Here is a 144,179-nt window from a genome sequence, read left to right on the forward strand (position 1 = left end):
TGACGAACTTGCAGCCTCCGAAGACGCAAATCCAGGGAAGGAATAATCCTTCGGATGTCGTACGCTCACCGTTTCTTTTGTACGCCGTCCACAACACGATGAAAGGCTCCTTAGCCCTCGGTGAGTTAGCAGAATCACTATGCAAACCATCAGGAAAACATTGAGGCCTGGAGGTAGTGTGCATGAGGTTCCACCAGCTCGGCTAATAGATATACTCCATCCTGCAAGAAGCTGGCCATCCCGTTGGCAGGATACCATAAGCAGAGAGGTTTAAACAGTGACATAAATCGATTTTCAGCTCAAAAGATGGAAGTAAGAAACATCAATCTTTCTACGTGATTCTTAAAATAATTTATTTTCCAGACCTTCAAAACAACGATTTACGAATTTTTAAATAGAAAATTGCCTTGGTCGTAGACTTTTAGAGACAAAAATGGCTCTGACTACTATGGGACTTAACATCTATGGGCATCAGTCCCCTAGAACTTAGAACTACTTAAACCTAACTAACCTAAGGACAACACACAACATCCAGCCATCACGATGCAGAGAAAATCCCTGATCCCGCCGGGAATCGAACCCGGGAACCCGGGCGCGGGAAGCGAGAACGCTGCAGCACGACCACGAGATGCGGGCTTTTAGAGACAAATTCACGCTCAGACGGCAGATTGGAAATGAGTCTATATTATATATATGTTCTATTCATCATACAGATGGTCTTAACATCAAACTGATCACTACAATATAACAAGTAGCAGCAAATTTTCGTCCGCAAAATGAAGCTATTGTTACGTTTCCTGGAAAATGTGTAGCACTAGCTTCGCTTTTAATTTTTCTCTTTATATCGTTAAATTGTGCATTAATTTTCTGCAATCGTTTACACTGCTTTGTGATGCCTTATTTGTGCTCCTCGCCTTACGAAGCCCAACAATCAAGCGGAAGATTTAGAAGTGGCCTAGCTTCACGTTATTGATGTAGTTTTACAATCAAGTTTCGGTCTATAAACGTCTTTATTGTTTATTTGAAAATGGTTTGAACATTCTTCTTGTAATGGTGATATATCCGTGTATCTGGATTTCTTATTTTGACCCAAAATACGCTGTAAGGGAAAGAAAAGAAAGAAAACGACGACTTACCACAAAGGAGTTTTGCAAATTGGTCACAAATTGATATTCATACAGGTATGGAGTAAAAACGCAAGGGTGTAAACTTTGGGAGGCGATGGATGAATGAGTGACTCTGCATCTCAATTTCTCAGTGGAGCTGGCAAGGCTAGGATTCAGAGTACATGTCGATACAACGACGTAAAGTCTTCGCGACTTTCATTCTGCGTATTCGTCTGGCAGCATCTATACCTCGCAGACAGGCGCGTGAGCAATACACCCAAATATCAGCATTTGAAAAGAGGCCGGTTGGAGTAATCGGCGAATCGCACAACATTTGAATAAGACCGATTCCACTGATTGACTATGTTGGCTAAAACTGGTGAGCTATGGCAGGACAAGAAGCAAGCGGTCGACCTAGGGAGACGACAAATCGTGACGACCGAGCAATCGTCAGTGAGGCACTCAGGCCGGGATTCATCACTACCAGCGATCCGACGGGCAACTGCTGCTTCATTCACCACAAGACCATTAATAGGGGGCTAAAGGATAGGGGCTAAACTCATGGCTCCTCTTGCGCGGACTGCTTTTGACCTCTGTACATCAAAAATCCCGCTTGTAGCAGTGTCAGGCACATTCGCTCTGGAAGCTCACTGACTCGAGTAAAACTCTCTTCAGTCGTGGGCTCCGATTACCACCGAAGGTGTGTCTCGAGACGCCATGGATGGCAGCGGGATACCAACATGACAGTGCCCCGCCATCCTGCATGACAACCAGGAGTGATGGTCCGGGTTGCTATTTCTTTTCATCACACGACGCATGTGGTGGCACCCTGCAGCACAGCGATGCGTTGTTCTTCGTGTCAAGCCATCCTTAACTAACTTTTCAGCAAGATAATGCCCGCCCGTACATGGCAACAGTCTCTAGTGCTTTTCTTCGTGCTTCCCACCTCCTACCTTCATCAGGAATGACACCGGAACGCTCTGTACCTGAGAACGTCTGGAGCGTTATAAGCAGGGTCACCCGAACCGTCTCGGGTTTTTGACGATCCAACGCACCAGTTGTGCAGAATTTGGCATGATATCCCTCAGTAAGAAATCGAACAATTCTATCAATCAATACAAACCCGAAAAACAACAGCTTGCATTAGGGTCATAACTGAACCAGCACGTTATTGACTTGAGCAATTTGTGATGCTCTCTCTCTTTTCGTTTTTTTTCCAGCCAGTAAATATTATTTGCATCACACTCGAGCAATAGTCTAAGTGGACAATGCAGGAATTGTGATGCACCAGTTCTCCAGATGTGTCGTTTATTTAATTAAAGCAGTCTCGGAGAGAAATCAACCGTACAAGTAAACAAGTGTAATCAAGAGCGAAACCGCTTGAAGAAGTATTGATTTGTGTTTTTCTTTACCAAATTCGTTAATGATATTACGTGTTTCCGAAATATCTTATGTTCTTTATCTAGTCACATATTTGTATATTGTAAGCGGTGAACCAAAATCTTCGAACTATAGCTTCACCACAAACTTTGTAAAATGGAATACACAAGTGATTTGTAAGCCGTCTCGTTTGTAGACGTGCCTCCTTTAGAGACTGCTTGCATTTTCCCACTATCTTGCCAATGAAATAGAGTCTGCCATCTGCTTTACCTAAGAGCATTACTACTACTACCACTACTACTAATCCTATATTGTTACACTACTGGCCATTAAAATTGCTACACCAAGAAGAAATGCAGATGATAAAAGGGCATTCATTGGACAAATATATTATACTAGAACTGACATGTGATTACATTTTCACGCAATTTGGGTGTGTAGATCCGGAGAAATCAGTCCCCAGAACAACCACCTCTGGCCGTAATAACGGCCTTGATACGCCAGGGCATTGAGTCAAACAGAGGTTGGATGGCGTGTACAGGTACATCTGCCCATTCAGCTTCAACACGATATCACATTTCATGAAGACTAATTACAGGCGTATTGTGACGAGCCAGTTGCTCGGCCACCATTGAGCAGACGTTTTCAGTTGCTGAAAGATCTGGAGAATGTGCTGGCCAGGGCAGCAGTCGAACATTTTCTGTATCCAGAAAGGCCCGTACAGGACCGACAACATGCGGTCGTGCGTTATCCTGCTGAAATGTAGGATTTCGCAGGAATCGAATGAAGGGTCGAGCCACGGGTCGTAACACATCTCAAATGTAACGTCCACTGTTCAAAGTGCCATCACTGCGAACAAGAAGTGACCGAGACGTGTAACCAATGGCACACCATGCCATCATGCATGATACGCCAGTATGGCGATGACGAATACACGCTTCCAATGTGCGTTCACCGCGAGATCGCCAGACACGGATGCGACCACCATGATGCTATAGACAGAACCTGGATTCATCCGAAGAATTGACGTTTTGCCATTCGTGCACACAGGTTCGTCGTTGAGTACACCATCGCAGGCGCTTTTGACTGTGATGCAGACTCAAGGGTAACCGCAGCCATGGTGTCCGAGCTGATAGTCCATGCTGCTGCTAACGTCGTCTAACTGTTCCTTCAGATGGTTGTTGTCTTGCAAATGTCCCCATCTGTTGACTCAAGGATCGAGACGTGGCTGCACGATCCGTTACAGCCATGCGGATAAGATACCTGTCATCTGGACTGCTAGTGATACGAGACAGTTCGGATCTAGCACGGCGTTCCGGATTACCCTCCTGAACCCACCGAATCCATATTCTGCTAACAGTCATTAAATATCGACCAACGCGAGCAGCAATGTCGCGATACGATAAGCAGCAATCGCGATAGGCTACAATCCTATCTTTATCAAAGTCGGAAACGTGATGGTACGCATTTCTCCTCCTTACACGAGGCATGACAACAACCTTACACTAGGCAACGCTGGTCAACTGCTGTTTGTGGATGAGAAATCGTTTGGAAACTTTCCTCATGTCAGCTCGTTGTAGGTGTTGCCACCGGCGCCAATCCTGTGTGAATGCTCTGAAAAGCTAATTATTTGTATATCCCAGAATCATCTTCCTGTCGGTTAAATTTCGCGTCTCTAGCACGTCATCTTCGTGGTGTAGCAATTTTAATGGCTAGTAGAGTATAACACTCCATAGCATCGACAATTTCGAAACTAAACATTTATACGAACTGACTGTAACTATGAATCGTAGATACTGTAGTCAAAGTATACTACGTGTTTTCATTAAATATACAGTAGATACCACAACATTGTATAGATAGTAGATACTATCCCACTCCCCACACACAGATACACACAAAAACGTTATGAACTTCAACATCCCTCTGACAGCATGTGCAGCCCAATGTCCCGTTTCGTTTCCCATTTGACAGAGGTGAGCGAGAGCGGAAATGGTAGCACGTAACATGCGATAATAACGGCTTGTTGTTGACGCGAGGGAAGACAAAGGGCACGTAGTAAGGGGGAGGGAACCGCAGGAACGGTTGTTTTATTCTATTAGCGGAGCAGAGCAAGGCGCCTACAGGCTGATTACGTCACGGGGGGAGGAGCCACCTTATGGGGGAGCAGACGAGATATCTGGAAATTGCTCCGCAATATTGTCCGCGCCGCTACCGCTCTCATTGATCGTCTAGGGAGGCGCAACGCCCCGGGCTGCTAAATGTTTCCAGGGTGGGTGGGTCCGTGATGCACTGCGGGCAGCGTGAAGTAGCGGCAGGTGGATGCTCCGCCACGAAAACCACACGCAGCCATGGCGGGGCACCAGTCATAATTCCGGGCGCGTTGATACTGAGTCAGGGCACTGGAAAGCGTTCATATCTGGTTAATGTTCGAGCGATACATCAGGAACACCGTCGGGTCGGACTCAAACGTCATGTAATGACGAGAGTAACCGACATTATGTTAACATTAGTAATTTTTATCGAGCAATACATTGAAATGGAAGTATACTCTTTTGTTAATTTATGAAATGCATTCGTCGATTTTCAACGTGCATGTGACAGCATTCACAGGAATAGCCTATGCAATGCAATGCGGGACTTCAGAATCCCCGAGAAGCTAGTGAGAATGGTGCAAGAATGGGTCAAAGGGAGCAGTACGTTTCCGAGGAGCCACATCAGAAACATTAAAAATTGGGACATGGGGGTGCTCACTCATATGTTCTGTTCAATGTCATCTTAGAGAAAGTAATAAGAGAGTGTAGACAACAGGAGTGGGCTGGAGTAGAGATGGACGGTAACTTCAATTGTCTCGCGTATGAAGATGACATAGTACTATTAAGTGAATCAAAGCACGAATTGAAAGAAATGTGCCAGAAAATGGACAATACTACACAGAAGGTAGGGCTCAAAGTGAATCGAAACAAAACAGAGTTCATCAAATTAGGAAGAAGACAAGAGCAGGTAGAATATCTTCAGATAGATGGCAAGAGGTTCAAGAGAGTAGACCAGTTCAAATACTTGGGATCTTGGTTTACCACGGACAACAACATAAAAATGGACATCAAGGAAAGAATAACATGGGGAACGAAATGCATGCATTCCCTCAGAGAGACGCTTGATTCTAAATCATCTCAGTGAACACTAAGATGAAAATCTACAACGCAGTGATATGCCCAGCAGTAATGTACGGTTCAGAAACATGGAGCATGACTAAGCGAGAAAGGGACAAACTATTAATATTTGAAAGAAGAGAAATGCGGAAGATATGGGGACCAGTTTTAGATAATGCAGAATGGAGGAGGAGGAAGAACGAGGAAATCTACCTTTTGATGCGACAACCAACTATCCTACAGAAGACAAAGAGCAAAAGAACACAATGGGTGGGCCATGTAGGCCGTATGCTAGATGGAAGACAGGCGAAGATGGCACTAGCGGGGAAACCAAACACCAAACGCCCCATTGGACGAGCGAGACAGCGCTGGAAGGACGACCTGGCGAAGGACCTAGCAGTCCTGGGAATTGAAGGCACCTACAGGAACCGGGCACAAAATAGAAAGGAATGGAGGCAGTTTGTGGAAGCAGAGCGTGGCCTGCGGGGCCTGTGATCGCTGAATATCTATCTATTTTATCTATCATTCGCAAATTGCGAATAATATTTTACAATGGCCGCACCATTTACCAGTAACATATGGCAATTTGTGCAGGACTAAGACACGAACTCGGTTTTGCCGCTTTACACAAGCGATCGTCCTGGCAGCCTCTGCCATCCCATTTCGCTTCCAGGGCCGATCCAAACTTCCGTACGTCTTAGTGTCTATATTCCCATAGTGTTCGCATACAAGTCGTACGGTTCTCGCACAGGGAGAAACATTGTTTTGCTCTTCATATTGCCTGCCTTTGGTATGAAATACGATAGGTTAGTGACGGTATTTTACATTGTCTGTATAATTCGATGCAATCTTCCTTTTGACATGCATACATATCCCTATGAGCATACACTGATGACTATTGACAGTAGCATTAAATTATGAAATGCATTCGCAAATTGCGAATACGATTCTACAACGGCTGTACGATTTACTGTTTTCGGTCCGTCCTACAGGCGTGCTCGTATGGCCGAGGCGCTTTCAGCGATCGCTCGCCGTAAGGGGGATATCCGGACATTAGTCCCGGTCCGGCACAAATTTTTATATGTTACTACTAAATCACATAGCCGTTGTACAATCGCATTAACGTTTTGCAAAAGCACTTCATAATTTTATATGCAGTGTCTGTTTATTCAGACACACTTGCGTGTCTGAAGGAACATTGGATCGAACTATACAGGTACTGTAAAATACAGACTCTACCCTACTGACTTTCTTAATTCTTCAGCAACCGGAAACGTTTAAATGTAAAAGCCGCGACTGAAATATTAGACTGGGCACGAAGCAGTAGTCCACAAACTTACAATATTTTCAAGCATTCTCAGTTGTGCAAAATGGGCAAGAATGATCAATTCACGAAGTGGAGGAGACGACTGTTCGATGCAAATATTAACAAGTGTTTTGTGATACTACTTATCAGCTCTCGAATGCTAATGAAGACTCGTCCTACGATTGCTTAGGCAAAAGGGACTCAGCCATAGCTAAGTGATAGATGTAAATTGAAACTTATGTACCGTGAAACATCAGTACAATATTGATCAAACTTCCTGGAACAGACCAGATTCGTCGAGTACTTCTTCTTTTGTCATCACTATTGTGACTGGTTTGAAGCAGGCCACCACGAACTCCTCTCCTGTGTGAATCTTCTGATTTCAGAGGAGCGCCTGCGACTTATATCCTCCATTATTTGTTGAGCGTATTATAATCTCTGTCTTCCTCTACAGTTTTCATGGTCTACAGTTCTCTCTACTACCATATGTCCCATCTCATTATCCCTTCTTGTCAGTATTTTTCATACATTCCTTTCCTCTCCGATTTTGCGCAGAACCTGTTCGTTCCATACCTTACCATTTCAAAACATTTCCAACATTCTTCTGTAATACCACTTCTCAAATGATTCGATTCCTTCTGTTCCGGTTTTCCCATGCTGTATGTTTCACTACCATACAATCCTGTACTCCAAACATACATCCTATGAAATTTCAAAGTGAGGCGTATGTTCGACAAGAGTAGAATCATCTTGGCTAAGAATGCACTTTTTACCAGATCTAGTCTTTTTTTTATGTCCTCATTCATCCGTCCGTCATTGTTATTTTAATGTCTAGGTAGCAGAATTCCTTAGGTTCGTCTACTTCATGATCCGTCTCACCACACTTAAAATGATTCGATTCTCTCTGTCCGTTTTCCCACAGTCCATGTTTCACTACAACACAATGCTTTGCTCAAAACGTATTTTCTCAGAGATTTCTTCCCCAAAGTAAGGCATCTCTTGGGTGCGGTTCCCCATGTCGGAGGTTCGAGTCCTCCCTCGGGCATATGTGTATGTGTGTATTGTACATAGCATAAGTTAGTTCGATTAAATAGTGTGTAAGCTTAGGGACCGATGACGTCAGCAGTTTGGTCCCATAGGAATTCAGACACACACTCTTATCTTTGACAGGAACGCACTTTTTCCCAGTGCTAGTCTGCTTTTTATATGCTCTATGCTCCGTTATCACAATTCGTTACTTGGTATACTTCGTAATTCCCAACTCTGAGGTCACGTTTCTCGCTTTTCACATTTCTGCTATTTCTCATTACTTCCGTCTTCCTTCGATTTCCCCTCAATCCATATAATGTAACCATTAGAATGTTCTTTCTATTCAACACAGCCTCTAATTCTTCTCCACTTTCACTGAGGATGGCAATGTCATTAGGGAATGCTATCATCGATATACTTTCACAGTGAATTTTAATCTTACTCTGGAATCTTTCTTTTATTTCTGTCTTTGCTTCTTCAGTGCAGAGATTGAGCCGTAGGGGCGGTAGGCAACATTCATATCTTACACCCTTTTTAATCTGAGCGCTTCGTTCTTGGTATTACACTATTAGTGTTCCCTGTCGGCTGCCGTACCATTGTATTTTACCCGTGTTTCATTATTTACCTCACAATTTCAATCATGTTGCAACATTTTACACTGTCGAGCAATTTCCACGTCGAGAAATTCTAAAAACGTCTTAGTTTTCTTCAGCTTTGCTTCCATTATCAGCCGTAGCGTTATCAGATAGCGGGAATTAAATAGATAAACTCTCAGTTTATTTGAAACTGACATCCATCATCTGCCTCAGTATGAGGCGTGACTATCCGCAGGCACAAGGACATTGTTTTATTCGTTTTAACAAATGTTATCTCGGGAAAATTAAGGCTGAAACCAAGCCTCTTAGTTTACGAAGACTGCTGGCTCTAGACTGGTTTTAAAGTATTCCCAGATACATTTGGTCGACAAATTAGAGGACTGGGTGGGCCAGCCCGGGGAACTGAACATTTATCAAGAAGTTTGTGATGTGAACCGAAGTGTAGGTTCTTACACTATCCTGTTATAATATGCCACTTGCTATCCTGGCCATGAAGGGTGTGACAACAGAGTTTACCGTTCTTGCCACATATAGACGAGCATTGAACTCCCCTTTAAGAATTATCAAATCAGCCCTATTATCATATTCAATAGCTCCTCAAATCATGATTCCAAGAGGTCCTGAGAATAGCGGCTTATTGTGACCTTTCAGCACGTCGTTTACGACGCATGGCATCGATCTGACACCCACAGACAGAAACGAAATTCACAGCCGAACACTCAGTGTCGTAGTCGACTCTGTATACGACATAAGTCTGTGTTGTCTATGGTATGGTGTCAGCTGAGTGCTACACGTGGCAAATAGAGATCTCAACCCAGCATCCAGCCGTCTATTACTAAAAGTTCGTGGTGACGCAACGTCTGTAATCTGGCACAAACAAAAACAATCCTACGATCTTCCTGCAGCTTAGTACTTCAGTAAAGACCCGTGCCTGTTTTTCTTGCCGTACTTAAGTGCCTTATGTATCTCACCACCACTTGTTCTGCGTCATTGCATTAGCGCCAGTTATGTGTGCGATTTGTCGGTATGATGTCGCCATGTCTTCATGCCAATGATTCAACGTTTCTCAGACTTGGGGAGACGGCGATAGGCTGAGCTCGCTCGTCCTTTCAGCACGCTGAGTTGTGATCTCCACTTGAAAAGCTCCTGCAATATTAGACGCTCTTAGTATCTATCAAATACTCTCATCATTCTACATCTCTAGGAAGACCTCTCTTCTGTAATCAAAATACGCTCGCATGAGAATGATATTTTAATCATCATATGCCACAGACGCGGGAATACGTTCGGCGAAAGTGTTCATTAAATAGCGTATTCCAGTTTATGTCATTGTAATGAATGGAATGAACAGTCTAATGACTACATAATAAAGATTGAGAGTCAGTCGGAGAAACACGAGGACATAAAAAGCAGACCAGCACAGCCAAACGTGAATCTTTGAAAAGGATCCCTCTACATCGCTGCTATATTACTGAACATCGTATATGAATTGCTCTTCCTTTTTGCAATGGAATGCTTTCGAATTACCAATATATTTCTCCAGTCTGACTCCCGCACGAACAACAAGTAAGAGGTCTAGATCTATATTTCCGTGTAGTCTACTATTCCCGGCTCCTGAGAAACAGGTGCTACTAAGCAGCCAAAGGTTGATCCTCCTTAAAAGCTACAAATGAAGTGCAATATTTCTTGAATATGGCGAATTTTAAATTCTATACTTTTTAAGAAGCCAAGAGGAGTTATTACAACCACCTTGGAGTAAAATGGCATAAAACATCAAGATCTGCTACCCATATTTACAAAGGGAAAGCTTTTGCACTTATCTCAAAATTTCTCGTTGTTCGCAGTTGCACGTTAAAGTTAATGGCAGAGGTGGTGTACTGCTGATTCTTGAGAGCGCAATATATTGGCTGCCCTATTCCACGTTTATCCAATTTAAAGCCACCACTCCTCGTATTTCTATGGATTTTTTAATCAATGAGTCCCAATTTAAATGGGGATTGCCCGATTTCGAAAAAGCTCAAGGAACGTGAATGTTACGCTGTTTGGATGACTGCATCGTCTGTCTTAAAGGAACAGGAGAAGGTGGTCGGCCGATATATCAGCAGAAGAGGTTAAAGTGATGCCGCTGCATTCCCTTAATTTTATTGGTTAGTAGAATTTCATGAGTAAAATGACGTTGTTTCAAGGTGAAGAACCGGAAAAAAAACTCAAGGCATGCTAAGAAAATGTTTTGTGGTATGGAACATCGTTGCCAGACTCCTCCACTCTGATGAAGTCTAAAGGAAACTGTAACAAGGACATGCTTATACTTTAGTGCTCTAACGTAGGTGGAACTACCTTATCATTGCCCCTGCAGATTTTGGTGAAATTAGACATAGACTTTCTGAACATGTATGATCCGTAATTGATACTCATCTGTGTGTCCTTTAGTTTCGTTAAGGACCGACTCGTACGTGGTCTATGGAGTATCACAGGTATATAAGGTCAGCTTATTCATTTGCTTTGTTGAAATCCAATGTATTTTGTATGTAGTGTCATAATGTTAGTGAATATCTCATGCACTACAGAGAGGAAATAATGTGTTCTGTAGCGTTTTGTGTTATATCTACCTGTTTCCCTGTGAGAAGATCAATAACAAAAGTGTCCCGTTTTAATTTTCGTCTCATATTAGTTTTTTTCCCGCTTCAAACACCGGGATCGAGATACCACAGTCTGCTGACGACTTTCTATGTGTTCGCGTCGTTTCCAGTGAGTATATACATTTGTCATGTTACATTCACTGCAATGTGAAATTTAAAGGGTTTAGAAACATTTAGGCTTATGAAGATTCCTTTGATTTCAAACTTGTCTTAATATATACTACATTAGAAAAGGCCAGACATATTTAAAAATATTGTGTACATAAGCTGTGTTACCGTGGCACTTAAAAATGCGACTATCTATTTGTAACGTCAACAACATTTTCAGCGCTTTTCTCCAGTATATCTACTTCGTCATTCGTTGAATAAAATAATTCTTATCTCTAACTGCCTGATAACTGCCAGCGCATATGTAATCTAAAGCTCCCAAGGCCGATGTAGACGAGACCACCGTATCTCATGATGACACACACCACGCATCAATAGTAGATGTTCACGTCACCGGATGACGAACTCGTAGAAATCAGCGCTTGTGAAGAGCTTGTGCTTAGATTTACATACGTGGTCACACCCAAATAATCACATAAGTTGTCGATAATTATTTTCGGCTTCTTTGATGACTCTACGTATCGTGAGATTAAATTTACAAGCCTAACATCAACTAACAATATACATTCCGTCATTTTTCGGCAAATACTAAAGATCTAACACCCATTTATATAATTAACACATTAGCGACTCTGAATCACATAATGCGTGATTGGATCTAAAATCACATCAGTTACAGGTTTGCTTGTTGAGTATGATCTTAAAAAAATATTCTGTTCATTATTGTTAACGCTAATCATTTATAAATATATTGTAAATTGATTCTTTCCACATCATTTCGATAAAACAGTCATCCAAGCGGTCTATGGAACATATAACTAACTACATACGCTGCTATTTTTCAACACACAGTATTTTCTCAATTCCCAGATATTGAAACGTCCCCTTAGAAAAATTTTACACGACTGTGCTTAAACTGACACACAATATCTTTAGCGCAACGCAATATGACTTCCAAAAATCCCTACGAAAGAATGGCCCTGACTAGCATTAACCTATACGTTTCACAAATCACTTACCTCATAAAAATCTTCGTTACTCAAGCTACTGCAATACAGCGAGCGCCACTACTGCCAGCTAAATAAAAGATTCAAACTACTGAAGGCACTAACTACTGATAGGCATAGTTAGCAAATGAAAGATTTTAATACAGAACAAACAATGTATTTACCTTAATAGTCATAATATATATATATCAGTTCGTGACACCAATTCTTACAAATTTCAAAACTCCGCCATCTCTCTACCCACGTCCACCGCTGCTGGCGGCTCACCTCTAACTGCGCAACGCTATGCGCTGTTAGCATCCAGCTGCCGCTGCCCGACACTACAATGGCGAGTATTACAACAATGCCAACCAGCCACAGACTGCACATGGCACAGCCAGTGATTTTCATACAGAGCGCTACGTGGCGGCGGCGTTACCAAAAAAAAAAAAAAAAAAAAAAAAAAACTAAACAGCCTACTTACATAGCCCCCATGCTCCCCACAAAAAAATTTACAAGTTGTTTTGGGCAGTGGCCAATACAGATTTGAAATTTTTTTTCATAATTACAATAACAAAGAAACGAAATGCACACACTTATCGATACAATGTTGGTCAAAAGCTAAAATTTTCTCACAGTCCATAAAGACAATCATGATCATTCATCAAAGTAAAATTGCAGTGTTTTTCTCAAAGTCTGAGTAGTAAAAGAAAATACACATGGAAGTAGTGGATTTCCATTCAGTTTTGAAGAAGTAGCGTTGTCCTTCCAACGGAAAGACAGTGCTGACTCTTGACATGCAGACAGGTAATGGGCCACAACAGAGCAAACCCACAGCAGAGTCAGTCGAAGTTTTGAATAATATTGGTAGGTAGGTCATCACAGAGTAGACCCCTTGTAGTCCTGGTAGAGATTACAGTATTGGTGGGCCACCAGAGATGCAGACCCACTGTAGTCCTTGTAGAAATAATGGTATTTGTGGGTCATTAAAGGTGTAGACCCACTGTAGTCCTTGTAGAGATGGCCAGCAGCCATCTGTTTCACTGTGCAGGCGCACAATCACCATTGAAGAGTCTTGCGAATAATATAGCAAGTCCATAAACCACCATTTGTCCACTTACAAAGAATTTGTTTGAAATGTCCTTAGAACCAGCAATGCTGTTGTCCAGCCCCTTGCTGAATTATTAACACACATGCAAACATTATCAGTCCCTACTTCTCACATATTGTTCATATATTATGACCAACAGAAACGTGTGCAGTGAAATGTAATATACAAGTTACTTAATTTGATGAACTGGTGTCAATTACAATTTTATAACATGAGAATACAATAACAAAGGTACAAAATACGTCATTAAAGAACATAACAATACAGATAACATTTGCAGTAATACAGGCTTTACAAAAGAATCGAAATAACAAATACATCAGTGTTACAAAAATTATGACATAAGTACATACAAAAAAGATAAAAATAACTTTTGAAACATCAACTTCACACATGAGCATTAAAATAAAACAGAATAAATAATGTCTAAGCATCTTTACAAAGTAAATAACATATTATCAGAAAAATTCTATAATGTAACTCTCATCAGATAAACACATAAAGACAGGAAGAATACAAATATACAAGGGTACACAAACACATAGCGCAATAACAGAAAGGGAAAGGACAGGGTTTGTTTTCAGTGTAACATTTGGTACTGCAGTCCAACCCAAAACGTCATTCTGTAGATATTTCGTCTTATCTCAACATTTGTTTCCACCAAAAATATCCTATCCAAGCATGCTTTCTGTATTTTGTTCACATCCTCTTTCAAAAATAGTTTTCCTCCACTGTACACTACTTTTTTGGCCAAATCATTTTCTTATAGCTTCTTAATGCATTTCTTCCAATTCCTCATAGTTAGTTTCTTATATAGTCTACCCTCTCTTAAGCCAACTTAAAATCTACTGAGCTCAGATGCTAAACTAAGGGACGACGCAATGCAGCAGCACAAAACAATTAACACAAACAGCAATGACTAAAAAATGCAAGTAAGCATAGCAAGCAGCAATAAATGTAATAACTTATACCTAAACATAACAAGGCTGACGCAGAAAAAATATTACAGTAAAAAAATGTTTAATACCTATGTCACATCTTAACACTAGAGTGATGCATCACAACATACGCTAGCATATAAGTTACCAAATCGTAAAAAAATTATTTTCGCAATTCCTGTGAAGGGAAATTTCTATTTGTGCTCTCTTTTCTAAGAAAGTGCATCATAAAATGATTCTTTACTGGGTCTGTAGACAGAAAGTAGTTATATTAGTACATGTATTAAATTTTAATTTAAACAATGCTGCGTTGCAACAAGAAACTAGATATTAAACAAAATAGGCAAAGCAAGGCGTGAAACGTCATTCGCTAGCCATAAGGCACTTCATAATGCAGTAAACAATCTTCCAGGTAGCAAGACAATAGACATGAAACGTTTCTCATCATTTCATTTCAGTAAATATCATAAATTAAGAACTCTACAGAGTAATCATGTTTTCAAGTTTGAGGGTGTCGTATTTACGATGCTTTCTACAAAGGAATGTCAATAGCGAGGATAATGGCCTCTTTTTTTCTTTTTTTTTTTTTACCTGTGCCTCTGAAAGGCACACACTAATGGCTCTCTTTTGTCAGGTGGTTGTCGCGCAGCTGGGTGCCCACGACGCATTACGTGCAGGTGGTCACTTAATTGTCTTACCGAAGTATTTACGACACCAGTTTCCACTACAATGGCAGTCTCATATAAAAATATTTTCACAGGTTGAGAGTTTGCGTTACAAATGTGTAGAATATAAAATCCTATAAATATAACAGCGTCCAAAAAATTTTCGTCGGCATTGTAATACATTCACGCATTTACATACATTTCATAGCTCTTAAAGTACGATTCTCGGTTTCCAACATCCTTTTTCACAAATCAGAGTCCCTAACCACTACTCATTATTCCTTGCTTTATTACACATACACATATTCGTAGACACTTCTTCAATATCTCATCATAATAAATACGTAGCATAATCAAATTCCTCACATAGCATCGGCTTATTGATCATAAACATACCGCAACAGCGTAATACACATCGTAATCATAACATCATAAACCTCAGCCAAATCTCAAAATCGTCGTAGCTTCCTCCAATAATTTCAAAAAGTAAAAAAAAAATTCTGTGCTCATGTCAAAAGTGTCATCTACCTCAAACGTACTTTAAAAATCATGACCCCATACCAAATACATCATTCAAAGCTCTCATAGTATCACAATGGTTCCGAAAAAATATGAACTGTTCACAAAGTACAGACAAAATACAATTTCATAAGTGTGAAGTTATCTAATGGTGCAATTACGTAAACATCTGTCACTGATGTAGTAAAATAAATGTTTGTCTCTCTCAGTTAAATAACCAGATAGCTGTGTAATTTATGTGTTAGAGAAATATGGTACCGATGTGTAAAGTTGTATAAGCAAATACCATATTAGCTAGGGCTCCTTGTGCTTGCCAAACACATGGTACACAAAGTAGGCGTGTACCCCCCTGAGGATTAATGTAATTATATCCTCAGGTGTTACAGATTACAGCAATGGAATGAAATGTATCACGGAAAACTTTCTTTGTAATTCAAATATGTTGAAAAATAAATAGTTTAATGCGTGTCCTATAGTGCTAAATGTGCGTCTTGCAGTAAGACAATCTCTGTGGAAGTGTCGTAGTTATTGTCCTCCGAAAGGTAACTTCTGCAGAAGTCAATGTACTTACCTCATGATAAACGAAATTGAAATGCTTTGCGTATAGATATCTTAGTTATTACGCTTATTGCCGTGATGAAGTAAGTACTGTACTATATGTATTGTTGTGCTACAGAAAAGGCTGTCTCATTGTAGCTATACCACAAACGTTACTACTAAAACATGTTTTACTTTCCAGAAAAATTCAGAAAAACTGTGCAGATATAAAACAGATAAACTGCAAAAGCAACATTGTAAATTGTCACTCATTAGTAGCGTCGTGATAAAATCGTGTAGCTGTCACATAAACTAACCACTGTGTGATCTGGTATCTCACAGAAAGTACTTTAAATCCAGAATCTATTTTCAAGTAAACCAAAATGTGGCATTAAAATCTCATTAGCAATACTGGTAAATGTTCTAAGTATGTGAGCCTTATAGTCGTTACGTAATTGTGCAACTAACAAGCAAGAATGTACACACACAATAACACTGTGACGTCTGTTCACTATAACAATGCACTCGTAAATACTGTCTAAATATATTCCCTAGGTTCTAGACTGGATAGTAAACTTCAAACATTGTTGCATGTTAACAGTTTCTCAGTGTGACAAAGCATACTAGAAATGTGAAGTGAAATGTTTTATGGCAAAGACAAAGTTAAAAAGCAGATTATATTTCAATAAACGGTTTTACATGTGAAATATGGTGCAATCTTTTACTCGTCCTAGTACGCAGAGTTTCAGTTTCAACGCAATTATCATGTGGCTACGTTGGAAAGGAACACTGGAATTTTTCTCAAGGTTAGCGTCTATGTTATTTTTCTCAAGCCTAGCCGGCGCACGTGGCTGCCTGCGGTGCGAGTCATTGTCTGTTTCTTTGTTGGCGCGCGTCGTTATTGGGATTTGGAGACCTAACTTCTACAAATTCACCTTGTCGAGAGGGCCGTGCTCTGTTTGATTCCAGCCAGCTCTGCTGCAATTCGGGTCTGTCGTTACGATCATATCGTCTGTCGTCATGTCGGTAGATTCCATAGTTTCTTTCTTGTCGGTCACGTGGTGGAGAATTTCTCTCTGAATCGTAACTGCGCGCTGGACCGTTGCGTCTAAAGTTATTCTGTCTCCCTTGATAGTAATTATTTTGGTTCCCATATTGTCTGTTTCTCTGATTGTCTCTGTGATAGTCATTACCGTCGAGAGGTGACCTTTCCCTGTAATTATTACTACTCTGCCAACGGTTGTCATACGGGTGGTGTCTGTTTTGGTCACGATTTGTATTGTGAGAATAGCCTTGTCGTGTCCAGTTATTATTTCTTTCATCGCGGAATTGCGACGGATGTGACCTGTAATTGTTGTGTTCCTGGTTTCGCGTTCCGCGATTGTCAGTGTCAATTTCTAATTCTTCTAAGAGTCCCTGAAAAGCTTCAATGTCGTCTTTGCAACAGCCTGCCAAAATAATATGCCGTAAATGTTCAGGCAATTTGATTAAGCAAATGCGGATGAGTTCTGACGGGCTGTATGGGTTTGACAGGTACTGATTCTTGTGCAACATGTCTTCAAAATATTTCACAAGACTGGAAAATTCAGATTGTTCGAAATGTTTCATCATCATGATGCCATGTTTTACTCGGTCTTGTGTGACTTGGGACCAATATGCTGAGAGGAAGGCATGGTAAAATTCTCCTTCACTGTGGCAATCGTGAATGACCGATCGCATTCTTACAGCTGGTTCATTCTCTAAGTAGCCACACATAAATTCTAATCTGTGCTCTAGTGACCAGTTGGGAGGAAAACAATGAGAGAATTAATGGAGCCACGCTTGTGGATGAATGTCGTTGCCAGAATTCTTAAATGTTTTGAATTTACGTGTAGTAATGAACAGCTTATAGTCAAAATCATCGTGTCGGCGGGTCGCATATCGGTCATTGTTACGTCGTTTCGGCGGTTCCATCTCAAAATTCGGTGTACTTTGCCAATTTCTTTCATAATCTCCTAAGAGCCCTGTGTTGTTATTTTGTGGCAGTTCCGTATTTTTATGCGCCTCTTCCCGTATTGGAGTGCGAGTGTCCTCTGAAATACGTAATTCTTGTATTACCTGTGTCAACTGATCTTGTACTCCCCAGATTTCTCTTTGGTGTTGCGTATTAATTTGATTTTGATTTTGTTTGAATTTCCTAATTTGTTCGAACTCTTCTGTGTCATTAAAGACTAACGGTTTTGTGTCATTCAGATTATCATCTACCTTCGTAGATAAATTAGTGAACTGATCCGAAAGTTCGGCTACTTTCTCTGATAGTGAACACATTTCCTCAGTGTGTTTTTCTGAACCAAGTTTCAGAGTGTCCATTTGTGTTGAAATCGAATCTACTGTGTCCTTTAAGTTTACCTGAGTGCTTGCAAGTTGCGTAACCGAATCGGTGGATGCAACTGAGTCCATTTTAGCTTGCAAGGTGTCGTGATTTTCACGAACAACAGTTTGCAATTCTTTTATGGCTGCTTCGTGATTCTGTAATGAGTTTTCATGCCGCGAAAAAATAGGTTGGAAATGCTCACAAATTTGTGTTTTTACGTCATTACAGACTTTTTGACATTTCGATTCGATGTTATGTAACTCAGTAGTTAAATCTTCACGTGTTTTTTCAAGTGTGGTGTCTAACTTCCGAAGATTATGTTTCATTGTGTCCAACTGTTGCTGTGTTTGTCTCTGATTTTGTTCCATTGTGTCTAACTTTTGAAGATTATGTTCCATTGTGTCCAACTGTTGCTGTGTTTGTCTCTGATTTTGTTCCATTGTGTCTAACGTTTGAAGATTCTGTCCCATTTGTTTCTGATTTTGTTCAAGCGTTGCGTCTAACTTTTGAAGATTTTGTTCCATTGTGTCTAACTTTTGAAGCTTTTGTCCCACTTGTTGCATTAATTGTAATAACAATGCACTGGTGTCTGAAACATTTTCCTTAGTCCTATTCGGCAATGCATTTGCACCGGCAATATTCGCAGTTTGAAAAACAGAAAATGTGTCTTGACTTATTTGAGAAAACGGTGAGGACGCAAAATCTGAATGTATAATATTTGCAAAATTGTGTCCTGTCATTTCGGAATCCTGAGGCGAACTGTTGCCGACCGATCGATCGATAACGCTTTCCTGTTCACTAATTGTTTCACTGCCTACACCATTATTTGCAACCCGCTCCATTTCCCTATGCACAATTACCAAATTACTACTTTGAACATTAGTTAATTCATTACATGGTGGCGCTAACACACTGCTTTCGTCTTCACTGTCATTTCTCAGTTTACTTTGGAGCCTAGTATTAAGTTTTTCACACGCCATTATTGTCACAATATTTCACACGAGAACAAAAAAATAACAATTTGAAAAGCAAAAATAAGAGAACACATTAACATATCACTGAAAATAATATCTAGTTAATTGCAAGCGCAGCTGCGAAATACTTTGTGCAAAACTACATGCATGCCACAACTGTTTTACTGTACAACAATGAAAGACTGCAACTACAAAGGAAATTCTCTCTATGATTACGCGCTAGCAATAAACAAAGGCTACACTAATTACACAAACTGCAAGGAAAAAATCATAAGATTCCAGTGAGGTATCCTCGGCTAAGGGTCGACATATGAAACGTCCCCTTAGAAAAATTTTACACGACTGTGCTTAAACTGACACACAATATATTTAGCGCAACGCAATCTGACTTCCAAAAATCCCTACGAAAGAATGGCCCTGACTAGCATTAACCTATACGTTTCTCAAATCATTTACCTCACAAAAATCTTCGTTACTCAAGCTACTGCAATACAGCGAGCGCCACTACTGCCAGCTAAATAAAAGATTCAAACTACTGAAGGCACTAACTACTGATAGGCATAGTTAGCAAATGAAAGATTTTAATACAGAACAAACAATGTATTTACCTTAATAGTCATAATATATATATATATCAGTTCGTGACACCAATTCTTACAAATTTCAAAACTCCGCCATCTCTCTACCCACGTCCACCATTGCTGGCGGCTCACCTCCAACTGCGCAACGCTACGCGCTGTTAGCACCAGCTGTCGCTGCCCGACACTACAATGGCGAGTATTACAACAATGCCAACCAGCCACAGACTGCACACGGCACAGCCAGTGATTTTTATACAGAGCGCTACGTGGCGGCGGCGTTACCAAAAAAAAAAAAACTAAACAGCCTACTTACAATATCAGTCATATGAAATCCTCAACCAAATAGGTGTACACTATTGCAGAACAAGGATAATATCCAAGATGTAGAAAGGCGAAGTCGGTGACATGGACTAATGGCTAGAGCACTAGATTCCATCCTTGATGGTTCTGGGGTCAAACCCTGCAACGTTGGGGGAGACTCTGCCGACCGTTTTTGATCCTTTCAATTTTATCCAGCCTTAGGACTCTCTATGCACAAAGTACATTGGCTTGATTAAGCGTTTCTTAATATTTTAATGTATATTTATCTTCCCATTGACCAACTACTACCACGTAACATCTTCAGATCGTGTTCTTTAATCATTTTTGTTTCCAACTTTTACAGTACTCCCCACCCCCTATGTTGTCTTTTCCTTTCTTCTGTCCGTGTTGTTCCCGATTTCTTATTTCTTCTGCCTTGAATGCCTCCGAAATTTAGTACTTCTTTCTTAGAATGGTTTATATTTTTATTCCTGTAATTTCACTCTTTTCCCATCTACAACATTACTTAAGTAAATGACTAAACTTTGTCTTATTTTATGAATTTTAGTTCTATGCTATTTTTATTTGTAAGAAAGCCAGAGATTTTAACATATTTTTAAATTTTCCGAGCCGTTATGTATTCTTATGTAGTCTTTTAACCTTTTGTGAAGATGTATGTATATTTTTCTTGTTTTTGGAAGAAGTGGCCAATGGATTCTTTTCTCGAATTTCGAATGTAGCATTTACTCTTTTCTCCCACTACTTAGTTCCTAGAAAGCCTATTTTCACATTTTCTAACTCACTGATGTGTTTAGCTTCCTATGCCAACCTTACACAGCATCGTGCTCCTGTGCTAATGGTTAACACATCTCACATTTCATTTGGTACGCTAGGATACTCCATCCATTAACTGACCACATAATCTGCGAATTTCATTATCTTTTCTACGCTGGAAATTTCATCCGTTATTACCAGCCACCCTTCACCAAAATCGTTTGTGGCAACGATGTGCCGTTTCAGTACACGTGTGGCAAAACGTGAGAACTTCTCCTTTCTCTATCGCAGGATCCCTTCATTAATTTCATTTCTTGTACTTTCTTCCACGGACATGGGTTGAAGCGAAAATGGTAAAGCCATGCGCTGCTGTTTTCTGTGGCCACCCAGGCATCTTATTTTTGATATGGAAATGTAATGAAGTACTAGAATTTGTCCAAAGTATGGACCCATGAAACCATCTCCTCCCCGAGGAGGTACTTGATGAGCATTTTCAACTTATCGCGGCGACAATAATAGTCCATTAATTTTCTGCCACGCAGCCACGCAAATAAAATTATCAGAGTAAGAATTCGTTTTACTCGTCGGAAGTTGTATATTGTTTCTGAACACCTGTATCATCTGCATTTGAAGGTAGCAGCTGTTTTATCTCCTGACTCATGGGACTGAATTGATGGTACGACATGGGCTTAGTCTGAATGGGTTCGCGAAGTGGCTACAAAAAGACAGATTGCCAAGTACAGCCGATTGGACCAGCCTTCTCACGTGGACTCTGTTATTCGACATCCTGTCACAAAATTGACGGGTAAGGATCTGGACGAAGCTACGTTATATGTCTTAAGTAAAGGGCTAAATTTTGCCCCTACTTCAAAGACTTCATCGATATCATCTTTCATCAGTGCCATTGAAGAAGCTCTTCGACCACTATCAGAGGATTCTGCTGAAGAAATCAGAGGAGAAACATGTCGAGCAATTACGAAACCTCGCCTAAAAAGAAGTAATGTTTCCAAGGAAGAAAGGTGTGCGATACGAAAGCTGCGAGAGTATACTGACACAGTCGTCCTGCGTGCTGATAAAGGTCATGCTACCGTCCTTTTGCCTCAGGACGTCTACAAGGAAAAGATATGTGGTCTACTTAGTACTGGTGCATACCGCGGAATTAACAAAGATTCTACTAACAAGGTGACAATAAGGACTGCTGCCTTGCTGAACGCTTCATCACTGCCAAAGGAAATCATAAGAAGTTTAAAAGTGCGAGGTGCAATACTACCGAGATTTTATGATCTTCCCAAAGCTCACAAGATGGATAAGGATGAGCGTCTAGAGGACTTGTCTATGAGACCTAGAACGAGCACTATTGGTTCACCAACGTATTTTTCTGCCAAATATTTAGCTTCCTTATTAAAACCATTGGTATGAAAATGTAATCACCACATTCGTAATTCTATGGATTTTATTCAGAGACTTAGCAATGTCAGGCTAAATAGTAAAGACGTGCTTCTTAGTTTTAACGTGGTATCATTGTACACCAAGGTACCTTTAAAGGACTCTTTATCTCTTATCGGCCAACATTTTGATAAGAAAATTACGGCCAAGTTTGATGGTGAATTTTATGAGCAGATTGATGGCGTTGCTATGGGGAAGCCCTCTCTCCCCTCTGGTAGCAAATTTAGTCATGGAAGACTTCGAGGACAAGGCACTGGAAATAAGTTTTAAACCAGCGGTCCTCTGGAGGTACGTGGAGGACACACTTGTGGTATGAGCGCACGGGATGGATGAATTACATCGATTGCTTGAGCATTTGAATTCTATCCATGATAGTATCAAATTTACTATGAAAATAGAAAAAGACGGATGTTTTCGTTCGCCGTGAAGTTGATGGCACATTAGTACATGCCGTATATCGGAAACACACAAATCTTTATCCACATGCCAGTGGCTGCCATCACCCTTCACAGACCATAGGTGTCCTTAAGACCTTAGTGCATAGTGCGCACTGTATATCCGATAGAGATAATTTAATGGATTTTCTCTGCAACAAATTCGTAGAGCATTCAATGCAAAACCTAGAATACAGGTATGTGATGGGGAAGAAGGTAGAATTTCCTTCAGATCTAGTGCGTTTTTGCCCTATGTGGGTGCTCTTTCCTCGAAGATGGGCTATATTCTTGAGAATCACTGTGTTAAAGTGGTCTTCCGCCCCCCCCCCCCCCCCCCCCCCATCCTCCAACCCCACAAAGATTGCAGCTTTACTCGGCTCTGTGAAGGACGATTTACAATTTCGTAAAGCGGGCGTGTATCAGATTCCTTGCGGAAATTTTGAAAAGTCGTACATAGTTCAAACAATACGGACCGTTCATGAAAGATGTGTGGAGCGTCGAAGATACACACGCTTATTACAGCCACACAAGTGAGCTGTGGCCGAACGTTGTATTGATACAGGGCATTCCATGAATTAAAGTTATGTGAAGATTTTGACATCCACCTCTTCCTTTTGGGAATCTGTCTTCAAGGAAGCAAAAAAAATTTGATTATCTAATAATTTGATAAAGAGAGTTAATGGTTTTAATTTGGACAAAGCATCGAATCCGGCTCTTTGGGTAATTAAACTGCAGAGAAGTCCTCATAGTATCACCGCTGACGATCGATAAATGAATCGAATGTCTGTACGCCTTCGCCACAGGCGGCGCATGTGTAAGCGTATTTCTTTGGCGCCGACCAGCATCTGTGACCCGCATGAGCCATACCGCCGCGGTGGAGCATATAAAGCCGCACTTGGCATCTTGTCTTAGGTCTTGTGACCCACTCTGAGAATGACCGGGCGATACGCGGCCGAAATATCAGTGGAGAAAGTTTTATTTGCGGGGCTGCGTGCCCAAAATTTAATGGAGTATTCATTACAGCGAGGTATTTTGAAAATGCACAACTGAACATCTATTTGGTTATAGGAACACATAGAAATTAACATGTAACCATCTAGAGAGTTACTAGAGGAGATATAATCAGCTAGTAAGTGCACACAAGGTGCCTGGTGAAGGTCTAACAGTGAGGCGTGGTCTGAGACACGGTGTCTGTCGAAAGAAGCAGTCGTCAGATTGGTGGAAGTCCACGCTGGTCGGAAGTAACGCCGAATAAGGGACTGCTTTGGTGCAATTGTCTGATGTAACTGCTGACAGTGAGTGGCTTCTCATGACCATGCGTAGGCCTAAGTACTGCTGAGGCGGAGGTATACAGCGCGAGCTATTTTAAGATCCATAATTGGCAAATGTAAATAGAACCTCGCTGATTTTACCTTCTGTTATCGACTGCACACAGCGAGAGTAGAACCTACAGTGGTGGTGTCCTAAATTTCTGGGCATAGCAAGCCACGTTGTTGTTGTGCTGGCTTGCTACTCAGAACTATTATCCTCGAACTGACATGTAGACAATTGAGCAGGAAGTGGATGACGTCTGAAGCGCATGCCACCCAAGGGATGTGTGTGTGCATGCAGTTGTACTTGGACTGGAGTGTGTGTGGGAAGCGCATACTTTCTCCAGTGAGGAGAGGATTGAGGACACATCACGTTTCGGGAAACAGATTGTGAAGCCTGTAGAGCCTGTACCCACAGTGTTCCATGGAGTGAAAGAGACGTGGCAACCACCAGATGTTAGAAGAAGCAACGTCGACAGATTTCGATTGGAGCAGTGCCCCCCCTCCCTGGATAACGCAGATTTCTGGATTCATCTGAGGAGCCATTGGCGGATGCAGATCAGACCCTTAACTGGCGCCAGGGATTGAGCGGCCTTTCCAGTCAGTCATCAAGGATGGCCCTGGCGCGATGGCAAACAACAGAGTAGGCTAGAAGGGGCACAACTGAAGAACAAAACACATTACGGCCAGGAGGTCACGGAAGAACTGATGGTGTAGAGGAGCCAGGAAATAATGCGGGAAGGAAAGGGGCAGAGCACCAGAGGAATCTGTTGATTGTGAAGACAATAAAAGATCCGACATGGAGAAAGCACCAGAAGAATCGTCCATTGTATGCTCACCATTGTGCATGTCCGAAAGCATAGAATGGAAGAGAGCGGAGCAGTTAATGAAGCAGTCTGTTGAATGCTTGTCGTTGGAACTTGGGTAGGGGCAAGGAAAGGAAAAGATTGGAGCACCAGAGAAAGAGGTCAATTGCCCATTCGCCGCCAGAGAGTGCACAGAAGCAGGGAAGGGAAACGTAGGCCTTAGGTAAAGAATGGGGAACAGACATAGCCAGTAGGAGCTGAGAAGGTCGGTAGATGGGTAGACAAGCAAAAAGAGAGGGTTGTAGCAGAGACGTCCGCATGCAGGCTGGCCATAGAGGGGCTGGTGCAGGAGAACTGAGATGAGGTACCACCTCCACGGCAGTACTATCCTCAGTAAGAGACCAAGCCGTGGTTGCAGCGAACAGATGCAAAAGGAAATGGCATTAGACAGTGAGAAGAGGACAACAGCTAAATAATGGATAGGACTCAACAGTGCATGGATGCACACGAGTTGTGCCTCGCAGATGTTGTAAGATATTAAGAACAGTGACGTGAAGTACCTTTGGGAAAGCTGGAATATAAAAGATTTCCTATTAAGTCCAGGGCACAAAAAATTTGAGATGGACCAAGAGGAAAAATACTTGGTGCTAATGACAGGAACAGAAACGAAAAATGTGGCACTATCGCCAAACTGCCAGAAGTCGGCAGATCTAATCGACATGTAGAGTCTTCACTGAACACGAACATGGGGGAAATGTAGCATGTTATCACGAAACCTTGTATCAAACGATACTGGGAGAAGTGGCATTGGAACAAGTGAAAAATATGTAATCCCGTCGACAGTCCTTTGCCCAGAGCAGTAACACCCTCAAGAAGAAGGCCTACCATGGCTGTAAAAGCCGGATGCAATAGGAAGCAGCAGATGACTGTACCACATGGCAACCGAATGGCAGAAAGGAACTGAATGCTGTGAATGACACCTGCTCGGGTATTTGGTCGGGAACGATAGAAAGGAACCTTCAGCATAAAATTTTTTGTGGTTGGCAGGAGAGCCAACACCGTATTACTAGTCGAGGCCGAAAGGCACGCGTTTTAGCTCACGCAGGCTGGCATGAGGTCTGGAACAGGACAAGGAAATTAGAATTTAGTAAAACGGACGTAGATGGTGGAATACTTAATTTTAATACATTAATGACGAACGTCGCTCTTGACGGTAAATAGTTCACAATATCAATAGTAACTGATAATGGCACTTGCTAGGTCGTAGCAAATGACGTAGCTGAAGGCTATGCTAAACTATCTTCTCGGCAAACGAGAACGAAAGTAGGCAGTGAACCATCGCTAGCAAAGTCGGCTGTACAACTGGGGCGAGTGCTAGGAAGTCTCTCTAGACCTGCCGTGTGGCGGCGCTCGGTCTTCAATCACTGATAGTAGCGACACGCGGGTCCGACGTATACTACCGGACCGCGGCCGATTTAAAGTCTACCACCTAGAAAGTGTGGTGTCTGGCGGTGACACCACAAAAACGAACAGAGGAACGTTGGAAAGAAATGTGACAAAGAAGAGATTTATCGTCGCCAATCCATTATACTGGACGAGACTTTGAGAGGTTGTCCATACTTTATCCTTGTTGCCAATCTCTCTGGTGAAGCCTTGCCATTGCTACAACTTGCAGCGCAACAGGAAGCAGAAAAAAAGATCATGTGGTACTGTTAGCCGGCAGTCCCCTTTCGGGGAAGTTCAGCCCCCGCCTTGCAAGTCTTATTTCAGGAGACACCACATCGGTGGACTTGCACGTCGGTGATAATGAGATGATGATGAGGAAAACACAGCACTCAGTCGACGAGCGGAGAAAACATCCCACCAGGCTGCGAATCGAACCCAGTCCCGCTGCATGGTAGGCAAATACGTTACCACTGAGCTAAGCAGGCAGACACAGGAAGCAGAATCAGGTATAGACGGAGGGACAGCGGTTAGATATGGGACGAGAGGACATTGCTGGGGATCATAATATCCCTGTCGCCGATCTGTTATAGTAGACGAGAGAAATATAATGAGGTCGAAACCATGGTCTCCACTTTGTTATATGCCGGGGTTCGGTACACACACACATATAAACAGCAGTCAGGTAGACTGGAAGTAACAAAGCGTTTATTAAGGATACAGTCACAGCAAGAAATAATAATAATATCAAGCTGCTGTACAGACTATGTGGGTACAGGAAGATATAGCAGCATAGTCCAAGGCCTAGGTCTGCTGGGCAACGTCCGCGTAGAGACGGATTCATCGAAACAGCACAGGTTGGTGCCATTCTGGACTTACACCGAATAAGAAATCATGAGCGGTTGGCCCAATTACCCGGTTTAACTCTCAACGATGACTGGTTTCTCGAAGGTCGTGTGCTCACCTGGGTACTGCTGGGATGGAGGTATACAGAGCGGCCTACTTTCAGTCACTGACTTGCGGAGGTAAATAGTCTCGCACTGACTGCACCTCCTGTAGTTAGTTTGACTGTGCAGATACCGGTGCAGGAAACAGACAGCGCCTGAAGTGGGACCCATGTGTGCGTGCGGTTGTAGTCTGGTTGAATTGTAAGGGCGGACACAACATCTTCCTCTGTGATGGGTAAGTGGCAGAGACATCTTGCCAGTAGTCGAAGATCCCGCTGCAACAACACAGAAATAGGATATTGGTATAGTTTGGTCCAACAAGTGGCAATTTTGTTCATTTTCAAATAGTGCAAGGTGTCAAGTGTACCGACAATACCATCAGAACAATTCATTCGTGTTTCTGTGAACATAAGCCCATACTTTTATTTCAGCGTTCTGTATGACCAAGTGTTGCTGTTTCTTTCAAATTTTCTTTATGAGTATGTTGCAGGCAGTCACGTATGCCAAGATGACAGCAGTTGAATTCACGATTTCTATCCACACATTTCCGTTTTGACTATCACGCAGGCACCCTACCACACCTCAACTAATCGGATAAGGCTCTCCAACTTTATTTGACAGAAAATATTCACGGGTATTTATAACAGCCAGTAGAAAGTTGCGTACGAGATCCCCACACTTAGGTGGGTGTATGGGAATTAACATAGCCGTGCTCAAGGAAAAGAAATAGAAAATGAAGTTAAGCCTTTGACTAGTATTCAAAACAACCACGGTCCCACGTTCGAATCCAATCACTTCTTAAATTTTGAATAAAAATGATCAACAACCAAAGACTTCCAAAATAAAAACTTATCCTCATTCTGCGTACCGCCTCATCAAGGAGCATGAAGGAACAAACACTGGTTCTGGGCGCTCTCTTACCCTAGGGGAGGAGAATTATTCCTAAAAGGCAGAAGAATCAGTAATGATCAACGAAAACAGCACGGAGACGGCAATACATACCACTACATTAAAGACAAATAATGTGTGTCCACCGTAGATGTGGAACATGTGGCCTGCAATTTTAGAAGTGCCATAATGAAGTTCCTATTGACAAAAGATTCCAAACTATTTCCCCATTCGGATTTTCCGGTATGGTCTGCCATGGGGAAGGGTCACATGAGGCAAATATTGAATAACCAGATGAAGGATAACGTTCTTTGATAATGTCAGAAATTTGTTGTGTCGGTTTCCATGGGAGTCAGCATGGACACAAACAAAGAAGGAGAAATGTTTGCGATGGCCGGTGGCAGGAATCTAAAATGACCTGAACGGAACCGTTATAGATTGACAGAACACTTTATTTCTAAAATGGAAAGAAAAATAACTTCTCATTCTGAAGTGACTTCCTGTGGTATTATATTTACACTCTATTACTACCAGTAGAAAACAAGCTAAATATCGTCTTGAGGTTACTCAGTACTGATGCTCTCGTAGTCTGCGACCGAGTGCCCCAACCAGCGATGGGCAACTGGATAACTCAGCGTTGACGGGGAGCGTTGAAGTCTGTCTTCCTGCAGGAGTGGCGCTGCCCGCTCTTTCCATTGGCGTACGGGTCAGCGCCTTCTTGATGCCGTTTCACTGCGCTGCGCTGGTCGGTGTGCGGTCTATGCTTCAGCGCTGCACAGCAGGGGAGCTAGAAAATCTGAAAATGGAAATGTTGTTGCTCAATCTAGATATAGGGTGGGCCAGTGAAGTGAAGTGGGAAGTACACAAGGATTTCTGATCAGACGAATATAGGGTAATATCAGCAGCAGAAGGAAATGATGTAATGGTCGTAGGATTCGTTATTAACAAGAGGATGGGGCAGAGAGTGAGTTACTTTCAACAGTTCAGTGATAGGATTGTTCTCATTAGAATCGACAGCAAACCGACACCGACACCAGTAGTTCAGGTATAGATATTGATGTCGCAAGCAGAAGAGATAGAGAATGTGTATTTGGATATTGTACAAGCAGTTGTAGGGGAAGAAGAAGAAGGAAGAATTTTTTTTCTTTTGAATCACCAGTCTTTTGACTGATTTCATGCGGCCTGCCACGAAATCCTCTCCTGTGCCAACGTTTTCATCTCAGAGTGGCACTTGCAACGTATGTCCTCAATTATTTGCTGGATGTATCCCAGTCCCTATTTTCCTCTACGGTTTTTACCTACTAAGGCTCCATGTGGTACCATGGAAGTTCTTCACTCATAAGATCTTATAACATCCTGTCACTTCTTCTTGTCAGTGGTTTCCTTATATTCCTTTCCTCGCCGACTCTGTAGAGAACGTTATTTCTTACATTACCAGTCTATCTCATTTTCGACGTTCTTCTATAGCACCACATTCCAAATGCTTCTGTTGCCTTCTGTTACTGGTTTCCCACAGTCCATGTCTCACTCCCGTACAATTCTGCCTTCAGAAAGTACTTTCTCAGAAACTTCTTCCTCAAATGAGACATATGTCTAATGCTAGTAGACTTCTCTAGGTCAGGAATACCCTTTTTGACAGTGTGTGTCTGTTTCTTATGTCTCCCTTGCTCCGTCCTTTTTGGTTTATTTGTCGCCTAGGGAGAAGACTCATCAACTTCATCTATTTAGTGATTAGCATTCTCTTTTCTGCTCCTTCTCATTACTGTCATCTTCTTTCGGTTTACTCTCAGACCCTATTCTGTACTCATTAGACAGTCCATTCCATTCAAAAGAGTCTGTAATTATTCTTCGCTTTCACTGAGGATGGGATTGCCATCAGTGAACCTCATCATTGACTTCCCTTCACTTATAATTTTAAATCCACTCTTGAATCTTTCTTTCTTTCCGTCATTGCTTCTTCGATGTGTGAATTGAACAGTAGCGGCCAAAGGCTATATTCTTATCTTACACCGTTTTTAATACGAGCACTATGTTCTTTGTCTTCTTCCCTTGTTGTTGCCTCTTGGTCCTTTTGCATGTTGTATATTACCCGACTTTCTCTATAGCTAACCGCCAATTTCTTTAGGATTTCGAACATATTGTGTCATTTTAACCGTCGAACCCTATCTCCAGGTCGACAAATCCTATGAACCTGCCTTGTTATTTCTTCAGTCTAGCTTCCATTATCAGCCGTACTCTGTTTAACACCTCATGCATCAAGGTTCCTGACAAGGATAATATACAGAAGAATGATATAGGAAATGGAGGATCTGTTAGATGATCAGTTTGGCTTCAGGACAAGTAAAGGCACTCATACGTAACGAAATATACGCTGAGGTGACAAAAGACATGTGATTGCAATATGCACATATACAGACGGCGGTAGTATCACTTACACATTCTTGAAGGAAAAAAAAACCTTCTTTCACAAAGTGTCTAGTATAGAACGTACTTCGGTATGTCGATTGTTCGATGTTTTTGAAACGCATCCCTGTTGGTTTTTGAACAGATTCTAAGTTGATATGAACGAATCGTAACTTGCTTTTTGAATGCATGCATAGTGTACGTCATGTCTCTGCCAGGGGAATCCCCGTCACATCTAGAAATAAAAACGCTCCCGCCGACTAAACGGGATGGAGCTGTACAAGCTGAGCCGAATAAATCCGAACGGATGAACGTCAATCACTATGCAGTTGATTGGGTGAGCGAATGATTAGCGCCGTTATAATTATTAGCTAAATCCATAGATACGGATTACCAGAGTGGAAATAAACGACTAACGGGAATAACAGTTCGGAAAGATTACATGTTATATTCTCGGTGTATCCAAGTAACTGAAATTCTGACAGAAGATTTTTGTCAGATCGCCACACTGCTAAGGTCCAGTTTTACAGTCTCCGCTGAGCAGCCCCTTAGTTCTGTTCTCGGAATAGCGTGGAAAACGCGTTGTACGGACACGTAATAACGCCTAACCGGAGAAAAAAAGATGAATAACTGGACCGGTGATTCTGGAAGGGGTAGTGAAGTTAACTGGAGAATAAATTCTGACGCAGAAATAGTTACAGAATTAGTGGTGATAAGATGGTTTGTTAGAACGAAGAAGGAGAGGAAAGAGCGACACCACAAAAATTTAGTACATAGTAGTAGTTTTCCGATCTCATGCTTGAGAAACTGAATCATATGCATGAAATGTGAAACTATTTCCTAACAGAAAACCATTTGCTTGTAGAAGGCCTAATAGGAATTTGATATTGGTACTTCGTGAATTTTATTCTGTTGTGTTATTTATGTAAATTAGGTAGATAATAATGACCATTTGTGCCAAAACATTGTGGCTTATTAGTCGTGTATTACTTTGTACCTAATCATTGTCGCATATTTGTTGTGTATTACAGCTGCTGCCAAATTAGAAAGGCCTACTTCGTTTTGTCTAACAGACAGTGACAAAACAGGTGTAATCAAATCGAGAAAACACACTAGTCTTGGCTGTATTCGTATTAACAGCCTTTTCAGTATTAGACAATGACATTTTCATTCCACATGCAGCAAAACGTTTGACGAACTCTGACGAGGTAATAGATTCTTTGACAGAAAGGAAAGAACACTATGTCAAGCTGTAGTAAGGGTAGAGAGAAAAAAATGCTGAGACCCAAGAATTGAAGAAATGTGTACTGTCTTGCTTGTCTCTGGGCTTTACTGCTTTTATGTTTCCTTCATTTAATTTTATGTCACATAAAAAAGTGAAGATTTTCTGAAGAGTTCCTATTCTCCCAGTCACAAATAATCTCTCCTACTATTAATTGTGAGTTTTCTCCAAGGGGGTGGAGGGGGCGATGGGAGCAGCATGCCAAACCGGTCCACTGGGAGCAGAAGAAGCACCACAGGACATCCCAACCCCCACCGCCACGAATACAGCCTCGATGGCCCCCATTACAAGATATCAGAATAGATATATGAATTCCACAGAGCGAAATACAACGATGTGCGATAGAAGAACGCTGTTTGAAGAGGGGTGGCACTGCACCATTGGCACACTTGAAACTATCAATAACATGTCTTACATTTCCTCAACATGTATCTTTTATGTATGAAACACTTCAGAAACACGCGCGCTACAAGGTGAACCTATTTTTGAAAAAATCGTTTTTGTTTTTAATTTTTGACGTCCTACTCTCAAACGCTCGGGAGTGAAGGTGGGTGAGGGGTAGTGTCATTATCAAGTTTCTTGTATAAAAGGGCAGTGCGTTGGTGGAATCGTCATTTGTGCGCAGGTGACTCATGTGAAAAGGTTTCCGACGGGATGATGGCCGCACGACAGGGGTTAACAGATCTTTGAACACGGAATGGTAGTTGGAGCTAGACGCATGGGACATTCCATTTGGAAAATCGTTAGGGAATCCAATATTCCGATCCCCAGTGTCTAAAATGTGCCAGGAACACCATATTTCCGGCATTGCCTCTCACCACGAACGACGCGGTGGCCGACGGCTTCACTTAACGACCGAGAGGAGCGGCCTTTGCCTGGTGTTATCAGTGCTAACAGGCTATCAAGTACTGCTTCAGATAACCGCAGAAATCAGTGTGGGTCGTATCCGTTAGATTAGTGCGTTGAAATTTTCCGTTTATGCGGTATTCACAGACCGACGCGAGTGCCTTTACTAACAGCGCAGCAGTGACTTCAGCTCATCTCCTAGGCTCGTAACTGTAACAATTGTGCTCTAAACGGCTATAAAACCGTAACCTGATCAGATGTTGCTGATTTCTTTTGATATGAGCTGATGGTACGGTTCGAGTTGTAGTGTAACGACGTAAGTTTTGTATAAATGATTTTCTTTTGACATATGACCATGTGCAGACTTCGTCACCAACGTCAGTTACAAAACACTTCAGAATTATTTAAACTCTTTTTATAAGTGGTCGCTGAATGGTTCTTGAAAGAAACTGTAATTAAAACATCATCATTTGAGTCGTATGCGCAGAATTACGTCACTCAGTCCAATTGGTTTGCGCAAACTTTTTATCAATTTAGATGTCATTTGTTTTTTCTCAGACATTATATTATCGCAAGAATCTGCTTTGATAAATATTAAAACCACATTGAATAAACTTTTAAGACTCAAACTCACGATGAACCTTGTCAAAATTAATAATCTTGTCAAATAAATCAATAATTCTTCATAAATAAATTCTCGGAACACGTATTTAAACTTTTGTAGTATACACTAGTTTATTATCTTCCTATATACTACATATAGACGTGAACCTGAGCCTTGACAAGATAGGACTGAACATTTACAACATGATTAAACTTTCTATGACGTCATTGTTGTAGAAACATTACAAATTCTTATTTTTTTCAGTTTTTAGAAGCACGACGCAACAACTCGGTTTCAGGATCTTCTGTTGCTCTTTGGCTGTCGACCCGCGACGTATAGTGGCCAACAATTTTCTCTCTGGTCCCGGCAGTGAAGATGCTGTCTCCGTTCGTTGCGCCGCCCTCTCCGTACATGAAACATAAAAATAAATACAAAACTTTAGATAATTCACAACCATTACAAATATTATAAAATACATAAACAAAACACTAAATTAAACTTATATTCACCTGCAAACTGGGCTGACACTGGTGGATGGGTGACGCTTCAATTTCACGTCCCACAACAGAGTGTGGCGCAAACCTCATGCAGTCAGGGATCCCAAACTGTCAACAGCACACTGCCCAAGCTGATGGGGTTTCCATAATGGTTTCGTCTGTGTTCATATGGGTCCCTAGGTCCAACTGAACCTATCGTTGCCTGGAAATGGTTATGTTCGGCCAACGGCTGTTGGAAACCATTTATGAACTTCATGTTCCCAAACAACTAAATGCCATGTCACCAGGCCAAAATTGTTTGTGATTGGTTCTGAAGAATATTCTGAACATTAGAGCGAATGATTTGGCCACCGAGATCTCCCGACATGAATGCCACAGAACATTTATGGGACATAACGGAGAGGTCAGCTCCCTCGCAAAACTCTGCACCAGTAGCACTTTTGCAATTATGGATGGCTGTAGAGGCAGCAGAGAGCACTTATTGAGCCATGACACGTCGAGTTGTTACACTACGCCGTGCAAAAGGAGATGCGACACGATGTTAGGAGGTGTCCCATAGCTTCTGTCACCTCTTTCTAATTTCTGTTTCCATTCTTGACTTATTCGTCATAGAAGTGCCAATTAGGAGTTTCAGAAGATTTAAAATGGAACAGAACCTTGTGCAAAGAGAGGAACAATGTAGTCTCTGTGGCTTTAGATACTGGGGGTACTGCTGTTTGGGGACATCGAAAATGAAGTAATAAGTCCACAAGTTGCCCTATTAAGCATAGATGCTGTCCAAGTCAGGTTTGTCTTGGTTGCTTTATTCTATATTTCTACTAAGATGACACATAAGGGGAAAAAACGCATCAACATAGATAGATATGGCTTTGTAAGTAGTGACGGTTCAAATGGCTCTGAGCACTATGGGACATAACATCTGAGGTCATCAGTCCCCTAGAACTTAGAACTACTTAAACCTAACTAAACTAAGGACATCACACACATCCATGCCACAGGCATGATTCGAACCTGCGACCGTAGCGGCCGCGCGGTGTAAGTAGTGAATATGCTGACATACACGCTGATGAGCCAGAACGTTATGCCCACTGCCCACAGCGAAACTGAATGCCGGCTAGTGGAACTGCTGACACGTGACACGTAAGGAAGATGATGATGATGTTGGTGAGTCCCATACCCCGAGGAGCGTAGAGGACGATGCGGGAGACCCGTGCCGCTGACTAGGCAAGGTCCTAGCGGAGGTGGTTTGCCATTGCCTTCCTCCGACCGTAATGGGCATGAATCATGAAGACGACGCAACACCCAGTCATGTCGAGGAAGGGAAAATCTCTGACCCCGCCGTAAATCGAACCCGGGACCCCGTACGCCGGAAGCGAGAACGTTACCGCAAGACCACTAGCTGCGGACTGTAAGGATGTCACACCGCGCAGAATAATTACAGGGTCACTTCTCCAAAACCCCGTCTTTTTTCCCCACTGCCTCCCAGAAGTTTTAAATTTGGCTCGAAGGTGCCTACAATCTTTGTCTGTAACCTTACAACAGCATGGCACACTGTGATGTCACTCTCGAGCCCTTCGGCGCTTCAGACAGCAAGGTGTCAACGGATGGGGAAAATAAAGCCAGAGATCAGAGGTTAACGTGAGTGTAACGTGGGAAAATGACGACACATTGGCACAAATTTCACCACAATTCTGCACAACGCCACTATGGAGGTGTCACACGACGAGAAGACCGTCATTCCCCCTCTAACGCATATTACAACTCTTTTCTTGATGACTCCGCAATGGAGGTCTGAACGGCGACGCCCAGCGCTGAAACAGTCGTTTTTAGTTATCAGTGGCCGAGAAAAGCATTTCAGACTCACCCCTGCTTGAAATCGACACTAGAAAACCTCACGAGTTGCTTTAAAGAGCATCAATGAAACCAGTTTTTCACTTGGAGCGTTCGTTTTCACACATTTCGCGGTCGAAAACTACAATTTGCAGTGCGAAGCCCAGCAAAGAGACTTTCTTTCCAACTTTTGACCCTGCTGACACCCCCGGACGATTCAAACATTCTGTAAACACATCGTGATGCCACAAACTCTCTGAACGCAATCTGACCCTGATGGTAGCACGACCGCTTTTTTTTCCATAAATTTGGACATCATAGTCTATAGAGTGCAGCGATCTGGTGCTTATTTACCGGTTTAGACTTATGCTAAAACCATCCTCAGAATTTTTGGCCCCCGATGGCTGGTGTTGGGGGGTTTCCTCGGTTTTCTCGTGATACGACGACTTATGATGGCTTTAACATAAGCCGAAACCGGTAAATAAACAAATATTGTTGCGATCTTGAATGCTGATTTTAACCTGAATTTTCTGCTTTGGTGTACAGGTTGGAACCAGTTGGGATTGATCAAAACCATTGACGAAATTTGAGCGTGATCCGAAGCTGTAACTAACATATCAACATTTGGCTGGAGGTCCATTAGAAGTGGAGAAAGATATTTTGCTGAGCCTTCCATTCAGATTATATTCCGAAATATATTTGCACCTGTCTCGGAACATTAATTTACGCTATATTTGTCTATATGTATATTGTAAATCTAAGTAATTTCAGTTACACTGAAGCGCCAAAGAAACTGGTATACGCATGCCTATTCAAATACAAAGATATATAAACAGACAGAATGTAGTTCAGCGGTCGGCAACGCCTATATAAGACAACGAGAATCTCGTGCATTTGTTAGATCGGTTAATGCTGCTACAGTGGCTGGTTTTCGAGATTTAAGTGAGTTTGAAAGTGCTGTTATGGTCGGCGCACGAGCGTTGGGGCACAGCATCTCTGAAGTAACGATGAACTGGGAATTTTCCTTTACGACCATTCCATTAATGTACCGTGAACATCAGGCATCCGGCAAAACATCAAATCTCTGACTTCGGTGTGGTCGGAATAAGATCCTGCAAGAACGGAAATAGCGACGACCGGAGAGAGTCGTTCAACTTGACAGAAATGTAACCCTTCCACAAATTGCTGCAGCTTTCAATGCTGGACTATCAACAAGTGTCAGCGTGCGATCCATTTAACGAGCCATCATCGATATGGGCTTTCGGAGCCCATGACTGAAAGATATAAAGTTTTACGCCTGGCCTGGGCCTGTCAACACTGACACTGGATTGTTGATGACTGGAAACATGTTTCCTAGTCGGACGGGTCTCGTTTCAAATGGAATCGAGCGAATGGACGTGCGAGGTTATGCAGATAACCTCATGAATCCATGGACTCTGCATGTCAGCAGTGGATTGCTCAAGCTGACGGAGGCCCTGTAATGGTGTGGGGTGCGTGCAGTTGGAGTGATATGCGTCTCCTGATGAGTCTAGATACGACCCAGACAGGTGACACGTACGTAAGCATGCTACTCGTGTCTCATCACATGCATGCCCATGCTCATTGTGCATTCCGTCGGACGTGGGCGATTCCAGAAAGACAATGCGGCACCCCGCACGTCCAGAACGGCTCCAGGAACGCTCTTAAACACTTCCGCTGGCCACCAAACTCGCCTGACGTGAACATTATTAAGCATAGCGGGAATGCCTTGGAATGTGCTGTCTGGAAGAGATCTCCATCTCTTAGTACTCTTACGGATTTATGGACAGACCTGCAGGATTCATGGTGTCAGTTCTCTCCAACACTGCTTCAGACATTAGTCGAGTCCATGTCACGTCTTTTAGTGGTACTTCTGCGTGCTCTGGGGGTCCTACACAATATTAAGTAGGTGTACTAGTTTATTTGACTCATCCGTGTATATCTGTACTTAGATGTTATGAGAACATATCCTTATCTGGAATGTGGAGCACGAGAATACATATATCATTACATCACACTTTTTCATTCAGTATTTTTCACGCTAAAGATCTTTAATTGCTAAGATAATACATGGTTTAACTTTTAAGATAATTCATACTGCACTAATACAGACCTTTTTTGTACATCCATACTTCCATTATGGTTCATAGTTTCCAGTGTGATCTTTGGGCATTTATAAACTTATTCTGTAGTACTCAGCTTTTCTTTTTAACTATTAAAGAATTTTACATTACTGCTTTTAACTCGTTGTGGTGTGTTGTACCAGTGATGAAACTTTCTAGCACTTCATGTATGTCCGTTTCACTTATGTTTCAAGCAGAATCAATTTATTACTATGCCTTAATATGAATGACTATTATTGATTCGTAATCATGTAGTTACATATTAATTGTATCCTTTTCGAGATTCTCCCTCACTCTAGCTTCAGAGAAGGTTTTACATGTGCTGCAAAACATTTCTTATATGGCTGATCGTATGTGTTCATCTTACTGTGCATGTATGTTGTGTCTGAATGTTTCTTGCAGTTCGTTTTGTGTTGTGTACGTCATCCTGATGTTGTATGGTCTCAGTAACTAGTTTTTTGTTGGACAGTTTACTGATGTGTTGTATGCAGGCAGTGAGTTGCTGTACGATGTTTTGTACAACACTATGGTTCTAGTTGTTTTTCTTTTCTTTGCAAGACTGTCAACAAGTGTGTCAGCCTAGTTATTTTTTGCAGCTGTTTGTTTAATCACGCTTCGCATGTTCACAAAGTAATTTGGCATATCACAAAATGACAACAAGAGTCACAAAGCTCTTGTTATTAGACATGTATACCAAGGGTTTACTTTTAACAATGGTAATCAGTGGTACGCCTTACCAGTGGTCAAGCTCTTAAAATAATAAGTGTCGTGTGACTGGGGCCTCCCGTCGGGTAGACCGTACGCCGGATGCAAGTCTTTCGATTTGACGCCACTTCGGCGACTTGCGCGTCAATAGGGATGATAAGGACAGCACAACACTCCGAGGAGAAAATCTCCAACCCAGCCGGGGAACTAACCCGAGCCCTTAGGATTGACATTCTGTCGCGCCGACCACTCAGCTACCGGGGGCGGACGGTTCTTAAAATTACCAAATATGCAGCAACCAGTCGCAAAAGTGAGTAAATAAAACACAATTTGGCGACTGGTTGCTGCATATTTGGTAATTTTATGGTTTACGGTCGCTGCATGACTTCGGAATAACATGGACCCCACCATTCATAAGTTCTTAAACTGATATACTGCACGTTTATAACACATTCCTCGGCTACGAAAGGAGCGGCCAGAGCCGAATCAATCAGAGACAGTGCTTAGCGCGGCTGCGGACTGCCGGAAGCGGCTATTACTCTCTCGCCAGCTATTTGTCTTCGTCAAAGCAGCGGAGGGAAGTCAGCGAGAAGGCAGCCCGCACGGCGATCGCGGACGGCCACGGAGCTCCTAATCCCCGCGAGCGGCCGCCGGCCCATTGTGCCGTCACTTCTGCCGGAGCCACCAGCAGGCCCGAAGGACTGCCTTTCATCGGAGCTCTTTCGGTCGTAAAGAAAAGGAAAGCAACGTTTCTGATACAGACATTCGCCATCTGAGTCGACACAGCTGCACCTTGTTCAGAAGAACAGTGGTTAGTTTGGGCTTAGCAAAGAGGAAGATTAGCAGGAATTTAATGCTCATCAATAAGGATTTCTAACACATCAGAACTTTTGTCTTTGCACTAATTGTAGCGATCCGGAATAGGGTGATGACAAGATTTCTGCAGTCAGCATAAATACACTACTAGCCATTAAAATTGCTACACTACGAAGATGACGCGCTACAGACACGAAAATTAACCGACAGGAAGAAGATGCTGTGATATGCAAATGATTAGCTTTTCAGAGCATTCATGACGGTGGCGACACCTACAACGTGCTGACATGAGGAAAGTTTCCAACCCATTTCCTGGTGAAACGCTGTTGTGATGCCTCGTGTAAGGAGGAGAAATGCGTACCATTACGTTTCCGACTTTGATAAAGGTCGGATTGTAGCCTATATCGATTGCGGTTCATCGTATCGCGACATTGCTGCTCGCGTTGGTCGAGATCCAATGACTGCTAGCAGTCGAGATGACAGGCATCTTATCCGCATGGCTGTAATGGATCGGTGTAGCCACGTCTCGATCCCTGAGTCAACAGATGGGGACGTTTTCAAGACAACAACCATCTGCACGAACAGTTAGACGACGTTTGCAGCAGCATGAACTATCAACTCGGAGACCATGGCTGCGGTTACCCTTGACGCTGCATCACAGACAGGAGCGCCTGCGATGGTGTACTCAACGACGAACCTGGGGGCACGAATGGCATAACGTCATTTTTTCGGATGTATCTACGTTCTGTTTACAGCATCATGATGGTCGCATCCGTGTTTGGCGACATAGTTGTGAATTCACATTGGAAGCGTGTATTCGTCATCGCCATACTGGCGTATCACCCGGCGTAATGGTACGGGGTGCCATTGGTGACACGTCTCTGGCACCGCTTGTTCGCATTGACGCCACTTTGAACAGTGGACGTTGAATATCAGATGTGTTACGACCCGTGGCTCTACCCTTCATTCGATCCCTGTGAAACCATACATTTCAGCAGGATAGTGCAGGTCCTGTACGAGCCTTTCTGGATACAGAAAATGTTCGACTGCTGCCCTGGCCAGCACATTCTGCAGATCTCTCACCAATTGAAAACGTCTGGTCAATGGTGGCCGACTAACTGGCTCGTCATAATACACCAGTCACTGCTCTTGATGAACTGTGGTATCGTGTTGAAGCTGCATGGGCAGCTGTACCTGTACACGCAATTCAAGCTCTGTTTGACTCAATGCCCAGGCGTATCAAGGCCGTTATTACGGCCAGAGGTGGTTGTTCTGGGTACTCATTTCTCAGGATCTATGTACCCAAACTGCGTGAAAATGTAATCACATGTCAGTTCTGGTATAATATATTTGTCCAATGAATACCCGTTAATCATCTGCATTTCTTCTTGGTGTAGAAATTTTAGTGGCCAGTAGTGTAATTACAGGGCCGTTGTTTTTAAACCGTAGTAACATGGTTGCTGCAGTGGTATAAATTTACATGTTTCACGTTGTTTTTCTTCAGAGCTGAAAGTATAGTTCCTGCTATTCAACATTTGGAGAGCAGCGTTTAACCGAAGTAAAATATGAACTTTTGAATGTCATTCGTTGCTGAAGAAAATTGTTTATTAACTTTGCATGTGATAAGCCGTGAACTATCTTTAGAAATCAGTAAATATTTTTATGTTTGGTAATTGCACTTATTTGATATTTTTATTTCCAAAAATTGTTTTATTAGTTTAATTTTCAAAATTTAGCACTGCATGTCTTAACATCAGACTTATATCACAGGATTAGTTTTACGTTCAGTATTATACACAGGGATATTTACAACTCCTAGCTTGTTTGGTTATGAAAGACACGGCAACATTAGATTCCGTTCTGCAAAAACAGATTCAGGCCTAATTTTCTGAAGAATTCCAGAATCTACGATTTGATAAAATTTCTCAAGCTGTAAAGCAAGGTAGCACACTGTGAGCTGAAGCATAATAGGTTAACGAAATGTCAATTAATGGTTCCTACACAAAAAACAAAGTGCTCTTCATAGGTTCATATTTTACTTATATGGTCATATTGTAAATTTTCGATGGAAGCGTTATTATAATGCGAACATAACTTATGATTTATAGGTGCCTAATGAAGACTACTTGCAGGCACCATTGGGAGAGAAGTTTTATTATGCTCTAGATGAGACAATGCATAATGATCTCCCACTCGGCAGAATTTATTCTGGGGCTTGCTCACTATTTCTTCTACTAAGTATTGTCAGCAAAATTTTTGTAAAACTAAATTATGGAAGCAGCTTGCTGAGATCCATAAATAGTGCTTTTGTTAGGCCTTTTTTTGAGTACTCAACAGTCGACCTACGATGTTTACAATTTTACTACAAATTACAATGTAATTACCATCAAATGTTAGCAGTATATCGGATCTCATCGACACAGGTCTTCACTGAATCTTGCCTTTGACTCTGTAGTCTACCGGTTAGTGCTTTCGCGCCCCGCTAGAGTACACAAGTTGCCCACCTACCTGCTTTCAGAGCGCTGTCCGCACTTTCCTACTCTCTGACACTCTTTGAATGTTTTTAGAGTCTTTGTGCTGCAGATGGCCACGGTAGGTGCTGAACGCTGAGCCGCTGCAGTGTCCAAAATGATTCACACTAGCCCGCTGGAGGAGACGCAATCGGAAGCGGACGACTGTAAACGATTAATTTGGTGAGAAAACGCTTAAGTCGCTTTCAGCTGCCCGAACTTCCGTAGCCGGTGAATGGTTTGTTTGTCTGAGACGAACCTTAGCTAAATTTGTTTAAATGGCCAAGCGTCATTGGCTTCTTTAGTGTCATAGCACAGCTGTCTAGGTCAAGTTGCGTTCATCTCTAAAATTCTGAAGTTCCAAATCACTGCGTTTTGGTCTGATACACGTGTATTCATCCTCATTATTATTTGGTAGTGGTATTAATTATTAACGTTTTGAATAATAAATAGTTCTTTTGTTTAACGTTATTACATTTTTATAGATATTTATTCAGATTTGTGAAAATTTTGTTCTTTACAAGCCGTACATGTAATCTGAAGTAGTCTATTTTCATATTTGGTTAATTGTGTGTCTTTCGTTCATTGCTATGTTTAACGAGAATTACCTTTAAATGTTGTAGACATCATGTTCGGCCAGTTAACTGCATAAACTGATAAATTTACCAGCAAGAGGGCGTGCGAAGTTTGGTGACAAGAGACCAGCTCCAAATTCCAAACTGCCTACACTTACACACATTCTTATTAATTCTTTTTAAGTGTCTGTTTGGCACGTGATTAATTACTTGTATTTTTATTTAGCCTCACGGCTATAAACGTGTTCAATTGTTTCAAAAAATTTGCTCTTTAGCATAAATATTAATTGGTCTGGCAACTTTCACTCGCAGCTCCTCACTCTCAACATTTGCAAATGAAATTTGGATATTTGAAAATGTCTATTTAGTATTCTTTCCCACTAATTAGCGCTTCTTAGATTATTTGACGGCAGTCTGACCAATATAAATCGTCATATAAATGTCAAATCTCTTATAGAAACGTAATAAGTTTTTCCCTTCTGATACTGAAATCCCCCAGCCTTCTCAGCATCAGGCCTCGAAGACGAGTTATGACTATAGCCACAGGTCGCTCGAGATTTAATGTGGATAGTGCAAATTATTCGAAACATTTTCACATGAAATATATTTCTTTTGCTACAAGGCAACGTAAGGCTATTTTACTAATTGCCTATGTGTAATAAGGACTGTAATTATTGATACATCCAGAATTTCTTTTATTTACTTGGTATTTTAGTGTGATTGAAATGTAATGTTTCATAACAGTGTGTTGTCTTACTTCATTTAAAATTAATTGTACACACTTTATGTGTAACTAGCGTAAGGTCTGGTCCGATAACAAAAGTTTATGTGTGCCATATTTTTGTTCAAGAGAAAGGAGTAAGGCTGTACTGCGACTGTGCTGTTAATTAGTCGAAAAAGTGGTGATTTCGCAGTGGAAAAAGCTGATTTCCTTGTGGTGAAAGCCAAAAGTGCTTAAGAGGAAAAGAAATTTACTGTGCTGAGATAGTAGATACAGCTCAGGTGTATGGTGACAGCCGGAACACAGAAGTTTCCAGAAAACTACTGCTTCATCATCGTTCAAGTAAAACACTAAATTTCAACAAATGAGGAGAGTCACAAGTAGGAAAGTCTAGAAAAAAGAGAGAACAAGGTCCAAAATTATCAAGAGAGGAGCTTTGACATAAAACTAACGCTCAAGGCAATGGGTGGTAAGTTAAACACGACGCCAAGAAGCAGAGAGCCGGAAGCAGTTTTATCAATAAAATACGAGCATATTGTGGATTCACTGGGGCAGCGTACTGTACAGTTACCAGCTTGGTTTGGATAGAGGAGAGACGGTAATTTACGCTGGTTATATGGACAGCACTACGGAGAGTAGCTGATATATATTATTTCATGCGCGAAAAGGCTAAATTGTGAACAGATATGCCTTAATTAATCTATTACGTGATGGGACCAAAGCGTGAATTAATTTTGAAAGAGAATACTAATAAAGCGACGACTCGCCAGTCAAATATAAGGTTACATTGTCGTCCACTAGATAATGCCCATAAAAGTGTGTTTGCATGTTAACCTGGCACGATACAGTTCGGTATTCTTTTCAAAATTAACCATCTTATTTTTGTGTGTATTAGCCTCGATATGTTTTTTTAAAATATAACATTCTCCGTTGTAGGTTTTAAAATTTATCGTCCGTTTGCTGTGCAATTGGCTGTCGACTGTTAAGTCATTTTCAAGCACCTATGGAACATACCATCTACGGAATAATAAGACACGCAGATTGTATAACAATTTAAAAAACTATAAAGGCATTATAAAAGACATAGTCGTTGATTCGATTAATTTAGTGTCTAGTGCTTACATATATTTACTTATATTGTCACCATGCAGGATGTCGCATGAGAGATGACATCTCAATCAATTCATCAGTCAAAATGTGGAGCCACATATCATTATTGGCATGTGTATCACACGTAAATAGAGATGATGTAAAATATATGGAAGAGGCATTAATAGTACTACTTGATGATAAACTTAACAGCGATGCCCTGAAGAATCACATTATATCATGTGGGAAGTCTCACATTATACAAATGTTATACCGTCGTGTAGACTGAAGTTTAATCAGTTATCTCCATGCACATCAAAGATACACTCAGATACTGTGTATCCATTCATGATACATGGATCACTGGCATACAGAATAAGAATAATTAAACATTATATATCTAAAATAGACAGACACAGTATTATATACTGAAAGCAATACAAACCTCACGGCAGAAATGATTAAATCAATTTACTCTGAGAAGGTCTTAATGTATGTGCAAATCTCTTTCACAACGTAGATAACTGGACAATTTCAAGAAAGAAATATGTAGTCAGAGCATGTAGATGTTATAAACTACTAACTCGTATTAAACTAGAAAAGAAAAAACTGACAATACAAAGGGGTTGTATATTAGCATAGTTATATACCTCAGCTGCGTTTTAAAATATCGAGCACTTAGAACTGAATGTTTATTCTACGTATATCGGTGTTATATACCTAGAATATCGTGAATTCAGCTGGAGATGATTCATTCAGAAAACTAGAAATGAGTAATCTAGTCGTACTTACATTCTGGAAATACAGTCAGTGTAAGAGTAGTTATGAAGAAGTAGGTAAGTCAGCCAAGAACATAAATGTAAATAAGTTGTGACATAGTCACCAAAAAGTTTTCACCGATCCAGAAAAATATTTGTTTTATTACTTACATTCTCTAAATATAATCAGTGTAAGATTAATTATGAAGTAGTAGGTAAATCAGCCCACAACATAAATGTTAATAAGTTGTGACACAGTCAAGAAAAAGTTTTCCCCGATCCAGGAGGACGTCTAAGGTACTAATGTGCTCGAGTGACTTGTCGTCATTTTTGCTGCACCTCCAACATATGCACTGGATAAGCAAGTTACCAGTCCACTTACTTCGCATGTGGCCACTCCGCGCATAACATAAGGAATATGGCTGATTTTGTGAGCCAGTTGCGGAGGATGATATTTAGTCAACTTTGATGTGGTAACTTTCTGGAATGCGGCCGTATAAACTCTAGTTCACCTTTTTTCTAATATTATGGCCGTATACCTTTCGGCCATCTTCAGAGCGAGCCGACAAACGAAAGCTACAGTAAACGACACAAGCACCAATGTCAGTGATTTGGGACAAAAAGACAACAAAAACTTTAACAGTGGCTACATCGTCGATCTATGCTTGGCTGTCGATGAATAACTACTAGCCGCACTGTAGCGAATTCTTCGTGAGATTATTGAAGACAGCACTGGATTCCATAATTTATCCAGGGTGAAGCCACTACATCTGTTAATTACGTTTTCTCCAAAATTCAGTTGCGTCTTTCACCACTAGGTGACAAAAAGATGAGGTCGACGTTGTGATTTCGACATTTTCATATTGCATAAACTGACTTGTATTGATGCAAATTCTGACACAAATGGTTTATTGCGGTGTAAGAGCTGGGTGTAACTACGATGCTCCATGAATCTTAAATTGAATATACGAGTTGAGCGCCCGATGTGCAGAAGGCCACACTCGCAAGGTATCTGGCAAACCCGAATCTTGAGGAACATCAGTCATCTATTGTGAAACCCAAAAGTGCTGCTGGCTTCCATGGAGCGTGAAAAATCACTTTAAGCAGCCGTGTGTGTGTGGTGAGAAGCCCAATAATTTTTAATGAGTTTCACACAAATGAGAGGAATGCCATGAATTTAAATATATATCTTCTTTCTAGTCCTTAGGTGCGCCTTATTAGATTCTACTCTTAGCACCTTACGTATCTGTTATGAAGAATGCACATTTGCTTCGAAATATCTATGTAAGTGTAGAGGCTCATCCTACAATTACATGCTCTGTTTTCTGCTGGCTAAGTCTAAAGTTGGCTGCAATGTATACGGTCGAAATATTAGACAAAGAAGAGAGTTCATTTGGATGCATTCTCAAAATTTAATGGATCAATTATTATGCAACGAAAACGTGAAAATGCACGACTCTGACGAAGTTTCATTATTCACGAATGTTCTCATCAAAGACTTAAAGAAAATAGTTGCCCAATTTTTTGGCTGCTGTCAAGCGGCGAAGGAAATTTTTTTTCCAGTAATAAGCCATGCCACTACAGCAAAAACTAATCGCTTCCTTCCAACACAGATTTATTAACTTCAAGCAACAACAATTTAGTTTACAACGGTATCTATGTTGTTGTTGTTGTTGTGGTCTTCAGTACTGAGACTGGTTGGATGCACCTCTCCATCCTACTCTATCCTGTGCAAGCTTCTTCATCTCCCAGTACTTACTGCAACCTACATCTTTCTGAATCTGCTTAGTCTATACATCTCTTGGTCTCCCTCTACGAATATTACCCTCCACGCTGCCCTCCAATACTAAATTTGTGATCCCTTGATGCCTCAGATCATAACCTAACAACCGGTCCCTTCTTCTTGTCAAGTTATGCCACAAACTCCTCTTCTCCCCTGTTCTTTTCAATACCTCCTCATTAGTTACGTGATCTATCCACCTAATCTTCAACATTCTTCTGTAGAACCACATTTCGAAAGCTTCTATTCTCTTCTTGTCCAAACTATTTATTGTCCATGTTTCACTTCCATACATGGCAACACTCCATACAAATACTTTCAGAAACGACTTCCTGGCACTTAAATCTATACTCGATGTTAACAAATTTCTCTTCTTCAGAAATGCTTTGCCATTGCCAGTCTACATTTTATATCCTCTCTACTTCGACCATCATCAGTTATTTTGCTCCCCAAATAACAAAACTCCTTTACTACTTTAAGTGTCTCATTTCCTAATCTAATTCCCTTAGCATCACCCGACATAATTCGACTACATTCCATTATCCTTGTTTTGCTTTTGTTGATGGTCATCTTATACCCTCCTTTCAAGACACTGTCCATTCCGTTCAACTGCTCTTCAAAGTCCTTTGCTGTCTCTGACAGAATGACAATGTCATCGGCGAACCTCAAAGTGTTTATTTCTTCTCCATGGATTTTAATACCTACTCCGAATTTTTCTTTTGTTTCGTTTACTGCTTGCTCAATATACAGATGAATAACATCGGGGGGAAAGGCTACAACCCTGTCTCACTCCCTTCCCAACCACTGCCTCCCTTTCATGCCCCTCAACTCTTATAACTGCCGCCTGGTTTCTGTACAAATTGTAAATAGCCTTCCGCTCCCTGTATTTTACCCCTGCCACCTTTAGAATTTGAAAGAGTATTCCAGTCAACATTGTCAAAAGCTTTCTCTAAGTCTACAAATGCTAGAAACGTAGGTTTGCCTTTCCTTAATTTTTCTTCTAAGGTAAGGCGTAAGGTCAGTATAGCCTCACGTGTTCCAACATTTCTACGGAATCCAAACTGATCTTACCCAAGGTCAACTTCTACCAGTTTTTCCATTCGTCTGTAAAGAATTCGCGTTAGTATTTTTCAGATGTGACTTATTAAACTGATAGTTCGGTAATTTTCACATCTGTCAACACCTGCTTTCTTTGTGATTGGAATTATTATATTCTTCTTGAAGTCTCAGGGTATTTCGCCTGTCTCATACATCTTGCTCACCAGATGGTAGAGTTTTGTCCGGAATGGTTCTCCCAAGGCCGTCAGTAGTTCTAATGGAATGTTGTCTACTTCCGGGGCCTTGTTTCTACTTAGGTCTTTCAGTGCTCTGTCAAACTCTTCACGCAGTATAATACCTCCCATTTCATCTTCATCTACATCCTATTCCATTTCCATAATACTGTCCTCAAGTACATCACCCTTGTTTAGCCCCTCTTTATACTCCTTTCACCTTTCTGCTTTCCCTTCTTTGCTTAGAACTGGGTTTCCCACTGATCTCTTTATATTCATACAAGTGGTTCTCTTTTCTCCAAAGGTCTCTTTAATTTTCCTGTAGGCGGTATCTATCTTACCCCTAGTGAGATAAGCTTCTAAATCCTTACATTTGTCCTTTGCACTTCCTGTCGATCTCATTTTTGAGACGTTTGTATTCCTTTTTGCCTGCTTCATTTACTGCACTTTTATATTTTCTCCTTTCATCAATTAAATTCAATATTTCTTCTGTTACCCAAGGATTTCTACTAGCTCTCGCCCTTTTACCGACTTGATCGTCTGCTGCCTTCCTACTTCGTCCCTCAGAGCAACACATTCTTCTTCTACTTTATTTCTTTCCCCCATTCCTGTCAATGGTTCCCTAATGCTCTCCCTGAAACTCTCTACAACCTCTGGTTTAGTCAGTTTATCAAAGTCCCATCTCCTTAAATTCCCACCTTTTTGCAGTTTCTTCAGTTTTAATCTACAGTTCATAACCAATAGATTGTGGTCAGAGTCCACATCTGTTCCTGGAAATGTCGTACAATTTAAAACCTGGTTCCTAAATCACTGCTTACCATTATGTAATCTATCTGATACCTTTTAGTATCACCAGGGTTGTTCCATGTATACAACCTTCTTTCATGATGCTTGAACCAAGTGTTAGCTATGATTAATTTATGCTCTGCGCAAAATTCTACCAATCCGCTTCCTCTTTCATTTCTTACCCCCAACCCGTATTCACCTACTATGTTTCCTTCTCTCCCTTTTCCTACTGACGAATTCCAGTCACCCATTACTATTAAATTTTCTTCTCCCTTCACTACCTGAATAATTTCTTTTATCTCGTCATACATTTCATCAGTTTCTTCATCATCTGCAGAGCTAGTTGGCATATAAACTTGTACTACTGTAGTAGGCATGGGCTTTGTGTCTATCTTGGCCACAATAATGCGTTCACTATGCTTTTTGTAGTAGCTTACCCACACTCCTATTTTCCTATTCATTATTAAACCTACCCCTGCATTACCCCTATTTGATTTTGTATTATAACCCTGTACTCACCTGACCAGAAATCTTGTTCCTCCTGCCACCGAACTTCACTAATCCCCACTATATCTAACTTAAACCTATCCATTTCCGTTTTTAAATTTTCTAACCTACCTGCTCGAATAAGGGATCTGACATTCCACGCTCCGATCCGTAGAACGCCAGTTTTCTTTCTCCTGATAACGACTATATAAAATCAATAAAAGGTTCAAAATACGTTATTTCTTAAGCAACAGCTAGTACTTGTTACTGTTTCATATATTCCTACTAAGCTGTAAGTAATAACCTTGTAGTAGATGTGGTTTATAAATATGTGTCTATGACATGCGTTATCTGCAACTCTACTTAATGGCAGTACACAAAATAAACATAAAACTTTTCTTGTCGTTAAAAGTAATGTTTTACGTCTAACTGCTGGCCCCACGCTACGCCAATAATTTAAGTTCTGTTTCATAGTTTATTTATAGGAATTAACCTAATATCAATAGCTTGACCTTTCGGGTGCGCTCTAACTTCACGGAAAAGCCAACTTTATGTATAAAAATTGTATAATTTATGGGCTTTGGATTCTTGAAAGAGTAGTGTACCAACTTTTAGGCTTACGTTTTCGCGTAAGCATTGTGACTCTGGTTATACCTATGCAAATTGGTTTAACTTAGTTCCCGTGTAAGATGCCTGTTACAACCTGGTGACAAAGAAGTCAAAATTGTTTTAATCTGTCAACAAAAAATTGATGTTATACAAATCTACTTACTTAGCTCTGTTTACCAAATTAAACTGGTCACTCAGTCTTTTGTTCTCTGAAACTTTCATCACAAAACCATTTGTCTACTTATTGTGAAGTCAGAGTTTCACCATTGTAGTTTTTTTAAAAGTATGTGTTATGACAAACAAATAGAGTTTCTAACTTTCTTTTCTGCCGTTAGAAGTGGAACAATTTTATTATAATAATTTTTCTTCAAATAGGGATGGTCCCTTCCTGCCCTAACGATAATTTTCTGTCTTTATTACTTCTTATCCACAGCAAGATCACGTTATTTGCCTTGTAATTTCAAAAATTATCTTTGAGAACGTGCAGTTATTCTTCACTTTCACTGACGATAGCAATGCCATCAGCGAATCTGATCATTGACATCTTTTCACCTTGAATTTTAATTCCATTCTTCTACCCTTCTTTTACTTCTCGATTCTTCGATGCGTAGATTGAAGAGTAGAAGTGAAAAACTACATCCGTGTTTTACATCCTTTTTAATCCGAACACCTCGTTCTTGGTCTTCCAGTGTCATTATTTCCTCCTCGTGCTTGTACATATTGTATATTACTCGTCTTTTCCCACAGCCTACCTATCTGCTCCCTCCTTAGAATTTCTAACATCTTGCATCATTTGACATTGCCGAAAGCTTTTTTTCAGATGCACAGTTTCTGTGAACATGTCTTCACTTTTATTTAATCTTACTTCTATTACCAACCGCCATGTGGGAATTGCCTCTCTGGTACCTTTCCTTTCCTAAAACAAACTGATCGTCATCTAACAGATTCTCAATTTTCTTTTCCATTCTTCTGTGTATTATTAGCCCAAAATACTTGACTTCGTAGTACGAATGCATCCCTTTTCTCTGACAATGAAAAATTTCAGATTGATACACTCATCAAATTAAATTCTCTTCAATATGTTCAGAGACGTCCATGATGATATTTGAATGGAGTTTCATCCGAAGGGTACGACTGTCAACACATATCATACAGTGGAAACAAATTTCCAAGTTCATTTCTTTATCAACGTGTGAGTCATTACGACCTTCCGAATGTTGGTCGGTTGTGCTATACAGAGGAAAAACATTACATCGACAGCAGAGGACTTTGCATTGGTCATACAGAAAACTATGAATATGCAGAACCTTGGAGCTCGTCTACATTATACAACATTCAGTAGTAAGCCCATTGATGATGGTAATACTATTATTTGTCCACCAAGCTCCTTATACCCAATCACTAACGTTCTCTTTATGTTGTTCTCTCACTGTAAATAAATCTACAGGTTCAAATAAGTTACGAAATCACCGATACTTCGACAGGAAGTAATAGAACCCAGTAAGCTGTCCTCGATGGTGAGTGTTCATCGGAGGTGAGGGTATCATCTGGAGTGCCTCAGGGAAGTGTGGTAGGTCCGCTGTTATTTTCTATCTACATAAATGATCTTTAGGATAGGGTGGATAGCAATGTGCGCCTGTTTGCTGATGATGCTGTGGTGTACGGGAAGGCGTCGTCGTTGAGTGATTGTAGAAGGATACAAGATGACTTGGACAGGATTTGTGATTGGTGTAATGAATGGCAGCTAACACTAAATACAGATAAATGTAAATTAATGCAGATGAATAGGAAAAAGAATCCCGTAATTTTTGAATACTCCATTAGTAGTGTAGCGCTTGACACAGTCACGCCGATTAAATATTTGGGGGTAACACTGCAGAGCGATAGGAAGTGGGACAAGCATGTAATGGCAGTTGTGTGGAAGGCGGATAGTCGTCTTCTGTTCATTGGTAGAATTATGGGAAGATGTGGTTCATCTGCAAATGAGACCGCTTATAAAACACTAACACGACCTATTCTTGAGTACTGCTAAAGCGATTGGGATGCCTATCAGGTCGGATTGAGGGAGGACATAGAAGCAATTCAGAGGCGGGTTGCTAGATTCGTTACCGGTAGGTTTGATCATCACGCGAGTGTTACAAAAATTCTTCAGGAACTCGGGTGGGAGTCTCTGGAGTATAGGAGACGTTCTTTCGTGAACCGCTACTGAGAAAACTTAGAGAACCAGCATTTGAGGCTGACTGCAGTACAATTTAACTGCCACCAACTTATATTTCGCGGAAAGACCACAAAGATAAGATAAGAGAGATTAGGGCTCGTACAGAGGCATATAGGCAGTGATTTTTTCCTCGTTCTGTTTGGGAGTGGAACAGGGAGAGAAGATGCTAGTTGTGGTACCCTCCGCCACGCACCGTATGGTGGATTGCGGAGTATGTATGTAGATGTAGATGCAGGAACGCACCATGCCATTTCTATTTTTATTTGGATTGGCTGGACTCTGGTCCATGGTAGCAGTCTGATTGACAATATCATTTTGTGAATGCCCAGCATTTGGAGAAGTCTGAACGTTTCCGTGGCTCGGAGCTGCTGGCGACACAGATTTTTCCGTGTTAGAGAAAGGTTTAGATTTAGCACCGACTCCCAAGCGCCTGCAGTGGTTGGTTTTATTAGTCACGTTGAACACGCTGTTTTTAAATTACCTCCTGGTGTCGCAGAAGAGGCAAGAAGTGAGACTGTTGCACGATCACCCAGGAGTAATGTCATAGCGGATGAGTGGGCTGCTTTACGTTCACTCGAGGTTAATCCACATATTGTTATTTTATCTGAGGACAAGGGCAATGCTACAATTGTTTATGACAAGTAGGATTACGTTCAAAAACTGCACTGTTTACTGGCTGATTCAGCGCATCGCAGAATCTATGCTGACCCCACAAAAGTATAGAGAGAAAGACTAACAACCTCCTGAAGAAAAGTTCATTACCACCGGAGTTCCTCAAGAGCCTCATTTCTTATTGTGCTGTTCGCCCTAGGTTATATGGCCTCCACAAGGTCCACAAGGACGGGGTTACTCTTCCTGCGATTGTAACATTGGTGCTCCAACATATCGTGTATCAAAACACCTCGCTATACTGTTAAACCCCATAGCAGGTCGGTGTGAGTACCAACTTAAGAACTCAGCGGATTTCTTACGTCGGTTGGAGAGAATGCGCTTAAATGGTCGAGATTCTAGTAAGTTTTGATGTGGGCTCTCCCTTTGCTGTGTGATTCGTTAAGATTGATTGAGGTTATGTTCGGTGCTGAATTAACGAACCTTTTTCGACAAGTGGTTAAATCCCACATACTTTTTATTGAATTACCAATACTACGAGCAGAGGGGTGGACTTGCGTTAGAAAGCCCGTTGTCACCTACTATTGGCAATTTGTTTATGGTAGATTTCGATGAACGTACCTTGGAGTAGGCGGCTTTCAAACCTGTGTGTTTTTTCTGATATGTATACGATGCTTCTGTTGTTTGGACTCATGATAGTGGGAATTTGAACAACCTTTTTCAACACCTCAGTTCGGACCACGTGATTAGTCGTTTCACGATCAACGTGAAAAAGAATTTCTGTCTTCCCTTCCTCGATGTGTTGGCCAGGAGGAAGGTGGATGGTAGTTTTGGACATGCTGTTTACCGGATGACTACTTACACTGACTTGTATTTGCAGACTGACAGTTTTCACCATACGGCTTTACGTACTTTGTACCTTGATTCACAGGACCCACGTCATCTCGTTCCCTTACAGTTTGTCAGCTTAGTTAGACCATCTCGAACTCGCCTTTCGTCAGAACTGTTACAGTGAAAGACAGATTAGATGTACGTTGCGCTATCGACCAGCTAAACATCCGATTAGTGATGACAATACTGAGGTGGCACCATGATATAATGTCTCTTTGCTTTGCGCAGGGAGCATTGCGAACAGAATTAATCGTATTTTGAGGAAATATAAGGTGAAACGTGTTTTCGGCCACCACATAAGGTCAGGTTAGGGTCCTTTTAGATCCCGTAATAGTTGATGATGGCTTGCGTAAGGTGGGTGTCTACCTTACTCCTTGATGTTGTGGCATGTCATATATTGGTCAAACTAACAGAACTGCGGAGGACCGCTGTACTGGGCACAATCGGCATATAGGTTTAACAACAGCCGAGCATTGCAGAACGTTGTCTTGAGAGCGGTCATCACATGGAATACAACACAGAGATTCTGGCATGCACTTCCAATTATTAGGATAGTTTTATTAAGGAATTATTGAAATTAAATTACCTAGTAACCTTATAACAAAATATGATGGCTTTTACTTATATACTGAATGGAATCCTGCTCTTGAACTTGTCAAAAAACAGAGGGACAGAGTTTATGCTACCTCACCCGTTGTTTACTAATTTCACTGTCTATAACTTCTGATGTCGATCATCTTTGCTTTGTGATGGACTAATGTTTACAGCATGTGTGTGTGTGTCTGTGTCTGTGTCTGTGTGTGTGTGTGTGTGTGTGTGTGTGTGTGTGTGTGTGTTGTCTCGGCTACATTCACTTAAGTTACCTGAACACCTTGTACGACGAGAGAAACTAAAGTCTCACAAATCTACAGGTGCTCTAAGTGACGGTATTCTCCAAAGAGTAAAAATTGATTTGAGTTTTTGATGATTTGAGTTTTTGCAGATTTCTTATTGCCTGCCTAAAATGTGTTAAGAATTATTTGCCAAATTCATCTTAATAACGGACACAATATACACTCCTGGAAATTGAAATAAGAACACCGTGAATTCATTGTCCCAGGAAGGGGAAACTTTATTGACACATTCCTGGGGTCAGATACATCACATGATCACACTGACAGAACCACAGGCACATAGACACAGGCAACAGAGCATGCACAATGTCGGCACTAGTACAGTGTATATCCACCTTTCGCAGCAATGCAGGCTGCTTTTCGCCCATGGAGACGATCGTAGAGATGCTGGATGTAGTCCTGTGGAACGGCTTGCCATGCCATTTCCACCTGGCGCCTCAGTTGGACCAGCGTTCGTGCTGGACGTGCAGACCGCGTGAGACGACGCTTCATCCAGTCCCAAACATGCTCAATGGGGGACAGATCCGGAGATCTTGCTGGCCAGGGTAGTTGACTTACACCTTCTAGAGCACGTTGGGTGGCACGGGATACATGCGGACGTGCATTGTCCTGTTGGAACAGCAAGTTCCCTTGCCGGTCTAGGAATGGTAGAACGATGGGTTCGATGACGGTTTGGATGTACCGTGCACTATTCAGTGTCCCCTCGACGATCACCAGAGGTGGTCGGCCAGTGTAGGAGATCGCTCCCCACACCATGATGCCGGATGTTGGCCCTGTGTGCCTCGGTCGTATGCAGTCCTGATTGTGGCGCTCACCTGCACGGCGCCAAACACGCATACGACCATCATTGGCACCACGGCAGAAGCGACTCTCATCGCTGAAGACGACACGTCTCCATTCGTCCCTCAATTCACGCCTGTCGCGACACCACTGGAGGCGGGCTGCACGATGTTGGGGCGTGAGCGGAAGACGGCCTAACGGTGTGCGGGACCGCAACCCAGCTTCATGGAGACGGTTGCGAACGGTCCTCGCCGATGCCCCAGGAGCAACAGTGTCCCTAATTTGCTGGGAAGTGGCGGTGCGGTCCCCTACGGCACTGCGTAGGATCCTATGGTCTTGGCGTGTATCCGTGCGTTGCTGCGGTCCGGTCCCAGGTCGACGGGCACGTGCACCTTCCGCCGACCACTGGCGACAACATCGATGTACTGTGGAGACCTCACGCCCCACGTGTTGAGCAATTCGGCGGTACGTCCACCCGGCCTCCCGCATGCCCACTATACGCCCTCGCTCAAAGTCCGTCAACTGCACATACGGTTCACTTCCACGCTGTCGCGGCATGCTACCAGTGTTAAAGACTGCGATGGAGCTCCGTATGCCACGGCAAACTGGCTGACACTGACGGCGGCGGTGCACAAATGCTGCGCAGCTAGCGCCATTCGACGGCCAACACCGCGGTTCCTGGTGTGTCCGCTGTGCCGTGCGTGTTATCATTGCTTGTACAGCCCTCTCGCAGTGTCCGGAGCAAGTATGGTGGGTCTGACACACCGGTGTCAATGTGTTCTTTTTTCCATTTCCAGGAGTGTATTTCCAAACGTTTATCTCGGAGATCATTCAATCTACAAAATATGTGTATGTTTAAAATTATTTTGCAATATATGCCTTCCTTTCCTCGTTACTGTCCAATAACCACGATTCGATCACACGGAACATCTTCACAGGATTGGAGTGAAGAATATTTGGCTAACAGAACCAAAATACTTTGTATTGGAGAACGACTTTTCATTAAGAAGGAAAGTAACACATGTGTTCACCAAAGAAGCGTAATTAGACTGCATGTATTTTTGATGTATGTAAAGTATTTATCAGATAGCGTCAGCAACCCTGTAAGATTGCTCGCTTAAGACGCTATACGACGGCTATGAAGTGCAAAGAGACTGAAACATAGTTTCAATAGGTGTAATGAAAGGCAACTTTCTTTAAATCTCTATAAATGCTAGACAACGCTTCTAACAGATAGACAGAACGAACAGCGTCCGATTGTAGCTATTAGTGGTAAACTTTTGTACTCCGTCACCAAGTAAAAACGTACGGGAGTATCATCAATAAGCGATACAAAACAGGCTGCAAACCTAAAATCAGTGGGGGAGATGAAAGAAAAGGTTTGATTTGTTGGAATGGCGAAGGAAATCGTGACGCAAAGTTGGTAGTAAGGAAGAAGAAAAGAAAACTCTGTTGACAGGGTGAAAGACACGGCAGACAAGACGGTTGTGAGACAAATTCTAGTTACGTCAGATCGTTTGGCTGCGCAACAGTTCAGCATATCAGCAGTCATCGAACGATTTCTGAGTCCCACCGTCAGGGTATTAGGTATAACTCATACTATAAAGCATTTAGGATACTCAGAAAACGTAGATGGAAATTTTCTGAAGAAGGACGACGTCGTTCGAGAGACTTCTATCTAAAATTCGACAAGCGCTATTCGAGGAAAACTGCTGTCTCCATTTTCAAATAACTTCCGGGAATTCAGCCAGGTAACACTTTCAGCGACCCCCGATACTTCGGCGGGAGAGCACCCCGACATTTTCAAGGCAAACTGCAATGGATAGGCGACCTACAAGGAAATTTAAAACCTCGGTTTTCTGACTGAAGCACGAAAGATAACATATACACTGAACACTAGTGCCACCAAAGATGACCACAGTAAGAGCTATCGATAGTGAGACTTCGAATTCGCAGATGAGGTAGCATTGACTCTGTATTTTGACTAGCGAGAGAGCCGGATTGCAAATAGAGTTTAAATTAAAAAATTAAAAAATATCTCCATCCCTGTTAACGAGGTTGCTCGCTAATTTAATCTCAACTGCCTCCACAATAACATTGTCCCAATAGCTTGACGTGCATGCCAATATCTCTGTGTTATTATATAACATTGGGTGAACAGTAGCCAAGCAATGTTCGGCGATATCAGATCTATTTGGCTGATGTAATCGTGCCGTTTATGCTCAGTACATCGGTCTTCCACGGTCCTGATAGTTTGACCAATATATGCCATGCCGCAGCTACAAAGAATGCGATATACACCCGCTTTACGCAGACCGAGATCATCCTTAACAGAACTCAAAAGCGCTCTAATTTTAGAAGAGATCGGAAAACACATTTCACATCGCATTTTCGTAAAATACGACAGATCTAGTTAGAGGCAGTAGATTTAGGTATCGATCAGAATTATGATCAATCAACCGGTGTACAGTTGGTCGATAAGGCAGCGCACGTTCAATCTATCTATCACGATATCCATTTTGACGAAATGTAACTTCAAGATGGGACAGCTTAGATGGCAAAGTCTCAGCGTCAGAAACGTCATGTGCCCTGTGTACTAAGGTACGAAGTAAATCTTCACGCTGAGCCGGATGGTGACACCTGTTAGCCTGTAAGTACAAATCGGTGTGAGTACGTTTCTTGTAGGCTGCATGTCCCAATGATCCATAGTCCTTCCTCCTAACCAACACGTCCTCTTCCACCTCCATCGTAAAACAAATGTTCTGGTGGATCGAATTCAGATGTTGTAGAAAGGCATTTAAATTCTCCCTACAATGAGGACAAACAACAAAGGTATCGTCAACATCTCTAAAGAAACAGGCGGGTTTCAAAGGCGCTGACTCCAATGCACGTTCCTCGAAGTCATCCATAAACAAATTTGCGATCACAGGAGACAACGGACTACCCATCGCGACTCCATCTGTCTGCTCGTAATACTGGTCACTGAATAAAAAGTAAGTGGATGTCAACACATGCCGAAAGAGATTAGTTAATTCAGCATCAAACCTAGTCTCAATTAACTGCAACGAATGAGACAGAGGAACACGAGTGAAGATAGAGGCCACATCGAAACTCACTAAAATATCAGAGTCATTCAACCGCATTCCCCCCAAAACGACGCAAAAAATCAGCAGAGTTCCTGATGTAATGTTCACACCGACCTACTTGTGGACTCAGCAGAGAAGCAAGAACTGAGGTCTCTTTCACACCTCCGTATTACCACATCAACCATTTACTGACGATTTGCTGATCTTCTAGCTCTCATCTGCAAATCAGAAAGAAACAATTAAAGATCAAAACAGAAGAACAGCAAAAAGTGAAATACTGCATACGAAAAATAAAAAACCTTTAGAAACTCAAAAATGGTACGTACTAGAACATTTTCGAAGGTATATTCGGATTCTACACACAAAAATACATACCAGTTGATATATCACATCGCAGATGCAAAATGGCTGTTGACTAGTGTATAAGCGTAGGGTCCTTCGTAATAACATAAAAGAAATTAAAACTTCTCCCCTCCTTCTTTACAACGAATGAAATAGAACAAAAAATTCCTAACACTGATATCAGAGAGGAAAGGACGATTAGGGTTTAGCGTCCTATCTACGACGAGGTTATTGGATTATAAGATTGGGTTGGGGAAATGACGGGAAGTGTAGTCGACTTCGACATTTCGGAGAAACCCTCCTGGCATTTGCCTTAAGTGATTTAGGGATACCAGGGGAACCTAAATGTCAATGGCCACCTTCTCAAGTACGAGTCCAGTATGTTAACCACATCGCAACCTCACTCGGTACGCTGATCCAAAGTATCAAATGGTTCAAATGGCTATGGGCACTATCGGACTTAACTTCTGAGGCCATCAGTCACCTAGAACTTAGAACTACTTAAACCTAACCAAACCAAGGACAACACACACATCCATGCCCGAGGCACGATTCGATCCTGCGACTTTAGTGCTCGCGCGGTTCCAGACTGTAGCGCCTAGGTAGATACAGGTAGTGGGTGACTATTTGATCGCAGAAAAGGTAAAGGCTGCAGAGAACAATTTCAACAAACACAACAATGGGGTGGAGAATAACGAAAAACCATATCGCCTTCATAACAATTTGGGCCTATAGAAATATCCGTCCACTGTAGGGTAAAGTAAGTTATTCCAAGTCTTCAAGTGAATGCTTATAAAATGTAACAGCTAATGTGCTACTACAGGCTGTACGGATATAGTTGCAGTAGCGTTATAGTTTCCCTTGTTTAGTTTCTAGTGTGAATGTACTAAGAAAGTGAAAAGACATCTCAAAATAGAAATTAAAGAGCAATGTAGATACAAAATAGAGTAGGCAAAGAAATCATTACTGTCTCAGTAAGAGCATTATATTGTATTTAACTGTAATTCTGGTTGTGGAAGGAGAGGAGTAACAAGAACTGCACGCCTTTGAAATTTTGTACTATAGTAGGATGTCAAATTTGAATGGACATATGAAATACGGAATAAAGATAATTCTCGTGGAAACCAGATAAAGATCCAGGCTAGAGGGTTCCAGCTACAGTATCTTAATCAGCTTTGCGGTGGAACTATTATTGCTGGGCAACCAACGCTGAAAACGTACAAAACAGCTTATTGAAATTGTTAAGTGTGATATGCAAGTAGAAAAGTGTATAGTATCACAAATTAGGAACAGGTGAAGAAACGACTTGCACGAAAGACTAATGACTGACAAAAGTATGTGACATAGTGTAGACTAGAATGCAGAGACACACCAAAACGTTTTTTATGGACTGTACTTTTATCTGCATTATCTAGACTGCAACCGTTTCACGGTAAATATAGAGAGATCATGTTTACTTCAGACAAACAGTAATTACCAGGCTGTAAACCTATCCCCGAACACTAATTACAGTAATATTGTATTTTATGTTCGCCTGAAGGTAATCAGGGAAAGATGAAACTGGCAGGCTGAAACTGTCATAAAATTTCGGCAATTTGCAATGAAAATATTTCTTTTTAAAATGAAATAGTGTGTAAAATTAAGCAAACGAACAACGATATGGGTTTTCGCTGTCCCGTTGAACAGTGGAATGAATTTAGAATTTTATATTTTCCCTCGAGAGGTGTTTTAAAATGCATAAAGGAGCCTGGTAATCCGGAAGCTCTCTGGCCACGCACGTCCGAGGAAATATTAGCTGGCGCGAGTTTTATGTCGGAACTCCACAGACATAAAAAAGCGGTTACCTTTTCGCTGCGTTGTTATCAATAAAGCCATGTTTAAAGCTCCGCCTTTAAGGTTGTATTCCAGTTCATAGCTGCTGTTACAAGTAGCTCACCACAATATAAGACACGGATTTCAGGTTTTACAGCTCCTCACATAAAGTCCTGATATTGCTCCAAAGCAGGAAATAGCACTGTGACGACATCGTTTTACGAGCAACAAATTTTCTGTTCCCCAAAATATTTATTGATTACTTTATCTTGCACGTACTTCTGTATTAAAAACTACAAAAAATTTATAATCCATATGATTAAAAAATTAGTACGCTTGAAAATATTCTAGACATATCATAAGTTTAAATGAAGTATATCTGCCAATTCCAGTGTAGTAGTGAGTCGGCCGATACCATTAATATAGGAGCATCTGTATTCGATCTCATTTACAGCCGCATAGATATCAGACCAAATGAGAATAAATAACCGATTTTTCACAAAAATTGTTAGAAGTTTGTTTCAGAACTCGTAACTGACAGTGATTTATCTCGGATTGTGGTGACTAAATTATTAGCGACAGCAGAATTTTAAAATAACCTTGCGAATGAAGCAGAAGCATATAGCAACGATATTGATTGAAGACCTAAATATGACACCCAATGTGACACCCAGGTTAGTTTCTACCAGTATTCTCATTTTTCTGTAAAGAAGTAAACTCAATATTTTGCATCCATGACCATTAAACTGATAGTTCGTTAACATTCACATCTCTCACAACCTACAATCTTTGGAATTGGAATTACTACATTCTTTTGAAGTCTGAAGGTATTTCCCTTGTCTATTACATCTTGCCACTAGGTGGAATAGATTTGTTATGACTGTCCCCCATTCCAGGATATCAGTAGTTGTGAGGAAATATTATTCACTCTCGGGGGCCTTGATTCGACTTAGGTCTTTCAGAGTTCTGTCAAAATCTTCTCGCAGTATTATATTTCTCATCTCACCTTCACTCACGATCTCCTCTCTTTGTACAGTATTGCCTTGAAGTTCATTTCCCGTTTATAGGCTCTCTATATACTCCATCTATGTATCTGCTTTCTTTTCTATGTTTAACACTGCTTTTCATCTCATATCCTGATATTCCTAAAGGTGCTTTTCTGGTCCCTAAGGGTCTCCTTAATTATCCTATAGCCATCCTGTATCTGTCCCCTAGTTATCCATGCTTCTGTACCCTTGCATTTATCCTCTAGCCATTCCTGTTAGCCATTTTGCTTTTTCTGTCAGTCTCACAATTACACCAACCGTGATAAATTGTTGGAAAGACTAAGTACCTCAAAATAGCTAGGAGTAACCATTCGGAGCGCAATGAGCAAATAAAACAAATATCAGCGAAAGCAAATGTCAAACTGAATTCGTAACAAGATCTTTTTAAGAAAATGTAATTCATCCCAGAGAGAAGTGGCTTACAAAACACTTGTTCTACCGATTTATCGGTTTGGGACCCTTACCAGGGTGGGATAATACACACATCAAAAAAGGTTTTGAATCACCTCGGTTCAGAGAGTTCCGGAACCTTTACAGAAAACTGGGATAGAGAAGAACATAATGTTCATTCCCGCCTTTTTCATTCCTCATGAAAACCACACGTTGCATGTTGTACCACCATACAGAGAGACCTTCAGAGGTGGTGGTCCAGATTGCTGTACACACCAGTACCTCTAATATTCAGCAGCACGTCATCTTGCATTTATTCATGCCTGTATTTGTCGTGGCATACATCCACAAGTTCATCAAGGCACTGTTGGTCCAGATTGTCACACTTCTCAACGGCAATTCGTCGTAGATCCCTTAGAGTGGTTAGATTGTCACGTCGTCCATAAACATCCCTTTTCAATCTATCCCAGGCACGTTCGATAGCGTCCATGTATGGAGAACATGCTAGCCACTGTAGTAGAGTGATGTCGTTACCCTGAAGGAAGTCATTCACAAGATGTGCACGATGGGAGCGCGAGTTGTCGTCCATGAAGACGAATGCCTCGCCAATAAGCTGCCCACTGTCGGTCGTAGGATGGCATTCACGTATCGTACAGCCGTTACGGCGCCTTCCATGACCACCAGCGGTGTACGTCGGCCCTACATAATGCCACCCCAAAACATTGGGGAACCTCCACCTTGCTGCACTCACTGGACAGTATGTCTAAGGCGTTCATCCTGCCGGGTTGCCTCCAAACACGTCTCCTGAGCGGTCCACTCGCATGTTGGTGGGCCCATCTGTACCGCGCTGCATGGTGTCGTAGTTGCAAAGATGGACCTCGCCATGGACGTCGGGAATGAAGTTGCGCTTCATGCAGCCTACTGCTCACACTTTGAGTCGTAACACGACGTCCTGTGGCTGCACGAAAAGCATTATTCAACATGATGGCGTTGCTCTCAGAGTTCCTCCAAGCCATAATCCGGAGGTAGCGGTCATCCACTGCAGTAGTAGCCCTTGGGCGGCCTGAGCGAGGCATGTCATCGAATCACCCGCCTTCCCAGTACTCTCCGCGATGTCAATATTGATATCGGATTGGAGTCTCTCGCCGCCGCATATCTTTGGCGGGTTGGCTTCCCGTGTGCCTCGAGGCGACAGAACAAGAAATAATGGGGTTTGCTGGAGTTAGCTATGGACTGTGCGTGAGGAGAGACGTCGGAGTCGGAGGGCAAGGCCGCTTGGTCGGTGGGCCCGCCGGAAAAGCTGTCGGTTGGAACGGAACGTGGTGGACTCGAAGATCCTATTGTAGAGGGCCGGTGTTGTCCCGACGGCGGTCATCGTGTGGTCATTCAATTGCTGAGAATTGATTTCTTGGACTGGCCGAGTGGCCGAGCGGTTCTAGGCGCTACAGTCTGGAACCGCGCAACCGCTACGGTCGCAGGTTTGAATCCTGCCTTGGGCATGAATGCGTGTGATGTCCTTAGGTTAGTTAGGTTTAAGTAGTTCAAAGTTCTAGGGGACTGATGACCACAGCAGTAAAGTCCCATAGTGCTCAGAGCCATGTGTTTGGTATCTTGGTTCTGCCTTTGGATTCCGACGAAGAACTCAAAATGTTCAAATGTGTGTGAAATCGTATGGGACTTAACTGCTAAGGTCATCAGTCCCTAAGCTTACACACTACTTAACCTAAATTATCCAAGGACAAACACACACACCCATGCCCGAGGTAGGACTCGAACCTCCTTCGGGACCAGCCGCGCAGTCCATGACTGCAGCGCCTGAGACCGCTCGCGGCGACGAAGAAGTAGGGCAAGTTTGGTGTATGAGGTGAACATAAGAATTCTAAAGTGGTGCACGTTGGTGGCGCGAATATCAGACTTGTGAGCGGTGTAAGCTTTGCTTCGGTACTGCAGTCTCCAGTTAGAGCACTGCTTGGGAGGAGAGCGTTGATATCGGCATTGTCATCTATTTAACTGTTTTAAATAAATGACTGTTTCGGATCTAAGGTGGATCCAAGTGAAGAACCGAATCATTGCCAGTCTCATTCAGAAAACTAGTCGGCCCCCAGCGTCTTACACTCTGTTATCTACATTTATAACGAGTAATTTGATGCCCTGGTAGCGTCCACGAGTGAACTTTGGAGGTACTGTTAAGTGTTTGTAGCAATGGAAAACTTGACTCTGGAGCTTCTCAGCGGCAAGCTTATGAATCGTGTTAATTGCAATTAACTTCTTATGGTATTTTACGGTTCTACTTTCCGTGGTGAAATCGCCGACAGTATTTTCGTAATTTAACTTGGGACGTCATTCTGTGGTTTGGTGTGGCCGTCCCAAGAGTTTAATACCCCAAATATTTTCTTGCTGATTGCCTTGGAACAGTTGTTAATTTGTCTCTTGTCTACTCCACCATACTGCTGTTTGGTGCCGTGAGGTATAGTCGAAGTGTTGAGTAATACCGCATCTACTCCCTCGTGCGCTTTGAAGGTTGACGGCACTGGTGGCCGAGCGGTTCTAGACTCTTCAGTCCGGAGCCGCAAGACTGCTACGGTCGCAGGTTCGAATCCTGCCTCGGGCATGGATGTGTGTAATGTCCTTAGGTTAGATAGGCTTAAGTAGTTCTAAGTTCTAGGGGACTGATGACCATAAATGTGAAGTCCCACAGTGCTCAGAGCCACTTGAACCATTTTTTTGTTTTGTTTTGAAGATTTGCGAGCCGCATCCATATCGACATATAATACCAGTATACAGTTTGTGTAAGTTGGTTGCGCCCTGTTAACGCTTTGTACATCGTGGAAAACCTTATCCGTGACGCATGTGATTCTGAAGGACAACACGGTACACAACAGCGCATGACCACGACGAAATCAAAAGATATGTATTGTACGTTATTTTAACAGTTGTAACCACTGAGCTTAACAGTTGATTTGTGTGTTTTTTGATTTATTTTGAACGGAAAAGACTTGCATACTTGTTAACTATAACAACTATAACATCTATGATTAATTATTAGTCATAATTCATTGGTTGTCATTCGCATCACATGTAGGGAGAGTTATGGTGTAAAGGGTTTAAAAGGAAGGAAAATGTTTTGTGATACGATGGGCATCGTAGAGGTTACGGGGTTTGAGTGTACATTGACAGTGATCACATTTTATTGCATTTAAGCTATTGTTTTAATGAAAATTATGGGATCAATATTTTATTGCATTTAGAGATCACAGGTGATATCTAGTACAATTTTAGTATTGCCATGTGGCATTATATCATTTTATTTAACCATGCATTATGCAATTTGGAATTTTTTGCCTTTGCTTAAAAAGGGATTTTAAGTTGTAAACGTTGTAAATGGATTCTGAGAGCTGTCTCTGATCTGTTATTATTCAAGAGACTTCTGGTTTCTTTCACGTCTTCCGATTGGCCCTGATACGGACTTTTCAGGTTTCTGCAGCATCTTGCTGTCACATCGATGCTCAGGATTCTGAATAGCTTCAGTGTTTTCCGCTGAGCTATACCAAAATAGCACAGGCCATGGAAGCTGATTCAGATTTGAACATATTGCTAACACACACTACTGGCCATTAAAATTGCTACACCAAGAAGAAATGCAGATGATAAACGGGTATTCATTGGACAACTATATTATACTAGAACTGACATGTGATTACATTTTTATGCAATTTGGGTGCATAGATCCTGAGAAATCAGTACCCAGAACAACCACCTCTAGCCGTAATAACTACCTTGAAACGCCTGCGCATTGAGTCAAACAGAGCTTGGATGGCGTGTACAGTTAGTTGCCCATGCAGCTTCAGCACTATACCACAGTTCAAGAGTAATGACTGGCGTATTGTGACGAGCCATTTGCTTGCCCACCATTCACCAGACGTTTTCAGTTGGTGAGAGATCTGGAGAATGTGCTGGCCAGGGCAGCAGTCGAACATTTTCTGTATCCCGAAAGGCCCGTACAGGACCTGCAACATGCGGTCGTGCATTATCCTGGTCAAATGTAGGATTTCGCAGGGATCGAATGAAGGGTAGAGACACGGGTCGTAACACATCTGAAATGTAACGTCCACTGTTCAAAGTGCTGTCAATGCAAACAAGAGGTGATGGATACGTGTAACTAATGGCACCCCATACAATCACGCCGGGTGTTACGACAGTATGGCGATGACGAATACAAGCTTCCAATGTGCATTCACCGCGATGTCGCCAAACGGGAATGTAACCATCATGATGCAGTAAACAGAACCTGGATTCATCCGAAACAATGACGTTTTGCTCCCAGGTTCGTCGATGAGTACACCATCGCAGGCGCTACTGTCCTCGATGCAGCGTCAAGGGTAACTGCAGAAACGGTCTCCGAGCTGATAGTCCATGCTGCTGCAAACGTCATCGAACTGTTCGTGCAGATGGTTGTTGTCTTGCAAATGTCCCCATCTGTTGACTCAGGGATCGAGACGTGGGTGCACGATCCGTTACAACCATGCAGATAAGATTTCTGTCATCTCGACTGTTACTGATACAAGGCCGTTGGGATGCAGTACGTCATTCCGTATTACCCTCCTGAACCCACCGATTCCATATTCTGCTAACAGTCATTGTATCTCAACCAATTCGTGCAGCAATGTCGCGATACGATAAACCGCAATCGCGATACGCTACAATCCGACCTTTATCAAAGTCGGCAACGTGATGGTAGGCATTTCTCGTCCTTACGCGAGGCATCACAACAACGTTTCTCCAAGCAACGCCGGTCAACTGCTGTTTGTGTACGAGAAATCGGTTGCAAACTTTTCCTCATGTCAGCACGTTGTAGGTGTCGCCACCGGCGCAAACCTTGTGTGAATGTTCTGAAAAGTTAATCATTTGCATATCACAGCAGCTTTTCCTGTCGGTTAAATTTCGCGTCTGTAGCACTAATCTTGGTGGTGTAACAATTTTAATGGCCAGTAGTGTACATTCGCACATATTGGCCTCGTTTCTTGCATAGCATAAAGAACTCTGTAGTCCGCCGATACTTTTCCAGTCGGCACAGCCTCGCTGTACAGGAAGGTGTAATTCTTGTTCAAAATGACCGTGGACAGTCACATAGGTTGATCCGTAAAGCTCTGAAACAAGAAGTGTTGCAGTTACTCCACCAAGGACACTGGGTGAATGTTAGTGCGAAACAGTTACATCGTCGACACTGTACTTGGGAAAGTATGGACACCTAAATAGAACGGATGTCACAGTGTCACGCATGTGCGGAAAATCAGTCTGCTCCACCACAAAAATTCTCTGCTTGGCCAAAGTTGCAATCATCATGGCAACGTGTGCACATACACTTTGCAGGACATTTTTGGAACACATGTTGATTGATTGCTGTAAAACGTCCCCTCAGAAAAATTATACAAGGCTGTGCTTAAACTGACACACAATATTTTTTAGCGCAACGCAGTCTGACTTTCAATGATCCCTACAAACGCATGGCCCTGACTAACATTAACCTATACGTTTCACAAATCACTTACTTCACAAAAATCTTCGTTACTCAAGCTACTGCAATACAGCGAGCGCCAGTACTGACAGCTAAATAAAAGATTCAAACACTGAAGGCACTAACTACTGATAGGCATAGTTAGCAAATGAAAGATTTCAATACAGAACAAACTATGTATTTACCTTAATAGTCATAATATATATAGCAGTTCATGACATCAATTCTTACAAATTTCAAAACTCCGCCATCTCTCTCCCCACATCCACCACTGCTGGCGGCTCACCTCCAACTGCGCAACGCTACGCGCCGCTAACAGCCAACTGCGCTGCCCAACACTACAATGGCAGACAACAATGCAAACCAGCCACAGACTGCACACAGCACAGCCAGTGATTTTCAGAGCACTACGTGGCATTACCAGTAAAAAAACCTAAACAGCCTACTTACATAGCCCCCATGCTCCCCACAAAAAAAATTATAAATTGTTTTGGGCAGTGGCCAATAAAGATTTGAAAATTTTTTTCATAATTACAATAACAAAGAAATGAAATGGACACACTTATCGATACAATGTTGGTCAAAAGCTAAAATTTTCTCACAGTCCATAAAGACAGTCCTGATCATTCATCAAAGTAAAATTGCAGTGTTTTTCTCAAAGTCTGAGTAGTAAAAGAAAATGCACACAGAAGTAGTGGATTTCTATGCAGTCTTGAAGAAGTAGTGTTGTCCTCCCAACAGAAAGACAGTGCTGACTCTTGACATGCTGACAGGTAATAGGCCACAACAGAGCAAACCCACAGCAGAGTCAGTCGAAGATTTGAAGAATATTGGTAGGTAGGTCAACACAGAGTAGACCCATTGTAGTCCTGGTAGAGATTACGGTATTGGTGGGCCACCTGATGTGCAGACCCACTGCAATCCTTGTAGAAATAATGGTATTGGTGGGCCATCAGAGATGTAGACCCACTGTAGTCCATGTAGAGACGGCCAGCAGCCATGTGTTGCAACTGTGCAGGTGCATAATCACCATCGAAGGGTCTTGTGCAGAATATAGCAAGTCCATAAACCACCACTTGTGCACTCACAAAGTTTTTGGAATTGTCCTTAGAACCAGCAATGCTGTTATCCAGTCCGTTGCTGAAGTATAACACACGTGCAAACACTATCAGTCCCTACTTCTCACATATTGTCCATGTACTATGACCAACAGAAACGTGTGCAGTGAAATGCAATTTACAAGTTACTTAATTCGATGAACTGATGTCAATTACAATTTTATAACATGAGAATACAATAACAAAGGTACAAAATGTATTATTAAAGAACATAATAGTACAGATAACATTTGCAGTAATAGAGGCTTTACAAAAGAATCGAAATAACAATCAGTGTTACAAAAATTACGACATAAGTACATACATAAAAGATCAGAATAACTTTTGAAACATCAACTTCACACATGAGCATTAGAACAAAACAGAATAAATGATGTGTAAACATGTTTACGAAGTAAATAACATGTTATTAATGAAAGTTATATTTGAGGATAACAGTATTCCTCATCATAGTGAATGTAGCTTTGTATTAGAAGAGAAAAAATTCTATGAAACAGTACACAGAGACAGGAAGAAAATAAATACAAAAGGGTACAGAAACACATACTGGGATAACACAAAAGGAAAGGACATGGTTTTTGTTTTCAGGGTAACATTTGGTACTGCAGTTCAACCCAAAACTTCATTCCATAGATCGTCCCTCTTATTTCACCATTTGCTCCAGCCAAAAAAAAAATCCTATCCAAGCATGCTTTCTGTATTCTGTTCACATCCTCTTTCAAAAATAGTTTTTCTCCACTGTACACTACTTTCTTGGCCAAACCATTTTCTTATAGCTTCTCAATGCTTTTCTTCCAATTCAACATAGTTAGTTTCTTATATAGACTACCCCCTCTTAAGCTAACTTAAACCTACTGAGCTCAGATGCTAAACTCAGGGACGAGGCAATGCAGCAGCACAAAACAAGTAACACAAACAGCAATGATTAAAAAATGGCAATTGGCAAAGCAACCTACAGTAAATCTAAATTACCAAGCAATGCAACATTACAACTGATATGAACCAATGTGCAGCAACAAGAAAAATAAATCAGCACTAAAATTGGCTTAACCTAGTAATACAAAGTGACATTCAGTAGCACTATGCTTGGCAAACAGCAGCAGCAAATGCTATAACTTATACCTAATCATGACAAAGCTCAAGCAGAAAAAATATTACAGTAAAAATGTTTAATACCTATGTCACATCTTAACACTAGAGTGATGCATCACGAGAACATACGCTAGAAGATAAGTTATCAAATCGTAAAAAAAACTATTTTTGCAATTCCTGTGAAGGGAAGTGTCTATTTGTGCTCTCTTTTCTAAGAAAGTACATCATAAAATGATTCTTTACTGGGTCTGTAGAGAGAAAATAGTGATATTAGTACATCTATTAAATTTTGTTTTAGCCAATGCTGTAGTGCAGATAGAAACTGGATATTAAACAAAATGAGCAATCTCTCAGCTAGAAAGAAAATAGATATGAAATGTTTCTCATCATTTAATATCAGTAAATATCATAAATTAAGAGCTTCACAGTGTAATCATATGTTTTCAAGTTTGGTCGTGTCATATTTGGGATTCTTTCTACAAAGGAATGTCAAAAGCGATGTTAATGGCCTCCTTTTTTCTCCACCTGTGCCTCTCAAAGGCACACATGAATGACTTTTTGTCAAGGCACACCTGGCCGCTCGCAACTCATTACGTCACGGTCACCTACCTTTCTTACCGAAATATTTACGACAGCAGTTTACGCTACAGTGACAGTCTCATGCAAAAATATTTTCACAGGTTGAGAATTTGCGTCACAAACGTGTAGAAAATAAAATCCTATAAATATAAGAGTGTCCAAAAAATTTTCGACAGCATTGTAATACATTCACGCATGTACACACATTTCATAACTCTTAAAGCACGATTCTTGGTTTCCAACAACCTTTTTCACAAACCAGAGTCCCTAACCACTACTCATTATTCCTTACCTTATTCATCCACACTTCTTCAATATTTCATCATGACAGATACGTAGCATAATCAAATAACTCACATAGCATCAGCTTAAACGTACCTCAGCAGCATAATTCACATCGCCGTCGTAATAATAACATCATAACACCTCAGTCAAACCTCAAAAACGTCATAGCTTTCTGCAATAATTTCAAAACCTAAAAAAAAATCTCTGCTAATGTCAAAAGTGTCATTTGCCTCAAACGTACTCTAAAAATCATGATCCCATACCAAATACATCATTCAAACCTCTCATAGTTTCACAATGGTTCTAAAAAAATATGAACAGTTCACAAAGTACAGACAAAATACAATTTCGTAAGTGTGAAATCATCCAACTGTGTAATTACGTAAACATCTGTCACTGATGTAGTAAAATAAATGTTTGTCTCTGCCAGTTAAATGATCAGATAGCTGTGTAATTAATGTGTAAGGGAAATATGGTACCGATGTGTAAAATTGTATGAGCTAATACCACATTAGCTAGGGCTCCTTGTGCTTGCCATACACATGGTACACAAAGTAAGCGTGTACCACCCTGAGGATTAATGTAATTATATCCTCAGGTGTTATAGATTACGGCAATGGAATGAAATGTATCACGGAAAACCTTTGTATCATTGTACTTCAAATATCTTTAAAAATAATTGTTTTAAGTACAAAATTAATCACTCAAATACGTGTACTGTAGCGCTAAACACTGCGTCTTGTTGTAAGATAATCTCTGTGGAAGTGTCGTAGTTATCGTCCTCCGAAAGCTAAGTTCTACAGAAGTCAATGTACTTACCTCATGATAAACAAAAGTGAAATGCTTTGCGTATAGATATCGTAGTTACTAGACTTATTGCCGTGATGAAGTAAGTACTGTACTGTAACGTATTGTTGTGCTACAGAAAAGGCTGTCTCATTGTAGCTATACCACAAGTTACTACTAAAACAAGTTTTCCTTTCCAGAAGAATTCAGAAAAACTGTGCAGATATAAAACAGATACACCGCAAAATCACAGTGTAAGTTGTGTCACACATTAGTAGCGTCGTGATATAATCGTGTAGCTATCAAAGAAACCAAATGCTAAGTCATCTTTAATCTCACCGAATGTACTTCAAATAAAGAATGTCTTTTCAACTAGACCTAAATGTTGCATTAAAATCTCATTAACAGTATATGTTCTAAGTATGTAAGCCTTATGGTCGTTACGTAATCGTGCAACTATCAAGCAAAAATGTACACACACAATAACACTGTAACGTCTGTTCATTATAACAATGCATTCGTAATTTCTGTTTAAATAAGTTCTCTTGGTTCTTGACTGGGTATTTAACTTCAAACATTGTTGCATGTTAACAGTTTCTCAGTGTGACAAGTTGTACTAGTAGCGTGAAGTGAAAATTTTTTATGGCAAAGACTAAGTTAAAAAGCAGATTATCTCTCAATAAACGGTTTTACATGTGAAATATGGTGCAGTCCTTTACTCTTCATAGTACTCAGAATTTCAACTTGAACGCAGTTATCATGCGGTAAATGTCGGTAAAGAATACTGGAGTTTTTCTCAAGGTTAGCGCCTATGTTATTTTTCTTTGAGCCAGCCGGCGCACGTGGTTGCCTGCGGTGTGAGTCATTGTCTGCTATCCCTTTGTTGGCGTGCGTCGTTATTTGGATTAGGAGACCTAACTTCTGCAAATTACCTTGCCGAGAGGGCCCAGCTTTGTTTGAATCCCGCCAGTTCTGATGAAATTCCGGTCTGTCGTTATAATTATATCGTCTGTCGTCATGTCGGTAGTTCCTGTAGTTTCTTTCTTGTCGGTTAAGTGCTGGAGAATTTTTCCCTGAATTATCACTGTGCGGTGGACCCTTGCGTCTGAAATTATTCTGTCTCCCGTGATAATAATTGTTTTGGTTCCTATATTGTCTGTTTCTATGGTAGTCTCTGTGATAGTCATTACTATGGAAATACGATATTTCTCTGTAACTATTACTCTGCCAGTGGTTGTCATGCAGGTGGTGTCTGTTTTGGTCACGATTTGTGTTGTGAGAATAGCCTTGTCGTGTCCAGTTATTATTTCTTTCATCGCGGAATTGCGACGGATGTGACCTGTAATTGTTATGTTCCTGTTTTCGCGTTCGGCGATTGTCAGTGTCAATTTCTAATTCTTGTAAGAGTACATGAAAAGCTTCAATGTCGTCTTTGCAACGTCCTGCCAAAATAATCTGTCGTAAGTGTTCAGGTAATTTATTAAGCAAACGCGGATTAGTTCTGAGAGGCTGTATGGGTTTGAAAGGTACTGATTCTTATGTAACATGTCTTCAAAATATTTCACAAGACTGGAAAATTCAGATTGTTCGAAATGTTTCATCATTATGACGCTATGTTGTACTCGGTCTTGTGTGGTTTGAGACCAATATGCTGAGAGGAAGGCATGATAAAATTCTCCTTCACTGTGACAATCGTGAATGACCGATCGCATTCTTACAGCTGGTTCATTCTCTAAGTACCCACACATAAATTCTAGCCTGTGCTCTAATGGCCATTTGGGGGGGGGAAACAATGAGAGAATTGATGAAGCCACGCTTGTGGATGAATGTCGTTGCCAGAATTTTTAAATGTTTTGAATTTACGTGTAGTAATGAACAGCTTATAGTCAAAATCATCATGTCGGCGAGTCGCATGTCGGTCATTGTTACGTCGTTTCGGCGGTTCCATCTCAAAATTCGGTGTACTTTGCCATTTTCTTTCATAATCTCCGAAGTGCCCTGTGTTATTACTTTGTGGCAGTTCCGTATTTTTATGTCCCTCTTCCCGTATTGGAGTGCGAGTGTCTTTTGAAATACGTAATTCTTGTATTACCTGTGTCAGCTGATCTTGTACTTCCCGGATTTCTCTTTGGTGTTGCGTATTAATTTGATTCAGATTTTGTTTGAATTTCCTAATTTGTTCGCACTCTTCTGTGTCATTAAAGACTACCGGTTTTGTGTCATTGAGATTATCATCTACCTTCGTAGATAAATTATTTAGCTGATCCGAAAGTTCAACTACCTTCTCTGATAATGAACTAATTTCCTCCATGTGTCTTTCTGAACCGATTTTCAGAGTATCTACTGTGTCCTTCAAGTTTTCTTGAGTTTTTGCAAGTTGCATAACCGAATCGGTAGATGCAACTGAGTCAATTTTAGCTTGCAAGGTCTTATGATTTTCTTGAACAATAGTTTGCAGTTCTTTTATGGCTGCTTCGTGATTCTGTAATGCATTTTCATGCCGCGAAAAAATAGGTTGGAAATGCTCACAAATTTGTGTTTTTATGTCATTACGGACTTTTTGACATTTCGATTCGATTTTATGTAATTCAGCAGTTAAATCTTCACGCGTTTGTTCAAGCGTATGTTCCACTAAGTCTAACTTTTGAAGCTTCTGTTCTGTTTGTCCCTGATTTTGTTCCAATGTGTCTAACTTTTGAAGATTTTGTTCCATTGTGTCTAACTTTTGAAGATTGTGTTCCATTGTGTCTAACGTTTGAAGATTGTGTTCCATTGTGTCTAACTTTTGAAGATTTTGTCCCATTTGTTTCTGATTTTGTTCAAGCATTGTGTCTAACTTTTGTAGCCTTTGTCCCATTTGTTGCATTAACTGTAATAACAGTGCACTGGTGTTTGAAACATGTTCCTCAGTGCTTTTCGGCAGTAAAGTTGCACCGGCAACATTCACATTTTGACAAGAAGAAAATGTGTCTTGACTTATTTTAGAAAACGGTGAGGACCCAAAACCTGAATCTGCAGTATTTCCAAGATTGTGTCCTGTCATTCCCGATTCAAAAATGGCTCTGAGCGCTATGAGACTCAACTGCTTTGGTCATTAGTCCCCTAGAACTTAGAACTACTTAAACCTAACTAACCTAAAGACATCACACACATCCATGCCCGAGGCAGGATTCGAACCTGCGACCGTAGCAGTCACACGGTTCCGGACTGCGCGCCTAGAACCGCGAGACCACCGCGGCCGACATTCCCGATTCCTGAGGCGAGCTGTTGCCGACCGATAGATCGATAATGCTTCCCTGTTCACTACCTGTTTCACTGTCTACACCATTATTTGACGCCCGCTCTATTTCCTTATGCATAGTTACCAAATTATTACTTAGAATGTCTGTTAATTCATTACACAGTGGTGCTGGTAAGCTACGCTCGTCGTCACTATTATTTCTCAGTTTACATTGGAGCCTAGTGTTACGTTTTTCATTATTGTCACAATATTTCACACGACAACACAGAAAACCACAATTTGAAGAGCAAAATAAGAGAACACATTAACGTAGCACTGAAAACAATATCTAGTTAATTGCAAGTGTAGCTGCGAAATACTTGGTGCAAATCTACATGCATGCCACAACTGTTTTACTGTACAACAATGAAAAACTACAACTACAGAGGAAATTCTCTCTACAATTACGCGCTAGCAATAAACAAAGGCTATACTAACTACACAAACTACAAGAAAAAATCAGAAGATTCCAGTGAGGTATCCTCGGCTAAGGGTCGACATATGAAACGTCCCCTTAGAAAAATTATACAAGACTGTGCTTAAACTGACACACAATATTTTTTAGCACAACGCAATCTGACTTTCAATGATCCCTACAAAAGAATGGCCCTGACTAACATTATCCTATACGTTTCACAAATCACTTACCTCACAAAAATCTTCGTTACTCAAGCTACTGCAATACAGCGAGCGCCGCTACTGCCAGCTAAATAAAAGATTCAAACTACTGAAGGCACTAACTACTGATAGGCATAGTTAGCAAATGAAAGATTTCAATACAGAACAAACAATGTATTTACCTTAATAATCATTATATATATAGCAGTTCATGACATCAATTCTTACAAATTTCAAAACTCCGCCATCTCTCTCCCCACATCCACCTCTGCTGGCGGCTCACCTCCAACTGCGCAACGCTACGCGCCGCTAACAGCCAACTGCCGCTGCCCAACACTAGAATGGCAGACAACAATGCAAACCAGCCACAGACTGCACACAGCACAGCCAGTGATTTTCAGAGCGCTACGTGGCGTTACCAGTAAAAAAACCTTAACAGCCTACTTACAGCTGTTCACTCGTACAGCAAGTTTCCTTTTGCTGTGCCAATAAACTCGATTATCTCACATAGCACAATTCAGATGACGTCCTCTATTTTTTGTCTCGAAGGCTTACCTGAAGTCGGACAACGACCCTCAGTTCACGTCACATGAATTTGAAGCATTCTGTGAACGCAGCGTTATCTAACTTGTGCACCATTCCATCCAGAGTCCAACGTCGAAGCGGATCGTTTCGTCCGAACGTTCAAGCATCAGATGACCAAACTTCGCCTTGCACACACCAGAGATCAAGCATTGCAATTGTTTCTCGCCTCGTATCGTTTGCACCCACGAGATTGACTATTGCCTGCGGAATTGCTTCACGGCCGCCGCCGTCAGACACTGCTTCACTTGCTCCACCCTCCTCAGCATCCGGTGACGAAGGAAGGAAGAACTGTAACGCGCCACATGACAGTGCCTTTTACAGGGGTTTTGGCGGCAGCAGACGGTGGGCGCGAGGCGAGATCGTCCATCGACTTGGCTCTTGCGTGTATCTTATTCCACTCCCAGATGGCTTGCAGTGCCGACATCAAAATCAACTTCGCTCTGTCATGTGCACCATGATGTCTTTTCCGCCCAGATTCACGGATCCCAAGGACAGCGCGGGCACAGCAGCCGCCAGTGTGTGTCATCACGACACCGCAAGATGACCCCATGGTGACGGAGCCTCCGCCTCCTCCGCCTCCGATGTTGCTGGACCCGCCCACACCGCAGCAGTCACCACCTTCCCCATCTGGTCCATGGCATCAGGAGGAGGAAGCGTACACTTTGGTCGATTTCCGAGGGACGTTTCCGCGAGAGCGAAGGGTGGATGGCGCGGCACGGCCGGAAGCTTGACGTCCCCTGCAGCCACAGCTTCCGGTTCAGCAATGCGCCCAGGCTCCTGCCTACCCCGACGTTGTCGCGCTCCCTACACGAGGACTCGCCGTCGCTTTTGGGTGGAGGAATGTTCCTGCATGACGACAAGCGACGGCACGAAGATAAAGAACACACGAGCAGAGAAGGCTATAAGACGACGTCAGCCGATAGTTCGCTGACTAGGACCGCACCACGACAGGAGCGGCCGCCAGCCGAAGAGAATACAAGAGCCGCTCCTACCAGCCTCGCCCGGACAATAGCAGATGGACACTAGCAGACTCGGTCTAGAAGAGCAGTTATTGTGATCCATTCCCTTTACTCGCATCGACATTCTATACAGCCAAAGACATTCTACATCTACATCTACGTACGTACTCCGCAATCCACCATACGGTGCGTGGCGGAGGGTACCCCGTACCACAACTACCATCTTCTCTCCCTGTTCCACTCCCAAACAGAACGAGGGAAAAATGACTGCCTATATGCCTCGATATGAGCCCTAATCTCTCTTATCTTTGTGGTGTTTCCGTGAAATGTAAGTTGGCAGCAGTAAAATTGTACTGCAGTCAGCCTTAATTGCTGGTTCTCTAAACTTTCTCAGTAGCCATTCACGAAAAGAATGCATCCTTTCCTCCCACCCGAGTTGCTGAAGCATTTACGTAACACTCGGGTGATGATCAAACCTACCAGTAACAAATCTAGCACCCTGCCTCTGAATTTCTTCTGTGTCCTCCCTCAATCCGACATGATAGGGATCCCAAACGCTTTAGCAGTACTCAAGAATAGGTCGTATTAATGTTTTATAAGGGGTCCGCTTTACAGCTGAACCATATCTTCGCAAAATTCTACCAATGAACCGAAGACGACTAATCGCCTTCCCTACAACTGCGATTACATGCTTGTCCCACTTCATATCGCTCTTCAATGTTGCGCCCAAACATTTAATCAGCGTGACTATGTAAAGCGCTACACTACTAATGCAGTATTCAAAAATTACGGGATTCTTTTTCCTATTCATCTGCATTAATTTACATTTATCTATATTTAGTGTTAGCTGCCATTCCTTACACCAATCACAAATCCTGTCCAAGTCATCTTGTATCCTCCTTCAGTCACTCAACGACGACGCCTTCCCGTACACCACAGTATCATCAGCAAACAGCCGCACTTTGCTATCCACCCTATCCAAAAGATCATCTATGTAGACAGAAAACAACAAAGGACCTACCACACTTCCTGGGGCACTCCAGATGATACCCTCACCTCCGATGAACACTTACCATCGAGGACAACGTACTGAGTTCTATTACTTAAGATGTCATTGATCATTTTCATGTCAGCAAATTTGGGCTAAACATAAACGAAGCTAAGACAGAGTACCTCGTTATGACGCGTGGTCATTGTCAGACAGCTGATCATCTACAATCACTGCAGGTTGGGGACCATTCCTACAAGAAAGTGCAAGAATTCAAATACCTAGGGGCATTCCTACAAGAGAGTGTAAGAATTCAAATACCTAGGGGCACTTTTCACTGAGACCTCGCCATGTGAAGCAGAGATCAATGCCAGAATACAAGCAGGAAACCGATCTTCCCACAGCTTAGCACAACTGCTTCGGTCCATATCTCTCACCTGACAGTTCAAGATTCGACTGTACAGAACCCTGATCCAGCCTGTTGTTCTATATGGCTGTGTGACACGGAGTATCCGGAAACAGGACTTCCATACGCTCCTTGTCTTTGAGAGAAAAGTGCTTCGGAAGATGTTCGGTCCATTTCTGGATGCAGATACAGGGGAATGGAGGATCAGATACAACCAAGAGCTTCAGGAACTATACCAGCAGCCCAACATAGCAGGAGCTGTCAGAGCCAAACGAATGCAGTGGGCCGGCCATGTGGCCCGGATGGAGGATCACAGATGGCCTCGGAAGCTCCTGGATTTCACACCTACAGGAAAGAGACCGCCAGGGACACCCAAGAAGCGTTGGAGGGATGGACTCCATGAAGATTTAAAACAAATGTCAATAGATGTGGACGAATGGTGGACAGCAGCAATGGACAGAATACAGTGGAGGAGGAAACTTGTAGACGCGTGCGGTCCACTGGGCCTGATCACGTAGTAGTAGCAGTAGTACTTCATTGTAAAAAACATTAAAGTGATTTTCTTGAATTGTTGTATAGCTATCTGAGGAAGCAGCACCCTTTAGGCACCCTATAAGAGTCGAGTGGGCAGGACCCCACAAACAGCAAAGTTACATCCAAGCATTCAAGCCATTACGGGTTCAAAATCAAACTAAAATAATGTTTAAAGGACAGTTACTACTCCGTCGCTATCAGCATTAATGCTGTCTATCCGGCCATCCAGTCGATTTCAGTTGATTCAAGTCGTTATTGACATAGTCTAATGAACGTTATCAAGGTGAGTAAAGGCCGTTGAATTGTGAAGACTGTGCCAGGAGAAACAGCCGAGCTTTGAACCAATAACGTGGCACCACTGAATAGTGAAGACTACTGAATACGGTAGCCTGCAAACTAATGAGCGGAACATCTGAGGTATGAAGAGCGCAAGCCCTCACACAACAGGCGTAATGCGGAGAAGGCCCGTAATTTGCCCGGGGCACTTGGCGCAGCGGCGAGCACCCCCGCGCGCCAGCCATTGTTCATATTTATGCTAACAAATTCAGCCCACGTGGTCGCCTCGGCCAACGTGTTGCATATATTACGAGCCACGCAAGTCTTTCACGCTCAAAGACTGGCAGCGGCGGTCGACGGCACAGCCGCTCGCTATGGAAAGGTGGTACATCAGATTATGCAGGCTTCCGAGGACAACAATTCCTTGCAAATATTAACAAGAAAAATCATATTAAACCATGAACTAATGATTATTTTATACGAATATTTACGTAAAAGCTACGACATACTGTTACAAAAGCATCAAATCGACTTCGCTGCTCCTATTTCGTTTTAAAGTTTGACAATGTGTCCACCTTCTATTATCGCACATTTCTTGTAGCGTAACATTAAATCTGAATTACGAAATATGCACTAAAACTAAATTTTTTGAACGTGCACTCAATGTTTAACAGTAAAAACTAATAAACATCAACTTGGAAGCTATTTGTAAAACGATTTCAAAATACGCTACCGGAAAACAAATCGTAACCCCAAGAAATAATAAGTTTAGAGCAACGAAATGTGGGGAATACATTTGTCTAGTTAATATACTTAAGTGATCAACATTGGAAGATCACAGTTAATGCAAGTGCGAGTTTAGCCATAGCATTTTGTGAAATTCTGATTCATTAATAGCCGGTGTTCAAAAATGGTTCAAATGGCTCTGAGCACTATGGGACTTAACATCTGTGGTCATCAGTCCCCTAGAACTTAGAACTACTTAAACCTAACTAACCTAAGAACATCACTCACATCCATCCCCGAGGCAGGATTCGAACCTAAGACCGTAGCGGTCACGCGGTTCCAGACTGAAGCGCCTAGAACCACTGGGCCACTCCGACCGGCGTTGTACGGTTTGTGGAATGTGAAACGTCCCCTTAGAGTAATTATGAATGACTGTGCTGGCTTGTTACAGAGACAGCTGAGTAAAACTGAACGTACTCAGACATTTCTCTCTTTACTTATTCTAATCATCAATAAAGTGACACATAATATTTTTAGTGAAATGCATTCTGACTTTCAAAAATCCCTACAAAAGAATAGCCCTGACTAACAATAACCTATACCTTTCATGAATGTTTTACCTCACAAAAATCTTCGTTACTCGAACTACTGCAATAGAGCGAGCTCCAATACTGCCAGTTAAATAAAAGATTCTAATTACTGAAGGCACTAACTATTGATAGCCAAAGTTAGCAGATGAAAGATTTTGATAGGAACAAACAATGCATATACATTAATAATGATGAGAAGTCATTTTATATGACATACATCTTTACAACTTTCCTTTCTCTGGCGGAGGACACATGTCCAGATCGTCCGCTTATAGTGACCTCTCAAAACTTTGGCATATCTTATCTCCACATCCACCACTGCTGGCGGCTTATCTCCAACTGCACAACGCTACGCGCTGTTCACATCCAACTGCCCAACACTACAATAGCCAATATTCCAACAACGCCAACCAGACTGCACACATCACAGCCAGTGATTTCATACGGAGCGCTGCGTGACGTTGTTAACTTAAAAACCTAAACATCCTACTTACAAATGGAGCTCCGTGCCGTTGCACGTGGTCGGTTGGTTGGTCAATATCTGGACGGTTAATGCTGTTTTTGGATGACGCCGAGTTGTTGTCCGATGATGTCCCATATGTGCTCGATCGGAGACAGATCTAGTGATTAATGAGGCCAAGACAACATTTCGACACACTGACGATGGTTTACGACATCGGTGTGTGGGCAAACGTTATCTTATTGGAAAACACCCCTGCAATGCAGCTCATAAATAGCAGAACAACAGATCTAATCAGCAGACTGACGTACAAATTTTCAGTCAGAATGCGCAGGGTAATAACGGCAGTGCTCCTGCTGTCATACTCAACTGCAAAAAAAAAAAAGGTCAAATGTGTGTGAAATCTTATGTGACTTAGCTGCTAAGCTTATACAATACTTAAACTAAATTATTCTAAGGACAAACACACACACACATATGCCCGAGGGAGGACTCGAACCTCCGCCGGGACCAGCGTACAGTCCAGGACTAATCCCGCGCGGCTACGAAATCGAACCTCAGACCATAACTGTAACTGTAGGTCAGTGTGTAGCATGCAGACAGAGTGGTTTCAGGCCCTCAACTAACCTCCAACTAATCAACACACAGCGGTCATTGGCACCGAAGTAGAGCCATCTTTCATCAGAATACACAACAGCCCCACTCCCCCCCCACCCCGCCCACCAACGACCTCTCGCTAGACATCACTGAAGTCGCAAACGGCGGTGATATGGGGTCAGCGGAACGCACGCCAAATGGACACACGTCCTTGATCTAAGCGATTTGTAACATTTCGTTGTGTTAATGTGGCGGCAACTGCTGCTCATATTTCTGATGCAGATGCAGTACGATGCGACAGAACCATAGCCGAACACAATGGTCTTCCCTTTCGGCAAAGCCAGGTGGCCGTCCGCAGCCCGATTTCCTCGCGACTGTACATTCTCCTGGCCAGCACTCAAAAACATGGCTCTGAGCACTGTAGTACTTAACATTTACGGTCATCGTCCCCTAGAACTTAGAACTACTTAAACCTAACTAACCTAAGGACATCACACACATACATGCCCGAGGCAGGATTCGAACCTCCGACCGTAGCGGTCGCGCGGCTCCAGACTGTAGCGCCTAGAACCGCTCGGCCGCTCTCTGGTCACCACTGCCAACAATCATGCATAGTGGCTACATTCCTATCAAACGCTTTGTGCAGTATCTCAGAAGGAACATCTGGCTTCTCGTAGCCTTATTACACAGTCTCGTTCAAACTCAGTGAGATGTTGTTAGTGGTGTCTTTGCCGTCCTAAAGGCGTTCTTGGCAGACATCAACTCTCCATGTCCAATCTCAAAAGTAACTACCGCTCACGACCGTTACAGACTGCATTTAAAGCAAACATGATATACAACGTCATACGGCGTTACTAGCGTCAATCGTACGCGACTTGCATGAAACTTGAACCGACATCATCTTTCAGATGTAGAAACACGCATACCATAATTCATGTTTCTGAGGTATCGCGCAACTCCTTCTTGGTGATGCTATATTTTTTTCGTGAATATCTGGGTCACAGTTATCCTTGTTTCTTTCCCGTGTTATTCAGAAAAATTGACAGTAGGTAACCGTTAAATTACGTTAAACCCGCTTGATATTCTAAAGAGTAAACTGAACTTTTTACAGGTTCTATGTACAGGGGTTGGACAAGCCATTGCAAATGTAAAATGCAGGTACATCAATAATCAGTGTAAGCCCCAAAACGTTGAATGAAAGCATGGAGGAGACCATCCATTGTGCTGTGCAGGGGCCGGATGTCAGTTTGTGGGATGGAGTTCCCTGCTTGTTGCACTTGGGTGCTCAATACAGGGACAGTTCATGCTATTTGAGGACGATGCTGAAGTTGTTGTCAGACGATGTCCCATATGTGCTCGATTGGAGACACATCTGGTGATCGACTAGGCCAAGGCAATATGTCGACACTCTGTAAAGCATGTTGGGTTACGGAATCGGTATGTGGGCGAGTGTTATCCTGTTGGAAAACACCCACCGGTATGCTGTTCATGAATGGCAGCACAATAGGTCGAATCACCAGACCGGCGTACCGATTTGCAGTCAGGGTGTGTGTGATAGCCTCGAGAGTGCTCCTGCTGTCATACGAAATCGTTCTCCAGCCCGTGACTGCAGTGTAGGTCCACTGTATCTAGCACGCTGCCAGGTTGGTTGGAGGCCCTCAACTGGCCTCCTTCTAGCCAACACACAGCCGTCACTGGCTCCGATCCCGAACCAGCATTCATCAGAAAACACAACAGACCTCCATCCTGCCCTCCGCTGGGCTCTCGCTTGACACCACTGAAGTAAATGGTGCTGGTTTGGGATCTACATCTACATGACTGCTCTGCAATTCACATTTAAGTGCTTGGCAGAGGGTTCATCGACCCACAATCATACTATCTCTCTACCATTCCACTCCCGAACAGCGCACGGGAAAAACGAACACCTAAACCTTTCTGTTCGTGCTCTGATTTCTCTTATTTTATTTTGATGATCATTCCTACCTATGTAGGTTGGGCTCAACAAAATATTTTCACATTCGGAAGAGAAAGTTGGTGACTGAAATTTCGTAAAAACATCTCGCTTCGACGAAAAACGTCTTTGCTGTAATGACTTCCATCCCAACTCGTGCATATATCTGACTCACTCTCTCCCTTATTACGTGATAACACAAAACGAGCTGCCCTTTCTTGCACTCTTTCGATGTCCTCCGTCAATCCCACCTGGTAAGGATCCCACACTGCGCAGCAACGTTCTAACAGAGAACGAACGAGTGCAGTGTAATCTGCCACTTTAGTGGAGTTGTTGCATCTTCTAAGTGCACTGCCAATGAAACGCAACCTTTGGCTCGCCTTCCCCACAATAATATATATATGGTCTTTCCAACTGACGTTGTTCTTAATTCTGACACCCAGGTACTTAGTTGAATTGACAGCCTTGAAAATTGTACTATTTATCGAGTAATCGAATTCCAACGGATTTCTTTTGGAACTCATGTGGGTCACCTCACACTTTTCGTTATTTAGCGTCAACTGCCACCTGCCACACCATACAGTAATCTTTTCTAAATCGCTTTGCACCTGATACTGGTCTTCGGTAAATTACACCATCATCTGCGAACAACCTAAGAGAACTGCTCAGATTGTCACCCAGGTAATCTATATAGATCAGGAACAGCAGAGGTCCTAGGACGCTTCCCCTGGGGAACACTTGATATCACTTCAGTTTTAGTCGATGATTTGCCGTCTATTACTACGAACTGCGACCTTCCTGACAGGAAATCACGAATCCAGTCGCACAACTGAGACGATACCCCATAGGCCCGCTGCTTGATTTGAAGTCGCTTGTGAGGAACGGTGTCAAAGCTTTCCGGATATCTAGAAATACGGAATCAACTTGAGATCCCCTGTCGATAGCACCCATTGCTTCGTGCGAATAAAGAGCTAGCTGCGTTGCACAAGAACGAAGTTTTCTGAAACCATGCTGATTGCGTATCAATAGATCGTTCCCTTCGAGGTGATTCATAATGTTTGAATACAGTATATGCTCCAAAACCCTACTGCAAACCGACGTCAATGACACAGGTCTGTAGTTCGATGGATTACTCCTACCACCCTTCTTAAACACTGGTGCGACCTGCGCAGTTTTCCAATCTGTAGGTACAGATCTATGGGTGAGCGAGCGGTTGTATATGATTGCTAAGTAGGGAGCTATTGTATCAGCGTAATCTGAAAGGAACCTAATCGGTATACAATCTCGACCTGAAGACTTGCCCGTATCAAGCGATTTGAGTTGCTTCGCAACCCCCTAAGGTATCTTTCTTTTTGGTCATCAGTCTACTGACTGGTTTGATGCGGCCCGCCAAGAATTCCTTTCCTGTGCTAACCTCTTCATCTCAGAGTAGCACTTGCAACCTATGTCCTCAATTATTTGCTTGACGTATTCCAATCTCTGTCTTCCTCTACAGTTTTTGCCCTCTACAGGTCCCTCTAGTACCATGGAAGTCATTCCCTCATGTCTTAGCAGATGTCCTATCATACTGTTCCTTCTCCTTATCAGTGTTTTCCACATATTCCTTTCCTCTCCGATTCTGCGTAGATCCTCCTCGTTCCTTACCTTATCAGTCCACCTAATTTTCAACATTCGTCTATAGCACCACATCTCAAATGCTTCAATTCTCTTCTGTTCCGGTTTTCCCACAGTCCACGTTTCACTACCATAGAATGCTGTACTCCAGACGTACATCCTCAGAAATTTCTTCCTCAAATTAAGGCCGATATTTGATATTAGTAGACTTCTCTTGGCCAGAAATGCCTTTTTTGCCATAGCGTGTCTGCTTTTGATGTCCTTCTTGCTCCGTCCATCATTGATTATTTTACTGCCTAGGTAGCAGAATTCTTTAACTTCATTGACTTCGTGACCATCAATCCTGATGTTAAGTTTCTCACTGCTCTCATTTCAAATACTTCTCATTACCTTCGTCTTTCTTCGATTTACTCTCAAACCATACTGTGTACTCATTAGACTGTTCATTCCGTTCAGCAGATCATTGAAATCTTCTTCACTTTCACTCAGGATAGCGATGTCATCAGCGAATCGTATCATTGATATCCTTTCACCTTGTATTTTAATTCCACTCCTGAACCTTTCTTTTATTTCCATCATTGCTTCCTCGATGTACAGATTGAAGAGTAGGGGCGAAAGGCTACAGTCTTGTCTTACTCCCTTCTTAATACGAGCACTTCGTTCTTGATCGTCCACTCTTATTATTCCCTCTTGGTTGTTGTACATATTGTATATGACCCGTCTCTCCCTATAGCTTACCCCTACTTTTTTCAGAATCTTGAACAGCTTGCACCATTTTATATTGTCGAACGCTTTTTCCAGGTCAACAAATTCTATGAACGTTTCTTGATTTTTCTTTAGCCTAGCTAGCAGTAACGTCAGAATTGCCTCTCTTGTGCCTTTACTTTTCCTAAAGCCAAACTGATCGTCACCTAGCGCATTCTCAATTTTCTTTTCCATTCTTCTGTATATTATTCTTGTAAGCAGCTTCGATGCATGAGCTGTTAAGCTGATTGTACGATAATTCTCTCACTTGTCAGCTCTTTCCGTCTTCGGAATTGTGTGGATGATGCTTTTACGAAAGTCAGATGGTATGTCGCCAGACTCATATATTCTACACACCAACGTGAATAGTCGTTTTGTTGCCACTCCCCCCAATGATTTTAGAAATTCTGAAGGAATGTTACCTATCCCGTCTGCCATATTTGACCGTAAGTCCACCAAAGCTCTTTTAAATTCCGATTCTAATACTGGATCCCCTATCTCTTCTAAATCGACTCCTGTTTCTTCTTCTATCACATCAGACAAATCTTCACCCTCATATAGGCTTTCAATGTATTATTTCCACCTATCTGCTCTCTTCTCTGCATTTAACAGTGGAATTCCCGTTGCACTGTTAATGTTACCACCTTTGTTTTTAATGTCACCAAAGGTTGTTTTGACTTTCCTGTATGCTGAGTCTGTCCTTCCGACAATCATTTCTTTTTCGATGTCTTCACATTTTTCCTGCAGCCATTTCGTCTTAGCTTCCCTGCACTTCCTATTTATTTCATTCCTCAGCGACTTGTATTTCTGTATTCCTGATTTTCCCGGAACATGTTTGTACTTCTTCCTGTCATCAATCAGCTGAAGTATTTCTTCTGTTACGCATGGTTTCTTCGTAGCTACCTTCTTTGTACCTATGTTTTCCTTCCCAACTGCTGTGATGGCCCTTTTTAGAGACGTCCATTCCTCTTCAACTGTGTTGCCTACTGCGCTATTCCTTATTGCTGTATCTATAGCGCTAGAGAACTTCAAACGTGTCTCGTAATTCCTTAGAACTTCCGTATCCCACTTCTTAGCGTATTGATTCTTCCTGACTAATGTCTTGAACTTCAGCCTACTCTTCATCACTACTATGTTGTGTTCTGAGTCTATATCTGCTCCTGGGTACGCCTTACGATCCAGTATCTGATTTCGGAATCTCTGTGTGACCATGATGTAATCTAATTGAAATCTTCCCGTATCTCCCGGCCTTTTCCAAGTATACCTCCCCCTCTTGTGATTCTTGAACAGGGTATTCGCTATTACTAGCTGAAACTTGTTACAGAACTCAATTAGTCTTTCTCCTCTTTCATTCCTTGCCCCAAGCCCATATTCTCCTGTAACCTTTTCTTCTACTCCTTCCCCTACAACTGCATTCCAGTCGCCCTTGAGTATTAGATTTTCGTCCCCCTTTACATACTGTATTACCCTTTCAATATCCTCATACACTTTCTCTGTCTGTTCATCTTCAGCTTGCGACGTCGGCATGTATACCTGAACTATCGTTGTCGGTGTTGGTCTGATGTCGATTCTGATTAGAACAACCCGGTCACTGAACTGTTCACAGTAACACACCCTCTGCCCTACCTTCCTATTCATAACGAATCCTACGCCTGTTACACCATTTTCTGCTGCTGTTAATATTATTCGATACTCATCTGACCAGAAATCCTTGTCTTCCTTCCACTTCACTTCATTGACCCCTACTATATCTAGATTGAGCCTTTGCATTTCCCTTTTCAGATTTTCTAGTTTCCCTACCACGTTCAAGCTTCTGACATTCCACGCTCCGACTAGTAGAACATTATCCTTTCGTTGATTATTCAATCTTTTTCTCATGGTAACCTCCCCCTTGGCAGTCCCCTCCTGGAGATCCGAATGGGGGACTATTCCGGAATCTTTAGCCAATGGAGAGATCATCATGACACTTCTTCAACTAGAGGCCACATGTCCTGTGGATACACGTTACGTGTCTTTAACGCAGTGGTTTCCATTGCCTTCTGCATCCTCATGTTGATCATTGCTGATTCTTCCGCCTTTAGGGGCAATTGCCCACCCCTAGGAAAAGAGAGTGCCCTGAACCTCTATCCGCTCCTCCGCCCTCTTTGACAAGGCCGTTGGCAGAATGAGGCTGACTTCTTATGCCGGAAGTCTTTGTCCGCCAATGCTGATTATTTATCAAAATTTAGACAGTGGCGGGGATCGAACCCGGGACCGAAGACGTTTTGATTATGAATCAAAGAAGCTACCCCTTTTTTTATTATTATTTTTTATTTTGTTCCTTAGTGATCGTTGTCTTTGGTCGTTGCGGACGTCGCAAGACATTTTTTCAAGTTAGGTGGTTGATCCTTCCACTCAGTTTATTTATTACAGAGGCCAACTGGCTCTCTGACCGAACACGCTGAGCTACCGTGCCGGCATCCGAGACCACGGCTCCATCTGTTTAACTGCGCGAATAATACCCCCAATACTGTTTGCATCAATTTTCAATAATAATTTCTGTTACTAAAACTCTTATTATCAATAAGTGGTTTTGCTAGCTACGGAAAAAATAATTCATTTAATTATGGTACGTAATCAAGTCATAAAACAGGATGTGCAATGTTACTAACCTAAGACATTATAACTACCCTACCATTAGCACAATGGAAACTCTATTCCTCATCTCGCCCGTTTCCCTAACTTACGTTGGTTGATACTGGTCACGCAACTCGTTGTTCTACTGAAGCTACACCTAGGTCGATACAGAAGCAGAGAGCTGGTGGAACACTTACTCATTTACAATTACAGTGCCCTACTTTGCCAGTTCTTTGCGCTAATATCACCGTAATTCAGTGTGAAGATCACGACGGTCGTCCCAGGCACCGGCGTGATGTCGTCTTTCCCCTGTGAAATCTGGACTTTATCTCAACGTGGGCGTGATTTCAGTCCGAAAAACTCCTGACTACAAGTTGCTCAGATGCAGACTCCGTCACGAGTCGACACACAATCTACTCGCACAAATGCTAGGAGTAGTTACTAGACTCAAGTGCGCGGCAGCAAAGGAACACTTAATGTTGTATTCGAACGCCACAAGCGAGCACAAATTTGTTTTCTCTTCTCAGAGCAACTGATGATTCTGCTCTTGTGGAGACGTTTGCACTAACTCTGACCAATTGGAGAGGGATCACTGGTCGCAATGCCAGCAACATCTCGAAACCTAACTACGGAGACCTACTCCACTCACCGACCAGATACTCCGTGTCTACACAGCACCTCGCTTCACCGCAGAGTCCCCTTACCTCTTTTGCCACCAAATGTAGCAGTCCCTCTCACGTATATCCCTACGCGTTTCGGCCAATCAGGACTCTCTAATTTGGCGCCGTTCTCCAAACTTTCATGGGTGCGCCGTATTTGTGTCCTGTTCCACCCTTTGTATAGCCTCAACGGCGAGAAGCAGTCTCTCTCTGTCTCGCATGTGGTCTCAGGCTCGCCCGCCCCTGCGGCCACTGGTGACACGGCCGCCAAAGCACCCGCCGGATGAATCTCCGGCCAGCCGCCGGACACCTCGCTTCTTCTACAGTTCAAAACAGCTCTTTCCTGTGACCGTGCAAACCACCTTCCCAATGACAACATCCAAAATTCTGAAAATCTTCCGTTCCAGTATTAACCTTCGTTTTGGCCATTAAAATTGCTACACCAAGAAGATAACGTGCTACAGACGAGAAATTTAACCAACAGGAATAAGATGCTCTGATATGCAAATGATTAACTTTTCAGAACATTCACACAACGTTGGCGCCGATGGTGACACCTACAACGTGCTGATAAGAGGAAAGTTTTCAAGTGATTTCTCATACACAAACATCAGTTGACCGTCGTTGCCTGGTGAAACGTTGTTGTGAAGCATCGTGTAAGGAGGAGAAATGTGTACCATTACGTTTCCGATTTTGATAAAGTTTGGATTGTAGCATATCGCGACATTGCTGCTCGCGTTGGTCGAGATCCAATGACTGTTAGCAGAATATGGAATCGGGGAGGGGGGGGGGGGGTTCAGGAGGGTGATACGGAACGCCGTGCTGGATCCTAACGGCCTCGTAACACTAGCAGTCGAGATGACAGGCATCTTATCCGCACAGCTGTAACGGATTTTGCAGCCACCCCTCGATTCCGGAGTTAACAGAAGGGGACATTTGCAAGACAACAACCATCTGCACGAACAGTTCGACGACGTTTGCAGCAGCATGAACTACCAGCTTGCAGACCGTGGCTGCGGTTACCCTTGACGCTGCATCACAGACAGGACAACCTGCGATGGTGTACTCAACGACCATCCTGGTCGCACGAATGGCAAAACGTCATTTTTTCGGATGAATCCAGGTTCTGTTTGCAGCATCATGATGGCCGCATCCGTGTTTGACGACATCGTGGTGAACGCACATTGGAAGCCTGTATTCGTCATCGCCATACTGGCGTATCACCTGGCGTGTTGGTATAGGGTGCCATTGGTTACACGTCTCGCTCAGCTCTTGTTCGCATTGACGGCACTTTGAACAGTGTGCGTTACATTTACATTTGTGTTACGACCCGTGGATCTACCCTTCATTCGATCCCTGCGAAACCCTACACTTGATCAGGATAATGCACGACCGCATGTCATGTACGGGCCTTGCTGCATACAGAAAATGTTCGTCTGCAGCCCTGGCCAGCACATTCTGCAGATCTGTCACCAATTGAAAATGTCTGGTCAATGATGGCCGAGCAAATGGCTCGTCAAAATACGCCAGTCACTACTCTTGATAAACTGTGGTATTGTGTTGAAGCTACATGGGCTGCTGTACCTGTACACGCCATCCAAGCTCTGTTTAACTCTAGGCGCAGGCGTATCAAGGCCGTTCTTACGGCCAGAAGTGGTTTTTCTGGATACTGATTTCTCAGGATCTCTGCACCCAAATTTGCTTGAAAATGTAATCACATATCAGTTCTAGTATAATATATTTGCCCAATGAATACCCGTTTATCATCTGCATTTGTTCTTGGTGTAGCAATTTTAATGGCCAGTAGTGTAGTATTATTCTGCCTTACGGCTATACCTGTCTGCGTAGTATTTGTCATTTATTTTGTGAGTAAATCTCATATAAGGATCTAAAATGTGCCACCTTACGATATAAGTGAGTTGACAGTTGATGCTTGGGGAGACGACATCACAGTTACAGGCAGTCTGCGCAAAGCGATGCACCGTACGAGGGTTGGAACTTTAATAGTGGCAACTATTTATTTACAGCTCGTACAACATAGATATGTATTTCAAAGTATTACTCACCTTCAAAGTAGTCACCAGAATTGTGTATAACCCGTTGCCAGCGATGTGGAAGTCGTAGGATGCCAATTGTGTTGACAGCTCGAACGGTGTGGTCTCTTGCCGAACTAATTTGTATCAGTCCTGAAGCGAATGCCGTTAAGTGTTTCCCTCAGTTTAGAAATCGAGTTTAACTTACAAGGTCTTACGTCAGGGGTGTGCAGTAGGTGGTATAGCACTTAGCAGCCCCATCAGTTAAACAAATCGGTAATAGCTTGTACTGTACGTGCTTGAGCACTGTCCTGCAAAATGATGGTCAGGTCCTGTAGAAAGTGTCATCAGTTCTGTCTCTTATCTGGTCGTAGGTTGTATTCCGAAAATGAACAGCATAGAGACGTATATATTTTGTACGACTTGTAAATAAATAGTTGCCGCTACTAAAGTTCCAACCCTCTTATATACGGATCGTGATAATCCCTTCGCCATCAACTAAGCGCTGAATATGGTGCACTGAAGTTCCGAAATTGGTAGCTACACAATAAATGGCATTATAAGGAAAGATGTAGATGTTTGATTTTCTTACAAAATCCTCCGTCAAAATCCTCTCCAATGGCTGACTGTCACGACCACTCAACATACACTTTCGTCCGCGCTGTGACTTAGCGGACGATGTTTCTCCGATTTCGCTGCTTGCGGTATAAATATAATATATGGTCTCTCTCGTAACAACAAACACCTCGGCCCCTTTGGTTAGAGGAACACTCTCATACGAGCACCAACAATTTGCCCACGTTCTAATTCTCATAGCTCCTATATAATGCACTCATATCTACGGGTAAAACCCTGTCCTGATGACCGACCTTTGCAATGTATTCGCGGTCAGTCATAAGAGCGAAACCTGTAGGATGTTGCAGCATCTGCATTTATGATCAAGCAAGCATTTCTCGCAGTGTTTCCTTAATTTTGCCCGTCCTCCTCCCCTGTATCTTGTTTGGGGACAACTTACATTTTATGAACTAATTGTTACGCCCTTGTATTAGTAAGAGCTCATCCTTTCTTTCTTCCTTTTCTTTAGCTTCTACCCCTTCTAAAACGGCGTTCGCTTTTTCAAGATTTGGCAATCTTTATAATTAAACTTTGTAGCTGTGTGTCATGTTTATATCCTCAGTTGTCAAGATAACCTAAGGCAGGAAATTTGTGACCAATTGTCTGTGAACCACGTAAACATTGTTTAGTTTGTTATCGTATTAAAATCTTTTGTGTATCGTATTCTTTGAGTCGGAATTCGGAGACCAGCCCAACGATGGTAGAAACCGCACTCAGGAAGGCCACCGTACCAGCCCAACATGTCAGTCCTCCACTCTGAGTTGATCCGGTCCTCCATAATTTCCCTATCCAAGTTGTCATGCTCCACTTAACGCTATTCGAGCAGGTCCTTGTAGTTCTAAGAGTTGACTGATTGCAGACGTGTCTCGCTGAAACTAAAGTCTAAATATATTTAGGTTTTGTGTTTCTACTCATTTAATGCGTTTTACCAGTTTATGCACTACTCTGAAATGTTATCAATATGTTTTTGGACATTTGCCCATTTTTTTTTTCCAGAAGGTCCTTCATTATACACTCCTGGAAATTGAAATAAGAACACCGTGAATTCATTGTCCCAGGAAGGGGAAACTTTATTGACACATTCCTGGGGTCAGATACATCACATGATCACACTGACAGAACCACAGGCACATAGACACAGGCAACAGAGCATGCACAATGTCGGCACTAGTACTGTGTATATCCACCTTTCGCAGCAATGCAGGCTGCTATTCTCCCATGGAGACGATCGTAGAGATGCTGGATGTAGTCCTGTGGAACGGCTTGCCATGCCATTTCCACCTGGCGCCTCAGTTGGACCAGCGTTCGTGCTGGACGTGCAGACCGCGTGAGACGACGCTTCATCCAGTCCCAAAGATGCTCAATGGGGGACAGATCCGGAGATCTTGCTGGCCAGGGTAGTTGACTTACACCTTCTAGAGCACGTTGGGTGGCACGGGATCCATGCGGACGTGCATTGTCCTGTTGGAACAGCAAGTTCCCTTGCCGGTCTAGGAATGGTAGAACGATGGGTTCAATGACGGTTTGGATGTACCGTGCACTATTCAGTGTCCCCTCGACGATCACCAGAGGTGTACGGCCAGTGTAGGAGATCGCTCCCCACACCATGATGCCGGGTGTTGGCCCTGTGTGCCTCGGTCGTATGCAGTCCTGATTGTGGCGCTCACTTGCACGGCGCCAAACACGCATACGACCATCATTGGCACCAAGGCAGAAGCGACTCTCATCGCTGAAGACGACACGTCTCCATTCCTCCCTCCATTCACGCCTGTCGCGACACCACTGGAGGCGGGCTGCACGATGTTGGGGCGTGAGCGGAAGACGGCCTAACGGTGTGCGGGACCGAAGCCCAGCTTCATGGAGACGGTTGCGAATGGTCCTCGCCGATACCCCAGGAGCAACAGTGTCCCTAATTTGCTGGGAAGTGGCGGTGCGGTCCCCTACGGCACTGCGTAGGATCCTACGGTCTTGGCGTGCATCCGTGCGTCGCTGCGGTCCGGTCCCAGGTCGACGGGCACGTGCACCTTCCGCCGACCACTGGCGACAACATCGATGTACTGTGGAGACCTCACGCCCCACGTGTTGAGCAATTCGGCGGTACGTCCACCCGGCCTCCCGCATGCCCACTATACGCCGTCGCTCAAAGTCCGTCAACTACACATACGGTTCACGTCCACGCTGTCGCGGCATGCTACCAGTGTTAAAGACTGCGATGGAGCTCCGTATGCCACGGCAAATTGGCTGACACTGACGGCGGCGGTGCACAAATGCTGCGCAGCTAGCGCCATTCGACGGCCAACACCGCGGTTCCTGGTGTGTCCGCTGTGCCGTGCGTGTGATCATTGCTTGTACAGCCCTCTCGCAGTGTCCTGAGCAAGTATGGTGGGTCTGACACACCGGTGTCAATGTGTTCTTTTTTCCATTTCCAGGAGTGTAGATAGCAGCATAATCTGCAAAAAGTCTTAGATTATTATAAATTTTATGACCCGACGAAACTTAAATCGTCTGGTTATCCCTGTGGAAGATGAACTATAACATACGAAAAATTTGTTCTTTTTATGACATGAATGATAAAAATATTGACTGAACTTGATACAGTCCTTTACCACCGCAGTGCTTGATAATTTGTTACTGTCATTGGCTATGAAAACATCTCTTGAAGTACCACGTTCAACATTTGCAAAAGTATATTTCCATCTGAAACTTGTATAACTCTTTACTCTTACTCAATGATGTTGATTGCTTCAGCTGGGGTCACGAATTGGGACAGTCCTATATTGACCTCTATGTGGGGGCGCTGCCGTGCTGAGAGAGGACATGTCTTTTCCAGCCTCTAACATTCTTCTTTGCGCATTCCAACAACCCATCGCAAACGTCTGTGACACCATTCTCGTTGCCGACTGTGGTGTGGCACCGCGAGCTTTGGACGATACCAAAATAAATATTGCTTACCACGATATTAAGATACAACGCGAGCAGCAAGCGTCCTATCACAATTCCCTGGCACGCCTGGAGGGACTTCAACATATCTTCTTCATCCAAGACTACATGCTGTGCTCTTTGTAGGAAAAGGTTTCAAATCCAGTCAAAATTCGCAAGGTGTCTTGCTGGCTTAGTGATGGAGTGCCAGACTACGGGGCTGATGATCATGGGTTCGAACCCTAGTCACTTCCAAGTCACTTCAGCATTATAAACTATCACTTGTGATTTCTTTCATGCCGGCCGCTGTGGCGCTTCAGTCCGGAACCGCGCTGCTGCTACGGTCCTGCCTCGGGCATGGATGTGTGCGATGTCGTTTGATTAGTTACGTTTAAGTGGTTCTAAGTCTAGGGGACTGATGAACTCAGATTTTAAGTCTCACAGTGCTTAGAGCCAGTTGAACCATTTTTTTTTTAAATTTATTTGACTTAAATGTTCAAATGTGTGTGAATTCCTAAGAAACCAGACTGCTGGGTCATCGGTCCATAGACTTACACACTACTTAATCTAACTTATGCTAAGAACAACACACACACCCGTGCCCGAGGAAGGACTCGAACCTCCGGCGGGAGGGGCGACGCAATCAGTGACATGGCGCCTGAGACCACGCTGCCACAACGCGCGCCTTCTTTCACCTCTGGAAAGGTTTGTTGACATGCAAAATGGCGAGTTGCACAGCAGGTAGTATTCCATTTTAAACTTTAACTGAGTGAGTGACAGCATACCTTCTCCATGGCCAGCAACGAACTGTGGCATTCAAACAAACCTGCGAATACATGACAGCTTTATGTTTTTGTACCCCATAAGATCGTACGTTTATTAATAACCATTGTTGTGATTTGGACCGCTATTGAGTTCACGATGAGATCTCGTCTCCGGCATGTGTATGGGAAATATGATCAGTTCAAAAATGGCTCTGAGCACTATGGGACTCAACTGCTGTGGTCATCAGTCCCCTAGAACTTAGAACCACTTAAACCTAACTAACCTAAGGACATCACACACATCCATGCCCTAGGCAGGATTCGAACCTGCGACCGTAGCAGTCGCACGGTTCCGTACTGCGCGCCTAGAAACGCGAGACCACCGCGGCCGGCTATGATCAGTTTAGGAGGTTCTAGATCTCTAAGTGTTTACCTCGTTTAGCAGACTCCACATCTCATAATTCAGCAGAACGACATGCAGTTACATATGCTGAAGAAACTGAAATTCTTCTTATAAATATTAGAAATAGGAATGTGCTCCTAGCTTGTAGTATTATACCCATCTCAACATGTCTAGGACGTGTTTATTTTCTATACATTTTTTCGCAGACTAGATAATGACACGGCAGTAATTTCACGGAAAGGGGCAGATTTCAAATTTGGGAGTCTGTTCTTAAAATATGAATTTTGTAATCACAGTTGCAAAGAAACTTTAACTCATTTTATACGATATCTTTATGCATTGAGTTAGAATACGTGGAAACAGTAATTTGTAATGACTGTCCACTAAGTGAGAGGAGAACTATGAGAACACTATGAAAATGTGCATGGTTTGAAATAATGTGCATTTTGATGGGCAGGAAGGAAGCTAGAGAGAGCCAGTTCACATGGTGAAATGCCGATGACAACGCACAATTCCTCGTGGTGAAGTGGACGGAGATTACGTAATTTCTGCTAGTAGAAGGCTGTAAACGTGATACCAGCAACTATATCCTGGAAATAATGGAATAATAAGTAGGTTATGATTTCAGAAATGATACGGCCTGCAGTTATGTGTAACACATTTTAAATAAACCTTCCACAGGCTTATTATGACGGACGTAAAAATAGCAGTAAATATCGTCTGAAGCACAGATATTACACAATACTGGATTGACTGAATTAAAGGCAAAAGCCGTACGGTCTTAACGATATTCATCTCATGGAGAGATGTTGTAGACATTGGTGAAAACGAAAGAACAGCATTTGTGTGATGTTCATCCACAGTTTTCCAGTGAACGTCAGCTAACCAGTCTGTTTTGGACAGTTCTGATGGAGAAAGTCTATATAATCTTTCCCTTAACGACTTTGTACACTTTAAGCAACCCCATTACCAATCTACCATTACCACACGCTTGATCATTGTTCCACCAATAGACATGTGGTAACTGTTTGTTGAAGCAAAAATATGAACTGTCGTGCTCCAATTGCATGTCTCAAAGTAAGGCAAAATTAATGTGCTGAACCATAGTAACTCTGAGACGCTTATGTAACATGAGCAATTATACACTCCTGGAAATTGAAATAAGAACACCGTGAATTCATTGTCCCAGGAAGGGGAAACTTTATTGACACATTCCTGGGGTCAGATACATCACATGTTCACACTGACAGAACCACAGGCACATAGACACAGGCAACAGAGCTTGCACAATGTCGGCACTAGTACAGTGTATATCCACCTTTCGCAGCAATGAAGGCTGCTATTCTCCCATGGAGACGATCGTAGAGATGCTGGATGTAGTCCTGTGGAACGGCTTGACATGCCATTTCCACCTGGCGCCTCAGTTGGACCAGCGTTCGTGCTGGACGTGCAGACCGCGTGAGACGACGCTTCATCCAGTCCCAAACATGCTCAATGGGGGACAGATCCGGAGATCTTGCTGGCCAGGGTAGTTGACTTACACCTTCTAGAGCACGTTGGGTGGCACGGGATACATGCGGACGTGCATTGACCTGTTGGAACAGCAAGTTCCCTTGCCGGTCTAGGAATGGTAGAACGATGGGTTCGATGACGGTTTGGATGTACCGTGCACTATTCAGTGTCCCCTCGACGATCATCAGAGGTGTACGGCCAGTGTAGGAGATCGCTCCCCACACCATTATGCCAGGTGTTGGCCCTGTGTGCCTCGATCATATGCAGTCCTGATTGTGGCGCTTACCTGCACGGCGCCAAACACGCATACGACCATCATTGGCACCAAGGCAGAAGCGACTCTCATCGCTGAAGCCGACACGTCTCCATTCGTCCCTCCATTCACGCCTGTCGCGACACCACTGGAGGCGGGCTGCACGATGTTGGGGCGTGAGCGGAAGACGGCCTAACGGTGTGCGGGACCGTAGCCCAGCTTCATGGAGACGGTTGCGAATGGTCCTCGCCGATACCCCAGGAGCAACAGTGTCCCTAATTTGCTGGGAAGTGGCGGTGCGGTCCCCTACGGCACTGCGTAGGATCCTACGGTCTTGGCGTGCATACGTGCGTCGCTGCGGTCCGGTCCCAGGTCGACGGGCACGTGCACCTTCCGCCGACCACTGGCGACAACATCGATGTACTGTGGAGACCTCACGCCCCACGTGTTGAGCAATTCGGCGGTACGTCCACCCGGCCTCCCGCATGCCCACTATACGCCGTCGCTCAAAGTCCCTCAACTGCACACACGGTTCACGTCCACGCTGTCGCGGCATGCTAGCAGTGTTAAAGACGGCGATGGAGCTCCGTATGCCACGGCAAACTGGCTGACACTGACGGCGGCGGTGCACAAATGCTGCGCAACTAGCGCCATTCGACGGCCAACACCGCGGTTCCTGGTGTGTCCGCTGTGCCGTGCGTGTGATCATTGCTTGTACACCCCTCTCGCAGTGTCCGGAGCAAGTATGATGGGTCTGACACACCGGTGTCAATGTGTTCTTTTTTCCAGTTCCAGGTGTGTAGAACGTGTCCGAAAGAACAGGCACCTCTTTTTCATTAAGAAAGAGGTGAATCCACGAGCAGTGAGGGTAATTGGCAGTGGACGCTACACGTGAAGGGTGCGACACGTTGAGGATGTGGGTGAGAGGGAATTCAAGCTCGAATAGCCGATGCGGTTAAGGCCTCCGGGCGCTTTTACACTGAACCATTTATGGGCGTATCGCAGTACCATCGACAAAACAGGCGTCGGCGCGGGATATATATCGCGTCCTACAGCAGAGGCGCCCACCAAACATCGTGGAGCCCACAAACACTCAGGTTATTTGGAAGGTGGTGTGGCGGACGATACACGCAGCTACCATGGATACAGACGTCCGATCCACATGGTACATCACATTCAACGATAAACAGATCACCCGATTACGCCTCCCCAAGATAAATATGGCAAACTTGCCTCTATGTGCAGACTGCGAAGTACTGGACACGGACGAGCCCCGTCTCACATGTGCCCGGCAGAAGACGTGCGGCAAATTTTGTTGTATTTTCTACAAATGACTCCGAAACACATCACACCTCGGCTTCTACTATTTCCGGATGAACAGCATTTCCCGCACACCAAAACCAAAGCCGTCACGTGTGTCCGTGGACCAAAAATGTATTGGACTTTTGGAACTACCTACAAGACCTCCATTGCAAGATTGTATAGAACCCAAAATGTGAACTCTGTGCAGGCCAGTCCATTTTGGGGATATTATTGTCGTGTAACCACTCAGCAACAGGCCGTGCATTATCAACAGGTGTTCGATCGTGTTGAAAGATGCAGTCGCCATCTGCGAATTTCTCTTCAACAGTGGGTAGCAAACGGGTGCCTAAAATACCAATGCAGGCCTGTGCTGTGATAGTGCCACGCAAAACAACAAGCCCCCTAGATGAAACACACGACCACACCATAACACCGCCGCCTCCGAATTTTACTGTTGGCACTACACACGCTGGCAGATAACATTCACCGGACACTCGCCATACCCACATTGTGCCACCGGATCGCCACATTGTTTATTGCGGTTTGTCACTCCACACAACGTTTTTCCACTGTTCAATCGTCCAATGTTTACGCTACTTACACCAAGCAAATCGGCGTTTAGCATTTACCGGCGTTATGTGAGGCTTTTAAGGAGCCGCTCGACAATGAGATCCAAGTTTTCTCACCTCCCGCCTAACTGTCATAGTGCTTGCAGTGATTCAGTTCGGAATTCATGTGTGATGGTCTGGACAGATGTGTGCCTATTACATATTACGACCCTTTTCAAATGCCGGCCGTCTATGTCAGTCAACAGAAGAGGTCGGCCTTTACACTTTTGTGCTGTACGTGTCCCTTCACGTTTCCACTTCACTATCACATCGGGAACAGTGGACCTAGGGGTGTTTAGGACTGTGGAAATGTCGCGTACAGACGTATGACACAAGTGACACCCAATCACCTGACCACGTTTGTAGTCCGTGGATTCCGCTGAGCGCCCCATTCTGCTCTCTCACGATGCCTAATGACAACTGAGTTCGCTGATATGGAGTACCTGGCGGTAGGTGGCAGTGCAATGCACCTAATATGAAAAACATATGTTTTTGTGGGCGTCCGGCTACTTTTGGTCACATAGTGTATACTACCTCAGTGTAGGAAAGTTCCGAGATATTTGTTTTGTTAGATCAGAGCACGATGCGGTGCTAGGTACATTTATTTTCGGTGTGGTATAAAGTAAATACAGATTTCAAATACAGTTTTAAAAAATAAATAAATAAAAATAAGAAAAAAATTCTTCACAATTGATATCCCCTCATCATTCCTGATACCTTGACGTGTGAGGGGGACGCTGTGGCCAGGCCTTTGCCCTCCCCACCCTCCGTTTCATGAATCCCCTCAAGAAGGAAAGTCTTCAGCTATTGCACAGATTTTAATTTGTTTAAATAAAAGGCAACTGCTCGCTTAAAGCGGGAAATCCGCGCTCGGGACCCGGTCCAACACATATTTTCACTTGTAGCCACTGGATTTATTTCAATACTCGCCCGCATCTAAGTCAGAATTTCTCTTACGTCGTAATATGAGCAAGTTAATCAAGGTTTAATTCAAGCCAAATAATAATTCATATGTCTTGGTGCCTCCTTTTACGACGGATAACTTAAGAAGTGACCTAGTGATTTTAGGTCCACATTACAAAATCAAAAATGTGTTCAGCTGCAGAACAAATCGACATAAATAGTGTTAGAATAAAAACTACACCGCAAAAGGTGGCACCAAACGGAGAACGATTACGATTTAACATCTCACTGACCGTGATGTCACTGATGATTGAACATACGTTCAAATTATTCAAGGATGGAGTATGTACTTGGCTTTAGTCATTTCACAGAAGGAATGGACTTGGATTCGAACCCGCTCTTCCCAAATGGTAGTCCACTGCCTTAAAGGGTGCACCGCCACCGCCTTCTGTTCTCTACATGAAAGCGCTTCGACAGAATAAATTAAAGGAACATCAGTAGGAGCGCGCCATTCTTTGTGGGCTCTGGTGCAGCTGGGGCCTGATCAATGGCTTTCCGCTAAGCCTCTGTGTAGCGCCTGACAGCGAATCTAATAAGCAGCCAACTCCGCCGGGCGGCCAGCTCATCCGCCGAGCGTGACGGATGCCGCCATTGTCTGACCTGCGCGGTCTCCCTGCGCCCCCTCGCAGAACGTTTCCAACGAGAGCGCTGATCCACTCCCGTTTCCGACGCGAATTTTCCGCCTGGAGGAAACAAGTCGAGCGTACTCCCGGCCTCTCGAAAGGTAGGGTGCGGAAGAGAGATTCTATGAATCATCTCGAGAAGGTGAAATTTCAGCGTATATTGAGTTTCACCCGGAAAGAAAATCCGATTCTCCACCCCCACTGGTCACCCTGCTCCGCTCTGTTCGACTATTTTACTCTCTACTGAGAGCATCTCAATCCCCCAGCTTTTCCGCTTTGAATTATTATCCGCTACTGGAAGGCGGCCGAGAAGTGTGTGAAGCACATTTGAAGCCTAGCGACACTGCCGTGTGACTTGTACTTTGACGAAGCAATGAGCGAAGTAAATGTTGTACGTACACGGACAGACAAAGTAGAACATACAACTATTATAAGATTCGCAGACGAATTTTCCCTCCGAGATAAATGCAAAAAAAAAAAAAAAAAAACTGTATACCCAAGACACTTTGGCCGCAGTGACTGAGCGGTTCTAGGCGCTTGAGTCGGGAACTGCGCTGCTGCAGCGGACGCAGGTTTGGATCTGGCCTCGGGCATGGATGTGTGTAATGTCCTTAGGTTGGTTAGGCTTCATTAGTTCTAAGTCTAGGGGACTGATGACCTCAGATGTTAAGTCCCATAGTGCTTAGAGCCATTTGAACCATTTTGAACCTCAGGTAAATTTTCATTTAATGTAAAAACAAAAAAAATGGCTCTGAGCACTATGGGATTTAAATTCTGAGGTCGTCAGTACCCTAGAACTTAGAACTACTTAAACATAACTAACCTATGGACATAACACACATTCATACCCGAGGCAGATTTCGAACCTGCGACCGTAGCGGTGGCCTGGTTCCAGACTGTAGCGCCTAGAACCGCTCGGCCACCCCGGTCGGCATTAACTGTCAAAGATGAATATAGTAAAGAGTAGCAAAAGAGCGACTGGCTCTTACTGAATAGATAAATTGAGGAAAACACAGAGAGAGGAGTGAAAGAATGATTTTGTCTATGAAGTTGGACGACACAAGAAAACGGAGGTGAGGTTGGAAGTAGGCTGATTATGTTTTTATGTTGGTAACGCCACGTAGCGCTCTATATGAAAATCACTGATTGTGCTGTGTGCACTCTGTGGCTGCTTGGCATTGTTGAAATATTCGCTATTGTAGTGTTGGGCAGTCGTATGTGAACAGCGCGTAGCGTTGCTCAGTTGGAGGTGAGCTGCCATCACTGGTGGATCTGGGGAGTGAGATGGCAGAATTTTAAGAGCGGACGATCTGAACGTGTGTCCGCCATAAAGAACAAAATTTTTAAGACTGGATACCATGAATTGATATATGTATTATGACTTTTGAACATTATTAAGGTAAATACATTTTTTGTTCTTTATCAAAATATTTCATTTGCTGTCTATGCCTACCAGTAGTTAGTGCCTTTATTAGTTAGAATCTTTTATTTAGCTGGCAGTAGTGGCGCTCGCTGTATTGCAGTAGTTCGAGTAACGAAGATTTTTGTGAGGTAAGTGATTCATGAAAGGTATAGGTTATTGTTAGTCAGGGCCATTCTTTTGTAGGGATTATTGAAAGTCAGATTGCGTTGCGCTAAATATATTGTGTGTCAGTTTAGTGTTGGTCAGAATAAGTAAAGAGAGTAATGTCTGAGTACGTTCAGTTTTGCTCAGCTGTTTGAAAATCAAATAACGTACAGGTTTATCAGCACAGTAATTCATTAATTTTTCAAACGGGATGTTTCAAGGTAAACGTCCACAGCAAATTGGTACTGGCAAAGAAAGCTTTCTGTTTCATAACTGATGTGCTGATATAAAATACACTGCCGGAAAAAAAATCGCAAAGCCCAGTATGAGTTGTGCGACAAAATACGAAAGTTTATAGACCTGCTTCTACGTCTGACAGATTATATCTATTCCAATTTCGCAAAACTATGAAGATACAAATCAGGTTTGCTTTAAATAACATGCTGTAACACTTCTGAGCGTTTGTTACCTTGGAGACTGGACGTAGTGATTTGATGTTAGTCAAGAATGTCTTTAAGGCGACAAAGATGTCATTATCAAAGAGGTCGTGTAATAGGCTACGAAGCTGGACGCTCCTTCTGCGATAGTGCAGAAAGACTTGGCAGGAATGTAGCCACTGTGCATGATTGCTGACAGCGATGGTGACGTGAATACACGGTCGGAAGAAGACAGGGATCTGGACGACAAAGTGACGACATCAGAGAGAAGACCATCGTGTTCGGCGTATGCTTCTGCCGCATCATACTGTATCTGCGGCAGCAATCTGAGTAGCAGTTGTCACCTCAGTGACACAAATACCTGTTATAAATCGGTTACTTCAAGGACATTTCCCAGCTAGATGCCCTGTAGCCTGCAATACGCTAACAACAAACTACAGCTATTTGCGTCTTCAATGGTGTTAACGAGAGGACATTGGAGGTCAGGGTGGAGGTCTGTTGTGGTTTCAGATGCAAGCTGGTTCTGCCTCGGTGCGAATGAGGGCTGTGTGTCGATTAGAATGAATCCAGTTGAGGGCCGGCACCCAAGCTGTCCGGTAGACACGATGGACCAACACCTGGAGTCGTGGCCTGGGGTGCGATTTCGTATGACAGCAAGAGCGCTCTCGTTGTTATCCCACGCACCTTCACTGCAAAATTGTACGTCAGTCTGGTGTTTCGACTTGTTGTTCTGCCATTCACCAACAGCACTGCAAGGGGTGTTTTTCAACAAAATAACGCTCGCACACATACCGCTGTTGTAACCCAACACGCTCTACAGTGTGTAGACCCGTTACCTTGGCCTGCTCGATCTCCAGATCTGTCTCCAATCAAGCACTTACGGGACATCATCGGATGACAACTCCAGCGTCAACCAGAAACAGCATTAACTGTCCCTGTATTGACTGACCGTGAGCAACAGGCATGGAGCTCGAGCTCAGAAACTGATATCCAGCACCTGTACAACACAGTGCATGCAGGTTTGCATGCTTGCATTCAACATTCTGTCGGCTACACCGGTTGTTACTGTACCAGCATTTCACATTTGCAGAGGCTTATCTCGCGATTAGATTAACGCGTGATCTTGCAATGTTAATCACTTAAATATGTTACCTAGACAAACGTACTCCCGAAATTTCATTACGCTACATCAATTATGTTTTGAGTTGAGATTTTTTCCCCAAGTGTATTTACGTTGATACTAATTTCGATGTTAGATTCATCGGATAAATATTTAACAGTGTACTTCCGGGTATTCTGCGGAGTTGTTTCCTTTTCTGCACACTAGACGTTATGTGAGCTCTCTGCGTGGACTCCATCCGGATTATGAACTAATCTTGGCCTCATATCGCTATTTATAGCCAGATTTGATTCCCTTAAACTAAGAATAAAGTTTTCTTCGTAATCTTAAAGACGATCAATGTTTCGAAAACCCGGCTGTGTACCCAGTTCCATGCAATTGTGCCAAGTCTTATGGGGGACAGTATATTAGTCGAGGAGACGGCCTTGTAACCGAGCGGTTCTAGGCCCTACAGTCCGGAACCGCGCTGCTGATATGGTCGCAGATTCGAATCATGCCTCGGAGATGGATGTGTGTGATTGTCCTTAGGTTAGTTAGGTTTAAGTAGATCTACGTTCTAGGGGACTGAAGACCTCAGACGTTAAGTCCCATAGTGCTCAGAGCCATTTGAAACATACCACTATGGTTATAAAGTCCCATGTCCGATGAGCTACTCAGACGGGAAGCACCCCATATGGTTATGCAAATTAATTAAAGGACTAATAGTGTCGCAGGACGCAAACGTCTTACTGGGTGGAAATTAATAGGAGTGCCCAATTAGTCATGTCATTACAGGTACCACACCACTAACATAGACATATTAGTGTGAGAAAGGATCATCCAATCTACACTCCTGGAAATGGAAAAAAGAACACATAGACACCGGTGTGTCAGACCCACCATACTTGCTCCGGACACTACGAGAGGGCTGTACAAGCAATGATCACACGCACGGCACAGCGGACACACCAGGAACCGCGGTGTTGGCCGTCGAATGGCGCTAGCTGCGCAGCATTTGTGCACCGCCGCCGTCAGTGTCAGCCAGTTTGCCGTGGCATACGGAGTGCCATCGCAGTCTTTAACACTGGTGGCATGGCCGCGACAGCGTGGACGTGAACCGTATGTGCAGTTGACGGACTTTGAGCGAGGGCGTATAGTGGGCATGCGGGAGGCCGGGTGGACGTACCGCCGAATTGCTCAACACGTGGGGCGTGAGGTCTCCACAGTACATCGATGTTGTCGCCAGTGGTCGGCGGAAGGTGCACGTGCCCGTCGACCTGGGACCGGACCGCAGCGACGCACGGATGCACGCCAAGACCGTAGGATCCTACACAGTGCCGTAGGGGACCGCACCGCCACTTCTCAGCAAATTAGGGACACTGTTGATCCTGGGGTATCGGCGAGGACCATTCGCAACCGTCTCCATGAAGCTGGGCTACGGTCCCGCACACCGTTAGGCCGTCTTCCGCTCACGTCCCAACATCGTGCAGCCTGCCTCCAGTGGTGTCGCGACAGGCGTGAATGGAGGGACGAATGGAGACGTGTCGTCTTCAGCGATGAGAGTCGCTTCTGCCTTGGTGCCAATGATGGTCGTATGCGTGTTTGGCGCCGTGCAGGTGAGCGCCACAATCAGGACTGCATACGACCGAGGCACACAGGGCCAACACCCGGCATCATGGTGTGGGGAGCGATCTCCTACACTGGCCGTACACCTCTGGTGATCGTCGAGCGGACACTGAATAGTGCACGGTACATCCAAACCGTCATCGAACCCATCGTTCTACCATTCCTAGACCGGCAAGGGAACTTGCTGTTCCAATAGGACAATGCACGTCCGCATGTATCCCGTGCCACCCAACGTGCTCTAGAAGGTGTAAGTCAACTACCCTGGCCAGCAAGATCTCCGGATCTGTCCCCCATTGAGCATGTTTGGGACTGGATGAAGCGCCGTCTCACGCGGTCTGCACGTCCAGGACGAACGCGGGTCCAACTGAGGCGCCAGGTGGAAATGGCATGGCAAGCCGTTCCACAGGACTACATCCAGCATCTCTACGATCGTCTCCATGGGAGAATAGCAGCCTGCATTGCTGCGAAAGGTGGATATACACTGTACTAGTGCCGACATTGTGCATGCTCTGTTGCCTGTGTCTATGTGCCTGTGGTTCTGTCAGTGTGATCATGTGATGTATCTGACCCCAGGAATGTGTCAATAAAGTTTCCCCTTCCTGGGACAATGAATTCACGGTGTTCTTATTTCAATTACCAGGAGTGTATGTACCCTCCGGAATCGACTATTTCATCAAGGGGGATGAGCATAAAATATTGTGAAATACAGGGTGTCCAGATTAAACATAAAATAATATAAAATGCAATAACTACATAAACAATTGAAATATTTATTGACGGTATGTTTTAGTACGTACGATAACTGGTAACCTTTTTCACACCACTGATACACTTCGATGTGCGCTTCATTAGTGGCGCGACGGACACCTACGCTGATGTGTCTCGCACCATGGGATACCTCCTAATTTCGTGTCGGAGTAATGCAGCATCTAGATATGGCATGAACTCAGCAAGTCGTTGGAAGTCCCCTGCAGGAATATTGACCTATGCTTCCTCTGTAGTCATTCATAGCTCCGAAAGTGTTGGTGGTGCACGGAATGGACAGTGTCTTGAAAGGAGGGTACAAAATGAACATCAACAAAAGCTTTCTCTAAGTCTACAAACGCTAAAAACTTGGGTTTGCCTTTCCTTAATCTTCCCTCTAAGATAAGTCGTAGGGTCAGTATTGCCACACGCGTTCAAATATGTCTACGGAATCCAAACTGATCTTCCCCGAGGTCGGCTTCTACCAGTTTTTCCATTCGTCTGTAAAGAATTCTTGTTAGTATTTTGCACCTGGGACTTATTAAACTGATAGTTGGGTAATTTTCACATCTGTTAACATCTGCTTTCTTTGGGGTTGGAGTTATTATATTCTACTTGATGTCTGAGAGTATTTCGCCTGTCTCATACATCTTGCTCACCAGGTGGTAGAGTTTTGTCAGGACTGGCTCTCCCAAGGCCGTCAGTAGTTCCAATGGAGTGTTGTCTACTCCTGGGGCCTTGTTTCGATTCAGGTCTTTCAGTGCTCTTTCAAACTCTTCACGCAGTATCGTATCTCCCATTTTATCTTCATCTACCTCCTCTTCCATTTTCATAATATTGTCCTCAAGAATATCGCCCCTGTATAGACCCCATATATACTCCTTCCACCTTTCTGCTTTCCTTTCTTTGCTTAGAATTGGGTTTCCATCTGGAGCTCTTGATATTGATACAAGTGGTTCTTGTTTCTCCAAAGGTGTCTTTAATTTTCCTGTAGGCAATATCTATCTTACCCCTCGTGAGATAAGCCTTTACATCCTTACATTTGTCCTCTAGTCATCCCTGCTTAGCCATTTTGCACTTCCTGTCGATCTCATTTTTAAGATGTTTGAATTACTTTTTGCCTGCTTCATTTACTGGATTTTTGTATTTTCTCCTTTCTTCGATTAAATTCAGTATCTCTTCTGTTACCCATGGATTTCTACTAGCCCTCGTCTTTTTACCGATTTGATCCTGTGCTGCCTTCACTACTTCATCCCTCAAAGCTACCCATTCTTCTTCTACTGTATTTCTTTCCCCCATTACTGTCAATTGTTCCCGTATGCTCTTCCTGAAACTCTGTACAACCTCTGATTTAGTTTATCTAGGACTCATCTCCTTAAATTCCCACCTTTTTGCAGTTTCTTCAGTTTTAATCTACAGTTCAATACAAATAGATTGCGGTCAGAGTCCACATCTGTTCCTGGAAATGTCTTACAATTTAAAACCTGGTTCCTAAATCTCTGTCTTACCATTACATAATTTATCTGATACCTTCTAGTATCTCCAGGATTCTTCGATGTATACAACCTTCTTTCATGATTCTTGAACCAAGTGTTAGCTATGATTAAGTTATGCTCTGTGCAAAACTCTACCCAGCGGCTTCCTCTTTCATTTCTTAGCCCCAATCCATATTCACCTACTGCGTTTCCTTCTCTCCCTTTTCCTACTACCGAATTCCAGTCACCCATGACTATTAAATTGTCGCCTCCCTTAACTACCTGAATAATTTCTTTTATCTCATCATACATTTCTTCAATTTCTTCATCATCTGATGAGCTAGTTGTCATATAAACTTCTACTACTGTAGTAGGCGTGGGCTTCGTATGTATCTTGGCCACAATAATGCGTTCACTATGCTGTTTGTAGTAGCTTACCCGCACGCCTATTTTTTTATTCATTATCAAACCGACTCCTGCATTACCCCTATTTGATTTTGTATTTACAACCCTTTATTCACCTGACCAAAAGTCTTCTTCCTCCGGCCACACAACTTCGCTAATTCCCACTATATCTAACTTTAACTTATCCATTTCCCTTTAAAAAATTTCTAATCTGCCTGCCCGGTTAAGTTATCTGACGTTCCACGCTCCAATCCGTAGGACGCCAGTTTTCTTTTTCCTGATAACGGCGTCCTCTTGAGTAGTCCTCGCTCGGAGATCCGTTTGGGGGACTATTTTACCTCCGGAATACTTTACCCAGTAGTAAATACCCATACAGTAAAGCTGCATGCCCTCGGGAAAAATTATGGCCGTAGTTTCCCCTTGCTTTCAGCCGTTCGCAGTACCAGCACAGCAAGGCCATTTTGGTTAGTGTTACAAGGCCAGATCAGTCAATCATCTAGACTGTTGCCCCTGCAACTACTGAAAAGGCTGCTGCCCCTCTTCAGGAACCACACGTTTGTCTGGCCTCTCAACAGATACCCCTACGTTGTGGTTGCACCTACCGTATGGCCATCTGTATAGCTGAGGCACGCAAGCCTCCCCACCAACGGCAAGGTCCATGGTTCATGGAGAAGGCTCTTAAGCTGCTGAGCTATAAACGGTTCTGTATAAAAATCGGCAGCAGGCCCCAGAGAACCCCCTCGCACAACATGGTGTCGCCAGTGGTATCACAGGCTTTCATCAGGTCAAAAAAGGCGGCAATAAGGTGTTGATGGCGAGAAAAGTTCGTTCAGATGGCAGACTCCCGCAGCCAGAAGGCCGCGAGATTCAAGGAGCCAAGACAACCATTGACTCACCAAACGTTTGAGCAACTTGCACGGAACTTTGGTGTGGCTAATAGGATGATAAGCTGTCCATATCTAGCGTGGGGGGGGGGGGGGTTCTCACCAGGAACGATGATACTTTTGCCGCCATTCTGACGGGAATTTGCACTGTTGCATTGCTACAGACGCAGTTGAAGATGGCAAGAAGATGGATGCGTTCTGGCCCATGGGTAGTGTCAGGACAATCTGCAAGGGTACGAGAAATTCCCACTCACTTAATGGGGTATTATATGTCCCAGGGTGGTGTGTAGTTGAAAAAGATAGGTGTTGTCGATCCACCCGATTTAGGTTACGAAACGTGGGCTGGGAATTCTCAGACACAGAGATTCGAGCACAATGTTTGGCAAAACTGTTATTACTACTGGGTCAATTTATACAGCTCCACTTACGGAAATTTTTAGTTTACCTGCAGGGGTCTGATAATTGTAAAGTCGTCTGAGCTTAGTGCAGACCTGGGAAGGAGAGATTTGTGTTGCAATGCTGGAGATATACTATTCCCAGCAGACCTGGTTCCATCTTTTGATTAGTTAACAGACCCAGGCATGGTGCCATTTGAAGGCAATGTGCTCCAGTCATATGTGCCACTTATTACATTGTAGGGCCCACCTACGATCCCTAATGGCTACAGCGATTTCCGGTGACCCCCAAAACACTGTCTTCCACCAGGGGTAACATGCGGAACAAGGGACTGTCGATTCAGAGGCAGAAATAATGTTTCTTGCAACATCTTCGAGCACCGCAATGATGTCACCAACCGAAGGAAAGCCAATGGTGGTAAGCAGAGGTGCAAAGTCCAAGCCAGCCTTGGTAAGAGTCCAGGAGAGTTTGCTGGTCACAACCTCACAAGTCGTCCTGAGCTCTCCAGTGGATTGACAGTAGAAGGCCACGACGGCAAACTGAGAGATCGGCGGCTGAGTGAGTGCCATGTGGCCACACTGTAATGATTTGCGGAACTTGCATTTAGGAGGCAAAGGTCGTGTTGAGTTAGTAGATTCTCGACATTTCTACAATGGCCAGTAATATTGCCGCCACAAAGAGTTCTGGGCGTTAAAGTTTCTCCCAGAAGTAGAAAAGGTGGGGGGAGTTGAGAAATTAGAGCACCCAATACACGTTGTGGTACTTCACCTCTTAGAGGAAGGTAGATGTTGGTAATTTCCTGCATTGTCCATAACCTGACTGCCACAGCTTCTAAAGGCGTCTGAATAAGCACAGATTCCAAATAGACAAAAGTTAAGGACCTACATACAGACTCCACCTGTCAGGTTTCCTGAAGAGCAACACAAAAAGCAGGTGTAATGCTCAAGAATTGTCATAGATCACTCTCAATTCCACTGGAGAATGAAGCTTTCCGTAGTTTAGGAAGGCATGACCGGACCAAGAATGCAGTTTACACCTCATGGTCAGCAGCTGCCATCGATTTAGTGCGTTATTCATTTCGATTGCAACCGAGGTGCCTGTGAGCTCTAGGTCTTCTGGGGATGCTTCAATCTCCATCTCATCTTCAGATGCAGAACTTTCAGGGAATTGGGGTGTGGGGGGCCACTGGAGTCTCTTGTTTCTTAGCAGACTCCTTCTTCGTCAGTTAGCCCTAACGATGATCTTTAGGAGCTTGCTGGGAGGGATAGCCTGAAGTAGCTTCAGGTGCAGATGAAGAGCCTGAAGATCTTCGATCAGCAGCTGGTTATTGTCTCCTTCAGCCTCTGGCTGGTGTCCACTTCTGCATTTGTAGAGATCTTGGAAGGGATAGTCCAAAGGGACCTATGTGATGTGAGAGGAGCTGGAGGAAGCTATTGCTTCTTTGGCTGGGAGGGCTGGGGGGGGGGGGGACCAATGTCCACAGTGTTTGGGGCTAGGGCGATGTTGCCAAAGTAGAATGTTTGGGAGCAACAGCAGAAGGAGAAGTGTCCTATAACCAAGAAAGGGGATGTAGCTGAGTGGCCCTGACGGCCCACTGCAGGAGGCAGAAATGAGTGGCCTACCATCGCCAGTGAGGGAGACGTCGTCGTAGCTGCAGCTGAAAATCAAGTGAACCTGCTTCAGCTAGTCATACTTCTTTTCAGCCTCTTGGTAGATCATGCCTGTCCAGGGTCTTGCATTCCATAATTTTCCACTCCTTTTAAAGAACAGTGCAGTCTGGCGAGCAGGGAGCGTGGAGCTCTCCACAGTTGACAAAGGTGGGAGGAGGGGCAGAAGGAATATTCAGATGCAACAGACAACCACAGTCTCTTCACTTGACGCTGGAATTGCACTGGGAAGACATGTACCTAAATTTTCAGCACTTAAAGCACTGCACAGGCGTAGGGATGTATGGTTTTACATCATATCAGTACAACATCATTGACCTTTTCAGGTATCGAATCACCTTCAAAGGCCAAGATAAAGGCACTGCTAGCAACAGTTATCCTTCGGTCCCCTATGGATGCGCCAGTTCGTTGTCGCACTGCAGTACGAGATTCCATGTTTAGATTTAAGTGGGGAGTGACTGAAATGGGAATATCACCCAGTCTGTCACAGGCGAACAACTCCTGCGACTGGACAGGGAATGCTGTCCGAATCAGCACTGACTCATTTCTCATTTTGAGCAACACAGCCACTTCCACAAACTTATCCTCCAGGTTTTCAACAAAAAATAGGGGCTTTGTAGCCTTAAAGGAGTATCTGTCCTGCTGTCGCAGACTAAGTACCAAGGCAAATAAGGCTCCCTGTTTTCTTTAGACCTATCTTCCTCCCATAGTGTACCTAGGGACTGGAACAATTTGGGGTGATACTTCTCAGCACTGAACTCTAGCCTCCCTTTCTTAGAGACTTTTTTTTTTGTTATGGTTTTAGGTCGCAAAACTGCTTCTGTCATTAGCGCCCGGTCTGTGACTTAGGAAAAGGTAAAAAAAAAGCGAAACTGAAAACCAGTGGCAATGGAAACAAAACTCAAACAAATGCAGAAACTAAAAACAGAAGGAAAGCTTTAAAAAACCACTATAAAAGGGAGTTGGTTGTCCCCAGAAAGAGCTTCAAATGACTGACGTAATCTCACTGGCATTAATAAACTCGAGAACGCGATCGGCTGAGCTCGTGTCATCTGCTAAAATGGAAGATATATCAGGCGACAGCTGTAGACGGGCGCGTAACGGAGTAAAATAGGGGCACTCAAGTAAAAGGTGTCTTACCGTCCACAGCTGAGAGCTGTGGGGATAGAGCGGGGGAGGATCACCGCTTTAAAAGATTTCGATGGCTAAAAAGACAGTGCCCTGTCCGGAGTCTAGTTAAAATTACCTCCTGCCGACGACGCGTTCGGCATGAAGAGGTCCAAGCACAGGGAAGAGCTTTCACGTCACGCAATTTATTATTGGGAGGTGTCGAACAATGTGCGTGCCATAAAATAGCAACACGACGACATAAAACACTCCGTAGATTGGCGAAAGGAATCATGCAAATAGCTGACCGAAGAAGAGAGACTGCTTGCTGCCTTGGCCGCTATATCGGCCGCCTCATTTCCATAGATACCAACGTGTCCTGGGAGCCAGAGGAACGCCACAGAGACGCCCCCCCCCCCCCCCGCAAGTTGAGGCAGTCCTGTATCCGGTGGACCAAAGGGTGGACAGGGTAGAGAGCTTGGAGACTGAGGAGAGAGCTGAGAGAATCTGAACAGATAACATACTGTATCCGCTGATGTATTGGACAGCCTGGAGAAAAGCATAAAGCTCCGCAGTATAAACAGAACATTGGTTGGGAAGCCGAAATCTATTTGGGGTGTCGCCAACAATATAGGCACTCCCAACACCTAACGATGTTTTTGAGCCATCAGTGTAAATAAATGTGGCATCCTTCATTTGTGCGCATAGAGCAGCAAATGCCCGACGATAAACAAGTGAAGGGGTACCATCCTTGGGAAACCGACAAAGGTCACGGAGCAGGCAGGTCCGGGGACGGAGCCAAGGCGGTGCTGTACCCCAAGTTGTCAATAAGGTTTTAGGAAAGGGGAAAGAAAGAGAATGGAGCAGTTGACGGAAGCGGATTCCCGGTGGTAGTAGGGAGGAAGGGCGGCCTACATACCCTACATCCAAGGAGGCGTCGAAAAAAATGTCATGAGCCAGATTTGCAGGCATGGAAGACAGATGGCTAGCATAACGACTCAGAAGGACAGCTCGTCGATTGGACAGCGGAGGTTCAGCAGTCTCAGCATAAAGGCTTTCCACAGGGCTGGTGTAAAAAGCTCCAGACACTAAACGTAATCCACGGTGGTGGATAGAGTCAAGACGACGAAGAATAGACGGCCGAGCAGAGGAGTGAACTATGCTTCCATTGTCCAGTTTCGATCGCACAAAGGCGCGTTAGAGGCGGAGGAGGACCACTCGGTCCGCTCCCCAGGTGTTACCACTCACGACACAGAGGGTGTTGATTGATTGCAGACAGCGAGCCGAAAGATACGAAACGTGGGAGGACCAGCACAGTTTTCTGTCAAACATAAGACCCAAGAATTTAGCGACATCCGAAAACGGAAGGTTGAACGGTCCTGGATGTAAGGAAGGTGGAAGAAATTCCGTACGACGCCAAAAATTAACACAAATGGTGTTACTGGGAGAAAAGCGGAAGCCGGTTTCGATGCTCCAAGAGTGGAGGCGATCGAGACGTCCTTGAAGACGTCGTTCAAGAAGGCTGGTCCGTTGAGAGCTGTAGTAGATCGCAAAATCGTCCACAAAGAGGGACCCCGAGACATCAGGAAGGAGACAATCCATAATGGGATTTATGGCAATGGCAAACAGTACAACACTTAGCACAGAGCCCTGGGGTACCCCGTTTTCTTGGGAGAAAGTACGGGAGAGAGTAGTGTTCACCCGCAGTCTAAATGTGCGCTCAGCCATAAATTCGTGAAGAAAAAGAGGCAGCCGATCTCGAAAGCCGCAAGAGAACAGTGTGCGGAGGATACCTGTCATCCAACAGGTATCGTATGCTCTCTCCACATAAAAAAAAATATTGCTACCGTTTGACGTTTCCGGAGAAACTTGTTCATGATGTAAGTGGAGAGGGCAACAAGATGGTCAACTGCAGAACGACGCTTTCGGAAACCGCATTGGGCAGGTGTTAAAAGACTGCGGGACTCCAGCCACAAGCTAAACGGCAATTCACCATACGCTCCAGAACTTTACATACACTACTCGTGAGAGAAATGGGGCGATAGTTAGAGGGGAGATGTTTGTCCTTTCCAGGTTTCGGAACAGGAACGACGATAGCTTCCCGCCACCGTATGGGAAAAGTACTGTCGGTCGAAATTCGATTATAAAGGCGAAGGAGGTAACGCAAACTATAGTATGGTAAATGCAGTAACATTTGGATGTGGATACCATTCGGTCCTGGGGCGGAATAGCGAAAAGAAGAGAGTGCATGTTGGAGTTCCCGCATGGAGAAAACAGTGTTGTAGCTTTCGCGATTTTGAGAGGAGAAGGCAAGAGGTTGCATTTCCGCAGCACGTTTCTTCGAAAGAAACGCTGGTGGGTAGTTTGAAGAGCTCGAAATCTAAGCAAAGTGTTAACCCAATGAGTTAGAAATTGCGACGCGGTCCACTAATGTATCATGCGCAACAGTGAGCCCAGAGACCGGGGAGAAACTAGGCGCGCCAGATAACGGTCGAATCCGACTCCAAACTTCCGAGGAGGGAGTGAAGGTGTTAAATAAGCTAGTAAAAGTCCCACCTTGCCTTCTTGCTATCGCGGATGACACGACGGCATCGCACACGGAGCTGCCTATAGCGGATACAGTTGGCCAATGTAGGATGGTGTCTGAAAACACGAAGAGCACGCCGCCGCCCACGTATTGCGTCACGGCATGCCTCGTTCCACCAAGGAAATGGGGGGCGCCGGGGCAATTCATAGGTGCAAGGTATTGAACGTTTCGCAGCTGTAAGAATAACTTCTGTAATATGAATGACCTCATCGTCGACGCTAGGAAAGTGACGATCATCGAATGTCGCTAGAGACGAAAGAAGTGTCCAATCGACTTGGGCGAACTTCCAGTGCCGCGGGCGCATATATGGCAGGTGTGGCTGCAATGGAAGGACACATGGAAAGTGGTCACTCGAGTGTGTATCATCAAGGGCAAACCATTCGAAGCGCCGAGCTAGCGGAACGGTACCGACCGAAAGGTCCAAATGAGAGAAATTGTAGGTTCCCCAGTGTTGAGGCAAACAAGATCCGCAAGGTGGATCAATAGTGAGCCACGCGGACAAGGATGAGGAGATCCCCAAAGCGGGAACCAGAAGATGAAGAAGATCAGCTCGTGCCATTGGTGTGGACGATGGAATGTATACAGTAAAAAAAGAAGGTCTATCCAGAAAGGGAAAGACGGACACCGACAGCTTGGGTGGAAGTGTTTAAGGGGATTGGGTGATAATGAAGAGTATCATGGAGAAGAATCATGAGTCTTCCATGTACTAGAGTGCCTTCAATAGAGCTGAGATCAAATCGGACTGACTGAAAATGGGGGAAAACAAAGTGGCCGTGGGGACGCAGCTTTGTTTCCTGAAGACAGAAGATGACCGGCGAGTAGGATCGTAAGAGGATCGACAATTCATCCCGATTGGCTCGAATGCCGCGGATATTCCAATGGATAATGGGCATAGGGTGGACAGAAAATCGAAGAATATGATCAAGGTTGCCCTCAACGAGAGCTCAGAGCTTGCGACTGACAGCGTGGAACGACAGTCAGCCGAAGGCAGAAGATTGTGATCCATAGGTTGTTCAGGAGCAGCTTTTGCCACCAACGATCGGCTGGTTGATCGGCCGCCAGCAGTGCGCCTCGGCGACGCAGAAGACGGCCGAGGGCGGCTACCGTCAGGTGGTACTGTAGATGAGACACGCCGTGGCAGAGAAGGAGAGGAACTGGGTTTCTTATAAGCCTTCTTGGAAACAGGATGTTTAGATGAAGGAGGAACTGATGGTTGTGAATTTGGGGTATGTAAAAAATCTTCACTTGTAGGCTCTTTTTTGGAAGTCCGGGTGTCTGACTTTTGGTCTCGAGTTTTAGCAGAACCCGATGACAGGTGAGCCTTAGAGTGAGCAGGCGAAAGTAAGGAGGTTGAACGGCGATCTCTGCGCTGGCCGATCTGGCGACTGTGGCACTAAAGGTGAGATCACTAGTCTGCAAGGCCGCCTCCTTTGTTGGCCGAGGAGAGGCAAGGACAGTGCTGTATTTACCTGTCTGAGGCACAGTGGGCTTTCGACTAGGGAATAATTTTCGAGCAGTAAAGGTCGACACCTTTTCCTTTACTCTGATTTCCTGAATGAGCTTTTCATCTTTAAAAATGGGACACCGTGGTCACCCATACAGTTGATGCAACGAGGGGATGGAGGTGGACAAGCACCCTCGTGGGCATCCTTGCCAAACGTAACACACTTGGCCGGATTGGAACAGGACTGGCTGGTGTGATTGAACCGCTGACACCGATAGCAACACGTAGGGTTTGGGGTGTAAGGGCGAACGAATCTCATAGCCCGCTTTGATGTTCGATGGGAGTTGAACTCTGTCAAATGTCAAGAAGTCAGTACGGGTTGGAACAATGTTCATGTCAACCCTTTTCATGACTGGATGAACAGCTGTTACTCCCTGGTCAGACAGGTAGTGTTGAATTTCCTCGTCGGACAATCCGCCTAGGGAGCATGTATAAACGACCCCAAGTAAGGAATTTAAAGTGTGGTGCACTTCCACCCGGACAGGGAGTGTGTGTAGCTGTGAAGTATGCAGCAATTTTTGGGCCAGGAGGGCACTAACTGTTTCCAACAACAAGGTGCCATTTCGTAATCTGTAACAAGACTTTGCACGACCTACAATTGCGTCGGCACCTTTCTGAATAATGAAAGGGCTGACTGTGGAGAAGTCATGGCCTACGTCAGACTGAGAAACAACAAGGAACTGTGGCAACGATGGAAGAACTCTCTGTGGATGAGACTTATTGAACTTAAGCTTGTGAACAGACATAGTAGAAGATGAGGATACCATTGCATAAATATCCCCCATGATTACCTGCGTCTCCGATGGCTCTCTCCTCCCTTGTGGGGTCCCTCTCTGAGGGCACTACCGCCTCAGGTGACTGTTCACACCTCAGGTCACACCTCCCGAGAAGCGGACGGAGGGACCAGTCAGCACTTTCGGAAGGTATGAGCTCGGGTAATCACCCCTCCCTGGGCCTGGCCGTTCCCAGGGGTACCTGTCTACCTGGGACGGGGAATTACGCGTTACCCCGTCACCAGCTACACGTGGAAATGCGTGGGTCGGCCTTCAGACACGCACAGGGAGGAAAAAAGAGAAAGGGAAAATCAAAGATGGGGAAGGAAAGAAGAGGTCTCAAACGCCGCAGCGGAGAAAACGTAAAGAGAAGAAGTAAGGAAAAGAGAAGGACAAAGCAAGGACGAAGACTTGCAAGCAGAGAAAGGGAAGAATGTGTTACATTTTCGAGCGTCTGTCTCCAGACGTAGGCACGAAACATACTCCCAGAGGGGGAGAAAGGGAAGGAAAAAGACGGAGGTGACGGAGGGGGGGGGGGGGTGGTGAAGATGAGGGATGTGTAAAAAAAAGTATGCTGCCCAGAAAGGAAGGAGGGCCACATGACCTCGTGGTCCCGTGCTCACTAGGCATGTATCCACAAAAGAGTTGTGGACCCCCTGGGGGGTTTCTTAGAGACTGCTGGGGCCATTTGGCCACCTGAAAAAGATGACTTTGTCACTTCATTGTGGGTCATCCATAAAGATGCCACCCATTCCTCCCACGGGCGCTACCCAGTGACAGGAAAGGCCACTTGTGCACTAGGCATTGCCAGAAGTCCTGATGCCCCAAAACGATTGGCATCTAGTCTGTGGCACACGTGGGGAATGTGTAGCTGAGGCATCAGTACTGAAATCCCTGTGTTGTCATGGGGCTACAATCAAGATGGTGCAGGATGACCCCCGTGATGGACTGTTACTTGGCTAGACATTGGTTGGGAAAAGCTCCATCATTATCATGGGTGCAGAAGAGGACAGCAGATAATGAATAAAGATGCTGCACCCTGCAAGTTGTTCTCACCCAACCAGCTGGATTATGGGTGGTGTTGCATAGCCATGACAACAAGAGGTGCAGAATGTCTCAGCACACAATGGATATATAATGCAAGATGTAAAGCATGAATGGCCAGCACTTCTGTAGAACTTGGAAAGGTGGAGGTAAAACCCAAATATCAGATCAAAACTTATAAAGCCAAAAAGTAGAAGACTCCATTTAGTAGTCTCTTATGGCAGGCAGGAATGCCGCAGGTATGTTCGAGCCCCTGAAATCGTAGGGGGAGTGACTCGCCAGCTGACAAATCATACAGATCTACGTGAACACTTCGAGCAGGCTTGGCATAATACATCCAAGGACAATATTCACCATCTGTACGATTGAATGGATGCCAGAGCCCTGGTGGAGGCTACACAAAATACTAATATCAGTGTCTCAGTACGCGTCGACACCTGGTACCTCAGAGCTGTCTCTATTATTAATCTGTAAATGTAACCATTAAATGAACTGCTCATGTACTGTTGCAGCAATAAACGTTGAGTGAAGTGAAACCCTCTAAGAGGGTGTACTAACTTTTCATTTCTGGCAGTGTATAAACATACGTTAGGCTATCTGAGGTTGTTTCCTTTTATCAGTAGCGATACTCCCACGAATAAATGTTTCTATGTTTCGGAATTTCTTGCAAACATCTTCCACTCATAGTAGCTGGCGTCATTGTTGGAAACAGGTTCCGGTGTTTACGATGTTTAATGTAATTATCAATTATTAGACCAAGCTGCAGCAGCACGAGGGAGGAGAGACGAGCTGATAAACAAGTGCTCGCCGGGGAGTGACGTCAGGTGCCGCGCAGCTCGTCAGCGGAAGAGCGACAGGACCACAGCGGACTGGCGCCACGTCGCGTCGCGCGTGACACAGGGGCGATGTGACGCGCTGATGCGCTCTCCGATATCGTGATGGCCGCCCGCCGTCGATTCCAATTAAACAATATGTGCGAAAATTAAACACGCGTGCACAATAAACCACCGCAGCCGGCACCGCTCGCTAATTACGCGGCCACGCTGCTATAATTACACAACGAGGTAATAGCGGGCCGTGATTTCGGGCGTGCGGCGACGACTGGCGGAGCGGATGCGTGTGTGTGCGCGTGTTGCCGGGTGTGTGTGTGTGTGAGAGAGAGAGAGAGAGAGAGAGAATAAAGCAGCGAGGTCCCGTGATCATGCCAAGCCGCGCGCGCGCGCGCGCGCGAGTGTGTGTGTGTGTGTGTGTGTGTGTGTGTGTGTGTGTGTTTACTGGGTGCCACATTCATTACGGTGAGGTTTTGGTGGGCAACGTTTCATTAAACACACAGCGCCATATGGAGATCTCGCCAACCCACTAGGCTAGTTTTCACTCCGGGAAATACACAGCCTCAGTTCCAGGTCTTTTAAACAACACGTTTTCAGTACTGACATCTGTACGCGTTGAAATGTTTACGTGTTTATCTGCAGTTTATAAGCCACTGTCAAGGTACTAATTTTACAATGAAGTGGCAAAAGTCATGGGATACCGATATGCACTATGGGTGTTCGCAGGAGCGTGCCACTGACGGCAACTGCACTTACTGAGAATTCATTTATTTTACGAATATGAGAAAGGACCTATGATGGGAGGACCCGGATTTTTATGACCTAAAATACCTGGAAAATGAAGTACAAAAATGATCTCGGAAACTCAGGGATACAGAAATACAAGTTGCTGTGGAATGAAATAAATAAGAACTACAGGGAAGCTAAGACGACATGCCTGCCACAAGACTCAAGAGGACGGGCGATAGACACGGGTTCCCAGGTAGATGCCGTGTTTCTTAACTTCCGCAAGGCGTTAGATACAGTTCCCCACAGTCGTTTAATGAACAAAGTAAGAGCATATGGACTATCAGACCAATTGTGTCATTGGATTGAAGAGTTTCTAGATAACACAACGAAGCATGTCATTCTCAATGGAGAGAAGTCTTCCGAAGTAAGAGTAATTTTAGGTGTGCCGCAGGGGAGTGTCGTAGGACCGTTGCTATTCACAATATACATAAATGACCTTGTGGATGAAATCGGAAGTTCACTGACGCTTTTATCAGATGATGCTGTAGTACATCGAGAGGCTGTAACAATGGAAAATTGTACTGAAATGCAGGAGGATCATCAGCGAATTGACGCATGGTACAGGGAATGGCAATCGAATCTCAATGTAGACAATTGTAATGTACTGCGAATACATAGAAAGAAAGATCTCTTATAATTTAGCTACAATATAGCAGGTCAGCAACTGGAAGCAGTTAATTCCATAAATTATCTGGGAGTACGCATTAGGAGTGATTTAAAATGGAATGATCATATAAAGCTGACCGTCGGTAAAGCAGATGCCAGACTGAGATTCATTGGAAGAATCCTAAGGAAATGCAATCCGAAAACAAAGGAAGTAGGTTACAGTACGCTTGTTCGCCCACGGCTTGAATACTGCTCAGCAGTGTGGGATCCGTGCCAGATAGGGCTGATAGAAGAGATAGAAAAGATCCAACGGAGAGCAGCGCGCTTCGTTACAGGATAATTTAGTAATCGCGAAAGCGTTACGGATATGATAGATAAACTCCAGTGGAAGACTCTGCAAGAGAGACGCTCAGTAGCTCGGTACGGGCTTTTGTTGAAGTTTAGAGAACATACTTTCACCGAGGAGTCAAGCAGTATATTTCTCTCTCCTACGTATATCTCGCGAAGAGACCATGAGGATAAAATCAGAGAGATTAGAGCCCACAAAAAAGCATACCGACAATCCTTTTTTCCACGAACAATACGAGACTGGAATAGACGGGAGAACCGATAGAGGTACTCAAGGTACCCTCCCCCACACACCGTCAGGTGTCTTGCGGAGTATGGGTGTAGATGTAGATGCAGATGAAAATGTGAAGACATCGAAAAAGAAATGATTGTCGGAAGGACAGACTCAGCGTACAGGAAAGTAAAAACAATCTTCGGTGAAATTAAAAGCAAAAGTGGTCACATTAAGAGCGCAACGGCAATTCCACTCTTAAATGGAGAGGAGAGAGCGGATTGATGTAAAGAATACATTGAAAGCCTCTATGAGTGGGAAGATTCGTCTGATGTGATAAAAGAAGAAACAGGAGTCAATTTAGAAGAGATAGGGGATCCAGTATTAGAAACAGAATGTAAAAGAACTTTGGACGACTTAAGGTCAAATAAGGCAGAAGGGGTAGATAGTATTCCATCAGAATTTCTACAAGCATTGGTGGAAAGTGACAACAAAACGACTATTCACGTTAGTGTGTAGAATGTATGAGTCTGGCGACATACCATCTGACTTTCGGAAAAGCATCATCCACACAATTCCAAAGACCGCAAGATATGACAAGTGCGAGAATTATCGCACAATCAGCTTCACAGCTCATGTATCCAGGTTGCTTACAATAATAATATACAGAAGAATGGAAAAGAAAATTGACCAAGGGGTTGATGACGATCAGTTCGTCTTTAGGAAAAGTAAAGGCACGAGAGAGGCAGTTCTGATTGCGGTTAATAATGGAAGCAAGACTAAAGAAAAATCAAGACACGTTCATAGGATTTGTCGATTTGGAAAAAGTGTTCGACAATGTAAAATGGTGAAAGATGATCGAAATTCAGAAAAATGTAGGGGTAAGCCACAGGGAGAGATACAATATGTACAACATTCAAGAGGGAATAATAAGAGTGGACGACCAAGAACGAAGTGCTCATATTAAAAAGGGTGCAAGACAAGGATGTAGCCTTTCTCCCCTATTGTTCAATCTGTACATGAAGGAATCAATGATGGAAATTAAAAAGATGTTCAGGAGTGGAATTAAAATTCAAGATGAAAGAATTTCAGTAATATGATTCGCTGATGGCATTGCTATCCCGACTGAAAGTGAAGAAGAATTACACGATCTGAACTGAAAGAACAGTCTAAATAGAACACAGCATAAATTGAGAGCAAATCGAAGAAAGACGAAGGTAATGAGAAGTAGTAGAAATGAGAACAGCGAGAAACTTAACATCAGGACTGATGGTCACGAAGTAGATGAAGTTAAGGAACTCTGCCAGTGAGGCAGTAAAATAACCAATGACGGACGGAGCATGATGACATCAATAGCAGACAATTTATGGCAAAAAAGGCATTCCTGGCGAAGAGAAGTCTAGTGATATCAAATATCGGCTTTAATTTGAGGAAGAAATTTCTGAGAATGTACGTCTGGAGTACAGCATTGTATGTAAGTGAAACATGGACTGTGGGAAAACCGGAACAGAAGAGAATCGATTTATTTGAGATGTGGTGCTACAGACGAATGTTGAACATTTTGTGGACTGATAAACGTAATAATCTCAAAAAAGAAACTAGAACTTCAAATTCGAAAATGGCATTGATACATACAGTGACAGCGTGGCGCCGCCTTCGCATGGGCGGCGCCGGATTTCAGACGGCGGGTGGCGTCTGGTTGGTGACCGGTAGCCGCTGCAGCGCGAGGAAACGCCCGAGCGTAAGCTGTTATGATCGCGACGCAGCCACGAGCTGTCCTGAGGAATTGTTTCTGGAAAACTTGTTAATGCGGGTGGGTAGAATGTTAAGCGAATTGTCTTAGATGTTGAATCAGACTCATAACTTTAGACCGAAATGTGGAAAAAAAAGAAAACTGAGTTGTTGTCATCTAAAAAACAGAGATAAAATGTCCGCTGTATTTTAGTAAGTTTGACAGCTTTTATTTCATTGTTATGCATTGTTTAAACCTAATGATTTCTTACCATTTTTTCTAATACATACCAACGGTACTGTGTAAATTAAAATAGTGTGTATGTACATTGCACAGTTTTCCATACTTAGACTAACAATTTTCATGTTCGGATTGACTGAACTTTCGGATTAACGAGGTTCGGATTAGCGGGACTCTGCTGTTACTGCAACGCCCTTAACAGAGACAACGGCCTGCAGCACAGCGTAGTGTGGAATCCAGCAATCACGATGTTGCGTGTACATCGAACGCAGCGCCAACGTATGCGTGTATAGCAAAATGGGGGGTACCAGTAATGTCAAAGCTGGCAGCTAGATAACATAAGGTTGTACCACCAGCCTAACTCTAGTCATTCCGTTTCACAATTGGCCGAGGAGTACTCGCTGAAAAGCTCACAACGTTTTAACGAATTGAAGCGGCTGGAAGCCGAGGACTTACATGAATTACAATCATTGTTTATCTTCCGGTAGACTGTACAAATTTTATTAAGTGAATGTACAAGTATAAACAACTGAAACAGAAGTTAACGATTCTAATAACACATAGTGACACGTACTTCAGAGGCACCAGAAATGTTGGGGATCCTTACTGGGTCATTACCCAACAGACGCCCCACATAGGTCACGGAGACTGATTGTAACTGTAGCTTTGTGGTCGATGTTACTCCAGGTGTGTTAAATAGATGACCTGAGAGTCCAATAAGTACCGTCACGTCTGCTGTGTACTGCTTTTTAAGCCGTTCTGATACAATTCGGTATTAATGTGGTAGTACGGTGTCTTGCTGAATATACGGGTTGCAGCGATTCCAAGGCTTGCAAACAGAACGGAATCTTCGTGTCTCGATACATTAATGCATCTGAATATGTCAGTTCCGCTAGTTGTTACCAGGGTGAAATTCCATTTGGGGAGACTATGTTGGATAAACTGATTTTTGGAAGAGAGGTCTGCACACACCGTATCTTATAATCTCGTTCTTCCCATGGAATTCTTCTCCGTAGTTTGGGGCTTGTAACAGATATTTTGTAAGTGAATGTAAGTATCGTCATTGGGCGTCACTGTAAAAAACGGATGACCCTTTTTTTATCCAATTGGGTGAAATAAGGAACAAATCTGGCGATTGTGGTAAATAAATGTGCCACATGAGAGTTAGTCTAAATCCATATGTCAATGGTACTGTCGCAAAGTGTCGATCACAGGAACTCTCATATATAATGTCACTGTCTTTTCTTGAGAGTCATTTCATATAGCATCAAGAGTTACTAGAGCTATTTTTAGCTGTTTTAACTACAAAAATATAACGTTTTTGTTCGACAACCACTTACACATAACATCAGCGAGCACCGAAATAGACTTCTTGATAACCAGATCTAACATTGTCTCACTTGGCCGAGCAGAACACATTTTAGTTAGACATCACAGCCACAGCAACGAATGCAGATTTGTACTGCCTGAATGCGGCGTCCATAGCTCGTGCTGTAGTGGGTGGCATTCTGAACAGCTCTAACCACAATTAAATTTACGGAAACGTTGTTGTCTTAATCGTTGAAGATGTTGTACTGCAACTGCATATTTTTGGTGGCTGGTAATCTGTCAAGGAGCTTACGTCTCAAAGCTGCTGGAATGATACAGGGCGAACGACGTTGCCTGTACAAGCTAATTTCCATCTGACATAATGACCTGAAAATCCTACGCTTCGGTAGCCACAATTATGAGAGACGACTTCGTATCAACAATCACACCAAATCTCATTTCAATTTACACAGTATTGGTGATATCGAAATTTCACCTCTTCAGACATGACACACTTCCACGTCCGCACTCAAAGTTAATCAGTCTTCGCCTTTCAAACTTTCTACGCTCTCTCTAGAGTCATCGAAACAACTGGTTATAAATCCCCCAATGGTTCGCCGGCCGGAGTGACCACGCGATTCTAGGCGCTACAGTCAGGAACCGCGCGACCGCTGCGGTCGCAGGTTCGAATCCTGCCTCTGGCATGGATGTGTGTGATGTCCTTAGGTTAGTTAGGTTTAAGTAGTTCTAAGCTCTAGGGGACTTATGACCTAAGCAGTTGAGTCCCATAGTGCTCAGAGCCATTTGAACCATTTGAACCCAATGGTTCCCCACCTCGCGTATCCTGTGTTAAAATATGTTGATAGATGATTATTGACACTAAGGATGTTACTATTTACTACACTGACCATACATGATACTCATATATTAGTTACTATGAAATAGTTATTCATTAAGATAGTAACGGAGAACTGAAAGTTGTCAGTTTGGTCAACATTTCAGTAACGATTTTCGTGGTTACTGATTAGTTCAAAAATGTTTATAAATTTTAGGCTGTGTTTAAGCCGTTAAATTACACAGCAGTGCCAATTTTAATTCCAGTCGACGGTGTGTATATAATATCATACCCAAAAGTGTTCGAACGACCTGATTTGCATGCAGTCCTCACAACGTCCTCTAATCTCTTTGCAGTACCGTCGCTTGAGTATACAAAATGGATAACACAAGAGAGCACTAGAGGATACTCCCCTTTACGGTAGTCAGTCCCGATAAAAATCAGCACTACCATATTGCAAATACAAGAAACGCGTCATTAAAGATTACACTCCCGTAATGCTTGCAAACTCAATTATATTACGGTTAGTGACATTTCAAAATCACTACCAAATCCATTAGAATTTGAGTAAACTAACTCCGTCACGTAAGTCATTCCAACAATCTTTAGGTAAAATTAAATATTTCTAAGAACAAGACGTTTACATACAATATCTTACTCCTAAGGGTCTGTGACAATTCGAACTATTTTTACTCTTTGAAAGGTTTTCCCACACATTTTAAAGATCGTTCCTCATACGAGTGGTTGGTCATAAACTGGATGTTGAACTAACCAGTTAAAAGCAACGCCATTTACAGCGGCCAACGCCATTTACAGCGGCAGGCGCTCTATGGAAATCTCAAAATTAATATCGTACTCGTGATTCAGCAACTATTGGTGCACAACATTAAACGTCATGATGATTTTCTTTTTGTTTTGGATTTGGACTGAAACTAAGCACCTATAGCCTTTTACTTTACCAAAGCTTTCCTGCCTGACCGAGACTCGATCACAGCAACGTTCGTCACTGGTGACTAGTCGTGAAATATCAAAGTTTATACCAATATCAGTTAGTAAATCTGAAACTGATCTGCCTGGAAACCTAGCAACACCCTGACCTCCCTGTTAACCAACCACGAAAAATGTTTAATATAGTTCCAGGTAAAAACGTAAGCACGTGTTTAAAACGAAGTGCCGTGAAGCAAAGTTTTGGGAAGCTGTCTCAAACCCTGTACTTAATCAGATTTTTACCTAAATAAAATTAGATGTTATCTAACGAATTTTTTCACCAGCAGCGAGATATGTGAATTTGAAATGAGAATACAATTCTTTTGCTTGACCAGAAATCGTACTCAGCTCCTACCGACTAATTTTTGCTCACCAGTAGAGAATGCGTGGATGTTTGACTAGAAATAACGGCGCTCGAGGTTGTTAATAACAAATGAAGATACATTAAAAATGAAAATTATTAATAACTAGTAGCTCGGAGTGCATATGCTAGTGCCTGAAATGAAACAATGAAGATATGTGCTGGACGGGGATTCGAATCCACATATGTGCATTTTGCGGACTTGGGGAGGGGTTGGTCAAAAACTGGATGTTGAACCAACCGGTTAAAAGCAGGGTGATTAACAGCGGCAGGCGCTCTAGGGAAACCTCAAAATTAACATCACACAGCGAAATGATCGAACTATATCGTTCTGTGTGGGAAGATAGCACGAAAGCGGATATTCCGAATGTTAGTGCAACACCAAGTTTTTCAAAGTCTCAAATTATAATAAAATAAGGACCCTGAGACCCTAAATGGCAAATAAAATAAAGTTTCTAGTGTAAGGAAACTCACTGGCGATAGAGGTTCTGTGTGCTGCGAGTTTCACCTCTGCTCTGCCCCGGCCTAAACAGGCTATGCCACAGTTGGTAGTACGGACATATTATGCTTGCAATGCGGTTCTGATCTACGGTACAACCTAACGTCCTTCTCTTGGCACTACTAGAGGTAAAGGAGATCTAATCTTGTGTGTTTAAAATTCGCGCCGGAGGTGGAAATCGCACGCATATCTCGCAAGTAAGAGCCTGGGATCAATCCACCACACCACTGAAGATCACATATGCTACATTAATGATTGTGCCGTAACATATGATGCGCTTCGTTTACAAATTAGACACAGCAAAAAAATTCTGTTTTCCGTTAACTGGACAAATATCAGTGGGCTTCTGACACGAGAAATTACGCAAATCTCATGTCATTTTTACTATTTCAAGAAACTTCTTACATTGAAAAATATCATTGCAGAGAATGAAATACTTTGATTATTACTGCCATTATTGCTATTAACATCTTCATTCTGCAACTCCTACACGCCTGCTTGAAGGAAGCTTTTAATGCTATTACAATCAGTTCGTGAAGCAGTTGCCCAAAAACAGGTAAATATTTAGTTCGCAGCAAATGTTTGCTGCGTTCTGTGACAACTAGACCTTAACAAGAAGTTATATAGTTCTTTTCGTGTCTACGAAATACATTTCAAGCTATTATCAGACATCTCAAATAATTCTTAGATTTCGTTAAAACTAAAGTAACAGATGGAGACGCTACTTCAAAATAGAAATTTCGTTGCATAACTTCCTTTACTCGTGCTCAGCAACGTCGCTTCTAAAATTCTAAAAGTGGCGGTAAACGCCCCATTCCATTACCAGAGGATGTTAATGTCTTGTGGTGAAGTGTCAGGATCGTTTTCTCCGTATGACTTGGTCGACGTCACCAATTTCAAGTAGAGCAAGGAAGAAAATATTGCACAATATCAACTGTTTTCTGATGCAATAAACGCCTTCTACGTGGTCCATGCTCACATTTTCGCCAAATCACTCAAACTATAGTATCCACCTGAGCAATGTAGGAAAGTATTTCGACATTGCAAAACTCATATCCGACTCAGGGGTGACTCAGTCGGCAACCAGAAATCCTAACTCTATAGCAATACACCAGTTTCACTACACCAACGTAGTGAAGACTACTTTCCCCCTGCCCTTTCTCACCGGAAAAAACGCTGCTAAAACATTGGGCTGTACAGCTATGCTGCATCGGTAATTTTCGATGCAAATCACTTGCAGTGTTTTAAGGTGCTGTTGCTTCAGCTTCTTTATATTCCTGACCTAAATTTTCTCTGCTTCTTTCCAGACCCCATACACTGTAACATCATACTGATACCAACAGTGTGTTCATACGGTGAACCTCAATGTTCATTCTTGGTGGTTAGTGTTTAACGTCCCGTCGGCAACGAGGTCATTAGAGACGGAGCGCAAGCTCGGGTTAGGGAAGGATTGGGAAGGAAATCGGCCGTGCCCTTTCAAAGGAACCATCCCGGCATTTGCCTGAAGCGATTTAGGGAAATCACGGAAAACCTAAAACAGGATGGCCGGAGACGGGATTGAACCGTCGTCCTCCCGAATGCGAGTCCAGTGTGCTAACCACTGTGCCACCTCGCTCGGTAATGTTCATTCGACTTCAGTTTTTAATCACTGAAATAATAGTAGCATGAACTCTCATGAATACATCAGAACACCACTCTCTTTTAGGACACTCATAGTTTCGTTCCACCTTTCCTTCTGGAATATAACTTTTCTGGCCACTAAGATTGTCCCTTTTCACCAGCGAAATGTTGCAGAACCGTAAAGTAATCGCTTCAAAAGCCCTTATTTATGGCTTTTAAGAAGATTTCTTTTAAAGTTAGTCCTAAAGCATATTAAGCAAAGATGTTCACTAATTTACCGAATAATAACAGCTTGTAGCCCAGGTGGGAAAAGGTTTCAAAACAAAACCTGCAGAGTGTGGGTCAGGTGGATTTTTTCATCTGATAGCACTGGATTATAGTTTACCTTAGAGTTATCACACATGGTGTTGCTGTAAGTGTGGAAATCATGAGTTGAAACCGAGTGGAACACCTAATTGTATGGTACTGCTAACAATACGAAACAGTTAACAACTGGAAGTTGAGTTCATCTTCAAAGTCAGATGTATATATAATAGGAAAACCTTGGGAGCCTGTTTCGCATTGCCTTTCTCCAACGGACATTGGAAAGCACAGACGAAAATGTTTGCAGTACTACGAGTAACTTCGAAGGTTAGAATTGACGTTGCTCTTCTACACAAACAATTATATGCTTACAACGAATTAAAATTTATAGATGTGGCAGGTTAGAACCCGATAACAAGAGAGTACAAATTCGCCGCTTTACTTACTCTACTTTCGTACTACTTGTATGAAGCACTGTTACACACTTCCGTGGTGTGGTATCTGGGATAACACAGGTGACTAATATACGATAGCCGGAGCAACATGATCTGTATCACAGCGTGTATCTAAATTGTACCTTTAATATCTGAAAAAAGTACTCCGTCTTCCGGCCACAAGTGGCCCATCGGGACCATCCGACTGCCATGTCATCCTCAGCTGAGGATGCGGAGAGGAGGGGCGTGTAGTCAGCACATCGCTCTCCTGGTCGTTTGGATGGTTTTACTTGACCGGAGTCGCTACTATTCGGTCGAGTATCTCCTCATTTGGCATTAAGAGGCTGAGTGCACCCTGAGAAATGGCAACAGCGCATGGCGGCCCGGACGGTCACCCATCCAAGTGTCGGCCACGCCCGACAGCGCTGAACTTCGGTGTTCTGAAGGGAACCGGAGTATCCACTGCGGCAAGGCCATTGCCTTTAAATATCTGAACGATGTCATTATTATTACTACTTTAGATGATTAGACACCAAATGCATTTACATGATACTCTAAACAATAAACCCAAAAATAAGGTAATCAAATCTTTTTTCAAAGCATTTTCAAAACAAAGTGTTCTCCAACTTCTGTCGCACTTCCTAGCCTCCTGATGTGTCAGTAGGTTCTTACTTGGGAAATGTTACAATTCAAGGAATTTGATAAAGGCCGCATTCTAAGGCTTCATAAAGATGGACGCTGTACCAGCGCCATTTCTCGATCTTTAGGATACAACAAATTTACGGTACATTTCTGGGTGAAGATGATTGTGGAGGAAGGCCACGTCAACCGTTGCCGTCACCTTGGACGTCCAAGGACTACCACGGAGGATCAAGATAACAGAAGATAACAGTACCCTCCACTCCACTATAGTGATGAAGACCCTCTCAGGACTAGCAAAGAAATTATGGACATCCTCCAACTAAGGGTGACCAGGTCCGCCATTCGTCGTCGTCTCAATGAAAAAACAAGGAATGGACGAAAATCGGTGGCTAAGGAAATGCTAAAATAATACCATAAGGCTGCCGGATTAAACTTCGAAGTGGCTTACAGAAGCCAACTCCTTTCGTACTGGAAGAAAGTTACATTTACGGACGCGAAGTTGTTTTCTATTTGCCGGCAGCGGTGGTCTCGCGGTTCTAGGCGCGTAGTCCGGAACCGTGCGACTGCTACGGTCGCAGGTTCGAATCCTGCCTCGGGCATGGATGTTTGCGATGTCCTTAGGTTAGTTAGGTTTAAGTAGTTCTAAGTTCTAGGGGACTAATGACCACAGCAGTTGAGTCCCATAGTGCTCAGAGCCATTTTTTTGTTTTCTATTCCACCATACAGTTCTGTCCATGTACATCGACCAAGCGAAGCGTGGTTCGACAGCAAATATGCCCATCACAGACAAAGGTGTGGCCGAACTTGTGTCACAGTATTGCGATGGATTTCAGCAAGTGATTGCAGCGTTCTGTGACAACTGGATTGTCCGTTTTCTAGTCACTACTACTGCGACATACTGGAGAACGAAATGATTCCTTCTATTCATCATAGATTTTCCGGAGGCAGAATAATCTTCCAACATGACTGTTTTCCAGCCTACACAGAGAACTGTGCAAAACATTGGTTTCAAATGAACGGAGATGTAGAGCTGTTGGACTCGTCTCCCTAAGGTGCTCACCTCAGCCCCCATAGAGCATGTACGGGCAAAAATGAAGAAAACTGTTAAGTGTAGAAGTGTACCGACAACCAAGCCAGAGCTTTTTGAGGCAGTTCGTGAAGTATGTGAAGATCTACAGTCGAAATCGCTATAATATTTTTTTAAACAAATAGTATTGCGTTCTCAGCTGTTGGTTTTATCCTAAATATGGCTCCAGGTAGCTGTACTCCGTAGAAAATGTTATCTAAATTTATGATTTGATGGTTTCTCACGGTGTAATAGATTCATCCTATAAGTTGTTGCCTCTATTCCCCTGCGGCTAACACCAGCTGTATAGGAGGACGGAAACTGCTCACGGTACTGAATTATTGTTTCGTTAGGGAGAAAATTTTATATACAGACGAGCGTTATGTTTTCCCTCGAAGAATAGGAGGAGGAGGAGATTAGTGTTTAATGTCTCATCGACAACGAGGTCATTAGAGTCGGAGCACAAGCTCAGGTTAGGTAAGGATGGGGAAGGAAATCGGCTGTACCATTTCAAAGGAACCGTTCCGGAATTTGACTGAAGCGATTTAGGGAAATCACGAAAAATCTAAATCAGGATGGCCGGAAGCGGGTTTGAACCGTCGTCCTCCTGAATGTGCGTCCACTGTGCAACCCACTGCTCCAGCTCACTCGAAGGAGAGAAAAATTCATTTGTCTTAAGTCGTCCTTTAAAAAGGAGAAGAGCAGATTATACATAAAAACAAAGCTGTCTATTTCACTTTTTTCTGTCGTTCAATAGACTCTTGTTTTTAAATTATTTTACAACCATTGATCAATAAAACAGACAGACATAAAACTATATTTTTTCGTCACATGGAGCATGATGTCAATACCGATGAAGGCATCAAAGAGAAAAGGGAACACATTAATTTGTGTTACCTTTATTTGCATTCAAACACGACGCCAATACCGACGAAACCACAAAGGAGATGTCATTTTGTTTTAATGTTAAGTAGAAATCACAATGCGTAAAGAGAAAAAGTTATGCACGACCGGCGGTGTAGACGTAAAGTACAGCGTTTAAGCCTACTACATACTCATACTTCTGACTGCTTTAAAATAAGGAATATTTAATAATTCAAGTTGTGCTCCTAAACTAATGGCACAGTTCTCTATGTGGGCAGGAAAACAGTAATGTTGGAAGATTATTCTGCCTCCGGAAACTCTATGACGAACAGAAGGAATCATTACGTTGTCCAGTATGTTGGAGTAGTTGTGACTAGAAAACGGACGATCCAGTTGTCACAGAATGCTGCGGTCATTTGCTGAGATCCATCGCAAAACTGGGACACCAGTTCGGTCACACCTTTGTCTCTGATGGACATATTTGCTGTCGATATACATGGACTGAACTATATGGTGCAGCAGAACACAACTTCTAGTCCGTAAATATAATTTTCTTCCAGTACTAAAAGGGTTTTCTTCTGTAAGCCACTTCGAAGTTAAATATGGCAGCCTTATGTTGTTCTTCTGGCATTACCTGAACCGCCGATTTTCATCCATTCCTTTCTTCACTCATTGAGACGACGACAAATGGTAGACCACACTTAGCTGGAGGAACTCAACCTTCAGTTAGCTGTTTCGTATTTTTAGCAGTACCATACAATTAGATGTTAAACTCAGATTCAACTAATGTTTTCCACAGTTACAGGAATGAACTGTGTGATAACTCTTAGGTAAACGATAATGCAGTGCTATCAGACGACAAAAATCAACGTGGGTCAGACTGTGCACGTTTTATTTTGAAACCTTTTTTTACCCTGGATATAAGCTTTTCTTATTCGGTAAATTTTGTGAACATCATTACTTAATATGTTCTACGACCAAGCTGAATTCCTTCGCCTACGACAACGTTAAAAGAAATCCTAGCACCCCTAAACAGGGTCTTCTGAAGCGAGTACTTTACGCATTCTACAACATTTCGCTAGCTAGAAGGGAAAATCTTAGTGGCCAGAAAACTAATATCCCAGAAGGAAAGGAGGAACGAAATGTAGCCTCTTATTCTAAGAGGCCATGCGACTATTATTCCAGTGATTAAAAACCGAAGTGGAATGAACATTGAGGTTCGCCGTACGAACATACTGTTGGTATCAGTATGATGTTACAGCAGATGGGGCTTGGAGTGATGCAGAGCCAATTTAGGTCAGGAATATACAGAAGCTGAAGCCACAGCACCTTAAAACGCTGTAACTGGTTTGCATCGCAAATTACCGCTGCAGTATAGCTGTAGAGACTGTTGTATTAACAGCGTATTTTCCGGTGTGAAATGACAGGAGGAAAATAGTCTTCGCTTCGTCGGTTCAGCGAAACTGGTGTTTTCTGTAGGGTTAGGATTTCTGGTTGTCGACTTAGTCACCTGTGAGTCGGATGTAAGTATTGCAATGTCGAAATACTTTCCTACATTGCTCAGGTGGATACTATAGTTCGAGTAATTTGGCGTGGATCACGTAGACGGCGTTTATTGCATCGGAAAACAATTGATACTCTGTAATATTTTCTTCCTTGCTCTACTTGAAATAGGTGACGTCGACCAAGTCATATGGAGAGAACAAGCCGGATACTACACCACAAGACATTAACATCCTCTGGTATTGGAAGTGGCGTTTACTGGCACTTTTATAATTTTATAAGCGTTGTTGCTAAGCACAAGTATATGAAGTAATGTAACGAAATTTCTATTATGAAATAGCGTCTGCATCAGTTACTTCAGTTTTAATAATATCTACGAATAATTTGAGATGTCCGATAATAGCTTGAAATGTTTTCCATAGACATGGAAAGAACTTCATTACTACTTGTTACGGTCCAGTTGCCACAGAACATTGCGACCATTTCATGCGAACTAAATATTAACCCGCTTTTGGGCAACTGCCTCAAGAAATGATTCTAATATCATACAAGCTTCCTTCAAGCAGGCGTCTAGGACTGCAGAATGAAGTTAATAGTGATAATGGCAGTAATAATCGAAGTATTTCATGCTCTGCAATGGTATTTTTCAATCTAAGAAATTTCTTGAAACAGTGAAAATTTCAAAATTGCATAATCTCCATGTCAGAAGCGTGCTGATAGTTGATCAGTTAATGGAAACAGATTTTTTTCACTATGAATAATTTGTAATATATGCGCATTCTTAGCCTTTTTTCTTTAAAACAAGAAAAGAAACGCTTGATTCATGTGCGCATTCCTTATGCACTTGACACGTTCCACATCATAACGGTTACCGCGAGATTGATCAATGGAACACATAAATAATTAACTATGAGTGTCCTAAAAGATAGTGGTGATCTGATGTACTTAATTTATTGAAATCTTCTGCTGACAAAGACAGAACTACATTCGTGACAATGCTTTTCGAACGACGTGAACGGTTCCCTTTACAAGCCATACCTCGATAGCTTCTACATTCTTGTCGCGCATACTTTTCTCACCTACTGGAACTACACTGACCACCGTGTTGGTCGACTGTTTCCTTTTGTGAATATAATTTTTTTTATCCGTGAAACACACATTGTCGGTTCGGCAAGCCGCAGTTGAGTAACCAATGTCTGGAGAGCGTGCGTCGCTTCGCCTGAAGGGCACACTCATTGTTATTTTCATATTTCTCAGATGTAAAACAGGAAGAAAATCTTTTGGCGCGTCTCCATTCCAATCGTCCACTAATAAAAATACAATGGTTACTGGGTTCCCCTGAGAATTGCAACAGAATTGCCAATTTATTTTGTGTGAATTGTTAACATTTTCTCATTCGAAGAAGCATAATCGTTTATGACTAACGGCTACATTCTCTTGTTGACAAGTTTAATTGTGCGTCTTTTTCCAAAACACAGTATAACATGTACAAGCTCACCTTGCAGTAGCTAATATGACAGAACCCTGAAACAGTGTCTCATCACAGAAGCAACTGTGCACCAGAGAGGTCAATAGCTTACAGTAACGTAAGAGAAGAAAGTCCATTTTTATTTTCATACTGAGAAATGCTCCTTGCACTAGCTCTGAATGATTCTTAAAAATACAGTACAAGAGCGAAAAAAAATTAAAAAATCTATAGCTTCTGTTATATCGTCGTAGAAAATAAAGTTCTTTGTGCTTATCAATTGACAAATTACTCTCTTCCTTGTGTGCTATCATTTGCCAAAATCTCGTTCCAATAACTAGACCAGTTTAGGAGATATGAGGGATGTTATGAATATTTAGTTATTGTGGGCGTGCGGTCGGAGTTGAATACGCTACATAAAATGCACTCTCTTGATATTGGAAACAGACAGAGATCTCCTCCCAAGCCTAAAGAAAAAATTATTGCTTTAGTTAGATTTCGTTTGCAGCAATATATTCTGTAATATACACCAAAGGTAAAATCATAACGACCCCTATTTTTTTTTTTTTTTACAAACTTTTCGAGTTCCGTAGAGCGTCTTACTTAAAGGTGAATTTCACAACCATTATGACCACTATCCAAATTATGGGTAATTATGATGTACTTCACTATGAAGCTGGCGTATTAAGCTACAAGTAAGATAAAAATCATTTTAAAGAAAATTTTCCGCAAAATCGTTTGAGAAGGATTACAGGGCGCGCGTTCTATTCTGTCATCGAAGCACGTCGCCGACTGACAAGGACACAGCATGTGTACGCGTCTCAATGTATGCAGGGCCTGCACGAAATGTTCACAAAGTGCACGTCACGTGTAATGTCACGTCACTTCACACAAGCTATACGTGCCTCAATTTGCGCGTAACAAGTTTGAAGGCCTGTATGTGTTACTGACGTAATTATCATAATTTATACAAGGTGGAACACCTTACTTTGCAATCTGTAATGCGAGGTATGTAAATGGGCCCCAGGGGTGTAAGGTGTAAGGCTGTTACTGTTCATTTCCGACACTAAGCGCTTGCCTTTGTGTGCCAAGCCAAAAAGTCCAGATTCATGTTGCGATTTCATATGCCAGGTTATTAGCAGGATTCCAAAGTTACTGACCTCAGATGATGTACTGGCGTTCTTACGAACAACCACTTTACAGGTCCACATTTAGGATAAGGTGCTACTGCTAATAGCAGAGCGGACATCAACAGCCGTATAATGGATGCATAATTTGCACCAAAGATGCAGGACTCTGATCTTTGTGAAGAACAAACAAAAGTAATTCTTAGTATAAAAAATCAAGGACAATGCATGTGTAAAGAATCTGATGGAGCATTTGAAAAAATGTAACTGAACTTTTTGCACCATTTTGGTTGTACACGTCGAATTATCGTACTTTTGTAGTGCGATATTTGTTAGAAACTGCAACAACAGCCAAAAGGAAGCCTCCTCTGACAAACAACTATGACTAACAACTGGAATACATATTGGCTGCCACATATTATGGAAAACCGTAAACAGCTTAGGTGTAATGTGTGAATTGTTATAAAAAGTAGCCCAAATATACAACGGAGATGTTCTAAGCTAAATGCATTGAAACTGTTGCAACATACTTGAAAAATATTGAAATGTACAGAATGAATATGTCAGTTTGACAACGTTAGTATCGCGTGACGTACCCCCAGCACCCATCCAATTCATACTCCGATGCGTTATCTGATAATGCTCTTAAAATAAGGAGTGCATTCATATTGTAGTATATGAATTTGAAGCAATTCTCCTCCTTGCCTTCGTCTTTCTGACAGTTCACTGTGAGGATAATTTTGTTGTGGTACGTGCTTTATGATTCTTGCAATACTTATTTCAGAAAAGCTAACTGGAACTGCGAGCTCAACAGATCATGGTAAACAGACACACAGTGCCGAATGCAATTCGCGTTCAGCCACTGATTTCATTCTGTTAAAATCAAAGCGCGCTCCTGACATTAATTGCGGATCATTTAACAGTCACTTCCGATCATTTTTAGCAAGCTCAAATTACTTATTATCCGGCTATTGCCTCTGAGCAGTGAATCTGGTGCGCTCGCTTCTGTCAGATGCAGGCGCCACAGAACTCATGGTGTTAAATTACTAAGGCTCGTAAATGGTAAAAACTTCAGGAGACAATTTTATTTTGAAATCAATGCATTCTTCTTAGATGTGTATCAGACACAATAGGAAGAATGCGCACAGCTATCAACAATGACCGTTGTTCCATTGCTCAATGAGAAAAAACAACAGTCATTTGCTAATTTGATTTTCACAGATTCACTCATGTTATTCTAATACCGGGACCGACAGCGCTTCGCTTCCCATAGATAATTGACAGTTAAATAACATTTTCGTTACAACTGCAAAGACTCGGAAAACAATTCAATAGTGTGTTCATTCTAATACAGACAACTTAAAGTGTATAGAACATTACACATTGCTCACTTAATGTGGTCTTTCCATTTGTTATTGCTTCGAAGTGCTGCTACTCGAGGTATTTGTATAAGACCAATACTATTGTTCAATTTATAGAGAGAATTCTAGAAATATGTAGCACATCTGTTAAGGATGTGAAACTGAACAGTTCAAATTCCTAGGTGTTCAGGTAGATAGTAAGCTGTCGTGGAAAGCCCACGTTCAGGATCTTGTTCAAAGATTTAATACTGCCATTTTCACTATTCGAAAGGTATCGAAAGTGAGTGATACTTCGACACTTAAATTAGTCTGCTTTGCTTATTTTCATTCACTTACGTCGTATGGTATTATGTTTTGGGATAACTCTTCCCATGATACAAGGATATTTTTGGCTCAGAAACGGGCGATTCGGGCAATAAGTGGTGTGAGTTCACGAACCTCTTGTCGACCTCTGTTCACGAGTCTGGGTATTTTGACGTTGACCTGTCAATATGTATATTCCTTATTGCCGTTTCTTGTTACCAATATTAGTTTATTTCCAACAATAAGCAGCTTTCACTCGGTTAATACTCGGCAGAAATCAAACCTCCATTTGGATCAGACTTCCTTAACTCTTGTCCAAAAAGGTATGCAGTATACGGATGCATCCGTTTTCAATAAGCTGCCACTCGAATTCAAAAATCTTAGCAGTAATCCACGCGCTTTCAAATCGAAGCTGAAGAGTTTCCTCATGGGTCACTCCTTCCATTCTGTCGAGGAGTTCCTGGAAAAATTAAGCCGATTCTCATTGTACTGTTGATAGCGTTTGCTTAAACTTATGGACTGATTTTCTTTAAGGTTCATGAACATTTATTTTTATCTGTTATTACTTTTATGTTGTAAGTTCATGTACTGACACGTTACATAACCTTGGAGATTTGCTCCTCAATTTGGTCCTACGGAACTTGACATGTAAATAAATCAAAAAATATCACGTACCAGATACAAATCAGACCAATGTCACTGATGTAGCATCCAGGGTCCTTGTCAACTACGACTGGAACCAGAGAAACGTACCCCATAACTGATGTGCTGCTCGAAACAGAACAGGTCAAAATGCCGGCCGCGGTGGTCTCGCGGTTCTAGGCGCGCAGTCTGGAACCACGCGACTGCTACGGTCGCAGGTTCGAATCCTGCCTCAGGCATGGATGTGTGTGATGTCCTTAGGTTAGTTAGGTTTAAGTAGTTCTAAGTTCTAGGGGACTGATGACCACAGCAGTTGAGTCCCATAGTGCTCAGAGCCATTTGAACCATTTGAACAGGTCAATATGGCACATATGGAAGTGAAATAAATATGCTCAGAGAATATATCTGAGGACCACTGCTAGAAGTATAACATACTCTCATTTAATGTCAATAAGTTTTGAGGAAAATTATGCCATAATTCTACTATCTGCATCGTGTATGTTGCACTTATATTATAATAATAAGAGACATTAGGTTGCGTATTGAGAAGCAGTTCATTGTCGTTCAACACTTGAAACGAACAGAAGAAGTAATGCGAAGTACTGTCTGCCTTACCACGCTATACTATGGAGCCTAAATGTGTATTTACGCTGGTGCGATATGACCTAATTTCAGTCACGTTACTTGTAAATTCTATAAAATAGTACGTAGTTTATTGCATACTGTATAATCGCAGATACGATGCATAATGCCTCTGGCTGCGAAACGTCGCATTACCTTCGGTTAATTTGGGTAAAACGTTTCGATAACGTCAAGCATCGAGATTCTGCTCGGCTTATTTGCCAATAACCTAATGCATTTAATATACTGACAGCATTATCCTCTTGTTTCATTACTTTAAGTTAATACAACGGGATAAGCAAATTTATGAAGGATGCATAAGTAGCTAATAACTTTCAGGAATGACAATCTTGATCGTAGTTCGACTTCTGATCCTCCTCTGGTTAAGCTGCTGGTAACAATGCTGTGACATAGAGTGGTGGAAATAGAATAACAAAATTAATTTTAATTTTAATAATCAACAGCCTCAGTTCCACCGTTTACCTAAAATTTACCTAGATTTCAGTCGGGATAATCCAACATAGGTCTAAACTATAGAGAAAGATGGGTTTGTACTTACACACTTACATCTACATACATACTCCCCAAAAAGCTGTATAGTATATTGGGTAGGGTACTTTGAACCACTACTAGCGATTTCCATTCATATTTCATTCACAAATGGAACGAAGGAAAAGCGACCATTTCTACACCTCTGTGTCAGCCAATTTCTCTTATCTTTGTGGTCCACCAGCTGGTGTGGCCGAGCGGTTCTAGGCGATTCAGTCTGAAACCGCGCGACCGCTACTGTCGCAGGTTCGAGTCCTACCTCAGGCGTGGATGTGTGTGATGTCCTTAGGGTAGTTAGGTTTAAGTAGTTCTCAGTTCTAGAGGACTGATGACCTCAGATGTTAAGTCCCATAGTACTCAGAGCATCTGTCAGTTCAAGTTGGAAGTGATAAGGTACATTAGCGGCCAAACCTGAGCATGGGCTGACAGATAAATGGAAACCTGTCTTCATTCATCCAATGTATTGCAATCTCATACAGAACTCGTGACGAATATTTCAGTTACTGAAATCTAGTCAGTCATGTTTGGTCTGCAAGCGACTACCTTGAGTTATGGAAAATGTTCCACGTCATAAACTTAAGCTGAATTTCCCATAGAATTAATTTTTGTTTGATAGTATCAATCTTTTCTGCCATACCTCACCAGATGATTCACACCATACATTAAGATGCTTAAGGAATTCAAATAATTGGTGACGTTGTAAGTAGGCTGTTTACGTTTTTTAATTGGTAACGCCACGTAGCACTCTGAAAATCACTGGCTGTGCCGTGTGCAGTCTGTGGCTGGTTTGCATTGTTGTCTGCCATTGTAGTGTTGAGCAGTGGCAGCTGGATGCTAACAGCGCGTAGCGTTGCGCAGTTGGAGGTGAGCCGCCAGCAGTGGTGGACGTGGGGAGAGAGATGGCGGAGTTTTGAAATTTGTAAGAATTGGTGTCATGAACTGATATATATATATATGTTATGACTATTAAGGTAAATACATTGTTTGTTCTCTATTAAAATCTTTCATTTGCTAACTGTGCCTCAGTAGTTAGTGACTTCCGTAGTTTGAATCTTTTATTTAGCTGGCAGTAGTGGCGCTCGCTGTATTGCAGTAGCTTGAGTAACGAAGATTTTTGTGAGGTAAGTGATTTGTGAAACTTATAGGTTATTGTTAGGCAGGGCCATTCTTTCGTAGGGATTTTTGAAAGTCAGATTGCGTTGCGCTAAAATTACTGTGTGTCAGTTTAAGCACAGTCGTGTATAAATTGTTCTAAGGGGACGTTTCATATGTCGACCCTTAGCCAAGGATACCTCACTGGAATCTTCTGATTTTTTCTTGTAGTTTGTGTAGTTAGTGTAGCCTTTGTTTATTGCTAGCGCGTAATTGTAGAGACAATTTCCTTTGTAGTTGTAGTTTTTCATTGTTGTACAGTAAAACAGTTGTGGCATGCATGTAGATTTGCACCAAGTATTTCGCAGCTACACTTGCAATTAACTAGATATTATTTTCAGTGCTAAGTTAATGTGTTCTCTTATTTTGCTCTTCAAATTGTGGTTTTCTGTGTTGTCGTGTGAAATATTGTGACAATAATGAAAAACGTAACACTAGGCTCCAAAGTAAACTGAGAAATAATAGTGGCGACGAGCGTAGCTTACCAGCACCACTGTGTAATTAATTAACAGACATTCTAAGTAGTAATTTGGTAACTATGCATAAGGAAATGGAGCGGGCGTCAAATAATGGTGTAGACAGTGAAACAGGTAGTGAACAGGGAAGCATTATCGATCGATCGGTCGGCAACAGCTCGCCTCAGGAATCGGGAATGCCGGCCGCGGTGGTCTCGCGGTTCTAGGCGCGCAGTCCGGAACCGTGCAACTGCTACGGTCGCAGGTTCGAATCCTGCCTCGGGCATGGATCTGTGTGATGTCTTTAGGTTGGTTAGGTTTAAGTAGTTCTATGTTCTAGGGGACTAATGACCACAGCAGTTGAGTCTCATAGCGCTCAGAGCCATTTTTGAATCGGGAATGACAGGACACAACCTTGCAAATACTGCAGATTCAGGTTTTGAGTCCTCACCGTTTTCTAAAATAAGTCAAGACACATTTCCTTCTTGTCAAAATGTGAATGTTGCCGGTGCAACTTTACTGCCGAAAAGCACTGAGGAACATGTTTCAAACACCAGTGCACTGTTATTACAGTTAATGCAACAAATGGGACAAAGGCTACAAAAGTTAGACACAACGCTTGAACAAAATCAGAAACAAATGGGACAAAAGCTTCAAAAGTTAGACACAATGGAACAAAATCTTCAAAAGTTAGACACAATGGAACAAAATCAGAGACAAACACAGCAAAAGTTAGACACAATGGAACAAAATCAAAGACAAACACAGCAAAAGCTTCAAAAGTTAGACACAATGGAACAAAATCTGAGACAAACACAGCAAAAGTTAGACGCAATGGAGCAAAAGCTTCCAAAGTTAGAGTCAGTGGAACATACTCTTGAACAAACACGTGAAGATTTAAATACTGAATTACATAAAATCGAATCGAAATGTCAAAAAGTCTGTAATGACGTAAAAACACAAATTTGTGAGCATTTCTAACCTATTTTTTCGCGGCATGAAAATGCATTACAGAATCACGAAGCAGCCATAAAACAACTGCAGACAATTGTTCATGAAAATCATGAGACCTTCCAAGATAAAATTGACTCAGTTGCATCTACCGATTCGGTTACGCAACTTGCAAAAACTCAAGAAAACTTGAAGGACACAGTAGATACTCTGAAAATCGGTTCAGAAAGACAAATGGAGGACATTAGTTCATTATCAGAGAAGGTAGTTGAACTAACGGATCAGCTAAATAATTTATCTACGAAGGTAGATGATAATCTCAATGACACAAAACAGGCAGTCTTTAATGACACAGAAGAGTTCGAACAAATTAGGAAATTCAAACAAAATCAAAATCAAATTAATACGCAACACCAAAGAGAAATACGGGAAGTACAAGATCAGCTGACACAGGTAATACAAGAATTACGTATTTCAGAGGACTCTCGCACACCAACAGGGCATTTTGGAGATTATGAAAGAAATTGGCAAAGTACACCGAATTTTGAGAAGGAACCGCCGAAACGACGTAACAATGACCGACATGCAACCCGCCGACACGATGATTTTGACTATAAGCTGTTCATTACTACACGTAAATTCAAAACATTTAAAAATTCTGGCAACGACATTCATCCACAACCGTGGCTTCATCAATTCTCTCATTGTTTCCCCCCCAACTGGTCATTAGAGCACAGATTAGAATTTATGTGTGGCTATTTAGAGAATGAACCAGCTGTAAGAATGCGATCGGTCATTCACGATTGCCACAGTGAAGGAGAATTTTACCATGCCTTCCTCTCAGCATATTGGTCTCAAGCCACACAAGACCGAGTAAAACATGGCATCATAATGATGAAATATTTCGAACAATCTGAATTTTCAAGTCTTGTGAAATATTTTGAAGACATCTTACATAAGAATCAGTATCTTTCAAACCCATACAGCCCCTCAGAACTCATCCGCATTTGCTTAATCAAATTTCCTGAACATTTAAGGAATATTATTTTGGCAGGCCGTTGCAAAGACGACATTTAAGCTTTTCAGGGACTCTTACAAGAATTTGAAATTGACACTGACAATCGCGCAACGTGAAAACAGGAACACAACAATTACAGGTCACATCCGTTGCAATTCCGTGATGAACGAAATAATAACTGGAGATGACAAGGATATTCTCACAACACAAATCGTGACCAAAACAGACACCACCTGTATGACAACCGTAGGCAGAGTAGTAATAGTTACAGAGAAAGATCGTATTTCCGTAGTAATGAATATGACAGAGACAATCATAGAAACAGACAATTTGGCAACCAGAACTATTATTATCACGGGAGACAGAATAATTTCAGACGCAAGGGTCCACCGCGCAGTGATAATTCAGGGAGAAATTCTCCACCACTTATCCGACAAGAAAGAAACTACAGGAACTACCGACATGACGACAGACGATATGATCGTAACGACAGACCTGAATTGCATCAGAACTGGCGGGATTCAAACAGAGCAGGCCCCTCTCGACAAGGTGAATTTGTAGAAGTTAGGTCTCCAAACCCTAATAACGGCGCGCGCCAACAAAGAGACAGACAATGACTCGCACCACAGGCAGCCACGTGCGCCCGCTGGCTCAGAGAAAAATAACATAGACGCTAACCTTGAGAAAAATTCCAGTATTCTTTACCGACGTATACCGCATGATAATTTCGTTCAAGTTAACTCTGAGCACTAGGAAGAGCCAAGGATTGTACTACAATTCACATGTAAAACCGTTTATTGAAAGATAATCTGCTTTTTTAACTTTGTCTTTGCCATAAAACATTTCACTTCACATTTCTAGTATGCTTTGTCACACTGAGAAACTGTTAACATGCAACAATGTTGTGAAGTTAACTCTCCAGTCTAGAACCTAGGGAAGATTTTTAAACAGAAATTACGAATGCA

Source organism: Schistocerca gregaria, chromosome 5 (assembly GCF_023897955.1).
Source record: "Schistocerca gregaria isolate iqSchGreg1 chromosome 5, iqSchGreg1.2, whole genome shotgun sequence".
Lineage (NCBI taxonomy): Eukaryota > Metazoa > Arthropoda > Insecta > Orthoptera > Acrididae > Schistocerca > Schistocerca gregaria.